Genomic DNA, 144,179 nt, shown 5'->3' with positions numbered 1-144,179 from the left:
AAAGTAGAAGGCGCACCATGATTTATTTTAAGAGTGACAACCCGTGCAAATTGTAAAGGTAGATGGATAGTAGGAAGGAAGCTAGGAAGATATGAGGATAATGGAAAAAAAAGGGCCTAGGCTATGACCGGCCATGTAAAAAGGGGATGACCACCCAAATGGGATTTAGGGCTTTGTATATAAAGTTCGAAAGATGAATGAGAGCTCGCTCTTTTGGTGTGTGGCAAAGTGGACTCTTCTTCTTCTCTCCTTCTTTTCTCTTTGCTTGCTTGTGTGTGCTAGAGGGAGGGAGTGTGAGAGTGTGAGGGGGGTGAGAATTCAAGGAGGTGAAGCTCTCCACCATCTCCTCTCTTCTTCTTCTCTCCTCTACCCTTCTCTTCTCTTGTCTCATGTTCGGCTATGGAGGATGGAGCTTGGAGGTGGAGGTTTGAGGATGCTTGAGCTTGCATCAAGAATCGTGAAGCTATCAGAGTGCTTGAGAGAAAAAGTACCTCAATCATGCATCAAGGTAAGCTCACTACACTCGTAGAGAGGGATAATGCATCGGCTATGTGAGAGGTAGCCATTAGTGCTCACTTGAAAGGCTCGAATAATAAGCGGTTCATGGGTCTTGGCGGTTGAGCTGCCTCTACATTTTGGTTCTGTTTGCCGGGACCAACGGATTCAAGCTTTAGCGCTTGTGCGCTTCAAATCGAGGTTTCATCCCTGAACCAGAGCTTGAGGTAGATAGGATATTTAGGCATGTTAATCGTCAAAAACAAGTAAGTATTTTTGGGTTTGGATGTGTGGATGAGTAGGCTAAAGAAGCATGAATGCTATCTTGATTGCATTAGGTAGAATAGGATTAAAACAGTGTGAGCACACAATAAGGTTTTGATGTTGTGTATAACAGGCTGAAATAGGGAAAAGAAGGGGAAAAAATGAAACCTTGGATTAAATACTGGTAAGAGAAGCAAGATTAAGGTGAATGCAGACCTGGACAGGGTAATATGAGGCCAGGGGTGGCAAGGAAGACCTCATTTTGTATTAGAGAGAGAGAGAGAGAGAGAGAGAGAGAGAGAGAGACCTGCTGATCACAGAGGAGTTCACGCATGTTGATTTTGGTGTTTTTTATCAATTCAAGTGCATAGGGATCTTCTTTACATGCCAATGATGTGATCTGGAAGGTATGACACGGGGCCATGACGAGCGCTAGGAGAATTCGACAAAGAGTCCTCATGTTGCGCCATCGAGTCGCAGTTGGGGACCAATGTGCCTTGGTCTGATTCTTAGAGTCGGGCAATCGGACCATTTGACCAGAAGAATCGGACCATCCGATTGCTAGGAGTTGGACCACTAGACTGTCCTATCAGACACACTTGGCAGTCGAACCAACTCCTTTTATTCCGATCAAACCGCCCATTAGCCAAACCACATGAACAGTCGGACCATCTGACTCTGAGAGTCAGACCACCCAGAACTAGTCCGATTTTGGGAATCATACCAATTGAGCAGAAGACAGAAGAACTAGGAGTAGGACCACCCCTTAGGGCAGGACCTATTGGGACACATTCTCGAACACCTCAGGAAACCCTCCCTGGCTCACCAAAGCCAGGAACTAGAGGAAACCATGACTATACCACTTAGAGGTAGACTCTAGGAGCGTGATCATCAACTAGACTTGTAGCCAAAGGATTGGCCTCTAGACTGTGACCCAACCTTGACGGAGCGTAGAGGGAGCAGCATAGACCTTGTACTACCCTCATGAGCAACCAGAGACCACGCACAGAGCCATATTAGGTCTTAGACATGAAGGGGGGATAGCTAGAAATAATCATTTCATAGATACACCCCACACAGTGATTTCTTCCACAAAAGTGCACTCAAAAAGGACAGAAAACCTAATTTTGCACCGTGCACAATGGGACACCCAGCACTGAGTGTACATAAGTTGAGGATTGCTTTCAATAACAAGGAATGCAATTAGACTTAATAACTCAAAGGAACACACTAGTAGGAGGAGACCCCGTAACATAGTTGGATGCCATGGAGCCCCATCAATGCGACCTTTGATTCTGGGAATGGGACCAAAAGGATAGCAAGATTGAGGGCAAAGTGCTGCCAGAGTTGCTAGGACCGATCGACAACCTCGTGGAGCAGGAAGCAGGAACGATGTCAGGAGAAAATGCAGACCAGGGAGATGATCAGTTGGACTTGGATGAATTTCTAGTCGCAATCCAAGACATGGTCAATGAGTACGACATGCTAACCAGGACAGTAATCCACAGTAGGCCAGTAGAGGAGGTAGTGGCAAGCCTGGAGGAAGAGAGGAAAGCAGTTAGGAAAGTGATGCATGGTGGCATAGCTGCCTACAACTGAGAGCAGAGAACTAGGAAGATGCAGCAAGACATAGATGTGCACAAAGCTCAACACATGCTGGCCTTAGCCGACAAAAGCTCAACACATGCTGGCCTTAGCCGACAAAAGCAAGGCAGGACCAAACGGGGAGAGAGAGAGAGTGCTAGAGGCAAACCTCACGCTGAGCAAGCTTGTGGCCGAGTGTCTCATGGACAACGTGGCTGTTGAATAGAGTGCAGCAGCACTGGCGACCTTGCTACTCTCAAGCCTAAGAATTACTTAGGGGGTGAAGAGCCAATCAAAAATCCCTACGGTAGTTAAACAGCTAGACAAGTACCAACCTAGTAGTGACCCATACAGTTTTGTTGAGTAGTTTGAGTAAGTTTGCAAGGCCAACGGTCTCAAAAACCTTGCACAACGCTCCCAATCTTTCGAACTTTTCTTAGGCGATAAGGGTAGGACATAGTACACAAGCTTAGACACGGCAAAGTGGGCAAACTTTGCTCAACTAAAAGATCTCTTCATTAAGAGATTCTTGGAAGCGGGATACTCTGATAGCCTCATAGTCCGAATGATGAATGTCTGTCAAAGGGACAAGGAGGACATAAGAGAATACGTCACTCATGTGTGCAACCTCTTCAAGAGAATCCTCACGAATGAGCGACCAAACGAAAGAGCAGTCTCCACCATGTTCATAAACGGAATTCGTAGTGAGGAGTTCTACAAGGCTTTGGCAAGTAACTCTAGCCTGTAGCGAGATGTGTTGGCAAGGGTCTTCGATGAAGCTATTAGGGTGGATGACCAGCTAAGAGAGAGGAGGTCTTGAAATTTGAACTGTGATAACTCTAGTCAAAGGACCTTAGAGGGGACCACCACCCCCAGCAACGAATCAACTCCTAGCACGCAGGACAGGGGGAAGAGTGCAGGAGCTAGCCGAGGTAAGGATGGAGTTAGCACGACTACAAGAATTGGTGAGAAAATCAACGCAACCACACATCCAATGTGTGCATTGTGGTGGCAACCACCTCCCAGCTGAGTGCCAGGATCCTAGGTCTAGGCCTTGCACAAATTGTGGTAGATTTGGCCATGATGCCATGCAATGTAGGTTGCTTAGGAGATTCCCCTATGTTCAGCAATACAACCCGCCGTTCCTAGGGAACAGGCCACCAAATTTCCTTGGAAGAGGAGCCCAATTGGCGCTTCCAACACCAAATGATATAGAGCCTGTCATCCCTAAGATAAAGATCAACTCGACAGGCATACCCCGGCCACCAACACCCTATGTGACCCATCCATAGAGTGATGCTCCAGTCCATTACGTGGAGGATCCTAACAAAGACGGAGCCTATGTAAGCCCTTACGTCTCATATGATGAAGAGGGAAACCCAGTTCTGATGGACTATCGACCGGTACTAGTGATGGCATTAGGTAGAGGTAGGGAAAGGGGATTCACATGGCTGACCCAAGATCCAATCTTGTGTTGGACTTGCGGTCACCCGGGCCGCATTTCATTACGTTGTCCAGAGAGAGAATAACTGAATAAGGAAAAAGCCGACCTTAGATGTGTCAAGTGTGGCATCACTCATCTCTTTGCTCATTGCCCTAGATGGAAGCCATCCCCTAACCCAGCAAACGTGCCCTTAGTGCCCTTGGGGCTGTTCAGAGTCAAGACATTCGATAGCGAGGACAGACCCATCCCACTGCATGTCATGACCAAAGCACAAAGACAAAGCAAGCAGGAATATCATTGCCACGACCCATCAATGTAGCTACAACCTCAATAGGAAAAAAGAGCCGATGGAGGAGGAGGAAAAAGACTGACACAAAGGTCACTCTTAAGACTGAGAGTGCAACAATGCTAATGACTGGTAAGAAGGTCACGGATGTAGAGGCAGAAACTATCGCTCCAAAGATGGTAGAGAAAGGGAGTGCTAAGGTAGGGGAGTATCCCCATCCTAGGCATCAACTCGAGACAATAGCCAAAGTCAAGGAGTGGGTAAAAGAAGCCTAGGAGGAGCTTAAGGATGCTCAATCTATCTTAGATGATGAGATGGAGGACCTCTCTAGTGTAAGCACGCGAGTCTCACCTGCACGACCAAGGTTGAGAGATGCATCCATGCCAGAGGTGGCGCCACTTAAGCCAAGTTTAGACGCCACAGGCCGATCGATCAGTCAAGACTCATGGCCAAGGAGCACAAACCTAGGAGAGAGGCAAGCAACCAGCAACCTCCTTGCGACATTAGTGACCCTGAGTTTAGGAGACCTCCTCAGACAACACCCCATACTATGGCAAGAATTGAAACGCTGGGTGGAAGAACCAATGGAGCATGCTACCGCTGACTTGTAGGATCGTGATGCAGTCACGCAGATACCCAGCTTGACATTGCACTCAGTGCCAAAGTCACTACATGTTAATGCCTTTTGGGAAGACACTAAAGCGCACACAGTCTTGCCTATCCTAGCCCTAGGAGATGTCACACAGAAAGGAATCGTAGATACGGGGGTGGGAGTGAGTGTGTTGAGCCATAATGTGCTCAAGGCTTAGGGAAATTCGCCCTTCAAAACCGCTAGGTTCAATGTCACTCTAGCTAACAAAATGAAATTAAGGCCATTCGAAGTCTTAAAAAATTGGCCAGTGAAGATCGAGGATATCCAATTCTATGTGAACTTCACTGTCATGAAGGGAGTGGACTACCACATTCTGCTAGGATGACCCTGGATGAGGAACGGTTGAGTCATTGAAGACTGGGGCAATGGTCTAATATTCCTAGGGAATCGAACAGAAGTAGTAAAGGTTGAGATGGACACTTGGAAGAAACCCCTATCGACCTGGATGCCGTCTCTTCCATGCTCAGGGGTGGCATACCAATAAGGAAGTCTCATAGACCCCTGACCAAATAGATCCCTTGTCCTTCCCGAAGAGCGAGATTGGATGCATGTACTAGCAATCATCAATCTCCTATTCTTAGACCCCTTGTCCTTCCCGAAGAGCGAGATTGGATGCACGTACTAGCAACCATCAATCTCCTATTCTTAGACGAGGAGGAGACGTATAAATAAGCTACAAAAACCGCAAGTGCATCAAGGACGGAGCCTATAGTGCCACTCTATGTGATGGCGAAGAGCTCAAGCAGCCAACCTAGACCTATCCCTTTCCATGTTCCTAGCAACAAGCTAGAACTGCACGAGACCCTCGAGTATCTGGCAGGTAGGTTGAGTGGCAATCCCACTGCTAATCTCAAGCCCCTCAGAGACCTCATGAATGCTCCTAAGTGGAGATGGACTAGGGTGCATGACCTAAACTTAATGTACAATTGGGCCTTAGTTACCGACAAAGAATCTAGGGGATGACGATTCTGATGATGAGTACGAGGACTGCTACTCCAGTAGTGAGGAGACTAGGGAAGAAGTAGACATCGTAGAATACGACACTAAAGGAAGGGTGATAGAACAACTCAAGATCGACTCCAAGCCCCAAAAAGGGAGTACTCACAGGATCGAGAGAGGAGTCATGCGAATGAAATGGGATCACTCTTGGTTGGAGCATATGGGGGAAATCGATTACGAACAAGCACGAATACCCAATCACTGACAACATCCTTGCTTAGGACAGATGCACCCACTGAGGCATGAGCCACCAGGAGGAATGTCGCTAGGACCACTATGAAGTTCTTGCGAGAGCAAGTCATCTCACAATTTGGTCGCCCTATTGAACTCGCAAGTGACCAAGGCACACACTTCATCAATGAGGTGATTGCCCACCTGCTCTCAACCTTCTTAGTCATCCACAACAAATCCTCACCCTACTACCCTCAAGCCAATGGCCAAGCAGCATCCACAAACAAGATCTTGGTCACCGTTCTTACGAAGGTGGTTTCTACCTCGCGAAGTGACTGGGACAACAAACTTATGGCACCATTATGGGCTTATCGAACGGCCTATAAAATGGCTATGGGACAGACGCCCTTTAGGATGACTTATGGGACTAAGGCAAATTTTTCATTAGAATTCCTTGTCCCTAGCCTGAGGATAGCAGTTCAAGAGATATGGGAGGGGAGGAAAGCTTGGACCAATTGCCTCATGGAATCGGAATGACTCACTAAGACTCGGCTCATAGCTACCCATGCCCTAATTTGTGAGAAAGCATGACGAAAGATGTGGTTCAACAAGCATGTCAAACAGCGCGACTTTGAGCAGGGAGACCTTGTTTTGCTCTACTCGATAAAGGGTCACAAGCAGAAATTGAAATTTCAAGGGTTCCGAGTGCGCACCATTAGTAGGATGGGCAATATGGAGCTTGAAACCCTTGAAGGTGAGGGCATAGGCTTCTTTAATGGCAGTCGCATAAAGGAGTACTACCCTCCCACACACCCACTGCATGAGCCCCCCATGTTGGAAGCCCCTATCAATGTTCGTGTAGCCACCATCACCAAACTAGAGGACGAGGATGAAGAGGTAGTAGCACCAGCATACCTACGCATCACGACCACTGCTCGGCGCACACATACTTTTGATGTCTTGCTTAACAAGGGAGCTGACTATAATGTCCTGACTCACATGCATTGGTCAGCCAATTACAACCCACAAACTCTAAACTTAGCCCACTTGGAGGCAGGTCATATGCGCTCCTAGGAAAATGCAAGATAGTAGTCTCTATCGAGTTTGAGAGCCTATCCATCATCTTCTATGTATTTCCAAACACAAAGAGTGTAGGTAAAGAATCGTTATTAGGATGCACCTTTAAGAAATACGTGGAGTGCACCGTAGATTATGATCTGCAGTGCATTCACATGGCCATTGGCAACATTCAAAACGTGACAACTTTTAACAAGGGCATCCAGGCTCCACCCAAGCCTGCCATGTCGCCGATAGAACTACCTAGGACCAAGCCTATGGAGGAGGGTCATGAGCCACCACAACCCACCCAAACTACAAAACCACTACCAACTAAGGCCATCCCCAAAGTCCCAGAGCCCGTGCTTAAATGGGTGTCGAAGCACCAAAAATGACCTCCCCATAGCCAACAAACACAGCCCTGCATAACTCACAACCATCATTCAAACCCTAAACAACCGACCCGACGCTATCGGCATAGGCGCAGAGTCAAACCGTGGTGGATCCCCAAAGATCTGTTGCAAGCTCAAGGATACTACGAAGGCAACACCTAGATATGGGTTCCCAAGAAGAAACATGCTAGAAGCATGGTCCAACCACACCCATCACTTACCCCCATCTCCAGGAAGCCATGCTTGCTAATGCAATAAACACCCAGAAAACCCGAGTGGTTAAGACTACAGAACCTGTGATGGTTGCGGTCAAAAAATCCCAACCAACCTATCAAACCACACAGACATGTGACACCCCAGAATCATCTAAAGTTAGAGAGCTTGGTACCCCAGTGGCTGCATATGAGGTGGGCAAAGCACCCTTCGTGCCCTTGGCACCACCCTCAGTATCCCAAAACATCATTAGTCCCACCGACTAGGCTAAGGAACTACTTGCAGGCACACCACTATCACGTCATCCCCCCTCGAACCATTAGTGTCTAGCTCCCTTCCACCTCAATCACCAGCATTCCTTAGGCCTTCCTATGAGCGACGTTCATTTCTATCAATCACCAAGGACCTTACTGAGAATACGGGAGATGACTTGGTAACTTGCATCAAGCTCTTGGATACCACCTTCACCACATTCACTAGGAACTACGAAAGACTTGACCTCGACTTGCTTGATGAACCCCTTGTTGACGAGGTTCATTCCTTATCCTGTGCTTGGGAAGAATACGAGTTTATAACCATAACATCCCCCAAAGTCTCAAAGGAGTTGATCAATAATGGTGAAATCTCAAAAGAGCACACGTTCATCAGATGATTAATAACATCCTATCGCAAGCCCCAAAGGCTTGTGTCAACCATTGAGATTGAGGAACTTACTCACCTCGCGAATCTAACTCCTCGTTCCTACAAAAATGGGGTAACCTACATCTCCAATGGGAGAAACGGGGTTGCCAAATAATGACTAATGCTGAGCAGCAATGTGCCATCAAAACAACCGAGTATGGCCCAACTTACGTAGCACCAAGCTCATTTAGGGTCTCGGCCACCACTCAATCCAAACACCTAGACGATTAGGTCTTGGCCCATCCTTGCATTGATCGTATCCTTACGGAAGAAGAGCTACATGTGGCTAGCCACATCAACTCGGGTGACTTTCTAATTGATGTCTTGACTTACATTGCCCAAGTATGCATTAGCCCTCGTAATCTCAATCATCATGCCCAATTGGAATACAACCCTGATTTCTATAATTGGCCGATGCCCAAGTAAATAGCACCCTACGGTGCTCAACTACCTTGCCTCTCCCATGTCCAATCCTAGGAAGGATTCTTCTCATTTCCAAGGGGAGGGGGTAAAGGTGAAGAAAGGTGAAATCATGGAAAAGTGTCATAAGATCTTGGAAATGAATAGAACTGCTCAAGGGGAAATTCTTTTTGTTGCTTAAAGCATGTTCTTCTTGCCATAAAATCATGATCAATTCCTATTTATTTTCCAGCAAGAAAATGTCTTAGGAATACTAATGGTGAACCATGATACGATAAGAACCTAAAATGGCAGGGCAAGATAAAGGCAACAAGCTTCCATTCACGGAGGAAGAGCAAGCTAAGTATGGCTTGACGATGGAAACGAAGGGCTACAATCAATTCACATTCAAGCTTGTCGTGAACCTAGAGGACGTCATCATGGAAGAGCCACCCATAAAATGACTCACGGACTAGTGCAGCCTACAAAAGTACATAGAAAAGGTTGGGTAGGTGGTCAACTACGAAAAATGCGTAGAGTTTCTGAGGATCTTCGATGCCAAAAGGAACCATGGCATGGTGACAGTCAGGAAAGGGGAAGAAGCCCACCAAGTAGAGGTGGAATTGAGCCTTGAGGTGGTGGAGAAGGCCCTAGGCTTAACTAGTAGGACCGAGCGATGCCCAAAGAGGGACATGTACAAGATGCTAGGGATGAACAAGGTTTCCGTACACATAATGGATGGGATACGTTTAGATGATATTACAAATCCTGAGATAAACTTTGCAGGCAAAGATGGTCCATACTCTCTTCTCCAGTGAGAGGTACAGTGCCCTTATGAACAAAATCGGGGTGCCGTTGTTGGAGAGCATCGTAGCAGGATCCCCAGATGAAATAGATTGGAACACCTTCGTGCGCAAAACTATTGAAATCTTAGTGAAAACTTTGACCACTGGTAGAACGATAGTAGGAGGAGAATCCCCAACCTCCACAACAAGATCAGCTCGAAAAAAGTGCTCCTCCAAAGCATGCATCATCAGGTTCAGTGGGATTCTAACAACCATTGTCTAGGAGGCCTTGAAATACACAGAGGAAGGTGGAGAGGGAGTAGGGGGAACTCCTAACCGATTTCCTCACCATGAACGTGTGTAGTCAAGTGAAAGGACTATAAGTGATAAGGAAGAGCAAGAGACATAGTCTAGCTAAGGAGAGCCAACAGCACATACGAAGGGAACCCCATCAAAGCTACAAAAGGAGACAAAAGAAACGATAACAAGGGAGAAATGGGCCGAGTTGACGAAGGCCCAAAAAGAGTCCAAGAGGTCCGAAGATGAGAGAAAGAGAAGAGCCAAGAGAGAAGCACAAGGAAGATGAAGACATGGCAGAGGCCATGCACAGGTCTGTAGAGGAGACCTATAGTTCCAGAGGAATGGCCACCTTGAACCCATGGCATGAAGGCAAACCAAGCGGCTGAATTGAAGTGGCCCCAATCGTCACGGGGAAGGGCAAGGTCCCATTGCACCCCATCCCTTTGACCCTTACACCTCAAACTGCCACCACCACCTCCACCACATAGGAGCCAGTGTCTACCATGGACACCACTCAATTCATGTCCGTGATGCACTTCTTGGTCACAAAAGTACAAGAAATGGCGCCAGGGGCAGGAGCCAAAAGGTTTTCTGTGGCAGATGCCAGTCCAAGCAAGACCCCAAGCGACAAAAGCTCGAAGCATCCACCACATCACTGCCAACGATTCCCCTACCTGCGAACTATGATGCCTATGTGGTTGAACTCCTAGCCCAACTAGAGAGGTCCAAGGAAGAGAAGAAGGCTGTTGCTATGGAGCTAGAGGCTGAAAGAGGGGTTGTCGTAGCCATGCGCAACTAGAGATGACATGGCAAGCTTCTGAGCATCAGAAAGAATTTCGGAGCTTGAAAGAGCAACTCAGTGCCCAAGAAAAGAAGGCTCAAGAAAATAAAGATCACCTAAGGTAAAGACTAGAGGATGAAGCCCAAGACTTGGTGGCAGAGTAGTGAGACCACAAGTGGCTCATCCAACAATATACTGAGCTCCAATAGCAAATGACACGAGTGGAAGCTATGCATGCAGAACTACAGGAAAGCCCGCAAGAAGGAGACCAGGCACCAAAAGAACGACGCCAAAAACAGGAGGAGGCCCTGGTATTCTAGCTGTGGTCAGCAATGGAAGAGCAAGGAAGGCTAGAGAGAGAAATAGAAGCCCTATCAGAAATGAGAGACGAGGCCATTGACAAAGCCATAGGAATCCTACAAGATGACCTAAAGAACGCCCGGGATGAGGTGGAGGCATTAATGGCCATGGCCATCACTGAAAGGAAGCTACATCAAGCAAAGCTTGAAAGTTGCAAGCAAACCACTGAAGATCTATCAGAACGGATCGCAGAAGCCTACCAACAATACTCTATGGCTAACCAAGGTAGGGGGATACTCGAGGAGCAACTGAACCGCTGGGATAAAGAGAAGACCCAAATGATGGAAATCTGGAGTGATCAGCAACAACAGGTGGTAATAATGCTGTCTCAGGACATGGAGAGGGGTAAGGAAAACATGGAAGAAAAGGCACAGTAGTGGGAGGAACGCAACCTTGTCGGGACTGATAGAGAACCTGGCAATATCAGAATATAAGAGGGTGCTCGCGCAGAGTCCAAAGCTAAGGCCAATGAAGCATGCTCCAACACACAGAGGCAAGCCTTTTTTAGCACTGTGCTTCATGTCACACAAGTTGAAGGCAAGGACTCAGTAGAGGGAATGATGAGGAAGTTGGAACTGACAACCAGAGCTTTAAGATATTTCCTACAAGAGCACACACTTCCAACTAGCACGAGCATAACTAAGGAGCAGCAACGTAGCTACTTGTGACAAGCCAGCCTCTCCACCGATGAGCTTAGGAAACTTGGATTCAAGGAACAAGAGTAGCCCCACCCACCCCCAATCCAACTCTCTATGGAACAAGACATTGGGAAAGGCTTGATCTCAAGCAAGCATTCGAAGAAGAACTGCAAATTAGAGAGGCCAGTTCGCCCTTACCTAATCTACCTCTAGAAGATTCGGAGGGTACCCAGGTTCCCAAGCGCGTTAATGCTACAAGAAGAAGAAGACGTGAACTTATGGAACAAGCCCAATAGAGGGCACAGGCACGGCCACAACAGCTTCCTGACAAGCCCATGCTGCCACGCGAGGATCACCACCCCATTAACTGGCCGCAGGAGCTGACTATTTGGCAACTACAAGAGCTTTAATCCCAACCCTTCGAGTTCTCCTTCCTCTACCCACGAGCCTTAAGCCGAGTCTTACCCCTAAAAGTAGTGGAAGAAATCATTCGTTTGGGCAATACTCTAGTGAACTGATGGGTTGAGGAGCGGTGCATCATCATCACACAAAGGAGGCGGGATCCCACGTACTACTAGCAGGACAAGGTATATCAGGTTCCCAAAACCGTCCAAGGCTATGAGACACAGCCAAAGTGGCGGAGGAGGATTTTGGACACCAATTTTAATGCATGGATGGCCTTCTGCAGCACGCTACAGGAAGAACGGAATGATCCCCCTACATGCCCTACCCTCGCAGACATGGAGTGGATTACGATAAGGGGGTACATGGCAAGTATGACTTTCCAAAGATCTACAATGTCAATGTAGCAACTCTCGAGAAATGCATGACTTTTAGAGTAGGGGACTTCCGCCCTTCTATTAACCGCTTCCTCAAGGATTTCTCTTCCTGCCCAGACCCAACCTTCATAACCACTTGTAATTACCTTAGGATCATTAGGTTTCTGCTTAAACAAAATCCAATAGAGCTGAGGAAGCCCCTCCCCCCCAACTCTTTTTTGACATTAAACTAGGAATAGATAGCTGTGATATGGCTATGCTCATGATGAGGGCAACCCTTCTTCCCTCGTTTTACATTAGGATCCTTGAAGACATGAATGATAGCCACTTTACAAGGTGCAACCACCCTTTTTTTTCAACCACACCTCTCAATGCGAGGGCTAACATCAAGGAATACTTGCAGAGCCACACCTTCTTAACTAAATCCCTAAGACCACCTCGCGACTTGTCCGAGGAAGATCAGGGTAGAGTTTGAGAGCACCCCAGGTATCCAAAAAAAAAACACTTTGCACGTCACAAATCACTGCACCTAGCATTTTCATACCTAGCCCCACCCCCCACAACACATGCTTAGGGCACAACAAGGGAAGGGCACACCTAGGGAGGTACCACTCGCCTATGGTTAGACCTGTCATCTTGAGCTCCACACACCGCACCCTTCGTCTACGCCAACTAGGTCCTCATGTATGGGACACCACCAAGGGTTTGCCCAAGGTAGACCCATCTCCCAGTTCCACAAGCATCGACACCACGCACTCCACGATCAGGCAGACACACCCTAGGTCGTGCACCTTCTTTTCTTTCCAAGTACACGTGAAGGCCCTGCCACCAACTTCCTAGACCCCATCATCCATGCAATACACTTCCAGGCAAAGTACAACCAAGCAAGGGGACACAACAGCCACAATCAGAAAGTAAATGAAGAAGCTCCTTTGGAACAGCGCAGACGAACTTAGCCCCATGGAAGGTCATATGATAGATCCGACTAACACCATCTTAAATTTCAAAGAAGAATCTGTCCACCCACCATGCTCTAAGCATGGATCCATCTAACACCATTTTGAATTTGAATGATGGACCCGCACCTCACCATCCCTCCAATACCAAGGCTCACTCCACACTCAAGAGCCTTCCAATTCCAAACATCTCTCCAACACACCCTCAATATGATATGTCCACAACCTCAAGAAGCCCCTGGCCACCCAGCACCACAGCCTCTCTCACCACCAGCAAGTGCCATGGCACTGGCACTCCTCTAGGAGGGGAGTAATGTTAACTCTCAGACGAACAAGGGGGAACATTGGGAAACTCTAAAGCAGAGGACAAGGCCAAAGAAAAAGTAAAACGGAAGATGAAACACAAGAAGTACAAAAAAGTCCTAAATTAAGAAGAAAGGCACACAAGAAAAAGTGCAAATCGATACTTTTGTAAAAAAGTGTAAGGCACACCATGATTTATTTTAAGAGTGTCGGGCCTCCACCTATGCAAATTGTAAAGGTAGATGGGCGATAGGAAGGAAGCTAGAAAGATAGGAGAACAATGGAAAAAAAAGGGCCTAGGCTATGACCGGCCATGTAAAAAGGGGATGACCCCAGATGGGATTTAGGGCTTTGTATATAAAGTTCAAAAGATGAATAAGAGCTCATTCTTTTGATGTGTGGCAAAGTGGACTCTTCTTCTTCTCTCCTTCTCTTCTCTTTGCTTGCTTGTGTATGCTTGAGGGAGGGAGTGTGAGAGTGTGAGGGAGTGAGTGTGTGAGGGTGAGGAATCAAGGATGTGAAGCTCTCCACCATCTCCTCTCTTCTTCTTCTCTCCTCTTCCCTTCTCTTCTCTTGTCTCACGTGCGGCTATGGAGAATGGAGCTTGGAGGTGGACCTTTTAGGATGCTTGAGCTTGCATCAAGAATCGTGGAGCTATCGACGGAGTTCTTGAGAGAGGAAGCAACTCAATCGGGCATCAAGGTAAGCCCACTACACATGTAGAGAGGGATAGTGCATCGGCTATGTGAGAGGTAGCCATTAGTGCTCGCTTGAAACGCTTGAACAATAAGCGGTCTGTGGGTTTTAATGGTTGAGTTTTCGCTCGCCTCTACAACGCTTAGGGCATATCAAGTAGGGCAGGACATGCCTAGGGAGGTAACACTCACCAATGGTTAGACCTGTCACCCTAAGCTACACGCACTGTATCTCCCTTATGCACAAACTGGATCCTCAAGTGCGGGACAACACCCAAGCTTTGACCCAACTCCCAGTTCCACTAGCACAAGCACGATGCACCACACAGCAAAGCAGGCACACCCCCAAGTAGTGCACCTTCTTTTCTTTTCAGATACAAACAAAGGCCCCAACCCCCCAACTTCGGAGGCCCCATCATCCATGCAATGCACTCCCGGCCTCCACCACCTTAACCAGGTATTCCATTTCTTCCCAAGACAATTTCCTCGAGACCCCATCATCATCGACTCACACATCTGCCCTTTTAAATCATTGAACCTCGAATGAGCACTCGTCTAAGAGAGGGGTCATCTTATGCGAGATTTTCAACATGCAGAAGAAACAAGGCAGAGGCAAACCGAGGCAGCCCCAGTCAAAAAGTGCAGGAAAAGACAAGCTCAAAAAAAGGGGGAGCTCCAACTACTTTGGCGAGGTCCTCTCAAGGACGAGGGAGACCCTGTCAAGGATGAAGAATGCTCTCTTGAGGATGGAGATAAGCATTGAATATTCTAGCACGGCTCTGTCAAGGATGAGGGAGAACCTCCAAATGCGCTTGTAAGGAAAGTGTGAGGTGCAATGTAATTTATTTTATAAGGCACGCATGTTTCCTCCAGTGCAAGTGGTGCACTCTATATGGATAGAGGTAAAGGGATACGGCAACTTGAAGGGAATAGAGAAATGTCATGTTAAGATCGCGTCATCACAACCTCGGAGGGCAAGAAGGGGATACATCCAATACCATCTTAAATTTCAAAACCTGATATGCCCTCCGCCAATCTCCCAGGAGGATCCATCCAACACCATATTCAATTTTAAAGGACAGATCCACTCAAGCCAACGTTAAAGAGGGACCCGTCCCAACTACATCTTCAATTTCAAGGGCCAGGCCATCCAATACCATCCCCTGCAAGGGTTTGTATACAAACTCAAAAAAGCCATTTGGCTACACATATCCCACCTTCCAACTACTACACATATCAGTGCCATAGCATGGGGTTGGCACTAAACTAGGAGGGGGTAATGTTAACCTCAGCATAAGAAGAAATTGGAAGAAGTGGAAAAGTGCAAGTTGAGTCACTTAAAAGAGGTGGCCCAGAAGGAAATTGAACACAACGGAAGAAGCAAGAAGGGAAACGAATAAAAGTGCAAGGGTGGACTCAAAAGCCAAGTCAAATATAGAAGTGCATTTTAAAAATGCAAAGGCGTCACCAAAATTTTGTAAAAGAGTGCTAGGCTCTCTCCTGTGCAAATTGTAAAGGGTATAAGGGCATGGGTAAAGAGAAAAACGCAACTAGAAGGGAATGGAAAAGAGGACCTTGCCATGATGGCCAGTCATGTAAAAAAGGGGATGGGTGCCCAAAGGGATGAGGGCTTTGTATATAAACTCAAAAAGTGAATAATAAGCTCATTCTTTGGTATGTGGCAAAGTGGACTCTTCTTGTCTTCTCCTTCTCTTCTCTTCTCTTGTTTGCTTGAGAGTGCTTGAGGGAGGAAGTATGAGTGAGTGAGGGAGTGAGTGTGTGAGGGTGAGGGATCTTGGAGGTGAAACCTTCTACGATCTCCTCTCTCTTTTTTCTCTTCTCTTCTCTTCTCACATCTCGTGTGTGGCTATGGAGGATGGATCTTGGAGGAAGAGGCTTGAGGATGCTTGAGCTCGCATCAGGAATCGTGGAGCTATCGGAGTACTTGAGAGAGGAAGCTACTCAATCGGGCATCAAGGTAAGTTCACTACACTTGTAGAGAGGCATAGTGTGTCGGCTGTGTGAGAGGTAGCCATAAGTGCTCACTTGAAACACTTGAAGGAATAAGCGGTCCGTGGGTCTTGACGGTTGAGTGTGAGCTCCCATTATAGCATTGCAAAAAAAAAAAAAAAAAACACACACACACACACGTGTGCGCATGCGCACGCATACACAAGCTCCTTGAATGAGATGTTTTACATCATACACTATTAGCATTCTCTATTTGGAATGGGAGTTTATAATTATTGGACTAAACAAAGTTTTAATGCTATGTATCTTTATATAGAAAATTTACTTTATATTAATCTAATCGCTATCTCTCTTGTGGACCTATCTTAAAGTTACTCTTTAGCCCTCAAACCCTAGAGTCCTTGTGTGAATGTACCCTCTACTAGGGTTTCCTTTTGCCAAATCCCTTTATCTTTCCTCACTTTTGATGATACTCTCCTCCCTTCTCAAATGATGGTAGTTATGACTCCTCTCACCTCCTTGTTGGTCATGGTAACTATCTCTTTGTTTGCAATCATTCCTTTCTGCAATTTTAGCCTCACATCATTGTCACTCATATCCAGCTACTCATCCACATGCATGGATTCTTGGGATGGAGGTTTGTGCTTGGGGTATTGATTACAACCCATGTGAGTGAAGGAGGGTTGGGCATACCAAGGCTCTTACAAAAGGCTTCAACTCTATTGTTTAGCCTCTCTAAAAGAATGGATTGTGTGCAACCCTAGACTTTGATGCTTAAGTGATGGTTGCTTGAAGTAAACATCAAGGGCCCTCACATCCCAATCCATCTTGGATCTATCCCCTACTAACAAGGAAGAGAAAAAAATATTAGATCATCATAGATGGTGAGTTGTTTGGTTCAAGCATGGCAAGTTGTACTTGAAAAGGCTAGGTGGGTTGGAGCTTAGAATAGAAGGGGATATCTTGCTTTGGAGTAGGTCATTTGGATCTTAAGCTTACTTTTGATCTTTCCTATTTCCCAAGTTATGACGAGCCTAAATTGACAAAAAGGATTGTGGATAAGGGGGATTTGCAAGTGGGATAAAGATGGTGACAATGTGGACTTCAAGTCTCATAACTCTCCCAAATATCAATTTTGATTATCTTGGGAAGAGGTTGAACAAGTGCAAGAGACCAACCTCTAAGTCAATCCATGGTGTTGAGACAAGGGTAAGAAAGTCCTAAAGGATTTTCTTAGAGTGCAAAAAGAAAAGCAAAAACCACTTAGTGCTTCACTTTGCTGATAAGACAATAAATGCTATCATGAACATAGGAACAACCTACAAGACCATCATAATCAAATGTGAAAAGCCTTCACCAAAATTAAGTAGGCCATCTAGATCATACAATCACAAATGTTGATGGAGAGTTAGCACAAAGCAACAATGGATTCCCAAACCCTCTTATGTGTGCAAAGATGCTACATGGGAAACTAGTGGTTGTGGTTGCCTAAACATCCCACATGACCCACAATATCATCTTTGTAGAAAAATTATAAGCCTCAAATATCTATAGGAAGCAAGAAAGAAAGACCTAGATGCAAGCCAAGATCACGAGCTAAATCAATGATGAAGTCAAAATGACCTTCTCCAATCATGCTTGAAACTTTAACATAAGGCCATGTCCAAAACCTAAAACAACAATGGAACCTAGCCAAATCAAGTTGATCTCTAAAAAGCAAGTTCTTGATTACCAAAATAAGATCAAAGAACTTGTAACTACCAAGGCTCAACTTGAAACTATTACTAATTTAGTATCAATACTCCAAGCTTTGAACAAACCATCCCCACATGTGGAAGAGCCAAAATTATCAAATGCTAACAATCCTGCTCAATCCAACCTAGAGGAGCTCTATAAAGGGATGATAAAAGACTCTAATGTTATTGATTAACATCTCAACAAGCTAGTGGCTAGCCCAATCAAATACCCCAAGTCTCCTAAGTACCAACAACTAAATTGACCCATCTCTTGCAAAAAAAAATATATTCTTGGCCAAAACCTCATGCATTTTAAGCCCAAGTGGAAAGAAAGATATGTACTTGTCATGGAAATGGCCAAGGAAAGGGTTCAAAAGGAGAATCAATTAGAGATCAAATGCCATAATGAAATCAGGAAAATGATCAAATTATTTGCATATGTTGCTGTCCACATGTACCTCAAAACATTGGTTAATGAGGATTGCAAACACCTATATTGGACACTAACATGGGATGAGCACAAAAATGTTTGTGCACACTATCCAGAAGCAATCACCATGTTGACACAACATATGTCTAAAAGCAATGTAGAAGAATTGTGCTTTGTTTCTTTGTACCATATTGAGAATTGCCAAAAAAGGGAGTACTTGAACTTGAGTTGAAAGTCGAAGGAGAAAATGAGTTTGACAAAGATTGCTCCACCATGCGAGCTTTAGTGGACAAACTTGGAGCTCAAATAGTTACTCTCATTGAGGAAAGACATGTAATGTGGATTCTAAAAATTATCCAATGAGTGTAACTTCTATTAGACATGCTCAATGCCCCATCCTTGTAAGATGCCAACAATGATCCATGTTGCTTAAAGTTGTAAGGCCCCCAATATGAGGAGAAGCCATGTGTGAGCTTGGACATTGGTTGGGTCATCTTGACTTGTATGTTAGATGAGGTTTATGTGATTTGATGGCAAAAGGGTGACCTTTGTGGGTCTAGCCTTTGGGTTAGATAGAGTAGTTAAGCTAGTAGCAACTTGAGGCACACTGCATTGAGTTGCAGCATATGGGAGTCATTAGGGACTCCTAGGGGTCCTAAAGGGGGGCCAACCACCCCCCTAATGGGGGTTCAAGGATAATGCCCCTAGCTTGATAGTAAATAAAATATTCATTGGATTATTCCCTTGTTACTAGCGAAGGTTCATAATATGGTTAAACATGCCAACTAGATTACCTTCTTGGGCTATAAAAGAAAGACTCCTCCAAATCCATCATCAATATATCTTTCACCCAATCAAAGTTCTTCTAACTAGCCTTGGGTTCTTCACCTATATCTCTAAATCTCCACCTAAGCTTCACAATGGAAGTGCGCAAATAGATAAATCCATCTTTGTCTTAGATTTTTTTAAATTGAATAAATTTTTGTTTTTGTCATATTTGTTGTGTACTCTCTATTCTTTGCTCAAATTATGTTCACTATGTGGTGTAATTTTTATTGCTTCCACTTCCCTCCAAGTACTTGCAACTATGGGGGATGTTAAACCATTGAAACTAATTCTCAATCACCTCTTTATTTGAATCAAAAAAGTTGGCAATTTGGCATTGGGAGCTCAATAATAAGATACTTTTAAATTAAATTATTTATAAATTTCAATTTTCTATTTGCCACATGATCAATGACTTATCACACGAGGTGCATGGTGTGATATTGGTTGTGTTATATTTAGCAGATAGACAAAAGAATACCAGTGTGCTTTATGATATGTTGAGTAGAGTATTATGCAAATAATTTTCAGGTTAATTTATATAATACATAATAATATGTATTCACATGATATGTATATTATTAAAAAAATTAGTTTATTTGTGAATTATAAGTTTAAGCTTCTTTAGTGTTAATCTTAAACGAATCATTTGTCTTTACTATTAAATGATTTAATTTATTCTCTTTAATATAAATAATATAAAAATACTGATTAAAATAATATTTTTTCATGGGATGCTTTGTTATTTTATTTATGTGGCTTATTTTTAGAAAATTTTTCTAGCTTTCTTTACAAAAGTAGTAGGATTGTATGCAAAACAAGAGTAGGGTAAAACTTAGTTTTGTTGTTTCTTCCTCATCTAGAGTTGGAACTCAAAGCTTTCAAAGTCATTTTGGCACGTTCCAAACATGATGGTGATGTCATAACATCATGATTCAATACACAAATTTTGCTACATCAATTGCAGCAAGGTACATGAAATCTCTTAATATATAAAACTCTGTAGTTTGATTAGTATTTATATTTTCTTCGCAATTAGATAGATGATATGAATGCATATGTATATAAATAATATTTTATAATAAAATATGAAAAACCATCATGGGGTGCATCTATAAGAAATCATTTATATTATGTGCGTTCAAAGGGTATTAAAAAATACTATTTATTTGCATACTATAAGGCCATAAAATGATCCATTTTACTTTACTAAACTTACGAATTTTTATCAAATCGTAATTAAAAAACCCTCTTTTATAAATAAAATTTTGTAAATTTTACTAAATAATATATTCTTTCTTTTGAACTCAAGTGGTATCTTATATGTTCTATAAGGTGTATCCTTGCTGGGCAAACTATGACTTTTGTCATAGAAGAGGTTTAGTCATATCGTGTGTTTCTTTCTTATTTTTTTAAATTTATTAACTTATTCTATTCTTTTATGTTTCACAATGTTATTTGTAGTTAATATTTGAGATGTTAGATTTACCATGTGGTTTTTCACAACAGTGGTATTAATGTTGCTTGCCTTCACCATATATTAGCCAATAATTGAGAATAACATAATAACAGAACAAATGTCATGAGAGAATATAATTTCAATAACTTGCACGATACGAGGATGTATATGATTTGTCCTGATGAATGGGTAAGCATCCTCCCTATGCATGTATTTATAATATTAGAATGGGCTCTTGTGCTCAAAATACATTGAAAGTATCATTTTTGTGTTCTTACTTTTCTTTACATTGTAGACTTGTTTTTGTGTAAATAAATTAAAATACATACGATTGTAATAGTTTTATAAAAATAATTTTTTTTCTAATAAATGCATCAAAATAAATATATTACATATATGAGTATGTAAAGTTTTTACACATACAAAACATAATTTTCAAATTATATCTTTTCACGTTGTAAATTACATAAATTCTATGCATTAAAATGCATATAAAAATCCACAATAGTAAGTATACCTTCACAAGATTTCCAAAGTACTTGGATTGTTTATGCTTTTTTTATGAGTATCTTAAATTTTTCAAACTTTTTATTTGAGCACTAATGCTAGTTCATGTCTCTTTCAGTAGAAATATATATAAGGGAGGATGGTTACTTCTCGATAGGAGAGTATGCAATAGAAACTAGACTTTACTTGTCATTTTGTGAGTTTTTTATAAGTTATAAGCTAAGAATGTGATAGGGATCTATACCATGGGATTTCACAATATATATTATAAGAATATATTGATAAGATTATTTTAAATTTATTTATTTATAAATTTTCATTGTTTATTTGTCCCATGATTAGTGACTTATTGCACCAAGCGAACGTGTGATACTAATCGCATTATGCCTCATAGATAGATGAAACAATACTAATGTGCTGAGCAAAGTATTATATAAATAATCTTTGCGTGAATCTATATAATGCATAATAATATGTATTCATATGATATTTTGTATTATTAAAATTATTATTTCATTTATAAACTATAAGTTTAAGATTCTTCGGTGATCATCTTAAACAAATCACAAATCTTTATTATTAAATGATTTGAACAGATTATTTTAATATAAATAATATTAAAATAACAGATTTAATATATACTTTTATATAGATTCGAGTCAACCCTGGCGCTCCATCATCAGCTTCTTTTTGTAGCAAGCTCAATGCTCCCCAAAGATGCAAGGCCTAAGTTTCATAGAGACCTATGGGAGACTGGCTAGGAATGTGCTGTTCTGTTGGAAGTCCTTTCTAACGGCCAAAATTTGGAAAGAGAACCCCAAAGGTGACCCCTCAATGCTCTAGCCAATTTGGTCTCAAAGAAGGGCCTATGAGGGCAATTATTGCCCAATTTAAATCAACAAGTCTCTATCCTCTTAGATAAATGTGAAGGGGCTAAGTCGATGGTTAGATTTATGGAATGTACATGAAGCCAAATGGAAATCTTGTAGGAAACTAATCCAATAATTCTCCCTTTCAAATGAAGAACTTGTCTAGGTTGTAGAAGTTTTTGGGCACAAAAAGGAAGATTGGCCCATAGCCTCTCCCCATGTCACGTCCCCCCAACCCCCCCCCCCCCCCCCCCTCTGAGAGCACTCCAAAACCCATTAGGTGTCCACCTAGACAAGGAAAAATAAAGGAAACACTTTCACATCCCCTTGCCTATTTACCTGCATAGGCTAAAAACCAGATGCTCTAAAAGGTTCCCTTTGACTTAGTGGAAGTTTAGGAGAGAAAAGGTAGAAGAGTTTGGAATGCCACCCCCTTCTTTAGACTCAAGCTCTTCATGTTAAGGATTTTGTTCATGGCCCTCCTGACTAGGACAAATGCCAGCTCTTTCTGTGCTTCAAAACCCCTCTATGTGTTCTACAACAAAATTGAAGAAACCATCCTACACTTGTTTTGCGAATGTAGTTTAGTAAGGAAAGTTTGGAAAAAGGTGGAGAATGTAATGTTCAAAGCTAGCTTCTCTAGCACCATTAACCTTTAAAAAGCTCTTCTAGGGGACCATGGTGCTAACTGAGGAAGCTTGGCTGAACTGGGCCATGATTAGAGCAATGGCCTGCAACAATATTTGGAGGTGTAGGAACGATATAGCTCATGGAAGATGGAAATTTAGCAAGCATGACATTGAAAATGTGTATGAGAAGATAGTAAGTGATCTTATAGCTCTTTTCAACTCTCTAGAGAGTAAGAAGCATATCTATCGAATTGTAGTGAAAGCCTTCTCCAAGGTACAAGTGCAGTGTAGTTTAGTGTCCCTAGCTGTAATCTCTTTGAGAGAACCTTCTCCTACTCTTTTTTTTAAGGAGGTTGTAAAATTCTCTTTTATCACAGAATATATATTCTTTTTGTGTTCGAATTTAAAAAAAGTGTATTGTTGCAACGAGATATTTTGGATTATTTCCTTTCTCAAAAAAAAGTTTAAAGGTACAAGGAAGTTGAGTTATATAGGAATAGAAGACGAAATAATATCTCCCTCATCCTACTGAAGGTTATTCCCTTGTGCTTGTTGATGACAATCGAATCTGGCTACATACTCCCTTGTTGAGAAGAGATAATCTTACTCCAACAAGTACTACCTAGATGGTCGGACTTTTCACATATATCACATTTAACATCATGGCAGTTTCTTGAAAAGTTTTGACCACCACTACACCACTTATAGCTAAATCCTGATGGGCCACCCTCTTTATTAGGACATCAACTTCCTATCAAGTTTTGTTGGTTCTTTAGAAAATTAACATATACGGCTATTTACCTATATTATTCCATTATCATATTAGTATAATCCTTCATCATGTCCTTGACTTTGCCAAGAACATTTGATGCGCTAGACTCATAACCATGGTCATACGCTTACTGTTCATCTGGCCTAACCACCTAATTAGGGTTCGGACCCATGGATTAATTAGCATGCCATTAGGGTTCATCATTTGGCTTTCATTATTTAGTGGAACCATTTGGCTAGTTATTTGTATAGAAACATTAGGAGCCGCCCCAGCGTCCGCACTTTCTACATTATGATTCCTCTTCCATTCAAATTGGTCATAGGTGTACTAGTTGCACCTTGACTTCCATTGGTCAATGCCAGATCATTTGTAGGACCTAGACTCGAATTTAGGTTTACCCTAGATGCATAGGCCACTTGTAAGCATGACTCTATCTTTTCTGCTAGTGTAATATAAGTGTCTATTAACAAGAGCAACAGTACTCAACTACACTTGGATATTGAAGTCTAATCTATGTAAAAAGTATTGCAAGTGGACACAAGGTGGAATAGGAATAGAGGTTTGCAATTTGCAAAACACCTCTTTCAGTTTCTATGCATACGCTCGAGCATTCTCATGGGGCTCTTGACGTGTCACATTCAAAACACACAATTAATACTAACCACCTCTCTCGAGGGAAAATTCTCTTCGAAAGGTTGCAAAGAATAACTCAATGGTAGTTAATGGATTCGGTTTCCAAGCCATGATACCATATTGCAACTTTTGTTGGGGGTAAAGGCACTTGTGCCTAGCTACCCAATGTATTACTACATTGATAATACTCGCACCTACACACTACAGGCAATGAGTGTCCATCGTTGTCACTTCATTCTTTATTCTTTCAATAACATTTGAATAAAGGGAATGTCAATCATACATTGTGACTGTTGGAGTTCCCACATCTTGAGTCTCTCTCTCGCTCCGTTCGTCATGGCTCACACCTCTCTTGCTTCCGCTTGCTCATGTCTCCACTTGGGCTTGTCCCTTCAACTAGTATTAGAGCCATGTTCTTCGTGAGCTTGAGCTCAATCCGGCATTGCTTCAGCTCTCATTCGAGCTACCTACATTTCGGTTTCACCATTGGCAGCCATAGCTCCACTTCTTGAGGCTCATATTGAGCTCTCATTGCTCTAGGACTTCTCAAGACCTATTGGGGCTATCTCAGGGAAATCTTGAGTCTACATTGAGCTTATTTCATGGAGTATTCAACTCAATATTCACGGCTAGAAATATAAACACGTTTTTTCAATTATGGCCACTTTCAAGCACTTGTGCTTGTTCAATCACTCCCCGACATTGGACAAAGGCTTTGGCATTGTTTTTTACTCCTTCCCACATTGACCATTAACATTGAGCATTGGTTTTGAGTCATTGAGCTTCAGCTATTAACAATGCAAACCGAGTAGCATGCTATCATAAAATAGGGACAACCATATATTCAATGTTTAGAGCTCGTATATGCTTCTCAAGATGCTCGTATACTTATGTTTTGTTGCTAGATACTTGGGAGATCATATATAATTGGTTGGAGATGCTACTGGACTGATTTGAGCACTCTTTTAGCTCAGTTTTCTCACAAATATCATTGTTGTCATAACAGGACTGAATGTTATTTATTTGAAAAATGTTATACTCTTGGCTTATGTGATGCTCCCGGATTCTATGGTTGATGCCACATGCTTGGCCGTGCTCCTGAAATGCTTTTGGGCTTTGATTGAGCACACTTTTGCTGAGACTTGACTGCCCTTTTACTGTTGTACATACAATGGCTAGCAAGCTTTTAACATGGATAGTCTATGCCTAATGCTCTTTCATGCTATTTGAGCATTCTATCAGATGTATTGGTGCATGGCATTAAAGCTCTATGCTTGGTTATGCTATTGAATGCATTTGATATTCGATTTGAGATTAGGACATTTGACATCAATCGTCAGTTACTTCATTGGATGCTTGAGAGGTCTATAACCTTACGAGCTTGAAGCTTTTATTAGGTCTTATGCTCCCAGCTATATATTTGATATATCTTGGACGCTTGGATGCCACTCACATGAGGATTTGAGCTTTGTTTGCTCATCTGGCATCTGACTTTTGTTCCAGTGGAAGCTGCTTACTTCACACTTCAAGTTTTATTTTTAATAGTCCAACATTACTTAAAAGTCTAATATTACATAAAAATGCTTGCCCACCACTTAAAATGGTCACCCATGACTTTTAGGTACTACCAAAATGATCACCCACAACTTTAACATACTTAAAATGTTGGGTGTAGCTGGCGTATTCGACGGCTCTCTTTTAAAGTGATGAGTCAATTTTTTTTAAAGCAATCAAAAAGTAAATATTACAAGTAATTTGAAAGCATTCCTTGAAGCAATTAGAAAGTAGTTTTGTCACTCCTAAAACAAATCAAAAAGTGCTCTGAAAGTGGTACGCTCACCATTTAAAACTAATTAGATGGCATTATGCTTTTTAAGCCAACACAATCCTAGTTGTTCAATTTATTGAACGAGATTGTTTCCAATGATAGCTAGTCTATAACTACTTTTCCAATAGCCACTACTCATACCTCTCTCAAAGTAGCCCTCCACCTTCAAGCTGAAATGCACATTGACTAGTCCCATACATTCACACAATCAGAGTTTAGTGTACAACTCCCACCAAGTTGCCAAGTGATGTGAGCAAGATCTTGAGGAATTGTCATAACCACCATGGCCACCAAGTGGAAATTTTAATATTATCCTACAATCACCAAAAATCTCTACTTGACATACCCCCCCCTCTCCACACACAAAAGACCTTTATATCAGCTTTTACTACCACCAAGGACACCATATAGTATTAGACAATTCAACTTAAATAATATTCTTTCAAACTCCATCTCCGACAAGTGTATGCAGTTGCTTGGGGATTATTAGACCACCAAGAATAGTGTTTCTTGAATAAACATGCTTAAAGAACCTACAAAAGAAGTGAAAGAATGTAATAAGGTGGTGCAAAATTGAGAAACGTGCATCCTCTATGGTGACACCAAATTCCATGTAACAATTTGTTAACATGAGCTCGAAAAAAGTTACATGTATGAATTCAAAGCCTCCTACATGATGGCATGAAGAAGAGTGCCAAGAGGATTACTTGAAATCCATCACTTCAACACGAAGACCAATGATGTCTTCTAAAAGTATGGCTTCCTATGTGTTCCAAAGCCATGGGAGATCCGTAAACAAGGAGAGCATAAATCCACCCTTATATTTTGTGGGTTCAATAGTAAAATTAACATTTTGAGACATCATAACAAACTCAAGGGCATCAAGTTGTGGGTTGAAAATGAGCTCACACCAAATAATTTAACAAAGACATCAAAAGAGATCACCAAGATGAAGGCAACCTAGAAGGCACCTAGGACTTGAGACATTCTAACAAACTCAAGGGCTCCAAGTTATGGGTTGCAAATGAGCTCAAACCAAATGATTTTACAAACATGTCAAAAGAGACCACCAAGATTTAGGCAACCTAGAAGGCAACTAGGTCTTACATCGTGCAAGCAAGACATTCAAAAGCTTCAAGGACCCCCTAAAAAGAGGGTCTCTTTTGCAAAGGTTTGATTACTTTGATTGTAATAGTTTTTAGGTTAATTTTGCACTTCCTCAACACTAAGTGAATTGTATCTAGATATTTGATGATGCATCATGGATAGTCCAATACAACTATGCAACTTTTGAAAAGGACATAAGTACCTCTCTCTCTCTCTCTCTCTCTCTCTCTCTCTCTCTCTCTCTCTCTCTCTCTCTCTCTCTCTCTCTCTCTCTCTCTCTCTCTCTCTCTCCCCAAAGGCCATCTCAACCTTTTCCATCTTCAAATGTTCCCATCCTATTTTCTACTAGTTCTGAAAAAGGTTTTCATTTATAGAAATAAATCATTGGTACTTTTAAGTACAAGATTAAGAAAAAAAATCCATGCTTTATGGACTTACATAAAAGAGTGGAGTCTACCAAGTTTTGCAAACATTGTGAAATATTCTTTGATACATCCAAATAAATATAACTTTGAAATCACAAAGTCATGCATGATGCAAAGGTCAACCCAAACCAAGACACTATTTTAACAAAAAGACCCATGACTACCTTAAAAGCACATTCAAAAACCTTGAGCCCAATAGGCTTTTGAACTAGGATCAATGACAAATGTGTGGTAAGGTTATCCCATGCAAGGACCACTTAGTTTCAACCCTCCCATTTTATTGAAGTGATATCAAACGACACTTTGAATTGGAACTGAAGATTGGGATTATGATCCATATAAAGCTATTTCGAAGGCTTAATATGCATGTCATGGAACAAATAACTCACAATCAATCCAATCAAATAAACAAAGCATGATCCAAACCTAAAGCAAGAATGTAGAAACTACATGAAGAAGAACAATAGCAAGAAATCTCAGTACACTTTTTTTGAAGCACTAACATGTCAAGATGTTATGCAATGGCCACATCATTAGCTTAGAAACATCCTAAAAACTGCCAACTCAATTTGAGAGCAATATCAACTTCGAGTAATCTAGCAACAGCTTCATGTGGGCTCTAGATTTACTCTATTCGATCTATATGAATGTGTCAACACTTCATAAAAGACTCACATAAAACTAGCGAATATATTATAGGGGATATGAGGTTGATGATCCACACTCATTAAAGTCTAGTAGCCATAGTTTGAAGGACAACACAAGACAAAATGCCAAAGAAGTTGGTGGGCCTATGGGAAAGAGATATGGAAGCAACAATAAAATATCAAGAAACAGACACTGCAATTACCCCCACCCCCAAAAACCCCTAGCTAGCATCAAACCTTCATAATCTGGACCTGCTTTAAAGTCCTGAATATAGTCACTTTGTGGGCTTTGAAATTGCAAATAAGAGCCCGTTGACTTTTGTGAATACATTTCATACGTGGTTCTTTTACAACTCATGTACAAAAGACCCTTAGACCATGCTCGCAAAAGAAAACAGTTTCATACAAAATTGAGCAAGATTGTTAAGAGTTTGAGACTTTACACCTGTACCTACTGCTGATATCATTTGCAAAATGAGATCCTAGTGAAGACCTCTGGAAGAAAACTGCTTTGTTTCGCAGTGTGCATTAGGATGTCAGGATTTTGGTCATTTCAAGAGCTATCAGAATTGTCAGAACATGTCAGGATTTTGGTCATTTCAAGAGTTGTCAGAATTGTCAGATCATGTCAAAAAAATACACTTGAAAACTGACTTGGAAGGATTTGTGGGAAGATAAAAGATGAACAGTTCAAGAGATTTAGAAAAAGTAAGATGCAAAAGGGAGGAGGACAATTGCTTATGCACTTTGAGTTTGAATGTCAAGGTAAGAAAGCATGACCCATTATTTATTTCCACTCGGACTAATTTGGCCACACACAGCAGTGAACAATTCTTGCAGAAATTGTCACCATTTTCAGCGACACATGATAGAGCCGAAGGCAGCAATAATCATGATGTTCAAACCCAAATCTACGGCTAAACCAGTAAGCACATAGTACAGAAAACGTGATTCTCTTTCCTTCCCTTGTATACTTACAGTCACCTACTGATCAAATGACAGCCACCAGCATGCATCATAATATGGCACATCAACACAACTCTGGATGTTCATTGTTACAGGTCAGACGTCATGTTTCCCCTCTTCGAGAGAGGGAATCCAGTAGCCTAAGTCAATAAAGGAAATTTGAGAGATTGGCCTTACAATCAGAAAAAACTAAGCTTCAATGTTATTTGTCATCTTGCAGAGATGAAACAAAAAAAGAGGTAAACACTAAACAGGCAGCTCTTTCAAAGAAATGAAGCCTTCGCTGAAAATCAATGTTTTTTCTATTCTTCGAATATCAAGTCACCTACACACTGTACTTGTACAATCTGCAAAATCACCATAAACAAGTCACATTCTTTGGCAAGAGACCATGTAAAATAGGCAATAATGGTAAAAGAGTGCGCCAAGATAATCAGCTAGTTACCAGGCAAAAACAATAAGATATCTACAAGATATGATTCACAATACAAGTGACAATGATAAGATTCGAAAATCACAATAACGGAAATAGAGACTAGTTAAAGACTCAAAGCACATGCATTTTGTACAAACGGACTCTCAACAGAGATGGCTTTGATAACCTTCTTAATTACTCGATCAAGGGATGTTGATTTCAATTGTCAACTATCGACTCCAAAAGTGAAAGCCAATGAAGCAGGTCTGCACATTCATGTCAGCTTCATGGGCTCATCATCTTAAAGTCACACAGGATTGTAGAATGAGATTGATATAACCTATTTGCAAGTCTCCTTACACCCAATCTATACACAAGGAACCACAAACATAAGTTTTGATCACAAGGCACACCTTGGGGTTCAAAAATGGTGTTCAATGGTGCCTATATAAAGGCACCTACTTCTTAACACTCTTCACCTGATGAGTGCAAGTATCATGTTTTGCTAATCCAATTTAAGATTGATGTCACGAAATGTTTACTTAAAATGCTTAGCTTTGGCATTATTAAGTTGTGCATATGTGAAGTGCAAGTCAATTAAGTCATAGGGGAAGTTGGACAGACTTCCTACATATGTTGAGGATCACTCAACTTGGCATCCACAGCAAAGAGATGAGCTGGAGAGTGTGTTGTACTATGCATAGATCCCAAAACACAGAAGGCAACCTCTGATGTGAACAGCAGTGACAAACCCAAATCTATGTGTCTAGATCAAGCTAGCTCAAAACAAGGCCCAATGGATTGAGGAAGATCAAGAGGATGAAAGCAACAGCAATAGACTGCAGAATGCAGCTGTTGGCTGCCCCTCGAGTGAAGGTGACAGCTGGACGCTGCAAATGCAGGCTGCAGAGGAGCTAGCAGCAGCAAGCACAACTGTCCAAACGCTCAATGCTGAGGGAAATGGCTGACTAACACTATAGACAGGCTGGAAATCTGCCATCAGCTGCAAACACAAGGGTCTTGAGGCTATAGACTGATCACCAGAAGCTGCAGCAAGGCTGGTCACCACCGCAAACTAAGGTATCCACCAAAATGGGTGTAGAGAGGTGGAGAAGTAGGCACCAACTGGAGGAGGATCTGCAATGGACTCAAATGGGCTGAGTGGGGCAATCTCTTATTTATAGATGTGGATCCTCCCAAATTAGGGTTTGTCTTATAAGTTATAGGACACATAAACTCTCTAGGAAAGTTTGGTAAAAATCATGTTTTGGGGTGTATTAAATAGTCAATCAGTTTGTAACGCATTTCTAGCTCAGCACCTCTTCTCAGGCCCAAAACTAGTACCCAAGAGGGACTGCAAAGCATAGCTCAGCCCATAATACCCTGGGGCATCCCACCCAAAGCAACTAGGATATCAAACGAAGGGTACACGTCGGCTGCTCAATGGTCTACCAAGACTACAGAAACAATGGTAATCTTCGCCTAAGAGACCAAAGGATCACCCCAAAAAGACCAAGGCAATGGACAAAGGGTGCTCTTTGGCTGCCCAATGACCTACCAAGTCCTACGAAGGCGATGCAACAGCTTTGACCATTGTTGTCCTTTTTTCCTTTTGTCCTTTCAAGTATATGTGCCCCTAGGAGAAAAGTAAAGGGATGATCACATCCAAGATCACAAAATAGAAAGCTATTCCAACCACCTGTGGGTGTCGATGATGTTGAAAATATGGAGGGTATGTATGTAATGTTGCTATAGAGACTACCTTGGGAGATTGCCATGTGAGCTACCGGAAATATGATGGATCCAAATCAATCACTCTCTGATAAAAAAGGGATAAATATGCACAAATGCATATTTAAAAGGATAAAATGCCAATGCTAGGGGTAACGCAAAGGCCAAGGGAAATGCAAAATGTCACGCTCTAACAAAGATGCTATACAATGGTGCCACTTGGACAAGGCCCTCATGGGGAAAATTGTTCATAAAATCAATCTTCCTTCTTCATAAGGATAGTTAACAACTGGATTAGGCACTAATTAAAGCAAGCACAAAATTCACATAAACTAAAGTGCAAATGTTACTACTTAATCTTGGGTACTCCACACCCAATTAGTCCCAAAACTAGCACCCATTGCAATATTTCTTTAACTTATATTACTAAAGGTTGAAGTATACTAAGATCCAACCTAACCTCCAATATATATTGCCATCCATAACAACCTAGTATACTCTAAAGATTCTTTCTATCATTCTATTAAAGATTGCATGAGCATTGGTGAGACCAAATGGTAACACAAAAAACTCATACAAACCAAAGATTGTGTTGAATGTTGTTTTACAAAAGCCTTAAGAAGCAATCCTTATTGTTAGAATTTGCCAATTCTACGTGTGATGGTCCAACCCTTGGAATCCCATGCGAGGCACTCCCACAACCTCGTCCAAGCGCCCAGAGAGCACTAGACATGCTGCATCGCGACGTTGTCAACTCAACACGACATGGAAAGCTCACAACACAACATGACACACACAAAAGAACTCAAAGAAGGCACATGAGTTTGCAAAATGGTCCATTATATACTTAAAACATATATGGTGAATATTATGCTGGCGCAAAGAGAGAACAGATGAGAGAAAAGAAAGATGCACAGAAAGGAAGAGAGAGAGAGAGAGAGAGAGAGATTGACAACACACTAGGGACTAGAAGATGGGCCAATCCCCCCCCCTTGTGGAGTTATATTATTGACAAGGAGCAAGCTCGTCCATTACACATAAACCAGTTCTTAACTTGTAGATCTTGGGAACAAGATTACGGTTCCTTGCACGGTACACAACCGGCTAACACTTACATAACTTGGAAGTTAACACCTTTTGATCCTTCTTGAGTCTCTCCTTCTCTCCTACACAATAAGTGTAGGGATCTCCTCTTGGAACTTGATTTCAGCAAAGCTTCTACATCACTTGCACAACTCGAGGGTTGGCCAGCATCAATTTACACACATCCATGCACCGTATACAATCGGTGAGCACTTGCACAACTCGGAAGTTGGCTCCTTTGATCTTGATTTCTCTTCTTCTCTCCTACACAATATATATAGGGCTCTCTTCTTGGTGCTTGATTTCAACAGAGCTTCCGTAGCACTTCATGAGACTCCAACCGCCTTCTCTCCTCCTCTTGCATACATGCAAAGTGATATGCTTCCTTCACCTCCTCCACACCCAAGGAGAGCCTCCCTTTTATAGGCTCCAAGAGCTTCTCTTCTTGGAGAGAGAGACTTGAGTGCCAAGATTGGAAAGGTTGATCTTCATGCAAGATGTGGCTATTCTAGGACCTACTCTCCAGCACTAATTTTGAAATATCTCTATGTACCTTGCTCGGATGGAAAAACGTTCAACACAAAAGTTGTAGATCTCATCATTTATGATAACCCATGCGGGCCGTTTTTAGAGATCCGACTTTCTATCGCGAGATATTTTAAAAATGGATTCACCATATCTATTTTAAGAAAATCAGCTTTTTAACTCTATTCTTAATTTATGGTCCATGCAACCACCTTGAGCCATCGATAAGGAGAGTTCATTAGATTGCCTTGGGCCTCAACCTTAAGATTCGCTTCCACACAAAGGCTTGTGTCATCTTAGACCTTTGAAAGAGAAAATCACTTCTCTTCTCACTTCTAAAGGATACGTCTCTCATCTTTCTTAGTGAGAAAATTACCTCTCGTTTTTCTTAGTGAAAGAATTACTTCTTTCCTTAATTCGTTAAGAGAGAAAAGACCTTAAACCTTGACTTGTAAGGGAGAGGATGACCCCAAATGAATGCAATGCTCATTACACACAAGTAAACGTTCCCAAGCGTCCCCGCATACACACATAAATACATATACATAATGCTAATGCACTTCCTCTTCTTAGAACTCAATTCATCTTCACTTATGTGTAACTCCTTGGTTCTTGTGTACACTCTTCCACTTGGTAGACACTTCCTTCCCCCTTCATAACTTGTACTGCTTGTACCAGATATCCGCCTCACGTACTTTGATAACCCCATTAAGTGATGCACTAGGAATACTAGTCTCTAAATGGCCTCACGGCCATGCTAGATCATCATCACCACTTAAAGAAAAGTGAGTCATTAATTTATTGACATAAATTTACTAAATAGAGAATGCATAATAAGCAATCAATTTAGTAACAACCAAAGCCACAAGAAAGGACCATGTCACGGGTGAGGATGGAGCTATCAACGCGTGTCGCACTCAACTCAGCACCGTGAGATGGGGGAAAGAGATAGTACCCAATGTTTTAGTTAGTTGATTTGTAGCGTGCACTGTGAACACAACTACATTAATAAGTTGTGTAACCACTTCTAGAGTTTGGAATAATTCTAGAGTTTGGAATAATTCTAGAGTCCAATTAACTCTTGTTGAGTTAGGGATAGGGCTAACTTACTTGAGAAATATTATACTTTCATTCTATCATTCTCACATTTGTATCTTTTGAGTGTGGAATTGCTGCCCACTCACACACACACACACACACTCTCTCTCTCTCTCTCTCTCTCTCTCTCTCTCTCTCTCTCTCTCTCTCCATTTTAAACAGTTGGTATCTAGATTCTTTCTGATTAATGGCACATGTAATATATCTGATAGACTCTTTGTCTCGCCATCATGCAAGGACAAGGAAACCTTTCTAATGTGTGAAACTAGGTGGCATGAATCATTACCCATCTGTACATAGCTTGGATTTTGTAAGTCTTGCATCTCTTCAAACCATTCAAAAAGATTGGTCTCATGACAAGATGCACCTGAATCAACATACTATACATCATCATGTGTCCCCTTTCTTATAACAACATTAATCATATGCTGTATAACAAATAGATGCACATTTTTGTTTTCATTTTGTTGTGAAGACGATGCATAGTTTCCTTATTGCAATTTACGACTGCAGATATTATCCTTTTTAGTTAACAATGAGTTGCAATATGATCTATTTTGCCACAATAGTCACAAAAAATACTAGAATGGCTAGAATCTCTATTCTACCATCCACCTCTTTCTCTAGAGCTCTTGTTGTCTCTAAAGTTTCTACCACCTCCTAAAACCTATATTTCATTGAATTGTTGATTTAACTTGTTTTGCTAATTATCGCCAGCACGTCCGGTACCATGGCCTCTCAAAGAGGATCTACCATGTCCCCTTCCTGAACTTGAGTAAAATGCTTGAACCTATTTACAATTTCTTTTAGATGAGGCACTCTGCATATTGATCTCTTCGCTAATCATGAGAGAGACCAACTCATCAAATCTAGAAATGGTTGACATTACACAAAATTCTAAGGTTGTAAATATAAAATTTATTCTATTTCTCAAAATTTTATCGATAAAATTTGGGGCTCTTGTGATTCTTGCATATGCCATACATCCCAAGGCACCTTGGAGTTGCTACTTGTTGTCAACACGCATCTCAAGGCGACATTCCATCAAATTTTCAAGCTCTATGTATAGATCTCTGAACTTTCTCAAAATTTCTTCACCAAGATTTGGGGCTTTTGTATGGCACAGATCCCAAAGCAATGGACGGGTACCAGAATAGCATTATTTTGCTATTTATGTGACATTGAACAAAGAAATCACAGTAAATCTGAAAATTACAATGAAAAATTGGGGATTTTCGACATTAAGTTGCTACATTTCATATTGGCACACATACTGAGGCATATGCAGTTCTATAACACTAAATTGCTATGAATTGCAGCTTGGGTACTGTTTATCCAATATGGGCACATTCTTCAAGAAGAGAGAGTTTTCACCCTTTTTCACTTGCTTTAGAATCTCATATTGGGATTTTGGTACTTGGTTAAGTACACTTCACACTTCAACTTAAAAGTGTTTGGTTGTTCAATTTGTGCATAAATTGCAGACCCTAACCATAACTGTTTTCTTTATCAATCTATGTGCTTCATATGATTGCGTTGTGTTTTCTATGGTACAACATTTCTTTACATGGCGCCACAATTAGGTACTCACCAAAGAAACCTAGGCCCTCGATTGAAAAGCCCATCTCAAAAGCAAGAACTACAGAAGGAAAGATGACATTGAATACTTCTACACCTACTCATTCCCCAAAGAAGCCTATGCCGAGAATTGAGCAGGAGCAGCATCCACTACTAACTCTGCAAGGTACCAACATGGCCAAAGATCCTTTTGACTACGTTGAAGACACACCTCACTATGTTATCACATATAAGCAGCTACAACTGATCTTGGCTCACAAAACCAAGAAGTCTAAAGAGCTTGGAAGACAAGCCTTTAAACAAAACATGTGTGAAGAAAGTATACTTGACTCTTTCTCCTCAAATGTTGTGCATAAATCTGATGATGTTGCAGGGCCGTCAAGACCTCCATTAGGAATGGTCCCCCCCTTGGAGAAAGAGATCCGAAGTGTGTTCCTTACTTTCAGCCTATCTTTCCTAGGTCAGTGAAAGGTATACTAGTTTCTACTTTTATTCCTTTTGTTTTTTTCCTTCATTGCCTTTGTAGCATTATGGTAAATATCAAGATGAAGCTAGGGTGCCATATATTGATCATGGAAAATTTCCCATTGAATATCCACTCATATATGTTAATGCAAGAAGGGGTGATTATAAGAAAAACATTGGTAACTCTTCTTCTTCCTTTCCTTCTTTCAATTTTGCATATCAAAGTTAGCATGAGTATGGTGTTTCTACTTCATTGCATTCCACATCATCATCTTCATTTCAATTTTCATCTATTAATCAAAATTAATTTAATGCATCTTTATTTAAAAACCCGCTCATCCACCCTCTACTTCCGTTGCATCACCATAATCTTTCACACCATTCATCTATCCCTATTAGACACCTCATGTCATCGCACACACCGCACCGACGGATTGTTCAAATATAGATACGGCCTTTAGGACCTCTACACCTTCGGTTCCAAGTGGTGCTCATGCACTTTTGGGTAGGCTCCACCTCCAACCTACGCACCTTTCGATTACACCCGGAATGGGACCCCTACCCCTGCTCACCCAAGTGTTGACCAATTGATACCATAGTTTGCTTCCATGGAAATGTTGGGAGTAAAGGCTCGCCGTACCTTTTACGGTGTTCACTTGTGAACGCAACCCTACACTCTTGTACTTTATATATTATCTAAACCTAAAGTAATACACCTTGACATTGTACCAAATATTGATTGTGTCGTGCTCTCACTTCTTCAACTCACTCTTCTCTCTGCACTTGGTTTGTCTTGTACTCTGCCTTGATCCTAGCAAGTCCACCATCAAACTGGTATCAGAACAAGGGGCAAATGAGCTAGTCAGCTCTCACAGGCGAGTTGGAAGCAGACGACAGGCCAGTGCTGTGACAGGGCTACAATAGGTCAACGTCAACAGTTGACGGGCTAGGCAAGTGGTTGATGGGTTCAGCAAGCAGGCAAGCAAGCATGCAACGCCGCAGGCGGAAGGCAACAGTCAAGCGGAAGGCGAGAGTCACGAGTGACACACATGCAGGTCCAACAGGCGATAGGAGCGCAGGAGACGGGGCCTGGTCAACGCCACGATAGGCCCGTTTTTCCTACGTTTTTTAATTTCTGCAATTTTCTCTTCTCCTTCCCTTACCACGCATTCATTTGCACAAGCACAATGTGCAAATCTGGCCATAAAATTTGGGGCTTTTCCCGAATTTGCAGACTTTGATGCAAGACAAGACAATTTGACTCAACAATTGCACATTTGGTGCGCATTTGGCCGAGAAATTGTGGGGCTTTTTATTTTTTAGTGAAATTTTTTTAATTCAACTGAAATTTGTGCACACCGAACCCAAGAAAATTGGGGCTTTTGCAAAATTTCTTCAATTTGTGCAACAATTGCCTAGTACGTGCGCTTGGGTACATGTATTGATGCAAATTGGACGGATTTCCTTCTGAAAATTTGGGGCTTTTGATCGAAATTGTGAAATTTATGCCCGTGAATGCTTTTGGAGCAGAAATTACAATTAAATTTTGGGGATTTCACATGTAATTGGTGCCTTGGCCTCTAAATGTGGCTGTAATTGCTTGTGGAGTGCAGCAATAGAGTCTCTCTAATTCTGAAAATCTATTTGTAGATCTAAAATTTCTGCAATCTCTGGATTTTCACTGCTGGTTGGTACTTGCAGTGTACCGTGGTTACATTGGGTTCTCTCCACCACTCAACGGATGCCACCCATGTGAAGTCACCTCAGCTGACAAAGGAAGAGAAGCTGCTATTTTGGAGGGAGGAGCTGCTAAAGACAAGATGTTTTGGAGAAGCTACTATTGATGTTTTCAATCTACACGCAACCTTGCGCACACACCCTCTCTCAACCTTGCTTGAGATATATCTCAGCCCTGCCTCCCATTTTCTCAACCCTGCTCCTCATTTTCTCAGCCTTGTCCACCATTTTCTACAGATATGGAAAAAAATACTAAAACCCTAATTTTCTACATTTTGGAATTTTCAACAATTTTTGCCATTTCTCATCCATCTTGCTCATCTCATCCCTAATTTCTAAGAAATTTTCAATTTCTCACATTACGTACTAAGAAATTTGGGAATTTCTAACCAACTTTTCCAATAAGCCTCAAATTTTTAAGAGAAAATTTGAGGCTTTTGCCCAATTCAAGCTCCCATGCATAAATCTCAACCAAAATTACCAACACCCTGCAATTTCTTCAATATTGATGCCATAAATTTGGGGATTTTCTGATTTTTGGGTTTGATACACATCCCAAGGTAAAGTCCTATTGCTGGTTGACGTGACACTACACAAAATTCTAAGGTTGTAAATATAAAATTTATTCTATTTGTCAAAATTTTGTCAAGAAAATTTGGGGCTCTTGTGATTCTTGCATATGGCATACATCCCAAGGCACCTTGGAGTTGCTACTTGTTGTCAACATGCATCTCAAGGCGACATTCCATCAAATTTTCAAGCTGTATGTATAGATCTTGTAGGGACCGGTTAGGCACACAGACTGTCGTTACGCGCAGTGAGAGACAGAGAGAGTGACAGAGAGCAAAGTAGAGAGTGAGCACGTTTTTAGGTACAATGACGTGGATCCTCATGATGATGTGACCATGGATCTGGCAACTTTATGGGATCAATTGAATGCCAGAGCCCACTCTTCTCTCCTTCTAAGTTGTACAAATTTTGTGCTCGTGCATGTTCGACATCTCCACACCATTGTAGAGATTTGGAGGAGATTAGCATCTCTCTTCCCGATCCAAACATTTGGGCATTGATTATCTCTTGAGTTGAAGCTACGACAGCTCTCTGTTGTAGATTCCCCTACGATGAGGGATCACATCCACAAGATGGAGGAGATTCCGAATGAGCTTTTATTCCTTGGTACAGACATTTCTTTGGAGGACCTTGCTATGACACTTCTCTCACATCTTCCGTCACGAACATATGATGTGTTCTACACTAGTCTTCTCACTTCTCGTAGCTGAGAGACTCTTATTTGGAAGGAGCTAGTCCCATTGGTGCTTGAACACAATGCATATCACAATGAGATAGATTCTTGTGGAGCCCGTGCACATGGTCATGCTTATGCAACTTTATCGACAGGTACAAGACAAGCCACACAAAAGAAAGGGAAGAGATAGAAGTTGGGAGTCATCTTCCAACTCTGATACAACTTTTGTGGGCTAGCGTAGAGGATATCCCACATGTCCTCATTGCGAGAAGACCTCACACCCCAAGTGCTAAAGGATGTATCCTCACTTTTGCCCAATAGCAAATGGTGGATCTACATTGAGGCCTTCGTCTACCTCTACTTCGCCACTCGCTATTTCAACTAAGTCAATGTTTCTACATATGTATCAGGTGAAGGAGCCTTTTTCGATTGTCTCGCCTTTTAAGCAACCTTGGCTCTTTGACAATGGTGCATTGAGTCCTACGACTCCCCGAGGTGCTTTGTTACAAGTTCTCCGTCTGTCAAAGGGTATCGTCACAGCTGGCAACATTTCTTCTGTGCCTGTTAGTGGTGTTAGCACCTTGTCTCTATTGTCCAACCATCCATCAAGCTCCATTTCTAAGGCACTACATGTTCCAGACTTGGGCCTCCCTCTCCTCTCAGTTCATGGTCTTTCTCATCTTGGCATCTGCGTTGCCTTCATCGAGCCAAGAGTCTTTATTGAGGATTTTTCTACAAGAGCTAGTTTTGTGACAAGTTGGTAGGAGAGGGAGCTTTCTATGCTCCATTCCCCTTCCATTATGCAGGGCCCTCCAAGGCAGATTTCTATTGCCACACTAATTCCCAATTGTGCACCGTTTATCCCACAGGTTCCATCCCATCCCCTACCATCTCCTATGGCGGTTTCCTTGTATCTCCCATCCCTTTCAAAGGAGGACAATATTGGTGATGCTACTGTGGATTTCCTAGCTCTTTGTGTTTCAAAGAGGGCTTCCCAAAATCGTAAGGAGTTTCTTTTATGCGGCTACCCCTTTTCTTCATCACCATTCCTTGCCACTTGACCCTTGGCCCCTAATCTATCTGCAACTTATGTTGCCTTCAATAGTTCCTCACTATCATCTCATAGTTGAATTAGAGACTTGGCTCACCCATCCCCGACTGGAGTTTTCTAGAGTGATCCATTCGAGGCTTCTCCATTTCCTTTGCCCTTTGGTGGCCTTCCGTTTGATCGGATTTTTCAATGGCAAGGTGGTCTTGCTCCTTGGCTAGCTTTCTTCATCAATGGACTACATCAGCATTGGCACTTCCTACCACCCTTGGATCCGCATCTCCTTTGGCCTTCCGCCACATGCAGGATCCAAGAGGAGGTGTTAGCAATCATACGAGTCTTGTGTGGTCATCTCCTGCATGTGAGCCTCAATCTAGGTCAGACAATGACATTAGGAGCTTCAACATTGTCTTTGTTTGCCACTTTGTGTTTTAGACACTTCAAATAGAACGCACATTAGTGCTCTTTTTTTTTTGCACTTCGCTATTTTAGTGGTTTGACTACATTTAAGATTTTCCCTCTTTTTTACCTATATATAGATAGCCTGCCCTCCCACTTTCATTGTCCATTATCCACCATTGATCCTTCGTAATCAGTCAACCCTCCTCATTCTCTGATCCCCCTACTACCATTTGGCGCCCACACTCACGCGTAGAGCTAGATGTTAGGGCTGATTGTTGCAACCTCGTACTTTTAGCCATTGTAGTCACATTATTCCTTCTCTCTTCCACGTTCTCTCTCTGCCTCCTCTCCGTGTTCACTTTTGTATTTCCATTGCGCACTCTCACAATATATGGCATTGGTTCAGTATTGATCACCATTGCACATGGTTCAAATTTCATGCCTCTTGATGTTTCTTTGTGTCTCGTATCACAAAGAACTTGTTGTCCATTTCAGCTTTTAATAAGCATGCACTTCAAGTCATCTTTGAGGGTGACAAGTGTAAGAGACAGAGAGAGAGAGACTATGCTCTTCGATTGTCAAGTACCTTGTACAAGGGCTTATTTTTTATGGATACTTATGCGAGTTCTTGTGATGTTTTGGCGGTTAGCACTCTTATGCCTACTATGCAAAATGGAGAACTTTGGCACACCCACCATAGTCACAAGAGCTTTGGTAGTCTCATGACTCTTGACAGGTCTCAAATGGTAGATTCTTTGCCTCTTTGGATACTCCACCTCCCCATGCTTGTGAGGGTTGCATTCTTGGGAAAATGCACAGATTTGCTTTTAAGAAGGATAGTTCCACAAGGACATGAAACTTTATTGCTTTGCTTAGCATTTGACATGTGGCTTGCACATGTGAGGTGCAAGTCAATTATTTCACAGTGTGGGATCCAAGTTCCCAAGATATCAATTAGTGCCAAAGGCAAAAGTTATAATGAATTACGTTTGATAAGTACTAGGTGGTACCTAGTATCAAATTTTGAACTAGATCAATTTATTGGCCACTAATGTCAGTAGTGATATTAAATGCTAAGTATTAATTAATTAATGCCAGTCTAAGGGTCAATAACTGCTCAAAGATACTTGGGAGACTAGGAGACAAATTGTCTTGGCCAATTTAATTATTGGCTGGAAAATTTAATTTTCTACATACTTTAATAATTATTAAATTCATTTTCAGAATTAATATTTTGAAAATTAACTTAACGAGCTTAATAATCCTGGCAAATGTGATTAGAAAGTTGCCACTTAGCAAAACTTACCAATGCAAGTGAGAAAAACGTTTTTAGGGGCTAGTGCAAGTCTATTCCAGTATTGTGAGAGAAAAAAAGACTGCTAGAGAGCAAGGAGATACTATTGATGTGATTTACAACCACCAAGGACTGGTCTAATAGCAAGCAACAGTAGTTTGTAGTCCTCCAGTTGTAGGTGACAACAACTCAAGGTCCATTTGGTGTAAGTGACAGCATACAGAAAGAGATAGCAACCTTTTGGGTGGTCCTAAGCTATAAGTGACAATTTTCATGCCTGTTTTAGCAGAGCAACAATAGTTTTCCAGTATTTCTCATGCTAATGTGATTTGGAACCACCAAGGACTAGTCATACAGTAAGCAATAGCACTTCGGAGCCCTCTAGGTGCAGGTGATGGCAACCCAAGGTCCTTCTAGTACAAGTGATGACATAGAGAAGAGAGCAACAGCTTTTCTGGTAGTCCTAAAGCTATATGTGACAGCTTCCATGGTTGTTTGAGCAAGCAGCAGCAATTTTTCAATGTTTCTCGCAATGCAACTCTGAAATTTCCCTCTCTACAACATTCTCTCTCATCCTACAACCGACTCTCAAGTTATCTCAACAAAATCTAGTCATTTGAGTCAATGGAGGTGGAGATTTAGGTTAATCTCTACTATAAACCCTAATTTACAACAAAAATTAGGGTTTTGACAACTACATCGAGATATGTGCTCAAAATTGAGGGCCTAAACTTTGAATTTCGACGGCTAAAATTGAGGAATTTCAAGAAAATTCAAAAGGCCAACCACCCAATATCAAATTTGGGGCTGAATTTGTCTTTGAAGAAGTAAGCTAAAGACTAATCCCTAAGCAAACGAAGGGGCAAATTGGTTTGAAGGCATGATGGTTAGTTTGGATAGCAAAATGCACTTGGATTAGTAGAGAAGATTAGACAATCTCAATTATACTCCATCCATTTGCAATTAGTGGTGCTATGAGAACTAGAGCAATTAGTGGTCATTTGTATTTTGTTACATGACTACTCTAGACACACTTGGGTGTATGGTTTCAAGGCAAAATTTGATGTATTTATATACTTTAAATACATGCTGGCAAAATTCAAAGCAGATACACATCTAAAGGTGCAAGACTCTATATACGGATAGAGAGGGGAATATATGTCTCATGCATTTGAGACATTTTTCCTTAAGCATGGCATTATGCATCAAGCCACAATAAGGAACATCTCAATAAAATGGAGTGGCTCAAAGAAAGAATCGCATGCTCATGGAGATGACAAGATGCATGCTTAAGGGGTTGGCTCACAAGTTTTGGTTAGAGGGTCTTCTTACACAGCTCATTGAACACAATGTCCAAATGTTTTCTATGCTCTACCTCATTCTTTGAGTAGACAATCATGTCATTTAAAAAGGTGCCCACAAATCCCCTATGTGGCCTATAGATGCAATCCAGCATTCGATTAAAATTGGCATGAGCAATCATTAAGTCCAAAAGGCATGACAACAAACTCATATAACCCAAAAGATGACTTCAAAGCTCTCTTAGGCACATCCCCCAACCTAATGCAAATTTGATGATACTCACTTTTCAAATCTATACGGCCGAATGTGGTTGCCCCTTGCAATCTATCCATAACATCATCAATCCGAGGGATCAAAAACCGATTCTTTATCTTGATTTTATTCAAAATATGATAGTCAATGCACATACGCTATGAACCATCGTTTTATACACCAAATACACCGGACAATAAAAGGGAGATGAGCTGGGCTGAATCTACCTTCTTTCCAACAACTCATTCACCTCACTCATTATCTCCTTTTGTTGGGTAGCACTTACCCTATAGGATGGCTTATTAGATGGGCTATTTTAAAGGATAAAATCTATGGCGTAATCTTCTGGTCTTTCAAGTGATAACTACCCCCGAAGTGATTGAGAGAAGCAATCAGCATATATTTTCAAAAATGAAATATGATCCTTTTCTAACTTTGACATGTTCCCAATATTTTCATTATCAATCTTATCCTTAGTAAAAGCCAAGTATCCTGAAAGGTGATTTTGCATAGTACCCTGAAAGGTGATTTTGCATTACTTTGGAAATAGTAACAGCCGATACAGCAAGAATGAATTCCCCTTTCAACTTTATATCCAAAGTATGGATCTTACCCTTATGTTGAATAGTGATCATTTTAGCATGTGAATCAATCATTGCATGCATATGATGGCAACAAAGCATACTAAGCAAGACATCATAACCCTCGAGTGGAGCAATAAGAGCTCTTCGTTATCCACATATCCGGCAAACGAAGCTTTCCAAAGAACGGTGTGACTAGCTCTGTTTGGCCCTTGCATGCCATACCAACTTTTCCCATGGTTCTCATCTCATCCTCTTTAATGCCTACATAGGTTGCCATGTCTACAGAGTTAAAATTGGCTTGTGCTCCATTGTCAAAGAAAATCAAACCATATTGATCTCTAATTTTGCCGCATGTTCTATATAACTCATTACCATCATCATTGGGCTAATCACTAACAAAAATTTGGCATCAATCCAACTGATGTTTCCCACCGGATAGAATGCATCAAATTGCTAAATAAAAGTCAATGCTTTCAGCCTATCTTGTGTACCACTAAAGGACTGAAACTTTACCCCTTTACCACCCTCATCATAGTCTTTTCCTACCCCTTTGGAAGTCGAGTTTTCGTACGCTGGCTGCTGCAAAAAAGGGTGTATTTGCTGTATTTGCACCATGATCAACACCAAAAGAAACATTCGCACAACCAATACTTATTCCTTGAATCCCATAAGCACCTGGGGGTATAGATGCATTACCAAACATGCCACTTTGTGCCCCAGGCATCATGCCAATGATGCCTTACATGGGGTTATGCATATGACTAATCATACTAAAATACATTGGGCCTTGCACACCATGCATTGGTTGTTGCATACCATAAGGAATTGTGCCATACATTCCCATAGGTTGTCCTTGATCCATCATAGCATGAAAAATAGAGCTACCACCAAAGTATGATGGCTGCCCCATCATTGTATGCGGCTGTCCAAAACCCACTGGATTGGCACTACCAAGATGGCCTTACATTGAGTATCCAATCCCACTGCTACATTTACTTTTGCTCATCCCTTATCTTGGGTGCATCTTTAGACTATGGTGGCTATCCTTTGGAAGCTTCTTGCTGCCCAAAAGCCTTTGAAGATGGCATCTTCTTCTTGCCCTTGCTGTCCTTAGGAGAATTCGAAAATCTCTCAAACTGTTGATCTCCAATTGAACAAAGAGTTCAGCTAGTGCCTTCAAGCGAGCCTTTAACTAGTCATCATATTCTTCATCTTCTTGCTACTCATTAGCATCTTGTGGCCTTGAAGGACCCTCTTTTTTATCAATTACCAGATTTTCTCCATGTTGTCCACATTATAAGCTTGTTCCAAGATTCGACATTGCATTTTCCCCTTCATTATGTGCATTTTTAGAATGAGATGCATTATCACTACTTGATCCCATCTCACTATAAGATGACATACTTGCTGTAAAAGCTCAGCTGAACACAATTTCGAAACTTAAGCAAAACTTTTGACCTTCAATCAAGTGCCTCAAGCCCACCAAATGCGATCCTTTCCTAACTTTGACATGTTCCCAACATTTTCATTATCAACCTTGTGCTTAGTAAAAACCAAGTATGTTGAAAGGTGATTTCTCATTACTTTGAAAATAACAGCAACCAATACAACAAGGACAAATTCCCCTTCAACTTTACATCCAAAGTATAGGTCTTGCCCTTATGTTTAATAGTAATCACTTCACCATGCAAATTAATCATTGCATGCTTCCAACGGCACCAAGGCATACCAAGCAAGACATCACAACCCTCAAGCGGAGCAATAAAAACCTCTTGGCTATCCACATATTCCTAAATGTGCGAATGAAGCTTTCCAATGAGCAGTGTGACAGGCTCTGCATGGCCCTTGCATGCCATACCAACTTCTCCCATGGATCCCATCTCATTCTCTCTAATTCCTATATAGGTTGCCATGTCTGTAGAGATAAAATTGGCTTGTACTTCATTGTCAAAGAAAATCAAAGCATGCTTATCTCTGATTTTACTCCATGCTCTGTATAACTCAGTACCATCATCACTGGAATGACCAATAACAACATCTGGCATCAATCCAACTAATGTTTTTGGCTTCTTATCTTTGGAATCTCCCTAATTTTTTGACTTTCCAATCTGCTGTCTATTGGAAAAGTCCATAGCCATATGAAAATCTTGTTCACAAACAAAGCATTTATTTACAGCCCTTGATTCCCTGCATTGTGCAACTAATTTCCAGCTCTTTCCTTGCTATTTTGACATCTTTTCAAGCTCATTTTCAGATCTTCCCCTTTTCGCAATCTTTGGCACCTTCTTATTAAGCTTCTCTCCACTCCCTTAAAAGCCCAAAACTTTCCCACACAACAATGAATCAGCTATAGTAGCATCCAAGTTCTTGAACTATGTTGCATCAAACTTGTTCCAAGCTATATCATGATGTCCACCTCAAATGTACTAGTCAACCAATTCGATGTAAACATTTGCTTGAATTGTACCCATGTTGACAATGCTATACCTTGCATTAAGAGCTTGAACCACCACTGCAATGCATTCCCCTTCAAGAAAGCGGCTGCCTTACAAATCTTTGAGAACTTGGCAAAGTTTTCCCCCGAATAGACTACATTAAACTGCCGAACAAAAGTCAACGCTTTAAAATTATCTTATGCACCATTGAAGGACTGAAACCCCTTTTCCAGCCTCATCATAGTCTTTTGCTGCCCCGCCCCTTTGGGAGTCAAAATGTCATACACCAGTTGCTGCAAAAAGGGTGTATTTGCTGTATTTGCATCATGACCAACAGCAAAAGAAGCATTTGCATGACCAACACTCATTCCTTGAGCCCCATAAGCACTTGGGGATGTAGATACATTACCAAACATGCCACTTTGTGTCCCAAGCACCATGACAATGCTATCACGCATGGGGTTATGCATATTACCAACCATACCCAAATACATTAGGCCTTGCATAGCATGCGTTCGTTGTTGCATACCATAAGGAGTTGTGCCATACATTCCCATATGTGGTGTTGAGCTAAAATACGTATTACAGCTAATTATCATTTTCTAATAGCCCCAAAACACACATAATTAATGAACGCCGCAAATTTGGTGCGCAATTCGAGAGAGTTTCAGTGGTCTCCCAAAACCCTAATTTTTTGGAACACCCTTCAATATCTATAAATAGGTAAGCTGCCCACCATTCAACCTTATCCTTTTGTGCAAGTTTCTCACTCTACCTTGCAAATTTCAACCATCAGTCACCTATTGTTGAGAAACCCTTCACCCGCAATTTGCGCTTTTGCGTTTCTGCGTTTTGTGTTTAGGGTTTGCAGCCCCAAAAACAGGCACCATCCTAGACTGACTGTGCCTATTTATAGGCCACTCTCTCATTCATTCCTTACGGCTGATTCATTCAGTCCGTCACCTCTTCTCTCCAGCCTCTCCACTATCCTTACACCCCTTCAGAAAGACATTGCGGTTGTGGTTCGCGGTTGTCATCATCATCTTCCTTGTGCTACGGCACCCTTAATCCCTTGTATCACATTCACTCCATGATTCGGATCTTCATCATTCCATTCATCAAAGTTTCGTCTCTCTTCTCTTCTCTTCTCTTCTCCATGTTTACCAAGTTCACTCCGTGTTCCTCCCCGCAAACCCTACTATCTTGCTAGTACGTCATCTTTTGACATGGTATCAAAGCTAGATCTGCTCACCTAGCAACGAAGATCCTCCACTCCAATGAAGGCAAAGACTAGTGGAGGGTTTGGCATCCACTTCTCTTCTTCTTCCGCTGCATCAAAATCTCGTTTTTGCAAATTTCAGGTTTTTCTAGCTTGCTGCCCACACTCCTTTCGCAGAGGACATTGCAGTTTCAGCTGTCCCTTGCTGTCATTTACAATCTGGCACCATGTTTCCAGCCTTCCACCCGCACTTTGCAGCTGTTTACAACAGAACGACTGTTGCTGATCACTCTCCATTTAGAAAACAATCTCGTTTTTGCAAATTTCAGGTATTTCAGCTTGCTGCCCACACCTCAAACACGGAGGACATTGCGGTCCAAGTTGGCCATTGCTGTCTACAACAGTCCGGGACCTGTTTCCAGTCTATCACACTATGTTTGGAGCTGATTTCAATATATTGACTGTTGTTGCTGTTTTTTCCTACGTTTTTAGTCTCTCTCCTGCTGCCTACGTTTTTAGTCTTTCTCTCTCCTGCACGCTCTCCTGCCTGCGTTTTTAGTATTTCTCTCTCCTCACCTGCATTTTTCTATTGGTTGCAACCTCTTACTACTGGTCACATCCTCCTCCCATTGGCAACTCACTTCCAGCCCTTCCACTACCCTCCCACCCCTTGAGGCGGACATTACGGTTCGTGCTTCACACTACCGTCACACCCCCTGAGGCGGACATTGCGGTTTGTAGTTCATGGTGGCTAACCTCTTCCTTCTTCAGTAAGACACACTGGTATCCATGGCTTCTTTACCAACAGATGACCAGACTACTGGTGCTCCTACTGTGGCATCACCAGCCACACCACCGATGCTTGCCGACTTCAACCTTTGCTCCCCACCCCTCCGGAGCATATACGTCTTCCACCATGCACTCCTTGTGAAACCAGCCTTCCTTCTTGGAATGGGTGGTGATAACCTGATTTAAAAGTTAATTACAGCAATAAATAAATGCATATAAAATGAAATACACACTTTACCATAACATTCTTGGACAGTAGACTCCCTGTTGGCCCCAAAATTGGCGCCCCTTGTGGTATTTCTTTAGCTTTCATTCAATTGGAAGGAATACAACTTGAGATTCTTCAATCTCATCCTGCTAACCAATTGCTCTTGCTGTCATAAATGACCAGCAAGCCTTTTGGGTCATTTGCCCCTTGATTCACTGAGGACTTCTTCTTCAATTTGACCCTTGGCTGGCCAAATGCTGCCCCAAATCAATTTGGGATGGGCTGGCTCCTGAAATCCCTTGATAATCCTCAATTATCAGCTGCTGATTTCAATCCCTTGAGCCTTCAATCTCTAGCACGGATCCCAAGGTGGCTACTAAAACCTAATTTCTGCTATGAATCAGGGTTTACTGCAGAAATTACAAATCGGCCACCAAAAATGGTTGAGATCTCCGAATGGCTGAGAATGGCTGAGCATAGGCTGAAGGAGATGAGAGAATGCTGTAGAGAGAGAAAATTCTGAGATTTGTCGTGAAGAACTGATCAAAATCAGCTGCTGCCTTGCTGTACCAGCCCCAAACGGATGCACCAAATACAATAGGAGCATCAGAGACTGTGATCTTCAGGAGAAAGTGCATCAGCAACAATTGCCAGCTTCCCAAGGTCAAAAATATGCAATCTCCATCACCAAAATGGTCTCCAATGGCTGGAAATTGGCCCCAAAAGCTGGCAGCAACAGTTCAACGCCTCTTTCCAACAGCTCCAAAATGAAAAAACGAGATTTCCCTCTCCCTTCAGCCCTATTTAGCCTTTCCCCCACTTGCATGGGAAAGTTTGCCAAGTGGCAGCTTTCTTAATATATTTTCAGCAATTTCCAGCCATTAAATAAATACTCAGAATTAATTAATTCTGAAAATTAATTCAGCCCTTAATCCATGCCCAAAAAATTGACCTTGCCCATCCAAAAATTAATTGGCTAGGCCATTTGCAACCCAAAGTGGTCCCATGCATTAATTGACCCTTGGACAAGCATTAATCCATTAATTAATGCCTAGTCCCTAGTGTCACCACTGACACTTAATGGCCAATTAATGGTCCTAGGGGCAAATCGACACCAAAATTCACCTAGAATCTAATAATTGTAACTTGTTACAACTTTTTCCTTTGACACCCATCTTTTTCACAGAGTCCTTGGGCCTTCATCTGTAAAAAAGTAGCTTGCACCTCACAAGTGCAACACATGTGCATCTTTTAATTGCACATTTGATTAATCCTTTAATCAAATGTCAATTAAATATAAGCAAAGCATCAAATTTTCACGTCCTCGTGACACCTTGTGTCACCTCTCCTTTCTAGGCCACAAAGATCGTTCTACATCAGCTATCAGAGTACTATGCTTAAGGCAATAAGATGCATCCAATGTGCACTAAGTCCTTTCGAGCACATGGAGGATCGATTAGAGCTATGACCTCCTCAAGATCATCGCAATGCCAGCGGTAGTCCTCTCCCACTTATTTTCAAGTACAGTGACTTCCACGACCTACGGATTTACAATCTGCTCCATCAAGAGAGAGTGATTGTTTAATACCGTCTCCTCGTCAGTCCACTCCTTCGAGAGATAGTGGCTACTCGACTCCTTCCTCTTCTTCGAATACCTAGTTTGCTCCACTGAGAGACAACAATTGTTGCCTATCCTCTTGCTCATTCTGAGCCCCACCCTTCCCCACCCTCGACTACTCAGGTTTGAGAGGCTACCTCTAGGAGCTCTTTGACACCCCAAATACCTTCTTCGGCACGACCGGCAATACTTCCTTCGTCATCAAACATTTCAAAGTTCGTGATCCATGAGTTTTTGGATTCCCTATCTACATTAGAGGGGGATTCAGAGGGGGATGTTATTTCTTTGCCCTCATAGGAGGCATCTACTTCTTCGACTTCAGTGGGGTGGGGGCCCCTCCACCTCCCACCTCAGAGGGGGAACCTACTCCACATCAAGTTCTTTTCCCATCCTCTACTTTCTTGGGGTGGCTGTCTTCGACTAGTCATCTCTTCTACTAATACCCAGGATCTTCAGGTACCACCTAGATCGGAACCTCATAGGTTCAGCTGCGACTTGGTGACGAGGCCTTCGTATTCCTTCCAGCATGGATGCACGAAGCTAGTGGCTTCTCTTCCAAGGTCGAGTTTCAGGTTCTCCAGTTCACTCTGTCTACTGTTCTTTACTGCAAGTTCCCTTTCCGGTGGAAATCTTCGATCTTAGGGATCCTCTATATCTTCCTCCTCTTCTCTTCTTGCCTTGGTCACTTGGTTAGCATAGAGCCACCTCCCGAGATCGAGTACGGGCATATCCTTATGGTTCTCGGTACCACACAAAGTCTGACATTCCTCCTATGCATTGCATGATTTCATCATCTTTATACTAGGGCTCTTGGGCAAGTGAACAATTTCCCCACGAGGGGCACTGTCTAAGTGGCACCTGCTGCACAAGCATTGCATCTCCACCTCACTCTTCTCTTATTCTACTTTTTGGGCCTAAGAGGGTTGCACGATTTCATCATCTTTATACTAAGGCGCTTGGGCAAGTGAACAATTTCCCCACGAGGGGCATTGTCTAAGTGGCACCTGCTGCACAAGCATTGCATCTCCACCTCACTCTTCTCTTATTCTCCTTTTTGGGCCTAAGAGGGGGTGTTGAGAAACCCTTCTCCCCTTCACCCACAATTTGCGTTTTTGCGTTTCTGTGTTTTGCATTTAGGATTTGCAACCCCAAAAAAGGGCGCCATCCTAAACTGATTGTGCCTATTTACAGGCCACTCTCTCATTCATTCCTTACGACTGATTCATTCAGTCCGCACCTCTTCTCTCCAGCCTCTCCACTACCCTCACACCCCTTCAGGAGGACATTGCGGTTCGTGGTTCGTGGTTGTCATCATCATCTTCCTTGTGCTACGGCACCCTTGTTCCCTTGTATCACATTCACTCCATGATTCGGATCTCCATCATTCCATTCAGAGTTTATTCTCTCTTCTCTTCTCTTCTCCATGTTTGCCGAGTTCACTCCGTGTTCCTCCCCGCAAACCCTACTGTCTCGCTGGTACGTCATCGTTTGACACCTACCATATGTTGTCTAGCCATCACCGATTGCAGCCCATCACTATCCAACCTTACGTGGCCTGTTTTCGACCATTGCCTTGCTGTTTGAGATCTCCATCTGATGTGTCACCATAGCACTTGATTAGCCTGCGTTTTCAGCATCTGGTACCAAGCAACAAGCTACTGCCATCTCTACCACCGAGCGATTGTTGCAATACCTACGCTTTTGCTATCAAGCAAGCCGCCTACATCAACAATCACCTCTCCTATTGTTGACTCAATTCCGTAATACTTTGCTAATCAGCGTTTTTTATCTCCCGCACTTCGACACTTCGACTAGTGATCACAGCACTTGGGATTTGTCTCTAGTGAACGTCACTCTCTTACACTACATTGCTCTGCCATACTCTTACATTCATTTACAGCATTCATTCACTTTAGAGTTTCTTCTCTCTATGTTTGTCTCTGTATTTGAGTTTTGAGTTTTTGTGTTTTGCTGCAATACCAACGCTTTTGCTATCCAGCAAGCCACCTACATCAGCAAGCATCTCTCCTATTGTTGACCCAATTCCCTAATACTTTGCTGATCGACGTTTTTTGTTTCCGCACTTCGACACTTCGACTAGTGGTCACAGCACTTCAGATTCGTCTCCGGTGAACGTCACTCTCCTACACTACAATGCTTTGCCCTCGGGCATTCTATGTACTCTTACATTCATTTACAGCATTCATTCACTTCAAAATTTCTTCTCTCTACGCTTGTCTCTGTGTTTGAGTTTTGAGCTTTTGTGTTTTGTGTTTAGGGTTTGAGTTTTGCTTGTCTTTATCTAAGTCTTTGTGTTCCAATCTTGGTCGTTCATATTGTGCTTCCTTAGTGCCAACCCTAGCATATCTTCACGTGGTATCAGAGCCGGTGCAAACCCTAGCATATCTTCATATGGTATCAGAGCCAGTGCTCTTCTAAAGAGTACCCTACGGTGATTGTGAAGACTAGTTTTTGTGCAAGACTCACACGTAATTCAATTCCAACTCATAATGTCTCACGCACCTTCTTTTAGGAATCTTATGACACCCTATCAAGGTTCTCCATCATTGGAGGCTCTAAGAAGGCATTATGGTCTCGAGGAGGATGTACACACGCCTTTACCTTTACCGTCTTCTTCTCATTTTGGTCATCTTACAAATGAAGAGTTTAAGGAGTACTTGCGCATCATGTATAGTTCGGTTTATACTCCTCCAACAAGTGCTACTACTCCATCTGGACCAATTAGTGAGCCGCACCATCTCATTAATCTTGGAGGGACCACGACATTCGGCGCATCTAGCGATCCATCTTCTTCATCTCAACCAGGCCTTATGTCAAGTTCGTATAACACTTTTGAGTCGTATGAGCCAATACCCTCTCCTATTTCCTCTTTTGTTGTGTAAGATCTGCATGATTTTCAGTATGTCAACTTTAATAGAGGAGGCTCTCGAAGCAAATATCCTCCATCAAGTATATCTTTACCATCTATTTCATTTGAGCAAGTAAACCACACTTCTCAACTCCCTCCCATCCCACCACTATCGTCTCCACATTCTCATCTACTCATATCTTCATTCCAAAATCTTGGATTACACTCCACTTCCACTCATAGCACACTACGGGTTGGATCTTCCACCTTCGCTCCTAACACTTTCTCTTTCTCCATCCCACCATCTACCTACCTTCCCATCACTCCATCTCTTGGTACATCATTAGGGAAAATGCCACCCTTTAAAGGGAGTCAAAGAGTGTTTGATCTTCTTTTCTTGATAGTTTAGGTGTTGGAAGATTTCAGAGCATTAGTTAGATAAGCAATATAACTTATAATAACTTTTTCCTTTCACATCCCGTGATTTTCTAGAGTCCCAAGCTCATCAATTTACTTTAAAAGTTTAACCCTAGTTGCACCTCACATGTGCAACATTTATTTAATCATGTGATTAAAAATAATCCACATATTAAGTGAGGTTTCAAAAATACATGTCCTCATGACAGTTGCTCCAACCAAGCGACCTGTTTTACCAACTTTTTGCTGACATCAGCATCCACACAACCTACGTCATCCCCTCTACTGCCTGCGTGTCAATTCTAGCTTGCGTTTTGGTGTTTCTACACCTTCTCCTAGCTAGGTGACTGCATTATCAAGCCGTTCTGGCTATTTTAAGCAATTTCTGGCTGATTCTTTGCCTTTTCGCAGCAGATTTCTAGTTATGGTCAAATTTTGGTGAATATTGCATGTGAACTCTCATTTTCTATAGTCTATGCTTGTGGTTTGGTTATGTTCCCTCTCCAAATACCTTCTTTTCTCTACTTCTCTTCTAAATCTTCTACAGATGGCTCCTCAATGTACATCCAATCATAATAAGTTACATGGACCTGATTATCTTACATGGAGTGTTGTGAGAGGCTTGGTTTATACATAAGCGGTTATGGTACGTGGCTTGCGAAGCTATTAAAGTTTAAACGTCCTCAACAACCTTCTCCTATTCTAGCTGATTTTGATGAAGACAACCATGAGGAATCGGTGCTTACATGGGATTCAGATGATGTCTGTGCTTACTCGACCTTACTTCGGTGTATTTCCAAAGAAGTCCTACCGGCGGTTACCTCCTGCACGACATCTTCTGAAGCATGGACGAAGTTGCAACTGATATACGTGGCACCTTCCACCATGAGGGCAGTTACTCTTTACAGACAGCTTCAGCAAATTCTGTTCAAGGCCAAAGATAATATCCAGTCTTTTCTACTTCGTGTGACCCAAATCTAGGACCAACTCCGGCAAATGCAGTCTGCCCCTCCTGAGGCTCATCTTATTGGACTCATACTCTCCAAACTTCCTACGATGTTTGATAGAGTGGTGAATGCTTTGAGGGTGCAAACATCATCAACTCTTGTCAAATTTATACATATGATCTTGATGCTACCAGAGTATGAGGCCTCATTGCGATTACAGGGGAGGCTTTCGTCATGTTCCAATGAGGCTCTTGCAGCTTCAGAGAGGAGTTCGAAGAAGAAGAAATCGAAGACCCAGTGTTACCGTTGTGGGAAGAAAGATCATTTACGGAAGGACTGCAAAAAGTTAGCAGCTTCCAAAAAGAAAAAGGAGCAAGAGACAAAGCAAGATGCATACTTCTCCGACGAGTCATCATCTACCTCAGATCCCAACTCAAATCCTCCGGCCAAGGTGACATCCAAGGTGCGGAAGGGATCCTCTTCTTCAGATTGTGGGAAGGGCTTGGTGGCCCCTTCCTCAGTTGCTTTCTAGTGGTGGTGATGATGGCATCCCTTACGACTCTCCAGTTCCAGAGAGGGAGTGTAAGAGGGTGGTGAGATGGGGCAACCGCACCTCATCTATACATCTATATAGATGCACAGGATCCAAAGAGGAACTTCCCTGATGCATTGATTTAATTCTGGCACGTTCAAATCCTGGAGCTAGGATTGACATCCAAGTTCATGATGGGCTGCTTATTTAACCAAGAGCGAGTGGCTTTCATCTAGAGCTCAGGTGAGGGACAGTTTGGCGGTCTAGCCAAAGAATGGGGATCCATGGTCATTTATACGTTGCAACATTGGTGACAGGATGGTCACGTGTGCTACATCAAAGACATTGTTGCCAAACATTGAGAGCTACTATGATCTTCTCTATCTTCAGGAGCTGGTACGACCGACATCGACATCAGGTTCTCTCTGAGGCACCTTGGTGGTGGCTTGATCACCCACTGCTTGGGTATCCATGGTTCTACTTGGTGGTTCTATGCTATATGGTTGATGATTCATTCTCATTGTACCATTGTATTGTATCAGATCACCCATGATCTGAGAGAGGACGTTAACAGATATGTCAGCTCATGTGTGTGTCTGAGCATGTATTGTGGGCTAGGCACATTATGTGGATATTTTAGGCATTTTTAATGTGCAGCATTTTATGCTTTATAGCATTTATTTCTGCCACTATCTAACATATTTTATGGCATGATTCATGCCTATATATTTTGGGCTCCTCCTCAACATTCAATCTTTTCACCACCTGAAGGTCCCATGGAGAGAGGAGCCGGTGCCAATGTCCACGCAGCTAGTGACTCATTGTTGTATGCAACAATCTCGTGTCTAATATATAGATTCCATTTCCCGAGCACACATCTAAGTTCTCATCTGTATTGTGTTCTTCGATATTCTTTCTTTCCCTTTCTCTTTTGTCTTTGTTTCAGCAGTTTATTATAGCATATGTTTACAATTTCATTGCTACTCCACTTCTAACAAGACATGCATCTTATTCCAATTCCGCAAGGTGGTGCCCATACATCATTCGATGCTTTATGTGCCGGCCTTAGGGTATCATCTACTTTCGGTACACAAGATTTGTGCCTCGGCCTCCTGGTTAAATTTGATGTGGATTTTTTTCGGATTCTTAATAGTGGATCGAAACAGATTCTTTCTTCCAACTATGAGGAGAATGGGGTCTACAAGCTGCGGTCTTCTTCTGCCTTGACTTCTCTTCTTCTTACCTCACAAACTCAGTCTAGCTTTGGCATGCTCAGTTTAGCCACCTCAGCTATGATTATCTTTGAAAGGCATCCAAGGAATAGCTTATTCGAGGTTTGCTAGATATTGTGGTGAGCCAGCAGTCTTGTGTCTCTTGCACCCGTAGGAAGCACACTCATGATATTGTTTCCAACAAGGCTTTGAGGCGATCTTCAGCACCCTTGGAGCTTGTTTCTATCGATCTTTGTGGCCCGATGAGGACACAGTCCCTTAGAGGGAGCTTGTATTTCATGCTACTTGTGGATGATTACAGTAGGATGGTATAGGCTTATTTCTTGAAGCTAAAGTCGAAGGCTTTCTCCAACTTTAAGGATTGGTTGCTCTTTGAGGAGAACCGATCAAGCCAAAAGTTGAAGACCTTATGATCGGATAAGAGCAAAGAATTTGTTTCTACTGAGCTTGCTTGTTTTTGTGCAGATCATGGTATTCACCAGGAGTTTGCCAATATAGACACCCCTCAAAAGAATGGCATATTGGAGCGGAAATATTGCAATGTGATCGAGATGGCCCATACCATGATGGAGTATCGTCAAACACATCAATATCTATGGGCTGAGGCTGTGGCTACTGCAATTCACATCCTTAATCGATCCCCTACTTCCATTGTTGGTATGACCCCTTATGAGGCATACTTTGGGTCTACGTCACATGTTTTTTATTTCAAGGTTTCTAGGTATAATGCCTATGTTCACATCCCGAAGACACAACGTGACAAATTTGAAGCGGCTTCCAAAAGACAAGTGTTTGTGGGCTATAGCTCAGAGTCTCAAGGCTACCAATTGTGTGATCCCATTAAGCAAGATGTCTACACAAGTCGTGATATTAGGTTCGTGGAAGTTTTAGTTTCAAAAGGGAGGTAAGGAATACCCCCTTCTTGGAGATTCTGGTGATAGCTGGGCGCCAACGACCCGCCGACTATTCCTCTGGAGCTTGTGCCTCTTGAGGACTCTTCTTTGGACAAGAAGCTCAACTCTCAACCATCGAATTCACCAATTGCTCCCTCGCCATCAGTGGATCTTCCAGAAACTTCAATAGACGGAGATCGACAAGGCAAGATCCAACCTCCTCCTTGTCAGGCTCATGATGTAGGGATTGAGAGGATCCTTCAGGAGTGGTAGTTGTAGCATGGCCCACGGCATTCTCGGAGGAACCAAGCACACCACACCGAGCTTGTTTACACTAATTACTACTTGATGGCTCGTGTCATGCAAGATCGGGAGCCCACCTCTGTGAAGGAGGCTTTACAATATGATCATTGGCCGAAAGCGATGGAGCAAGAGCTAGAGTCAATTGAGAGGAAAGGCACTTGATACCTTATGCCCAAGCCTCTATTGAGCTAAAAATGCATTAGCTTCACTTAAATAGCCCAAAAACATGCTTAATTAAGGAAGAAACCTTGTTTATTTAAAAGAAATGCGTTCCTAGAGAGTGTCTGTGTCCCATAAGCAGAAACCCACTTGGGAGAGCCCAAACTTTCTATAAATAGACATGCTGCCCTCCATTCAGTCTTAATCTCGTTTTTGTAGATTTCAGATATTTCAACTTGCTGCCCACACCCCGAATGCAGAGGACATCATGGTCCAAGCTAGCCATTACTGTCTACAACAATCTAGCACTTGTTTCCAGCCTACCACACACTGTTCGGAGTCGATTTCAGCATGCTAACTACTGTACTAGTTTTTATTGCGTTTTTAGTATTTCTCTCTCTTGCAGCTTGCATTTGTTGTTTTCTCTCTCCTATAGCCAGCATTTTTAGTTTGCTCACCTACGTTTTTAGTCTCCTTCCTCACCTGCGTTTTTAGTCTTTCTCTCTCTTGCACTGCTGTTTGCATCAAATCCAACCTTCCTTGGCTATGTTTGCTAGTGTTCAACATCTAGAGGCTACCTTGCTGCAATTCGGGATCCGTTCAGAGTACGACACACTCTCCAACTCATTACTATGGATCAGTTGGTGCCACAGTTTGCCTCCATGGGATTACCTAGTGGACCCTCTAGTCATTATGATGTGTCCCAGCCGACATTTGGACAAGGCTTACGTGTCCCGATGCCTCCACAACCACCAACACCTTATTAAACCATTCATGTTCCAGTGCCTCCGCATCAATCGGCACTCATTGGACACTCACAGCCTATTACTGCCTACCCACCTCTTCCCCCTCCCCCTCCTTATCAAACACCTCCACTAGCACCACCACCACCATCTTATCCTCCACATCCATCTTACCCCACATTCCCAACACCTCATGGTTCTACCTCATCTTCCGTTAAGCATATATTCAATGACAAGACTCGTTTTAACCAGTTAAACTTTACAACTTGGTCCAACTTGATGAGGTATGTCCTTGACTCACAAAATCTATGAGATCTTGTACAAGTGTTGGAACCCCAACCCGATCCCACACTTGTTCCATACGAAGTCATCTGCTCATGGCAAGCTAGGAATGCCTCCACTATTGTCGAGTTGATGCAGGGCTTATTGCCTGAGTTTCATTCTCAACTTCAGCATTTTGACTTGCGTCAGAGAGATGGGAATACTTGACTGACCACTATGTGGCTCGAGATAGAACTGTTAGCCTGCTCTATTTCAGTGTCAGTCTGTCATCTCCTGGTTGTGAGCTCCTGTCAGAGTCTGGCAGGAGACAGAGGAGCTCTATCAGTTTAGGTGTTGCTGTTTTTTGTGGCAGTCAGCCTTTAGTGGCTGCTTTTGGGTGCAATCAGCCAATTTTGGCCAAGTCGGCCAGATTTTGGCCAGTCGGCCAGTTTTATGACTGGGGGGCTATATATAGCAGCCCCTCCATCAGCCATACACATTGTTTTTCGCAGGTTCAGCACAGTCTCTCTCCTCTCCCACTCCGGCATTGGTTCTGCCTTTGTTTCCAGCCCGATCTGGTGCCCTCACTGACGCTTCGGGCTGCTTGCAGGGACTGATCAGTCCACTTCAGTGTATTCAGCATTCATTTCAGTCAGTGCAGATTTTCTTCCTTCATTCTCAGCTTTCTCTCTCTCTCTCCTCTGTGTTCGTGTTTCTTCTTCCGTTGCGCACTCTCACATGGTATCATCACCTAACTGAGAGCACGGAGGATCTTCCCCAACGGAGAGACACCATCCCCTTCTTCTGCTGCTGTCGATTCCTTCCCAACAGCCAAGGCGGCTCATACTGGCGGCTCCAACTCTTGCGTTTGCTGCAGGCGGCTGTTTCTGAGGCTGCCACGTCATCAACACTCCTCTCCTGGGTGCGTTTTCTGCCAGGTGGCCATCTCTACAGCTGGGACACTACTCCAGGCTGTGTTTTGCTGTTCTGGAGGTCGTTCCACCTTCTGTGGGCCCTTTTCTTGCAGGCGCCAATCTCCCAGGCTGCGTTTTGTGCTCGGTGGTTTCTATCTAGGTGATCTTCATCAGACATCATTGCGTTTTGCAGCTCCAAGTGTTTGTAGGCCTCCACAAGTTGCGTTTTGGTGGTTGGTGACCCTTCTACTGGTCATCCTTCGACATCGGCAAAGATTTCTTTGGTGTATTTTGTGTTTGCAGATTTGGAAGATGTCTTATCAGTTTTCAAGCTTTGACGACTCAGAGGATGAGCTTCTTTCACATCATTCCTTTGAGCGGAGACGGGATTATCAAGAGTTTCGTGATCGACGACGGGAAGAGTCTCCTCGCACCCATCCTTCTTCAGTCCATGCATCTCAGATGGTTCCATCTACAGTGAAGGTTCCATTGGTGAAGACTACTTCAAATGTCCGGATGCCTTCCTTGATTCCCTCGATACAAGTGCCCATACTCCCTTTCCGAAGGAAGACAAGTTGGATGGTTCCAACTATTCCCTCTGGTCGTGCAAGGTGGAGTGCATCCTCGATACATTCGACCTATGGGAGCTTGTTTCTTCACCCATCGACCGTCCCCCCGTGGATTCGTCTGATGGAGGTTCTATGGACCGTGCAGCCTTGTGAGATAGGCTCAACTCTAGAGCCCGTTCCTTTCTCTTTATGAGTCTTCACGAGGGTACACAGGAGGGTACACAGGAGGTACACAGGAGGGTGGGCTCTACCAGCTCACAACCTTGGTTGCGAGGGCTTCCCACGAGCTTGGGCTGCTTTGGCATGCTCGTTATGGGCATATGAACCTTGATTCTATTCAGCAGGCTTCTCAGAGGAAGATGGTGGATGGACTTCCCAATTTCCCTCCTCTCCACACTTTATGCCCCAGCTGCTTGAGGAGCAAGCAGCATAGGCAACATCACCCATAGGTTGCTTCCAGGAGGGCTTCTTCTCCGCTTGAGTTGGTTCACACCGACCTTTGCGGGCCTATGGGCACGGCCTCCCTTGGGAAGGCCAAGTATTTGATGCTGATTGTGGATGACTTCAATCGTTATGTGTGGCCTTATTTCTTAGAGTACAAGAGCGAGAAGTACTCCCGTTTCTGCGAGTGGAAGGTGTTTGTGGAGACACAAACAACTTCCAAAGTTCGTGGTGTACGAGCTGATCACGGTGGCGAGTTCACTTCTCACCTTTTCTCTCAGTTTTGCCGGGATTACGACATTCGGGTGGAGTATTCCCATCCGAATACACCATCAGAGAATGGTGTTGTGGAGCGTGCGAATTGAACCATGGTGGAGATGGCCCGATCCATGCTGGAGCATAGGAGTCTTCCTCATTCCCTTTGGGGTGAGGCGGTGGCTACAACGGTGCATATTCGCAACCGCTTTCCAACTTCGACATTGCAGGACATGACTCCTTATGAGGCTTTCTTTGGGAGGAAGCCTTCCGTATCCCACTTTCGCATCTTTGGATGTGCTGCTTTTGTCCATATGGACAAGAAGAAGAGGAAGACAAAGCTTGACTCTAAGTCGAGACAGCTTATCTTTGTGGGCTATAGCACAACCACGAAGGGATATTGGCTCTACGACCCGACTACACGGAAGATTGAGGTGAGTAGGGATGTGATCTTCGATGAGGCTTCAACCTCCAAGGATCCGATTGATGGTTCTCTTCCAGGTGCTTCTTCGACATCGAAGGACCCTCCCCCATCTTCTCTCCCTTCACTTCCTTCCAGGATACCTCTTGGCACCCCTTCTTCTTCGGCTCCTCCCCCTCCTATTCCTCCTTCTACTTCGGCTTTCCCTCCCCCTTTGGCGAATGTGACTCCTTCTTCTTCGAGTACTTCCACCCCTTCAGCCTCCCCTTCGGAGTCTTCTAGGGATCCACAGCCATCCGATGGGGAGCCTTCTTCAGATGAGGAGGATCTACCTTACCTCGGTGCGAGGGAGCCCCTTTCTGAGACAGGTGCTTTACAGGTTCCAGAGGCTACTCAGTCTCCCTCGCAGCAAGAGTCTCTTAGGATTCCTTTGTGGTATCGCTGGCTTATGCAAGATTCAAGTGTTACTCACTTTCCTACTTCTTCTACAGGTCCACGCAGATCAGCCCGCTTACAGGTCCAACGGGATAGTTCACTCTGTGTGAACTATGCTCTTATGTCACAGATTCTTCAGGATTCTGAGCCTTCCACAGTGGAGGAGGCTCTTGCACAGGATATTTAGCGACATGCTATGCAAGCAGAACTCGATTCCATCGAGCAGAACCATACTTGGGAGCTTGTACCGCGTCCCAAGAAACGTAAGGTGATAGATGTGAAATGGGTCTTTAAGACCAAGTAGCTTGCAGATGGCTCCTTGGACAAGCATAAAGCTAGGCTTGTTGCCAAGGGTTTTGCATAGAGAGCAGGTTTGGATTACTTTGAGACTTTTGCCCCTACAGCTCGGATGTCTACCATTCAAGTTATTTTGGCTCTTGCAGCTCACCACCGTTGGCCTATTTATCAGATGGACGTCAAGTCAGCTTTTCAGAATGGCGTCCTTAAAGAGGACATCTATGTTTCACAGCCTCCCGGATTTCTTGTGCAAGGGAAGGAGGATCATGTCTACAGGCTGCGGAAGGCCCTTTATGGCCTGAAGCAGGCTCCTCGTACTTGGTACCAGCAGATTGCCCGCTTCTTTCTTCAGAGTGGTTTTCAGCGCTCCAATCATGACCCCAACCTCTACTTTAGGGTTGCGGGTTCTCTTTGTGTTTTTCTTATCTTGTATGTAGATGATCTTATTATTACAGGGAGCAACACTCCGCCGGTGGAGCATACTCGATCTATTCTACGACAGGAGTTTGACATGACGGATCTAGGGATCCTTCACTTCTTTCTAGGACTGGAGATCTATCAAATGGCACAGGGCATCTTTATCTCGCAGTACCGGTACATCTCCGAGCTTCTTTCGGAGTTTGGTATGGTCGAGAGTCGACCTATTTCATGCCCCATGGACCTTGAGTCCAAACTTTTGGCAGACGGCGTTCCCCTTTCTCATGCCACCTGTTACAGGTGCCTTGTTGGTTCACTTATCTAGCTTCTTCACACTCGGCCGGATATCTCTTTTGTGGTGGCTTTGTTGTCTTCTTTTATGAAGACTCCTACACATGACCACTGGAGGGCTGCTTTGCGGGTTCTTCGGTATTTACGGGGGACTCGATCCTACGAGATCATGTATGGAGATGGGATCACTCTTTCTAGATGGAGTGATTCTGACTGGGCAGGTGATGTGGATTCGTGGCGATCCACTACAGGTTATGCTTTCATCCTTGGCTCTGGTGCTGTCTCTTGGAGCAGCAAGAAGCAGCCTACTGTGGCACTTTCTTCTACAGAGGTTGAGTATCGGGCCTTATGTTCGACCGCTATGGAGGCCGTTTGGCTCCGTCGCTTGATGCTCGAGATTGGCTTTTCCCCGACAGGACCTACGGAGCTGCATATGGACAACCAGAGTGCCCTTGCTCTGGCCAAGAACCCGGTGTCTCATGCTCGCACGAAGCACATTGAGGTTCAGTACCACTATGTTTGAGAGCAAATCATGGATGCGGAGCTGGCGGTGGCCTATTGTCCCACGGCGGACAATGCGGCTGATCTCTTCACGAAGCCTTTGCCTCAAGCTTCTTTGCTTCATCACATGCGGTTGTTAGGTCTTCAGACTCTCCCAGGATCTGAGAGGGGGTGTTAGCCTGCTCTATTTCAATGTCAATCTGTCATCTCCTAGTTGTGAGCTCCTGTCAGAGTCTGGCAGGAGACAAAGGAGCTCTGTCAGTTTAGGTGTTGCTGTTTTTTGTGGCAGTCAGCCTTTAGTGGCTGCTTTTTGGTGCAGTCGGCCAGTTTTGGCCAAGCCGGCCAGATTTTGGCCAGTCAGCCAGTTTTATGGCTGGGAGGCTATATATAGCAGCCCCCCCCATCAGCCATAGACATTGTTTTTCGCAGGTTCAGCACAGTCTCTCTCCTCTCCCACTCCGGCATTGGTTATGCCTTTGTTTCCAGCCTGATCTAGTGCCCTCACTGACACTTCGGGCTGCGTGCAGGGACTGATCAGTCCACTTCAGTGTATTCAGCATTCATTTCAGTCAGTGCAGATTTTCTTCCTTCATTCTCTGCTTTCTCTCTCTCTCTCCTCTGTGTTCGTGTTTCTTCTTCCGTTGCGCACTCTCACAAGAACCCGTTGAATAAATCTTGACCATGAGCTTCAGAACTTCAAAATCTGTGACCAGGATGACTTGAAAGTCAAGTTGGCTGAGTATCAACGTCTCCTTGCCGAATTCTCCACTTCAGGGGCTCCTAAGTCCTTCGACGATCAGGTCACATTGTTTCTTAACAAGCTGCCACGTAAATACTTCAATTTTGTGCAACAAGTAGTTTCTCTCTCCAATTTACCCACATTCTATGAATTTGAGTGTTAGCTATTGTGTTATGCATGGTTGTTCGATCAGTTTCATATGAATAACCCCTTAGAGGGGGCTCTTGTTGCTCATTCTCAGAAGGGGCAGCAAGGGAAGGGTATACAAAATCAAACTTCAAATCAAAATCAAAATCAAGCAGGGGAATCGTAAGGAAACTCCCAGTCTCAATTCAAACCCGAGTGGTAGAATGTACCTAAGAAAAATAGGTGTTGTCAACATTGTCAAAAGGCTAGCCATTTTGACGACAAGTGTCCATAAAAGGCAAGAGGCACAGCACCCAAACCCAAATCACAAACCCCCGCCTCTCCGTCGGGCAGCCCCCATCAAGGAAGGCAAGGTGATGGCAAGGGGCAGTGGAAAGGTCAGACTCACACTGCCATCAGTCAACCATCTCAGTCGACAACGTTCTCAACTCCAAATGACTTGTCTGACTAGTCTATTGAGGCCCACATCGTCTACGTAGAGACATTCGATGTGAGTCTCATCCACATCTGTGAGTTGTCTACCAACAAGGTTACCGCAAAGTCCCACTTGTCACAGCTGAGCACATCAGCACTTGTTTGGATTGTGGACAATGGAGCTACACATCACATGACTCCTATAGAGGACATCTTCCGTACCCGACCCCCTGCAACCGAGCGAGTCCGTGTAGAAAACAACTCCTCAGTAAAGATCCAAGCTCAAGGTTGCATCAGTATTGCCACTAACACAAGGGTTCGAATATTGCTTCGCTGGACAATGTATACCATGTCCCTCAACTTGGGGTGAACTTGTTATCTGTTCAACAGCTTTGCTAGTTGAGGCGAGCAGTTTTCTTTACAACGACCACAATTGAGGTCCTTGACTCAGATTGGTTTAGTGATTGCTCACAGTGAGGCACAACCTAATGGCCTATACTACATGAGCCATTTTCTTGCTGAGACGACAGACAAGGGCTCCGTGTTCTGTAGCTTTCAAATATAGCCCACATCTCAGGAGCCTACGAACAATGAACGTCTTTGGCATTTGCGCCTAGGGCATCTTGGCTATGACTCTCTTTATGAGTTGTCTCGCCTGAGATGTTTGAGGGCCTTCCTCGCTTGAAGCTAGCTCAAGATGTCTTTAGAGCATGTCAGCTCAAGAAATAGTATCGTATCCCATTTCCGTAGCAATCTACACATAGAGCTGAGGCACCTCTTAAATTGCTTCATATTGATCTTTGTGGGCCTACATACACTATTGCCTTGAACGTCGCACTGTACTTCTTTTTTATAGCAGATGATCATTTGAGATACATGTGAGTGTACTTCCTCAAGCATAAGTCTGATGCTTTTACATATTTCTCTCCTCGGATACTGCAAGTTCATAACTAGACAGGTCATCGTGTTGGTTGCATGAGGAGTAATAGCGGTGGTAAGTTCATCTCCCACAAGTTTTCCGAGTTTCTACAACCGCATGGCACCTCTCGCCACGTCACCTCTACCAACTTTCCCTCTCCGAATGAAGTCGTAGAGCATCAGAACTAGACAGTCGTAGAAATGGCACGCTCTATGCTGTTCACAGTAGAGCTCCCTGAGCGCCTTTGGCTTGAGGCTACTAACACTACAATGCACATCCTCTACCGATGCCCGACTGCGGCTCTTCCTCAGAAAACCCTATACGAGGCATTCTTTGGCTCTCGGCCTATCATATCCCACTTCAAAGTCTTTGAATGTCATGTATACACACATACCTATAGGTCTGTTGTAGGGAAACTTCTTTGGTTAATTCATACTAGGCCAAACTTAACTTACTCAATTAGCATTCTCGCTCAATATTTCATAGCACCTAGGATGTTACATTGGATTGCATGTCTTCATGTGTTGCGTTATTTACGGTGTACTTATTGTTATGGCCTCACTTTGGTTTTAGTTTATATTTGCAGGGGTACATTGATTCTGATTTCCTCACAGTCTCCTCATAAGATCATTGGAGTCAAATGGGTCTTCAAGACCAAGTACCACAGTGATGGCACGTTGGACAAGAACAAGGACCGCCTTGTTGCTAAAGGTTTTGCACAACGCCCAGGCATTGATTTCCATGATACTTTTGCCCCTACACGTCGGATGGCTACTATTTGTGCAGTTCTTGCCTTGGCTAGTAGCCATAGAAGATGGCCGGTCTATTAGTTGGATGTAAAGTCTGCCTTCTTAAATAGGGAGTTGAAGAAGGAGATCTATATTAAGAAGCCTCCAGGCTTCGGTTCTTCTAATGATAAGGTGTACAAGTTGTGGTAGGCTCTCTATGGCCTTAAGCAGGCTCCCCATGCTTCAAATGAGAAGATTGACTCGTTTCTCCAAGAGAAATAGTATTGGCATTCCCAAGCTAGCCCCCAATTTTATGTACACACCTTAGGTGGAGGTCGTGTGTTGTTTGTCCCTTATGTGGACGACTTGATTGTGACAGGTGGCCATACTCAAATGGTTGAGAAAACAAAGGCAGCACTTCATGAGAAGTGTTGAGATGATGGATATGGGACTTCTTCACTTCTTTCTAGAAGTCATGAGATCTATTAGGCTCCGAGGGGAACTTTATTTCCCAACAACTGCATATCCATGAGCTCTTGACTATGTGTGAGATGAAGGGATGTAAGTCGCTTACGACTCCTATGAAAATTGAAAGGCTACAGCTCATTCTAATTCTCTTTTGGTGGATGCTACCCGTTATAGGCAGTTGGTTGGCTCCTTGTCTGGCTTCTTAATACTCATGTTGACTTATGTTATGTTGTTGGTGTCCTGGCCGGTTTCATGAGTGAACCCAAGATAGTGCATTGATAGACTGCTCAGAGGATTTTCCAGTTCCTACAAGGGATTCTTGATCTTGGGATCTATTATCCAACTGATACAGGTGCTGTTGGGAATAAAGGCCTCGTGCCTTTTAAATGTGCTCGGATGTGAACACACCCTTAGCACTTGTACTTACACATATATATCTATCTAAAAACCAAAAGGTACTCACTCGTCATTGTACCTAAAAACGTGTTCACTCTCTACTCTGCTCTCACTCTCACTCTGGCTCTCACTACGCGTAGCACAGTCTATCTCGATCTCCGTGCCTAATCGGTCCCTATAAACTGGTATCAGAGCATAAGGTGCTGCAGACGATCGCCAGGCTCAGGCAGAAGACCAGCGTGGTGACGAGACAGCTCAAAGGCGAGCAGGAGAGTCACAGGCGACAGAGCCAGGCTCCAGCGTGGGGAGTGTGGCAGACCGGCGACCAGCTAACGGGCGTCTCCAGCACACGTAACATGCAAGCAGTGGATAGCGGAAGCAACAGGCATAGACCAGGCGTGCAAACGCAGCGCTGACGAACATCAGGCGACCAGGCGACGACCACGCCACAGCAGGCAGCCGACGAACAGGTCCCGCGGACAACGCGTGCAGCAGTCGACGGGCAGCATTCGTCGAGACAGGTCACGTGTGGTGGGACAGTCGAACAGGATCAACGGACCCTATAACAATTTATTTTTAAATCTTTTTTTTTTGGGAAAAACAAAAAATTCAACTTCTACAGCTTTCTTAACAGCATTTCGCGCACCAAGCACAAAAAGCCAGATTTGTGCAATTTTAGCCCATAAATTTGGGGCTTCTTCAGACTGAGTATTGTTCGTGCAAAATTGAGGCATCTGCATCGAAATTGCAAACATTGTGCGCATTTGAATTGGGGATTTCGCCAAAATTGTTGAAATTTTAATCATCTGAGTGAAATTTCTCAACATTGGACCCATAAAATTTGGGGCTTTTCCCAGATTTGGAAAATGTGATGCAGGACAAGTAAATTTGTCTCAGAAATTGAAGGAATTTGTGAAACCTTGCCTCCAACATTTGGGGCTTTTAATGTACATGCACAAATTGGGCTGAAATTTACCCAATTTCTCGACATTGAGGCAAATTGGACCCCGTGCAATTTGGGGCTTTGTAGTTTGGGCAAAATTTGTGCAGCATTTGGTCATTTTATGTACATGCAGGTTGAATTCCGCGCAATTTGGACATCAACACTTGGTAAAATTTGGGGGTTTTGCTGAAATTGCTCTATTTTGGCAAAACTGGCCTGTCCTATGCATGACAGAGGAAATACAGATATGTGTTTGATGCTTTGAGCACAAAATTTTGGGGCTTTTGACCGTTCGTGTCAATTTTGTGCATGCGGGTACATGTACAATAGAAATTGCAGCTGAAATTTTGGGATTCCTCATGTAATGTGATGCACATGCCCTTGGAACAGCTGTAATCAGTTGGATAATGCTGTAGCACATGGTTTGGTGCTTCTGAAAATTTAATTACAGATCTGAAATCTGTGCTTCTGAGTGGTCATTTATTGCTGATTGGTACTTGTTTGTACCTTGGTCACTTGGGTGACAGTTTGGGCCTGCATTTGCTGGCTTTGTCACATTTGGGCTGAAAATCATGGCTGGCAGCAATGGCAGCAGTAATCAGATGCACATATAGAAGCTTTAAGGTGCACACAATTTTGCAGTTTGGCAAAAGCAGTGCTACAATATCGTGTTACAACAGAAGCACGCAAAGCTGATCAAAACCAAAGGGACAAAGCCCGTGGACATGCATTAGGACGATTGGGATGAGTTAAATGAGCTTGCACGCTCAACCATAGAGCTATCGATTTCTAATGCCTTGCTCTTCAACATTGAAGGTTTGGATTCTGCATATGCTATATGGACTAGACTACAAGAACTGTATGCACAAAAGAGTGCTACAAGCAAAGTGTATTGGCTGAAAAATCTTAAGGATTTGCGTATGAAAGAGGGTACAGCAATGTCTACTCACCTAAGAGAGTTTAACTCCATTTTCAGCCAGCTGGTTGCCTTGAAGTTCATGATTGATGAGGAATTTAAGGCTACTTTCTTGCTTTGCACTCTACCAGAGAGTTGGGATACATTCAGGACAGCTATGAGCAATTCTAATGTAATCCTTTTGTATGCTGATGTAGAGAGTGCTCTACTTATGGAAGAGATGCATCCAGTAAGTCTTCCCGTGCTTTGCATACTAGGGGCAGATCACAACAAAAGGGCAAATATGATGCCAAGGGACGCAGTAAATCGCGTGGCAAAGATGTTGAATGCCATCATTATGGCAAGAAGAGTCACTTTAAACGTGACTGTTACAAATGGAAGAAAGAGAAAGGAAAAGGCAAGAAGACAGATGATAGCAAGGAAGAGAAGAAGGGTAGTCAGCCTAAGAAGAGCAGTGTAAAAATTAAAGAGGTGAATGTAGTCACTCATGGCAGTGACAGTGGGAGTGATGTACTCTTTGTCTCTTCATACTTTGGTGCACATGCTTTACTTGCAGATACAGATGATGACATGCATTCATGGATTCTTGATTCAGGTGCTTCCTTTCATGTCACCCCTCATCGTGAGTGGTTTTCCACCTACACAGGGGGTCGACATGGTGTTGTCCATCTTGGGGACAACTATGCATGTGAGATTGCAGGTATTGGCAATGTGCAGTTACAGTTTCGACATGGCTTTGTCTTTACATTTCAGCATGTAGAACATGTACCTCAGCTCAAGAAGAGCTTGATTAGCACAGGGCAACTAGATGATGATGGTTTTCATACCATCTTTGGTGATGGAAAATGGAAAATCTGTAAGGGAGATAGGGTTATTGCCAGAGGTTGCAAGAGTGATACTTTGTATCCACTTCATGTATCTATTGTGCGTGACCATGTTGTTGCCGTGACCGAGCAGCCAAGTGTTTCTTTGTGGCATGGCCGGTTGGAACACATAAGTCAAACAGGAATGAAAGTGCTTTCTTGTTTGGGTTACTTGCCTTGTCTTCGTTATGCTGATTTTGAGCATTGTGATCATTGTATTTATAGCAAACATGCGCAGACACCACATAAAAAGTCTCTTTCTTTGAAATCTTCTCCTCTAGAGTTAGTACATTTGGATGTATGTCAAATGCTAGGATTATCTTTAGGGAAAAATAAATATTTTGTCACCTTTGTCAATGATGCTACACGGAAATTATCGATTTTACCCTATTCATAGCAAGGATGAAGTGCTTGACAAATTTAAAAAATTCTTGGCATTGGCTAAAAATCAAACAAATAAGACATTTAAGTGTCTTCGCTCTGACAATGGTGGGGAATATGTGTCCAAGGCCTTTCATGCATTTTGTGACAGCAAAGGGATAAAGAGGGAGCTCACTGCCCCTCATAATCCGCCCCAAAATGGAGTTGCAGAGTGTATGAATCAGACCATACAGAATAAGGTCCGTACGATGCTGTCTCATGCTGCATTACCCCGTGGTTTTTGGGCAAAGGCTGTTATGACAGCCGTTCACTTAATTAATCGATCACCAAACAGGTCTTTTCTTGGGGGGGGGGGGGGGGGGGGGGGGGTTGTGGGTGGTGGTGGTGTGTGGGTGGGGATAGAGTTTCCCAAGAAGCGTGATCAGGCAAGCCACCTTCATATGCTCATTTGAAAGTATTTGGCTACCAGGATTTTGTGCACATTTGTAAAGAAATACGCAGCAAACTTCAACCAAAGTCCTGTAAATGCATTTTCCTAGGATATGGTGACGAGGATGAAATGGGCCATAGATTGTGGGATCCCGAGAAAAGGAAAGTAGTACGCAGCAATGACATTATCTTCCGGGAAGATCGCATACACAAACAGCCCGAAAAGACTGAGGAGGTCTGTAAAGTTGTATTCCAGGAAGAAATACCTTTTGGACAGCAAAATGTGCCCGCTATACAATAGCAAATACCTTCTGTAAATGAACTTGTCTGTAAATGTAGGAATTGATGCTAGAAATGATCAGCCAGCTATTGCCCATGAAAATGAACCATTACATATGCAGGAACAGCCAAGACAACAAGCTGTTAATGCTGATTTGCAGGCTGAAATGCTAGGACAGCATGCTGAAAATGGAAATTTGTAGGAACAGCCAACAAACAATGACCATTGGATTAGGAGATCATCTAAGGCTACTAGACAACCTGACAGGTTTGTTCCTGGTGCAATTAAAGTGGCTGATTATGTCATGTTGACAAACTGTGGTGAACCGTCTTGCTTCAAGGAAGTAATGGACAGACAGGACAGCAAGAAATTGTATAAAGCCATGCTGTCAGAGATGGAATCTCTTGAAAAAAAATGGCACTTGGGACTTGGTGCAGTTGCCTAAAGGGTAGAAAACCCTTCCATGCAAATGGGTTTACAAGATGAAGGTCACTTATGGTTCCTCACCAAAGTACAAAGCAAGATTGGTTGCAAAGGGGGAGTACAAGCAAGAGCATGAAATTGAATTTGATGAGATTTTCTCTCCTGTAGTCAAGATGACTACATTGAGGACCATTTTGGGCTTGGTTGCAGTTAAGGATATGGAGCTCATACAGATGGATGTAAAGACTACGTTTTTACATGGTGATTTGAATGAAGACATATATATATGCAGCATCCTAAAGTGTTTGTTGAACAAGGGAAGGAAAAAATGGTATGTAAACTCAAAAGGAGTTTGTATGGGCTGAAACAAGCACCAAGAGAATGGTATCATATGTTTGATACATTCATGCAGTCCCAAGGCTTTCATAGAAGTCAAGTGAATCACTGCTTGTACACCAAGAAGGCAGTAGATGGCAGCCTGATTATCTTGGTTTTGTATGTTGATGACATGCTAATTGCTGGCAAGGATACTCATGCCTTGGATTCATTGAAGCAAAGTCTTCATGGCAGCTTTGACATGAAGAATCTTGGTGATGCAAATCGCATTCTTAGCATACAAATACTCAGAGATAGATCGAAAGGCTTACTCTATCTATCTCAACAAGAGTATATCTCCAAAGTTTTGCAATGTTTCAATATGGAGGGAGGGAAAACAATTGGGGTTCCATTGCCTCCATATGTGAAACTTAGTGCAAAGGACAGCCCTACATCTGATGATGAGAAGGCTGAAATGGCCAAGATACCATATGCTTCAACTGTTGGCAGTTTGATGTATGCTATGGTTGCTAAACGTCCTGACATTGCCTTTGCAGTGGGAGTGGTTAACAGATACATGGCATCCCTTGGCAAGAAGCATTGGGATGCAGTGAAAGGTATTATGAGATACCTCAAAGGCACAAAGAAGTTGTGCATCTGCTTTGGAAAGCAGAAGGCATCTATTGTTGGCTTTACGAATGCAGACTATGCTGGTCATGCGGACAGAAGTCCACTTCTGGGTATGTGTTTACTTTCACAGGAGGAGCGGTCTCTTGGATCTCCAAGCTACAAAAGTGTGTTGCATTGTTTACTACAGAGGCAGAGTATATGACTACCACTGAGGCATGCAAGGAGGCTTTATGGCTTTCACATCTGGTGGGAGAGATTGGCATCACAGAGTTACCTGCTCTCCATTGTGATAGTCAGAGTGCTATCATGCTAGCACGGAATCTTGCCTTTCATGCAAAGACAAAGCACATATAGGTGAAGTACCACTTCATTAGAGATGTACTTGACAGCAAAAGCATTGAGCTTGTCAAAGTGCATAAAGATGATAACCTTGCAGACCTTCTCACAAAGGGTCTTTCAGCAGAGTGGTTTGCTCATTGCCCACAGATGATGGGAGTTGGATAGATATATGTATTTCAGCTTTATACAAACCTAGACTTAGCTGATTCTTTTCTCCTCTTAAGGCACATTGCCTTTAGGTGGGAGGTTGTTGGGAATAAAGGCCTCGTGCCTTTTAAATGTGCTCGAGTGTGAACACACCCTTAGCACTTGTACTTACACATATATATCTATCTAAAAACCTAAAGGTACTCACTCGTCATTGTACCTAAAAACATGTTCACCCTCTACTCTGCTCTCTCTCTCACTCTCTCTGGCTCGCATTGCGCGTAGGACAGTCTGTCTCAATCTTTGTGCCTAATCGGTTCCTACAGGTGCTACAGACTTGGTACTTAATGGTTGGAGTGATTTAGATTGGGCTGGCGCTGTGGATCATAGGAGGTCCACGATACATTATTGCTTACCTTGGATGTTGCTGCTATTTCATGGAGTAGCCAGAAGCAACCCACGGTTGCCCTATCTTCGACTAAGGCCGAGTATCACGCGGCGTCTTCTACTACATATGAGACACTGTGGCTTCGCAAGCTCTTGGAGGAGCTTGGCTGCCCGCACAGTCGTCCTACTATACAGGTATAACAATTATCTCAGGCAATGATTTGTGCAGGAGTGCCATGTGGCAGCTGCCACGTGTCATTCAGATTGCAGATTGCAGATTGCATGCTGGTCGGCTAATTTGCTGACCACTCAGCTGACATGCAATAGGTACAACAATTATCTCAGACAACGATTTGTGCAGGAGTGCCACGTGTCAAGCAGATTGCATGTCGACTGCTGGTCAGCCAATTTGCTGACCAGTCCGCTGCATTGAATGCAGCCGACCTGCTATTTTTGGGTCTTTTTGGCTGGCCTATTTATTGGCCTCAGTTTTTGCAGTCTTCTTCAATTGTATTCCCAGTTTTCAAACTACAAACCATGGAGACTGCCCTCAGGGTTGACAGAGATTGAAATCTTTGAGGTGGAGACATACGCAAACGTTCTCTCTGTACCTGTGTATATTTTTGCATCCTTATACATATTCTTCACTGCAGATTTTCTGCATTTCACAATCTCTCTCTCTCTCTCTCTCTCTCTCTCTCTCTCTCTCTCTCTCTCTCCGTTCACTCTTGGTCTTGGTCTTGGTCTTGGTCTTACTCTGACAAAAAGGGCTATAGTAAATGCAGCAAAAACAATCCCAATATGGCTATTACAAACTCTCCACAAAAGTAAAATGGATGTTCCTTTAGCTCAACGCACTAGAAGGGCTGCTAGACATGCGGCATATGATGCATGGGGAGCCCATTTGGCTGATTTTACCGAAGTAGATGATTGGGAAGAGTATGTATTTATGAGCTACCTGTTGGATGATGATGAGCCTACTTCCTTGGATGAAGCTAAGCAAGATGTGCATTGGATGCAAGCCATGCACGATGAGTTAAGCTCTATTGCCACTTAACTCTACATGGGATCTTATGGATTTACCACTTGGCAAGAAGGCCATTGGCACAAAATGGGTTTTTAAACTCAAATGCAAGGCACCATAAGGCTATGCACACAAGAAGGGCATGGATTATGAAGAGACTTTTGCTCCTACATCCCGTATGAGTATGATGAGATGTGTAATTGCTATGGCTACAAATTATGGTTGGGAGTACATTTGTGGACATGAAGACAACCTTCTTGAATGGAGATTTGCATGAGGATATTTATGTGACACAACCTCCAAGGTTTGTGGTTAAGGGAAAAAAGCACGTGGTATGCAAGCTAAACAAAGCTCTTCATGGTCTCAAACAAGCTGCTCCTGCATGGTACTCTAAAATTGATGCATATTTGGCTAGTAGAGGGTTCAAAAACAATCCAATTGCTCCCACTCTATACATTAAGAATGAAGGGGAGCACTTGCTGATTATCATTCTTTATGTAGATAACATGCTGCTCACTGGACATTCAAAAGTAAAAATTGCAGATTTCAAGGCTGAATTAAAACATGCATTTGCTATGTCAAATATGGGTTGTCTACACTATTATTTGGGGATTCAGTTCACCCAAAATCAGCACGGTATCATCATGTCACAGTCACTGTATGTGTATAAACCGTTACATAGATTTAATATGCAAGATTGCAAATCTATATGCACTCCTATGGAGCCACACTTAAAGCTATATGTACATGATGGTGAAAAGATGTCTGATGTGCAATTTACAGCTAGGCTGTTGGCTATCTTATTTATCTTTGCAAAAAATGCCCTAACATTCAATATGTAGTATCTCAAGTGAGTAGGTATACGCATAGCCCATGGACTATACATTGGCAAGCTATTAAGCGGATCTTCAAATACTTGCAAGGTACTCACTTACATACATTATTATTTCCCGAGGGGAGATTTGCAATTACAAGCTTACAGTGATTCAGATTGGGCTAGTGATGCAGACACTAGGCAGCCTACTAGTGGACACTATTTCTTTTTGGGCCGTTTAAGCATTTTATGGCTAAGCAAGAAACGGCCTACAATAGCTACCTCATCCTATCACGCTGAGTACAAGGCAACCTTCACGGCAATAGTGAAATGTGTATGGTTGCACAGATTATTGGCTGGTCTACATTTATCATTGGAGGGTCCTACACCCATTCTTTCTAACAGTCAGAGTGCTATTGCAATGGCACAAAATCATGTGTTTCATGCTCGCATGAAATATATTGAGGTACATTATCATTGTCTCAAATAGAGATGCTAAACAAGAGAGATCAACTTGATGTATGTTCTTACACAGAGAAGTTGCAGACATTTTCACCAAGACACTACCTCATGAGAAGTTTGAGGCTTTTAGCAAGTTCTTAAACTTGCTACCATTTGGTGATTGATCACTCTTGTACTTTACCATATTGGCACTATAGGGGGTGTTAGAATTTGCCAATTCTATGGGCAATGCCCATCATTTTAGTCTTTAGTTCTTTTTCAAATCTTAGTGTGAACACAACTAAAGTTATAAGTTGTGTCACCACTCTTAGAGTTAAGAGTTAGAGTCAATTAACTCTAGTTAAGTTAGAGCTAGGTCTATCTTAGACCTATCTTGTACCTTTCATTCTTATTCTTTCAATTTGGCAAGTACACTCTACTCTTTTGCTTCAGCACACTCTCATTGTCTCTCTTTTCTCTCCTCCGTAGCAAGTTGTCATTTTCCAACAATTCAAACCTCTGTTTACAGTTGGCACTTGCTGTTCAGCCTTCGAGCAACAAATCCCAGCCATCTCCTACTGTCCTCGCGACTGCAGACAGCTGCATTTTGCCACCACATCACCATCCAGTTTGCCTTCACTATTCCACTCTAGACATTTGATTGCCACATCATCTACAGCACCTACATTTGCTGATCTTCCTGCCACGTCAGCCTACCACGTCATCCAAACTGCTGCATTTTGCTGCTGCTACACTCAACTGCATCATCAAGACAGATTTCAACCTAGTGCCCACTATTTGGAGGTTGTTTGCTATATTTCAGGATCCATCACCATACAACACACTATCTTGCTCATAGTCTCTACCTCAATCCTTGAGACAAATTCAAGGGTTAATATTTCACCTTTGCATTGTATGCTTACTGGATTGAGCATCATAGATATTCAGCATTCATTGTTCATTCATTACCTTCTTCATTGTTCATTGTCTTCGAGTTACTATAACCCTAACTATGCTCTTTATCAATCTCTGCTTTTTCATACAATTGCAAAATGACGAGTGTAGAGACACTTGTCTCTTTCAAAATGGCACACGTCAATTTTATGGAAAAAGAAGCTTTTAAACCTTCTACTCCAAAAATATCTTCAACGGTTAAGAAATTGAGATAGCTGCTAAAGACACAATTATTCCTTGTGAAATTTTAGAGCCTTTGACGAAAACAGAATTTCCATTTGAGTAACTTCCAAAAATAGTAGCCTCCTCAAACTTAGAAGTCACCGAACTTAGATTTTAGAGAGCTAAATTATATAGATTCAGAGTTCATGGTTTGTTTCTTTGATCAAGAGGATCTGGTTTTGCTTTCTATAACCACTCATTATATAGGCTTCTAGTCAACGTGACTACCCGAGTGAAAAAGTCTTAGTCATCGAGGCTTTCTAGTCAATTTGACCACTCAACTAAACTTTTAAATTTTCTTGAGCATATCATCGATGATGATCTAAGTATAGTTATAGGGTGTTTTAGCCATTGGCCACCCTTGAATTAAAAAATGAGCGTTTATTCAACTTTAGCCAAATTTTAAAATAATACAAATCGCCTTTCAAGGTATACGAGCATCAAATAATTTGAATCATTGATGCCAACACATCTTGATAATAGTTGATATACAGAAAGTTGGTTACATCCTCTATGGATATTAACATACTGATGCCAATCGTGTTCTCCATGGTAACTTACAACTAGATCTTGCACAACAAAAGGATCAATAGAGAAGGATTTCGGTTTATATAAATCAAAACAGTTATGCAAACCTAATACTATATTTGGCTATGATGACGACAAGGGTTCACCAATTGTCTCAAATGTACTATATCCCCCTTGAGTAGAGAGGTCACCAGCCTCACAATTTGTCTCAAATGTAGTATATCCTCCTTGAGTAGAGAGGTGGTCAACCTCACCAACAAACTTTGACTGATATGTAGCTCTTGATGGAGCAAAGAGTGAAGATAGAAGAGTGTGGTTGAGATGTTTTCTATGCATGTACTTTGTGAAATTCATATCTGATATCTACTCAATATCTAGTAAGGTGAATGAAGATGAGAGGGAGAATGCATTGTCCTCATTGAGAGCATAATGCCACCTCAAGACCTCTAGTAATGGAAAAGGTTAAGAATGTACGATGGGTTCCCAAGAGAAAGGTGTTTAGCCATTACAAATTCATTATGTCGCTCATGTTACTCAAACAAAGCAAGCCTTCACCATAGATGCAAGACATTCTTTAGAAGAGCAAGGACTCTAATACCATGTGAAGATATACTAGGGTTTACAATCACAAAACATAGAATGCATAAACATGAATAAAAGCATAATAACTCAAACAAAAAGCAAAATGCAAAAATAGGGAAAAGTAGAATCCAATGAGTAATGAATGTTGAATAACAAATGAATATAGAAGATGATACAATATGACGCTCAAGGAGCACAAATATCCAACAACCATTGACTCTAATGGAGAGAATGGTTAAGGGAGAGTCTCAGAGAGAGTCATCCTCCATGTATGGATCACGAGTGCCACAATACCACCAAATTTGATGAAGATGCAATTAATTGGAACTGAGGGTGACGAAACACAGTAGTAGTCGAGGCCCGATTGAGGTAGAATATAATGGATAATCTGATGTAGAATGCTGTAAACTGAAAAACGACCTGCTGTAGATGCAAAACACAGACCAGCCTGATGGGTGATGAAAATATGATTGTTCTTGACCAAAACGCAGGGATGGAATGGGTCACCTAGCTGTAGACAGGTAGTAGCTGATGAGAATGAGTGAAAACACAGATCTAGAAGCAATTGCCTGGCTGGAAACAGGTCACAGCTGCAGGAAAACAGGTCATCTGACTATGGAAGGGGTAGAAGGAACAGCTGGACACATTGCTTGATGTTGATCAGTGCTGAAGTTGCAAGTAACCAGGTTGTGGCAGCTGAATCAGGGTGAAGATGCCTCTGAACAGCAGCAGACTGGTAGTAGATAGCTGGTAATGGTAATGGTGTAACAATGGATGCAATGTGTCGGCAAAAGGATTGAAGGGATGAAGAGTAGTGTGCACACTATCTGATATCTACTCAATATCTAGTAAGGTGAACAAAGATGAGAGAGAGGATGCATTGTCCTCATTGAGAGCATAATGCCACCTCAAGACCTCTAGTAATGGAAAAGGCTAAGAATGTACGATGGGTTCCCAAGAGAAAGGTGTTTAGCCATGACAAATTCATTATGTCGCTCATGTTACTCAAACAAAGCAAGCCTTCACCATAGATGCAAGACATTCTTTAGAAGAGCACGGACTCTAATACCATGTGAAGATATACTAGGGTTTACAATCACAAAACATAGAACGCATAAACATGAATAAAAGCATAATAACTCAAACAAAAAGCAAAATGCAAAAATAGGGAAAAGTAGAATCCAATGAGTAATGAATGTTGAATAACGAATGAATATAGAAGATGATACAATATGACGCTCAAGGAGCACAAACATCCGACAATCATTGACTCTAATGGAGAGGGTTAAGGGAGAGTGTCAGAGAGACTCATCTTCCATGTATGGACCACGAGTGCAACAATACCACCAAATTTGATGAAGATGCAATTGATTGAAACTGAGGGTGACGGAACACAGCAGCAGCCGAGGCCCAATTGAGGTAGAATATAATGGAAAATCTGATGTAGAATGCTGTAAACTGAAAAACGACCTGTTGTAGATGCAAAACACAGACCAGACTGATGGGTGATGAAAATATGATTGTTCTTGACCAAAATGCAGGGATGGAATGGGTCACCTGGCTGTAGACAGGTAGTAGCTGATGAGAATGAGTGAAAGCGCAGATCTAGAAGCAGTTGCCTGGCTGGAAACAGGTCATCTGGCTATGGAAGGGGTAGAAGGAACAGCTGGACACATTGCTCAATGTTGATGAGTGCTGAAGTTGCAAGTAACCAGGTTGTGGCAGCTGAATCAGGGTGAAGATGCCTCTGAACAGCAGCAGACTGGTAGTAGATAGCTGGTATTGATGATGGTGTGACAATGGAAGCAATATGTCGGCAAAAGGATTGAAGGGATGAAGAGTAGTATGCATACTAAGTCCTTTTATAAGAATACTTGGAGCCAAAAGGTTGTCTCGTGTGTCACACCATTGTCTAGAGCATCATACAAAATGGCATAAATGCCTTTTTGGGACTGTTTTAATGAGGCACAAAATGCCAAAAAATTAGGATATGTAGAGGCCAGTTTTGGTAGCTCAATAAATATACTGCAGCAACTGCGGAGATGTAGGTTCTTGTACATTTGGCATTACTAGTGTCGGTGCATCCAATGCCTCAAATTGAGATGGCTGCCCATGAGCCTCACTCAGGTGTCTAGACTGAGATTGTGCCTTTTCTGTTTCACATTGGGAGTAGCCTGCATAAATTCAGCAAATTGAGGTTGTTGATTTAATTGTTGCAAAGTGTTCACAACATCAATTGTGCCCTAAATATAGCTTCTGCTTCCCATTCATCTCAAACCTGTAGATTGCATGGAAATGAGCCGCATGCTCATCAATTACATTTGTTGCTTGCTGTCCTGCAACATTTCTTACATTCAGTGACTCAAAAGCATGCAAAAAGTGCCTCAGTTGATGGGATTCTTGTTCCTTGCTCCTATCATCACTGTTGTGAGACATCTTCACTCATTTGCCCTGTTTAATATTCTCAGCAAGCTAAAACCTTGTTAGAAAAAGTAATTGTGTGCACCTCAAGACAACCACAAGCTTACCCCCTGAAAGAAGATGGTAGTGTCCTCACAACGAAACCATGAAACCAACCTTCGGGAACCTAAAGTGCAGCAAACCCTAATTGTGCATACACTAATTACAGCAAAACGGTAAATTTCAGCAACTAAAAATAGTCATGGTGGGAGCCTCTAGAAGGTAACACCTATTGGCTCCAAGCTTGGTGCCCCTTTAGGTATTTTCTTAAATCGCCCAAAGATTCTACAAATAGGCATACATGGGCATCCCTTTGTCCCCTTGAACTATGTCTGTATATCTCTCACAAAGGGTGTGACTCCTTGCGACAAAAACTGACTTAAATCACTTTCATCATGACAGATGTGCCAGAAAGTGCTCTAATGTTTAGAATCAATGGAGATCTCAGCTTTCACATTGAGAGACTTTAAATGAGCCGAGAAAGAAAAGGAAAACAGCAGTAGAACTTGCCGCAAATAGAGTTCTGGGGCTTCCAACCTGATCCCCCATGCACAAGTGACCTATCCATCTACTGCCCAACTCACAAGCATGCTGCACCATCAATCTGCATGACTGGAGCTCACAAAATCTGCTGCAAAACTAAGATAACAGCACCAAAACAAGGAGTGGCTGTTGAGACCCCGCCCAGGGGGCAGAGGAGGGAAAAGAGGTTTTGGGGGCCAGGGGCCAGGGGCCGGGGGGGGAAGAGAGAGCTGCAAATTGCAATATAAGCATTTCCAAAAGCATCACAAAGTTGTATACAGCAGTGGGCTATCTTACATGCCTTGAGCTACCTTTTAAATGCCAAAACACATGAGGTCCATTGCCCAAACTTTCATTTAATAAAACTCTCACTCTTTGAACCTTAGAAACTCACAATTTCAAGGTTCCCAGCTCATTTTTTGGCCTGCCCTTGCACCACAAGGCCTTCTCTCTGCCTATCACATGTCTAGTGCCCACGTCCATCACTATCAATGCAATGGTCACCGTGCTCAAAACACTAAACCAGAATTGAAGCATTTTTTATTTCAAAACTTATATGAAGTTAACTAAAAGCATTAAAGCTGATTCTTTCACATCTTAGTAAAACAATGTTTTATAGTCCACTCTATAGAAGAAAGAGCAGTAGTAGGTGGCTGCTTGCCACTCCAAAATGTAAAGAAAATACCCTAACACAAAAGCATAAACAGAAACCGTACGACAAAGCACAGACTGATAAAAGAACACAATTAGGGTTAGGGCAACTCAGAGACAATGAACAGAGTTAATAAATGAAATGATATGACTACTAATAATACAATGCTCATGCAGCAAACACACTATGCAGTGAATGAATACTGAACCTCGAACTCCTGTATCTCAAGGGTCAGGGCAAGGGTAATGAGCAGGAGAGTGTGTCGTACTCCGAACGGATCCCGAATCGCAGCAAGGCAGCCTCCAGATGTCGAACACCAGCAAACGTAGCAGTGAGAAGCTGGATCTGATACAAATAGCAGTGAGGAGAGAGAAAGACTAAAAACGCAAGCAGGACAGTCTGCAAGAGAGAAAAACTGCAACGACTGCAACAGGAGAGAGAAAACTGTAAGGGCGGCAACTGGGGCCTGCAAACACAGCAGTTTGCTAACGTGGCAGGCTGCACGACAACAGTGCAGATGCTCAACAGTCAGTCGCCAGGCAAACACAGTAGCAATCAGCGTGTGGAGGGCTGGAAACAGGCGCCAGACTGTAGGGAGTAGTGATGGACAGCAAGGGCTGAGATGTCCTCCGCGAACAGGGTGTGGGCAGCAAGTTGATAACACCTGAAACCTGCAAAAACGAGATTGAGAGAAGAGTGGAGGACTGGCTGCCAATTTATAGAAAATTAGGGTTCTAGATCCTCTCCCACTTAACTCTCTCGACCCGCTCCCCGTTTTAGGGTTTTGACTAAAATATGTCTAAAATAAGCATGTTTTGGGGCTGTTTAAGTGGCTAAGAGCAATTCTTAGCACAACAGAGGCCCAAAATAGGGCGAGAAAAGTAGACCAATCTAAAATTTTGATTTACCCCAAGGCGTCCTACCCCAAAGCAACCAGGGCATCGGATAAAGGGTGCATGTCGACAGCCCAGTGGCCTACCAAGACTACAAAGGCGATGGTTATCTTTACCAAGGGAGCCCAAGTGATCACCCTAGAGAGGCCAGGGCATCAGACCAAAGGTGCTCGATGGCTGCCCAAGGGCCTACCAAGTCCTACAAAGGCGGATGGAATCAATGGACTTTTTTTTTTAATGAAATGTTTTAAAAATACATAAGTAATATAGGGGCAGCGGCCGATTAAGTGACAGATAGGAAAAGATAAAGAGAGTTTTAAACCCAAGGCAAGCACAAAACTAGCAAATCAATCCCTCGCACTCACTAGGATAAGTGCCTAAGGATGAGAACAAGTGTGTATATATGCCAATCATGTGGTGAATATGTGGAAAGGCAAAAAATAGGATGGTGGGCTTAGCAAGACAAGCAAAACAAGCAAGCAAGCAAGGGTAGGGGAACTGCCGTTAGAAGAACTGCCATGTGTTATGCTACGAATATGGTGGATCCTAGAGTCGACCACTCCAAAAGACCGAAAATGGATAAATGTGCACAGATGCATATTATGCATAGGGTAATGCAAAGGGAGATGCAAGATGTCATGCTCATGCAATATGCTATGCAACGGTGCCACTGGGACAATGCCCTCGCAGGGGAATTATTCACTTGTCCAAGTGTCCTTCTACAATCAGGTCATCCTAACAGTACGGATGAAGTTACAAATGCCCATAATACAATACAAAAGAATAAGTGAATATAATATCTAAAAACTGTAAGCATCATCACTGTCACGATCAAGAGTAGAAGCCGCCCCCTCTCAAACTGGAAGTAAAAGCAAGAGGGAAGCACCCTCTTCCCGTCAAGCTAAAGAAGTAGGGAAGCATATATCCAAGCCGATCCTGGGTAGCAGGTACTGAAGAACCGGCCGGTTGACCGCTTTGGTCAAGATATCTGCAAATTATCTGATGAAGGCACAAACTCTAGGCGAATAGTGCCTAGCTCAACTTGCTCTCTGGAAAAGTGGAAGTGGACTCCCACATGTCGTGTCCGTGGTGTGATGATCAGATTGCCCGCAAGGGCAATGGCACTCTAATTGTCGCAGTAGACAACTATGAGAGAGTCACATGGAAAATGAAGCGCCGCCAGTAAACTCCTCAGATAGATGGCCTCAGTGGTGCCATCAAAGAGTGTCCGATACTCAACCTCGGCCATGAAAGCCGCCACCGTCTCTTGCTTATGGCTGGACCAAGAAATGAAAGCCGTGCCCAAGGTAAAGAGGTAGCCGCTATGGGAACGCCTGTTAGAAAACATAATTGCAACATTGGAATGTGTGTACAAGAGGGAAAAAGAGGCTCAAAGTACAAGAACAAATTCTTGTTTAATAAGTTGCTCAAGGTACAACTTGGATACACTCTATCTCACACTTGATAGTGACCCATAGGCTGTTTATATAGCGTCTGCCAAGCTAGGGTTAGGGTTTCCCCTGCCCCTAAGGCTATTCGCACCCATCTGCCGTGATACTCCCTTGCTTATAGTGGGTTCCTATGCCTATCTTCTAACACCCCCCCCCTTCAATGCCACGGTGGCATTGGATTACAAGGCATGTAAGATGTCCCCCACCCCTTCTTGGAATGCCTTTATAAATCAGGCTTACAAGAGTGTTTTAGGTAGATAATTTAAAAAGTCAAAACAGTCGATCTTCAGATGGATTGGAGGCATAGTTCGCCACCAATTCTTTGGGTACATTAGGAATGTTGGGGCATTTACTAGTGATATGCCCTGTCTTCTTGCATTTGTTACATTTCATTTTCTCGGGATACTTCTTCCAACATTTGTTTACAAGATGTCCTTTTTTCTTACAGAAAGAACATCTAGTGAGAGTTGTATGTACCAATACTTGATCACGGAAAGTTGAAGATGCCTGACTGTTGCTGCTTTCTTTGTGGTTCCTCTTTTCTTTATCCAAACAGGATTGAATGGTACTTGCCAATGTAGGATCTGGAATGTTGGTGAGAGTGGTTACAAGAGTAGGAAACACCTGTTTTACAGCTTTTAGGAGAATAGCAATAGCATCTTCTTCATGTATTGGAGCTTGTACAGAGGCAAGTTGTGCCATAAGTCCCTTTATGTGAGAGATGAATTTTTCCAAATGTTCTCCTGATTTATATTCCAAGCTAAAGAATTCAATTTTAAGGAAGATTTTAGTATTTTTACCAGTGGCTCCATAGAGCTTTTCAAGCTCATCCCATTTTTCTTTAGCAGTGTTTAGTTGATCAACATGATGAATCACGGACTCATCTAAGTGTAGCATTATGATTGCTTGGGCATGTTGGTCATCCTCTATATCAATCAGATTTGCAGAGTTTACAACTCTAGTGCCTTGAATGAGAGGCCTCTCCATCATCTTGTACTTTATAAGTACCTGCCATGGGTGAAAATCTTTGCCATCAAACTTTCGAATTTGAGAACGGACATCAGCATATGTTGTGGCCATTGGGAAGATCTTACCACTTGTTAAGACAAGGGCAGTGTCTAGTCCCTTACAAATTTTCCACTGAATACGGAAGCAAATCAAACAATTGAAATCAAAGTTGCAATGAGGAGAAAGACTGAAAATCATACACATGTAATATTTCAAGGTACGACTGTGGTGGTCCTTTCTTATGTGCAATCTTCTTCCGAGGTTTAATAGTCTTTTTAGGTTTTAATGAAGTAAACCTAGACTGGACTTCAGGCTCCTCTTTGTGGTATGGCTTAGTGGATGAAGCTTGTGTTGGACAAGGTTGGTCTATGATCTCAATGCTTGTTTTGCTGATGATTCCGAGGAGAGTACAATGACACTCATCCTTTTGATTTCATTGACCAGTGTACTTGAAACAAAGTCACTCAAGATATGTAATACACTTCTAGTGTGTGATGGTCTATGTTTATAAACACATAGCCTTACAATTTTAAGCAGAGCACTTAGTTGTTTTCATTTCCTGATAAAAGCATTCAGATTGTGTAGGTAATAGGTATAGCAGCAATGATGATTTAAACAAAGTGCCTTAGTGCTTACAAGCACTCATCTGTAGCTCATGTTGCTAGAGATGGTAAATGTCGGTCTTAATGAGCTTGATGTTGACTCTTCGAGTAGAGGAACTTCTGAAATGAGATTTCCAAATTAATAACACACTCTGTAAGAGTTGACTCAGTGATTAAAATCATTGTTAATGACCAAATATTGAAAAAATTTTGAAAATGGATAAAGCTTGAAGCTCCTGGCTATGGCTGCCAGAGACCCACAGTTAGGGTTTTGATCATTGCAAGCTGTAGGAGATGAATCAGTACAAACCCTCTTAGGTGAGTATAAGTCCTCTATAGGGGCTACAATAGCCCTGAGGTAGCCGACATTATTGCGCCCTGTACCGGACGAACTTCAGCTCGAATCAGGTCGCTGTGAAAACTGCGCCAAATCTGCGATTTCTGCAATGTCATGTCAGCCTTTGTTGTGCCAGACTGAGTCGCCCTGAGTTGCTGAAGAGTTTCTCAAAAGGAACCATGAGCTGAAACCTCTTCCTTGGTTCTCCATGAGTCCTCCATCAAAGGTGGGTCTGGTTTGGCTATGGTGGCAAGAGATAAAAGATGAAGATGATGGACAATCTTATGCACTTAGTGAGGCTGAGGATATAGAAAGCTGAGGGGATCAACGGAGACTCTAATACCATGTTAGAATACAGAGTTGCAGCATTGGAATGTGTGCACAAGAGGGAGAAAGAGGCTCAAAGTACAAGAACAAATTCTTGTTTAATAAGTTGCTCAAGGTACAACTTGGGTACACTCTATCTCACACTTGATAGTGACCCATAGGCTGTTTATATAGCCTCTGCCAAGCTAGGGTTAGGGTTTTCCCTGCCCCTAAGGCTATTCACGCCCATCTGCCTTGATACTCCCTGCTTATAGTGGGTTCCTATGCCTATCTTCTAACAATGCCGGGTATCAGGATCTCCTGCCCAATCAGAATCAATGTATCCCTGCAAACATAAACCAGAACCATATGTTAGGCCATAAGAAAAAGTACACCGCAAATAACGCAACACACGAAGACATGCAATCCAATGTGACATCCTAGGTGCTGTGAAATACTGACTAAGTATACTAACTGAGTAAGCTAAATCTGGCCTAGAGTGAATTAACCGAAGAAGTTTTCCTACAACAAAACGATAGGTGTGTGCATCGAAGGGCTGTCCTAAGGTATCCTTCGACAAGAATACAATAGGATCAAGAGGCGTGGCCATTGGCCGTGTGAAAGATGACTTCGAAAAGACAGAGGGAAAACCATGAAAGCACGAGTGATTCTTCTCCTCCCAACCACACCTAGATTAGTGCTGGCCCTCTCACTCGGATTCCTTTGCCAGCCGTCAACTTCCTGGAGTCCTACTATTCCTGGACTCTCTTACTCTCTAGGCTCCCCTTAACCCCGTTCGGGCGCCCCGGTCATTCTCGTGCATGTTCCCCTAGACTTACCTTAATGTCACATTAAATGTCAACTTTAATGTCATTCCATATTTATGACCTTAACGTGACATTAAATATCACTTTTAATGTCACATTAATGTCACATTTCCTTCCCCTTAAGAATCGGTTTCGTCCTCGAAAACGATACTTGGAAGGTCTAACTGTAAATCGGGAAACCTTTTCTTTAAAGTACTTACTCGCTCCCATGTTGAGCTTTCTTCTGAACAATCTTTCCACTTAAAACATTCCTGATAAATAGTATTCCTTGTTCGTCTATTACGAACATTTAATATTTTTTCTGGTTCATGTGGATTAGATTGGTCATTGAATAGCTCCTCAAAATCATCATTTAAGATTAAATTATCCAAATCACCCAGTTTCTTACTTAATTTACTTACATGAAAAACTGGATGTATTTTACTACCAGCAGGTAGTTGGAGCTTGTAAGCCAATTCTCCCACCCTTTTAAGTATTATGAAAGGACCACAATACCTTGGTGAAAGCTTTGGACATTGTCCCTTTTTCATAGTTTTAGTTTGTTCAAGCACCTTAAGATAGACCAATTCTCCTTCTTCAAAGGAGATGTCGCTTCGGTGAGGATCTGCATATGCTCTAGCTCGATTTTGAGCTTTTTTAATATTTTCTTGAGCAAATTTTAACATACTATTCATATCCTCCAAAAAGTCTTTAGCTGCCTGAACCTTTTTCTTATGCAGTCCTACTGCAAAAGGAGCTCTGGGCTGAAACCCATACATTAACATAAATGGACTATATCCAGTGAAAGAGTGCTTGGCACTATTATATGCAAACTCTGCTATCGGTAAATACTCTTCCCAATTAGTTTGCCTTTTACTTACATATGCCCTAAGCATATCTTCAAGAATTTGGTTAACCCTTTCAGTTTGCCCATCAGTTTGCGGATGATCCGCCGTACTCATGCTAAGTTTAGTATCCAATTTCCTAAATACCGCACGCCAAAAATGGCTATCAAATTTTCTATCCCGATCAGAAACTATATTTGCCGGAAGGCCATACAATCGGTATATGTTCTCTACGAACAATCTAGCCAGTTCTGGTATTTTAACATCAGTTGAAGTTGGAATAAACCTAACCATTTTGGTTAACCTATCCACAATCACCCACACAGAGTCGTGCCCCCTCTGTGTTCTAGGTAAAGCAACAATAAAGTCCATGGAGATACTCTCCCATTTTCCCGAAGGAATTTCTAATGGATGGAGAAGTCCTCCCATTTTTAATCTTTCAGCTTATTAACCTGGCATTTATTACATTTGACCACATAGTCAAGGACGTCCTTATTCATTCCAAGCCAATAAAACTGCCTTTTAATAAGACTATAAGTCTTATTAACTCCTGGGTGTCCCGCACTAGGGGTATCATGACACTCAAAGAGTATCTAGCGCCTTATTTCTGTATCTTTCGGGACACATACCCTACCCTTGTAGAGTAAATAACCATTATCAATGGTGAAATTCTTCCACTTGAATCCAGTTTGAGCAACCCCTGATGCTCCATTTCCTTGTTGAACATCCTCAGATATTCCTTCCTCAGTAGAAGCACTTTCATTTGGATCCCCATTTTTTATTGCTTCCCATATGTTGGAATATGCTGGATCAACCTGGCATTTCCCTTTTAAAGATTCAAGCAAATTGGAAGTGAACTGAGTAAAACTCAATTCATTAATGATGGGCATTCTGCTGAGTGCATCAGCTACGATATTATACTTTCCTTTTCTATATCTTATCTCATAGTCGAACTCTTGGAGGAGTTCGGCCCATCTGGCTTTACGCCCGTGTAAATCCGGTTGATCATTAAGCCACTTAATGCTTTCATGATCCGATAAAATCAAAAGTTTGGCACCATACAAATAGTACCTCCATTTCTTCATTGCATGTACTATTGCATACAGCTTCCTCTCATAAACAGAATAATTCTATTTTGCACGATCTAATTTCTTGCTTTCAAAAGCAACTGGTCGACCTTCTTGTAATAAGACCGCGCCTATTGCCTTATCACTGGCATCAGCTTCAACCACAAATGGTTTGTTGGGATCCACTATTAATAGTACTGGAGCTGTAGCAATAGCTACCTTAAGTTTTTGAAAACTTTCATTTTGGTCTGTTCCCCAATTAAAACTTTTGCCTTTCCCTTTAAGTTGGTCTGTCATTGGAACAGCTATTTTGGCATAATCTTGAATGAATCTACGATAAAATCCAGATAAACCTAGGAAGATCTGCAGCTCTTCCAGGTTCCTTGGAGGTGGCCATTCAATAATTACCCTTACTTTTTCTGGATCCATGTTGATTCCCTCTTTCGAGATAATATGCCCCAGATATTTGACCTTTTATGCAAAGAATTCACATTTAGTTTTCTTCGCATAAAGGGAATGTGTTCTTAACAGTTGGAATACTAATTGTAAGTGTTCCAAATGTTCTTCTCTTGATTTACTAAAGATCAAGATATCATCCAAAAAGACTACTACAAAATGTCCTAGATAGGGCCGTAAAACACTATTCATCAGCTTCATAAAGGTAGCTGGTGCATTAGTGAGGCCAAAAGGCATCACCAAAAAATCATAATGCCCGTATCTAGTACGAAATGCCGCCTTGGAAACATCTTGTGCCTTAATTCTTATTTGGTGATAGCCTGATCTTAAATCTATCTTTGTGAAGAATTTTGCCCCTTGCAATTGATCAAAAAGATCTTCCATTCTGGGCATAGGAAATTTATTCTTCACCGTTATTTTATTAAGTGCTCTATAGTCAACACAAAGTCGCATAGAACCATCTTTTTTCTTTACCAATAAAATTGGTGAAGCCCAAGGTGAATTACTAGGTTGAACAAACCCTTTATCCAGGTAATCCTTAATTTGTCTTTCAACTTCTTGATGCTGTGTTTCACTTAACCTATACGGTGGTTTTGAAATTGGGTGTGTATCCTTATTTATATCAATTGGGTGATTTATATCACCCCTATCTGGTGGAAGGCCACTTGGTAAATCAGAAGGAAACACATCTTTAAAATCATCTAACAAACTATTCAATTCATTATTAACATTCAACTCACAAACATAAGAAAATTGTTGCTTAATATTACAGAAAGTAAAAGTATTCTGTACAGGAAGAGACCATAGCATATATACCTCACAAACTTCCTTCTTTATCAGCTTCTGAACTTCAGTAGAACACAGCAAAGGATTATCAGATACTTCATGTTCACCTTGAATGACAAAAGTCTTACCACCCCTTTTAAATTCCACTGTATTATGGTGATAGCTACGTTTTAAGGATGGTTCCAATCCCCATAGCCACTCCCTCCCTAGAGCAATATCAGCTCTTTTCATGTTCATTATTTGGAAATCAAGCTTATCTTTATATCCTTGAATCTAAATTTCCAAATTGGATACCATTGTATCCCATATTTTATTATCTTGGCCTTGCATCATACGAACAACATATTGATGCTCACTGTTTTGTTGGGGAAGTTTCAATTTTTTGACAAGTGCATAATTTATAAAATTATGTGTGGCAGAGTCATCAATCATGACTCTAACCCTTTTTCCAGCTATCAATCCATGTACTCTAAGTAAATCATGTGGCCCAAAAGTAGGCTGCCACATAGAAGTTGACATACAACACTTATGTTGTACATCCATGTGCAAGACCTCTAAAGATTTATACTTTTCATGGCCCTTTAATTCTAAGGTTTGCACTACATGGATTTGTTTTTCTTTTCCCTTGCCCTTGTCCTTATCCTTTCCTTTGTCTTCCCCCTTTTTCTTTTGAGGGCAATTCCAAGCAACATGGTTAGGGGATAGGCAATTGAAACACAACTTTTCTTTTTTGGCCTTATCAAAGTCATGAGGACTTAACTTTGGCCTCATATATGGTTTCTTTTCAAAAGGTTGTTTTTTACCCTTTAAAAATGGCATTTTCCTTTTAAATTTGCCCACAAATTTTGAGGTTTCCAATTCCTTAGACTTGGGCTCCGTATCAGTGAGACTAGTGAGTGTACCTGAACGCATACTATCTTCATAAATTAATGCAAATTTAATTGCCTCTTCCAGCGTCTTAGGTAAACTCCGTTTTACTTCCTTTTTACAGGCTTTATCCAGTCCCCTAATGAATCCTCTTGTTTTTTGGAATTCATCTATTCCTTCCAGTTTGAGGATTATCTCACGATATTCCTCCAGATATGTCAGCAGGGGTCTTCCCTTTTGTCTGACATAATCCCAATCTTCCCAATTTCTTTCCATTTCATTTTCAGGAAGAAATTCTTTCAAAAAGACGGATTTAAATTGAGCCCAAGTTTCAGGTATTTTATTCGCCTCTTTTAAAGTTCGCCACCACTTATATGCTTTGGGTCCCAAAGTTCAACTAGCCTCCAGTGCTTGGAGATGTGGTGGGGTATTTTTTAATTTATGTAAATCTTTCCATTTTTGGAGGAAATTAAAGATTGTGTCTTTATTCCTATCTTTTTCCTCCCCGTAAAATTGAGGTGGTTTCATATCCTTTAGAACTGGATTATCCCTCAATTTATGGTAAGTTTGGGGTTCCTTAGGATCTCGCATAGTCACATCTAAATCTTTCGATGAAGATGGGACATCTGAGATTTCTATCTATTTTTATCTCTTTCCAACAATAAAGTTAACTGAGATTTTATTTCAGTAAGTGTTTGAGTTAAAAATTCCATTTGAAACCCCTGAGTTTGTACACGAGCAGTAAGATCATCGAATTGCTCTCGCGTAGCAAAAAATTCTTCCCATTGTTCTTCTTGTATTTCTGGTTCATGGGGATCTACCATAGGTTGGTTCCCAGAACTAGAACTTTCCATTACCCTTTCTTTCCCTTTTTCTGCCATTAATACACTGGAATTGGAAAGCAAAAATAAGAAATTTGCATACAAGATAAAGTACTTCCCTGATTTTTAATGCCAGGCTGTGGTTGCTAGTTTGGAAAGAAGCCCAAAGAGTAATGAACAAATTTTATCTTCCCAGACTAGAGCAGTAAAACAGTCATGCTGGAAATTCAATTTCCTGATTTCAGTCGTGTATGACATTCTTCTGTCCCTCTCACAGCAGTCGCAATGATGTCCATCTCACAACAGTCGCAGTCAGCAGTCGCAGTTACCTGTCAACAGCAGTCGTGACAAAGTCACGTTTCGTCGTGACCCCACGCCTGGTCCTCGTGACGCCACTTCTGGTCTGGTCCTCGCGACCCCACGTCTGATTGTTTTTTCCTGCCCGTAACGTAACGTGTCACATTAATGTGACGTGGCACGTCTCTTTTCTTTCTCTTCACGGCCCGTCGCGTTTTCACGGCGCCTGGCACGTCTCACTTTTCTTTTTCTTCACGGCCCGTCGCGTTTTCACGGCGCCTGATACTCACACGACCTTGCGAAACGTTGACGAACTGGCGGGCAACTGACTATCTGACGAACAACTGACGATCTGACGAACAACGGATCTAGTCGTTGAACCATGTGCTCTGATACCAATGAAAGATGACTTCGAAAAGACAGAGGGAAAACCATGAAAGCACGAGTGATTCTTCTCCTCCCAACCACACCTAGATTAGTGCTAGCCCTCTCACTCGGATTCCTTTGCCAGCCGTCAACTTCCTGGAGTCCTACTATTCCTGGACTCTCTTACTCTCTAGGCTCCCCTTAACCCCGTTCGGGCGCCCAAGAGCCCGGACAGTCATTCTCGTGCATGTTTCCCTAGACTTACCTTAATGTCACATTAAATGTCACTTTTAATGTCATTCCATATTTATGACCTTAACGTGACATTAATTATCACTTTTAATGTCACATTAATGTCACACCGTGTCTGATCCGAAGTGTACTGTTCCACAAGCTAAAGTGCGTACTTCTGCTGTGACACACAAATACATCCTCCAGAACGAACTACCTCCATTCCCAAAAAATAGGACAATAAACCAAGGTGTGTCATTTCAAATGTAGCTTTAAGCTTAGCCTTAATTTTCGCTATGGCAGCAGAATCTGAACCTATGATGAGTAAGTCATCAACGTATAGCAGGATATAGCTAATCCCCTCTGGTGTGAATCGAACATATAAGTTCGGGTCATAAGGGGTAGAATGGAATCCATGAGTCTGTAAGAACTCATCCATTCTATAAAACTAAGACTGCGGCGCTTGCTTCAACCCATAAAGAGCTTTCTGCAAGCGGAATACCTTATCCCTAGGGTTCCTTGAAGGAAAGCCCGGTGGCTGCTCCACATACACTTCCTCCTCTAAATATCCGTTCAGAAAGGCACTCTTGACATCCATCTGATGTATCGGCCAGCCGTGGTGAGCGGTGAGCGCGAGTAGCAACCGAAAGGAAGTCAACCGTGCAATAGGAGCAAAGGTCTCTTCATAATCAATGCTGTGCTTCTGTCAAAACCCTTGCACTACAAGGCGAGCCTTATACTTCTCTAAAGTCCCATTAGCTTTTAGCTTTGTCCTAAAAATCCACTTTGTCCCGATGACTTTCTTGTGGCTCGGACGATCCACCAATGTCCAAGTCTCATTTCGGTCAATACTCTCTAACTCCTTTTCCATGGCCTCTCGCCATTGAGGATGCTGAAGAGCCTCTTGCCATGTATCCGGCTCAGAATGCGCTATGTAATCAGTTGTAAACAGTGTTGCAAAAGATGCCTGAGGAGCAAGCCGGGTAGATCTTCTAGGTCCCTCCGGAGAGAAATCCGATGGTAGGATCTCCGAATCCCGCATGGTCTGCTGGTACCAACAAGGTAACAGGTCTCACGAAGGGAGCATGGGAGCTGAAGAAACTACAAGAATGTTAGGAGCGGGAAGTAGACCAGGCTTAGTAGGCACGATTTCGAATGATGTGGAAGAAGAAAACGGATCGGAATCCGGTGCAAAAAACTGCACAATATCCCTCTCGTCAAAAACAACATCCCGCCTAACAATCACCTTGTTTGTCCGAGGATCGAACAAACAATAGGCTTTCGCTTCAGAGGAATATCCCACAAAAATAAGGAGATCAGCTCGGAGAATAAGCTTACCTATCTTGTCATCAGGAGTGTGTGTGTGTGTAGGCACGACACCCAAAAACTCTGAAATGGGAAATAACAGCCTGAAAGCCAAAAAATGCCTCATACGAGGTCTTCTAAGAAAGAGCCGCAATCGGGCAGCGATTGAGGATGTACATCGAAGTATTAACAGCCTCGACCCAAAGGCGCTCAGAAAGCTCTGCTGCGAACAACATAGAGCGTGCCATTTCCATGACTGTGCGATTCCTACGCTCTACGACTCCATTCTGAGAGGGGAGTTGGTAGAGGTGAGCTGGCGAGAAATGCTATGCTTCTGTAGAAACTCGGAAAACTCATGGGAGATAAACTCACCACCGCCATCACTCCTCATGCATCCAACATGACGACCAATCTGGTTATGAACCAGCAGCACCCAAGAAAAAAAATGTGAAAGCATCTGACTTATGCTTGAGAAAGTACACCCACATGTATCGAGAATGATCATCCACTATCAAAAAGAAGTACAGCGCGCCGTTCAAAGCAGCAGTGGATGTCGGCCCACAAAGATCAACGTAAATCAATCTAAGAGGCTCCTCAGCTCCATGTGTAGACTGCTGAGGAAATGGGATACAGTGCTGCTTTCCAAGCTGACAACATTTACAGACATCTCAAGCTAGCTTCAGGCATGGAAGGCCCTCAACCAGCTCACGATGTGACAACTCATAAAGTGAGTCATAACCAAGATGCCCTAAGCGAAAATGCGAAAGCCGCTCATTGTGCGTAGTCTCCCAAGATGTGGCTAAGGCCTGAAAGCTATGGAACACAGAGCCCTCGGCAGTCGGCTCAGTCAGAAAATGAGTCATGTGGTATAGGCCATTAGGCTGTGCCTCACCGCAAGCAATCACTAAACCAGTCACAGAGTCAAGGACCTCGACTGTGGTCGCTGTAAAGAAAACTGCTCGCCCCAACCGACAAAGCTGCTGAACAGATAACAAGTTCACCCCAAGCTGAGGGACATGATATACATTGTCCAACAAAGCCAGATTCGGACCCTTGTCAGTGGCAAAACTGACACAACCTTGAGCCTAAATCTTAACCAAGGAGTTGTTTCCTACACGGATCTACCCGACTGCAGGGGCTCAGGTACGGAAAATGTCCTCTATAGGAGTCATGTGATGTGTAGCTCCACTGTTCACAATCCAAACTGGAGCTAAAGTGCTTGGCTATGACGAGTGGGCCTTTGCAGTAACCTTGTCGGGAGGCAACTCACAAATGTGGACGAGACTCGCATCTGATGTCTCTATGGAGACGATATGGGCCTCTGCAGACCAATCAAACAAGCCCTCTAGAGTTGAAAACGTTGTCAACTGAGATGACTGTGTGGTGGCAGTGTGAGTCTGACCTTTAAACTACCCCTTGCCATCACCCTGTCTCCCCTGCTGGGGGTTGCCCGACTCAGGGACGGAGGTCTGAGACTTAGGTTTTGGTGTTATGCCTCGTACCTTTGATCAACACTTGTCGTCAAAATGGCCAACCTTTTGACAATGTTGACAATGCCTATTTTTTTTAGGTACATTCTGCCACCCTGATTTAAGTTGTGACTAGGAGTTTCCTTGAGAATCCCCAGATTGATTTAGCTTTGGAGTTTGATTTTGATTTTGAGTGGAGGGTTGGTTTGATTTATCCTTCCCTTCTTGCCCTTTCTAAGAATGAGCAAGAAGAGCCCCCTCTGAAGAGGAATTCATATAAAACTAATCGAACAATCGTGCATAACACAACAGCTGACACTCAAATTCATAGAATGTAGGCATGGTAGTCTTTGAAACTATTCCTTCCACAAAAATGAAGTATTTCTTGGGGAGTTTATTAAGGAACGATGTGACCTAATCATCAGAGAACTTGGGAGTCCCCGTTGTGGAGAATTCAACGAGGAGACGCCGAAACTCAGCCAACTTGACTTTCAAGTCATCCCGGTCAGTGATTTTGAAAAGCTGAAGCTCATGGTCAAGATTAATAGGACGGGTCCTATCCCGAGCCACAGAGCGGTCAATCAAGTGTACCCATTGCTCTAATACTAAGTCAAAATGTTGAAGCTGAGAATGAAACTCGGGCAATAAGCCCTGCATCAGCTCGACAATAGCGAAGGCGTTCCTAGCCTTTCATAAGGGGACGACCTCGTATGGAACAAATGTGGGATCGGGTTGGGGTTCCAACCCCTGCACAAGATCCCATAGGTTCTATGAGTCAAGGACATGTCTCATCAAATTTGACCAAGTAGTAAAGTTTGACCCCTTAAAACGAGTCTTGTCATTAAATGCATTCTTGGCAGAAGATGAGCTAGAACCATGAGGTGTCGGGTAGATGGTGTAAGATGATGGAGGTGGATGTGTCTGATAAGAGAAAGAGGGAGGGGGAAGAAGTGGGTAGGCAGAAGGAGGCTGTGAGTGTCCAACGAGTGCCGATTGATACGGAGGCACTGAAACATGAATGTTTCCATAAGGTGCCCGTGTAGGTGGAGATACTGGGACACAATAGCCTTGTCCAAAGTGAGGCTGGGACACAGCAAGATGACCGGAAGGTCCACTAGGCAATGCCAGGGAGGCAAACTGTGGAGACAACTGATCCACACTAGGGAGAGACTGAGTGGGATACCCACGCTGCAATGATCCCAAAAGTGTATATGAGGTAGATGGAACACCACCCGGCTGAGGGAAGAATGAGGTCCTAAAGGATGTGCCTATAGTTCCATAACCCCCCGGTGTGATGTGCGGTGCGACATGAGGTGTCTGAAATGGAAATGTAAATTATATAAATGGAAGTGGTGAAGCAGCAAAAGAATGTGGTGGGATGGGTGGGTTTTGAAAGTAAGGTGTATGAGATGCAGATTCTTTTTGTTCATTTTTATCATTTAAAGACTGAAAATGAAACTGTAAAGATGATGATGCACCATGTAATGAAGTGAAAGGAACACCAAATTCATTCTAATTATGTGAAGTAGACGGAAAAGAAAAAAGGACAGAAGAAAAGGTACTTAACTTTTTCTTATAATCCCCGCGACATGTGTTAACATACAAGAATTGGCCCTCAAGAGGACCTTTTCCGTAGTCAACAGGCTGGACTCTTTCTTCCACATGATCTCTACCAATATATTGCAAAACAAAATAGGTAAAAGAACAAGGCACAAAAGACAAATCAAAAGTACCTTGCACCGAAAAGCATAGTTGTTAGGTATGAAAAGTACAGTACGGTACGGTACGATAAAATACGGTACTAAATGGTACCTTAAGATTTTATAAGGTGCGGTACGATATTAGTATGAAAAAAAATTAACTTTATTATTTTGAACTATAGATGATAGAACAGATGTTAAGAGTCTAAATAGCAATGCTATTGGAGTATATAAGATAAATACTTGAGGGTAACACGCCAAAAACTGTATGGCATATGCCGCATGCGCAACATGCGCTACAACTTACAAGTACATACATAGGACTAGGTACATCATACATGAATGATCATACAAATAAGAGGCATGTATGCTTAAGAGAGAGAAGATTGAGAGAGAGAGAGAGAGATGAAATGACATGAGATGCTTTATTAACGTCTACAAGAGGCCAAAATGACATGTGAGACCAACAGTTACCAAACAAGCCACCAAAAGTTTTGGTAAAAGATTTATGAATTTTGTTATGGTTTTGTTTGGCATTGCTAAGGCTAAAGCAACTACCGATGGTACATTCACTAATTCATGTACTCTCAAAAGATACATTAGGCCAAGCTATCCTCTGGCCTAGTTTTTTTAGCAATGTATACTAATGCTTTGGGTTGGGTGGTGCAAAATGAGCTGTGAACAAAGGTAAAATCAACAGGATTAAGCTACTTGATGATTCTCAAAAGATGCTGAATTTATTTATTGATGACACTAATATATTGTGAAAAATGATGGGACATCAATTAGAAACGTTTGGAATTGCTTGAATACCTTGTGTATGGCCTTTGGCTCTAGGATAAATCATAACAAAACATGTATGAGGAGTCTAATCAAGCTTCCACCCCCTTTCTTGGTTGATCAATCAAGGCTACAAAATCACCAGCACCACCACAACAACAGTCAACAACCCAAACCACCATCACCAACAACAACCACACCAAATAATAATAATAATAATAATAATAAATTAAAAAGTTTAAAAATGCTTGTTTTTGTACGAATTTGTACGATACGATACTACGGTGCGAACCGTATAGTACGAACTAGTTCGTACTACGTACGAATGCAACTATGCTGGAGAGGACAAAAGAGTTTGAAAAAATGGAAAATACTCTAGCTCCATAAATGGGACCCATCTCTGATGGAGATCTCGACGGCCTTGCATCATCAGACTTACACGCAACATCTAAAGAGTAAAAATCATACATACCTTCATTTAGAAGCTTTTCTTGAAGGGCAATCCTTCGGTCGAGCTCCTCAATCTTCTTTCATCGATAAGCTATGATCAGTTTATATTCTTCAGAGGTCAGCTTGCCTATCTTTTCTTCCATATACTCAGATATGTCTTCCACAATGTCGGAACTTTGTGGAGCAAGCTAATCGGCCCACTCTCGCTCGATTCTCGCCATAGGCTATTCTGGAGACAAAATCGGTGTTGATGTGTTTGAAGTCATTTGAACCTACTGTTGTTCTTGCTTCTTGCGAAGAGCTCTCAGATCAAAGACCTAGGTTTCTCAGAGAGTACTAGGCTCTGATACCATGTAAAGAAAATACCCTAACACAGAAGTATAAACAGAAACCGTACGACAAAGCACAGACTGATAAAAGAACACAGCTAGGGTTAGGGTAATTCAAAGACAATGAGCACAGATAATAAATGAAATGATATGACTACTAATAATACGATGCTCATGCAGCAAACACACTATGCAGTGAATGAATACTGAACCTCGAACTCCTGTATCTCAAGGATCAAGGCAGGGGTAATGAGCAAGAGAGTGTATCGTACTCCGAAAGTATCCCTAATCGCAACAAGGCAATCTCCGAATGTCGAACACCAGCAAACAAAGTAGTGAAAAGCTGGATCTGATGCAGACAGCAGTGAGAAGAGAGAAAGACTAAAAACGCAAGCAGGACAGCTTGCAAGAGAGAGAAAGACAAAATGCAAGCAGGACAGCCTACAGAAGAGAAAAACTGCAGCGATTGTAGCAGAAGAGAGAAAACCGTTTGGGGCGGCAACTAGGGCCTGCTATCACAGCAGTTTGCTGACGTGGCAGGCTGTACGACAATAGTGCAGATGATCAGCAGTCAGTCACCAAGCAGAAACAACAGCAATCAGCGTGTGGAGGGCTGGAAACAAGCGCCAGACTGTAGGAAACAGTGATGGACAGCAAGGGCAGAGATATCCTCCGCGAACAGGATGTGGGCAGCAAGTTGATAACATCTGAAACCTGCAAAAACGAGATTGAGAGAAGAGTAGAGGGCTGGCTGCCAATTTATAGAAAATTAGGGTTCCAGATCCTCTCCCACTTAACTCTCTCGATCCACTCCCCGTTTTAGGATTTTGGCTAAAATAAGCCTAAAATAAGCATGTTTTGTGGTTGTTTAAGTGGCTAAGAGCAATTCTTAGCACGACACAAAAAACTACACCAGATTCAAGGGTGAAAGCATAACCTGTACTAGACCTGAGTTGACAATGTCACCTGCCCAATTTAAACCTGATCACCTAGAAAGGCTACCCCCTCTCTATGAAGAATCCCATGTAAGGGTGTGTACACAATATACTGCCCCTAATACAGTACCTAAGTATAAGGGGGTGGAATGCTGAGGTTGATCCTCTTCAATAATGATCCTAAAAATAAAAAGCATGCTATATATGCAGCAAAAAAATACAAGTAGTGTGTGATACCTTCCTATGGCAAATACACATAATAATATCACACTGACCTACATTATCTGTGCAAACTTACAACCATATAACAAAACAACCTAGCTTGACAGGATGCAATGGACTGAGACCATTAGATCTCATTGAATCAACCCTGAACTGCTGGCCAAAATGCTGAAATGCCATTCTGGGATACAATTGAAGGTGACAAAACATGCATAAATGCTGACCTGGTCTAAGGATAATATAATCTAGGCTACACCGTAGATGACTGCTGGAGAAAATTAAACAAGGCTACAGCAAGCTGAGATGTCATCACATGCAGCTTGAATGCACACCAAACTATTCAACTAATAATGTCCGCGAAATCTCAGCTGAAACAAGACCATCTCTGCACACTAAGGGCTGCAAACACGCATAATTAGGCTGAAAAAAGAAAGGGACTACAAATAAAGTTTGGAACAGCTATATAGGCACCAACAGAGAGCTAGGTTTGATATTATGCAAGCACAAAGGTTGAGTATGCTGAGAATGTGAAATTGTTAAACGCTTTAATGGTGATATTGCATACGTAAACTTGACAAGTGATTCAGGAGTCCAATGAGGAAACCAGAGCGCAAACTTCCAAAGTCACAACAGGTTACTAGTTGCCAAGCTAACTGGCATGTATGCAATTCAGTATTATGTCCAAATGAGTGTATTCACCTAACATGCTCCACACACTCAAATCAAGTTGTTCTCCCAAACTGCATTACTGGAGCAAGCTATTTTAACTCTGCTTGCTCATGGTTGTTGGTGTGTCTCAATGATCCCTTTAACAGCAAGTCTTATAAACTTGTTACAACCAATGCCTTGGCATTCCTTTTGATCCTCACATACATAACCAGTCTGACAGATTCAAACTTGCTGGCTAATATAGATATATCAATATGCATCATCTCCAGCTTAAACATAAACAATCAAAGGCACAAATCAACAACACAATTTAGCATGCACACGAAGGTATCAAAGACAATGTTAACGTGCTGATGATAGCATCAGGTAAGAAAGTTCATATTTTTAACAATCATTTGATATGAGTGAATTGTAACCTTAGCTAACAGTTGGGACCCACAAAACAAAATAGCAAATAACTTTCCAACCTAGGACCATACCAAGTGCAGACGCAATGAATACCTTGAAATTGGCCAGCCCCTTTTATCATATATCCTCTATGTGTCGTTTCTTAATTGCCTTTTTCCGACTTAAGGCTCTGGAGATCATCTCAGCAATATGCTTCTGAGATTCTAAAAGCATGCCAGTACGCTTCAGTTCCATCTCTGCTCTGAACCTCTCATTGTCTTTTTGCATCTCTAGCTTCATTCGTTCAATCCTCAAAAACCCTTCCCCTAGCGATCGGACCACAGAAGCAAGCTCTGCAATAGGTGCTTGAGCTTCCTTGAATATTGGCCGCTCCTCCATGCTGGGGATGCTGTTAGTATCCAATCTGAATGATCCATAGTCCTTAAAGGTTGACGAGCGATGTCTTCTGGTTGGCACAGCAAATGGTATGCCAAATTCATTGTGAGAAGGAAAGCTACCTTTTGCAGCCTGGTACCGGGGTGGACTAATGTTGTGAAGCTCATCTCTGAGACTCATTGACGACTCACCTTCTTGCGGGTCCTGATCGTCAACACTCGGGCGTCCAAAGGGTTTGGCATCCTGTGCGGTTGATCTAGAATACAGTCTACTGAGAGAAGAATAGGGTTTGCTCTCCTGCAACGGCGTAAAAGAGTAGGGTTTCGCACCTGAGCTGCTCCGAGGCTGCTTCTTGATGTGAAGGGAGGTGCCATTGATGTGGCTGTGACTGCTTTGGGAGCCTCTTTCCATGGCGTCCATGCGTTCAAAGAAGGGCCACTGGGAGAATCCACGGCCTTTGCGTTCCTCATGCTGTTTCTCTTCTCTGTACTTCTTCCTGAGCTTCTCCATTTTGTGTCTGCACTGGACGGAGGACTTGCTAGGCTGCGTGCCACCACATCTGAGGAAGACATTGTTGGCCACCTCCTCCCAGTGTCTGGCCTTGAGCTGCCCTCTCTTGAGCTGGTACCACTTGTCCCTGTAGGCGTCGATGAGGTGCTGGGTCTCGAGGTCCGTCCATCGCTGCGGATCGAAGGCTGTAGTGTGGCTGGCGGGAGGCGCGCTAGCCGCCGCGTCCTCCTGCTGTGGCTCCTGCGGCTCTTGATCTTGCTCCGGCTCTGGCTCTGGTTCCTGCTGTTGATCGTTGCCCATCGTCGTCTGCTCGATCTCTTCCTCCAGCCCTGCCAATTCAAGAGCTTTCATGTCGGATTCGCCATTGCTCTCTCTCTCGCGCTCTCTCTCTCTCTCTAAAACTGCAATTTGATTCTCTCCCTTTTCCACACAAATAAATAATGCATCACGCCTTTCCTTTTCGGGTAAAGAAAAGAGTGGCGCACAATAAATGTAGTGCGTTTTCACTCACGTACGGGAAAACATTCGAAGAGAGCTCACAAAGCAAATATCACAAAAAATGTTTAAAACAACATCTTACTTCTTATTTCTTACTACTCAGAAAGCCCGTCCCGAATCTCTCTCTCTTACAAACCTCCCTTTTCCAATCAAAACCCTTTCCCTTCCCCTATTTCTCACTAGTAATCTCTCATTTTCTCTTTCCCCTCCTTTTTTTCATTAGCGCTTCCCCACTCTTTTTTTAAATTAAAACCCCCTCTCTTTTTTAATTAAATTCCTCCCCTCTCTCTCTTTCATTAATAAGGCCTAGGTTCTCTCTCTCTCTCTCTCTCTCTCTCTCTCTCTCTCTCTAAACTTTTTAATTGAAATTTTTATTAATTATATATTTTTAAACATTTTTTATTTAAAGTTTTTCGAACATAGTTTTTTTACACGCTTTGAGAGAGATATAGAATAAGAGAGAGAGAGAGAGAGAAGAAGAAGATGGAAAGAGGAGGGGGGAAAGAGGAAAGATAATAATCTTTTTTTAATTAAACATTTTTCTTCTCTCTCCCTCTCTCTCACATTTGTAAGGCCTAGATTCTCTCTCTCTCTCTCTCTCTCTCTTTTTAATTTATACTTTTCTTTTAATTAAATATTTTAACATTTTATTTAAAAATTTCAAACATAGTTTTTCACACACCTTGAGAGAGAGAGAGAGAGAAGAAGATGATGATGAAGAGAGGAGGGGAAAGAGGAAAGACAACAGTCTTTTTTAAATTATCTTACTATTATATTATTTTCACTATAGATTCAAAAAGCCCCGAATCTCCATAGGACTTTCCAAACCTATTCCCTTCTACAAACCTCCCTTTTCCAATCAAAACCCCTTCCCTTTCCCTCTTTCTCACTATGAATCTCTCATTTTTCTCTTCCCCCCTCTTTTTTTAAATTAAAACCCCCTCCCCTCTCTCTCACTTATAATCTCTCTTTCTTTTCCCCTCCTGTCTTTAATTAAATTCCTCCCCCCTCTCTCGTTCATTTGTAAGGCCTAGGTCTCTCTCTCTCTCTCTCTCTCTCTCTCTCTCTCTCTCTCTCTCTCTCTCAGATTAAACTTTTTAATTAAATATTTTTAAAACGTTTTTTATTTAAAGTTTTTAACATAGTTTTCCACACACTTTGAGAGAGAGATAGAAGAAGAGAGAGAAGAAAATGGAGAGAGGAGGGGGGAAATAGGGAAGAGAAGCTTGATGCTAACACTTAGCTTTGATCTTTGCATGTTGGGGTAGCTAGAAAGCTTATGTCATAAGTTAGAATGTAAGAGGCATGTATTCGGACGGCAAAAGGAAGTCATGCATCGATTTGGCCAATAAATGTAAGCCCAATCTCATTTGCCTATGGGAAAATAAGTTAAAAGAAGATGCTAAGATAGGATCTCAAGATTGGGACAATGCCTTGTTTAGCAACTCTACATGTAGGGGTAGGAGTGGCACCTTTATTGCTACTTGAAATGAGCTTAGCCCTTCTCTTCTACATAGATTATATTTATAATGTGTTGGCTATTAGAATTGTAATGGATAATGAGGAAGTTGACATATTTTTTGTTTATGCTCCCAATTTCTCTAGAGCTAAGGTTAGGTTTTGTGAGTAGATTGCTTGTCAAATTAAAAGGAGAATAGCATTACTCAACCCACTATTGGAACATGACTAGAGAAGCTAAAGACCATTCATGTAACATATGCATGATTAAATGTGAGAGGACCTAATGAGTATCATCAAAGCTTAATAGAAGATCAGTGGATATAATTCACCTTTAGGTAACAACAATATGTCCATTACTTGTGGTACAATAGCCATAAGGGCAGCCATGGAGGGGTGCTTGCCTTGATCACCTTCACATGCATGGGAGCAAAGAGTAGTTGTTCTTTGAAATCTCTTTCTCAGTCCTTGATGATGTGCTTAACTCTAACCATGTCCCACTACTAATGACATGTAGATTAAGTTGTGTCAGGACTACTTATACCCCCCCTCAAGCCTTTAAAATTAATGTTCCAATTTTAAAATATATGAAATATCTTGCAAACATCAATGCTCTTTAAAGAAGACATCCTTGCCTATGCTAACTCCCACTGAAAATCGAAGAAAGTGTATTGAAGCTGTCATTGGCCTTTCCAAAAAAATATGGGTGAAGTTGTGATGAGGGGGAAAAGCATTTCAATTCAACTATCTTGTCTCAAACAACTTGTATTCTTAATTTTATTCTTCTCCACCTTGGGGATGTTATTCTACTATACCTTTTATACCTTTTACAAGACATTGAAAATCACATTAAGGTTTGGGATGCTGGTTTAGCTACAACTACTAAGGTTCTATTGAGTGGTTCATGAGAAATATAAGATTTTAGTTGTCTTCCAAAAGCACCTTTTTGCAATTACGGGTGCTTCTCCCAATCCAAGTGAGGGCTTTCTAAATTGTGGAAATAGATTTTAGGACCCCATAAAAGCTTGTTTGCCATTGAAACCTCGCTACTACTGCTAGAAAGGCCTTTTCAAAAGAAAATTTGGCTTATGCACTCTCTTGTATTAAGAAGGGTGAGGCCATTGTCTAGACTACTTGCCAATTGATTTCTATTCTATTATCTAGAAGTCATGTGGTAATGATAGAGCAAGCTTATTAACTCGATTAGAAATTTAGACATGATATTAAGGGAAGAGAACTAGGAAGTCATCAATTTACTACCCAAGAATGAGCTCCACATAAGGCTGGGTCATTTTTGTTTCCTCACCATGTTTGAGTTACCATACAAACCCGTGGCTAAGACTATGGCCCCAAGGATCAAGTACATTCTTCCTCAAATGTTGAATCGTAGTTAGTATGGATTTGTACATAATAGTAGAAGAATTCTAGATGTTATTTTGAACATCATTTTTAGGATGGACCATGCCATAGTGTTTGGTGGTGGCTTTTGTTTTATGAACATGGATCTAGACAAAGCTTATGAAAACCTTAGGACTTTATCCTACTTGTTCTTCGATGATGTGGTCTTGATTTCTTCTTCTTTTTTTACAAAATTGTGTGAGCTCTTTTCTCAAATGTCTCTATTGTCACCAACATTAATGACTATTTCACTCACTCCCTTGATCTTAAGAGGTTTATCAGGCCATATTTATTACAAAGTTTAACTAGATTAATCAAAGGTTTATTGTTCCCTAATGGTGGACAAGTTTTATATCCCAAATATTTGTTGCAGATAATAGCTCCAATGTTGTTCTTGTAGGAGACGAGCCTATAAAATAACATATGAGCACCAATGAAGAGTTTGTTGATGTCTTTGGTTTGGTCATTAGCAAAGAAAAGATAGAATGTCTTCTAACTAATTGAAGTGACTCCTTGGAGGCCATTGATTCATTAGGGTTCCAATGTATATGCAAATATTAGATCTTTAGGTATATGAGAGCACACGTGGGCTAGGGATTCATCATGACATAATGCTCTGATTGGCTCCTAACCAAGTTTAAGGATAATTTTAGAAGAAGAAGGCACCTCAAACTTGGTTTGGCTAATAGGGCCACAATGATTAGAGACATCTTAATGCCCATTATAATCTTCAATATCGTTGTATTCCCCTTTGCTAGGATGTATTGGAGAAGATTGGAATCTCTTTTCAAATTTTTCTATTGGTCATGTGATGGGAGAAGGAATTGAATCAGTATCTTCCTCAGTATCCCCATGAGTTGCTAAAGGACTTGGGCTTGAATCACTACAAGAGAAGGTTACCAAGCTTGCATTTGGCCTTCTCAAAAGATAGGATAGTGATGAGCAATCATGGGAAACCCTTATAAAAGAAATTGGATTATCTCAAGTAAAGGTGATTTTTGACAAGGAAGCAATGGTGACATGTAAGGTAGAAGTTATGGAATGTCAAAGGGTTGAGAAAGAGAAGCACACAAGAGAGTTTTGTGGTTATGATAAATAATAATCTTATTCTTTGTTCTCTTCGTTTATATATGATTGTATAATGAGTATTTATACAAAAAGTGCCTACATAGATACTATCCATTGGCCTTTACCCCAATAACCTCCCACTTAAAGGCCTGTGCACCTTTATGGGAGTATAAGAAGAAAGTGAAGATACTATCCAATGTCCATCAACACTCTATAGTGTGCAAAGTGCTCACAAAAGGTAAACTCTTCATGGCACTTCGTGTTGGGGTTAAAGGCCCCTATGCCTACTCCTCTCATATATTCACTACACCGCACACCTATACAATGCAAGTGGTAGATGCCCATCATTGTCACTTCAGTCTTTATTCTTTCAACGACTAATGAATAAGGGAAGGCCAGTCACACATTGTGAATGTTAGCCAATAGTGGATGGAAATAGTGGCTTGAAGTGTTTGGATAAGCCAATAGTGGCTCTTTAGATTGCTCACAAAGAGAGTTGGTTTATGTATTGGTGTGTACAAGCAAGGGGGCGGCCAAACAATAGGGGTAACTTATTACTTAGAAGCAAAAGGTCACCTTTTTTCTCAAAAGTAGGGGATACCACATCTTGAGTCTCTCTCTCTTGCTCTCTTGCTCCATCAATCATGGGTTGCATCTCCCTTGCTTCCTCTTGTGCTCATGCCCCCACTTAGGCTTCTTTCTTCAACAATTGGTATCAGAGCCACTAATCAACGAGCTTCCTTAGCTTTGACTTCAACCCGTATTTGAAAGCTTCAACACTTCACTCATGGTAACCATGGCTTCAGCTTACAAGGTATGCATTTGATGCTCCTCTTATTCTTGGCTTGTGTAAGCTTCTTCCCAACATTGAGGGGGCTTGATTGAGCACTAGTAAATGCTCTAGAGTGGCCACATCAATAGTAGCATAACCTCATCTCAAGCAGCATGATTTGTGCATGTTTCTTGTGCTATCTAGATAGTAAGATTACTCCTATCTCTACCTTGTGCCACTTGCTCCCAAGCTTGGGTAATCACTTAACATTGTACCCTACATCTTTGGCATGTGTTTAGGCATCATTTGGAGCTCTTAGGAGATTAGCCATTATCTCACTACTTACAGTCAATCTATTGTATACATAATAGGACATCATGTATTGAGTTCCATGAGGCCTATATGATGCTTATGTGATGGTATTTTGGCGCCCAAATGCTTGATGGATGTATTGAGATGTCTTAGACTTGTTTGAGCTTGCATTAGCTCAAATTTAGCAAGGTTTTCACTGTTGTAATACAATGGGTAGAAAGGTTGGCATTTGTCTTTGTTCCAATGGGAGTCACTTGAGCTACTTGGATATTTTGCATTCAAGTAAAGCTTTGGGTTTTACATAGTTGAGCTTCGTCTATTGAGACAATGGGACTCATTGAGATATACACATGCTCTCTTGATACTTCTTGGATGCGATTACTCTTCCGCAAGCTCATTTGATTTATGCTTTAGATCTAGCACCTATCTTTGTTAGTGTGACAACAGTGATGTATACATACTACTTGTCTATGTATTAAGCTTCATTACCCTTGCTCAGTCAATCATGCATTTGGTAATTCTCTTGTATTCCTCCTGAGACCTCCTAGAATAAAGATGTCTAAGCCCACTGGATGTATGGTTTATTGACACATTGAGGTGTGACAAATCTTGGTACAAGTTGTATGCATCTTCATTGCTAATTACTCTTACATATCCCATTTGTTGCTATTATCCCTAGTGTAAAGCAAGCAGAAAGAAAATTAAGAAGACACAGAGAAAAGTGGAAAAGGTTTCCCCCGGACTTGCCCCTAGACGGTTGAAGAAATAAGAGGAAAAAAGGCCAAAAGCACAAGGACAACCTTAAGAGTTCAAGGCAAGCATAAAAGAGGAAAGGCACATTTTAAACATAAAAGTGCACTCTAAATCCTTGTAAAAGTGTGCCAGACTCCCTCTTGTGCAATTTGTAAATGTAGATGGGCATGGGTAAAGGCACAATGCAAATAGGAAGGGAGTAGGAAAAGAGGACCTAGGCTAAAATGGCCAGTCATGTAAAAAAGGGATGGGTTCCCAAAGGAGATTTGGGTTAGGGTTTTGTATAAAAGACAAAAAGTGAATAAAGAAGCTCATTCTTGCGTGTGGCCAAAAGTAGATCTCCTCCTCCTCCTCTTCTTTTTCTTGCTCTTGCTTGCTTGTGCTTGTGCTTGAGAGAGGGAGTGTGACAATGTGAGGGAGTGAGTGTGTGAGGATGAGGGGTTGTGGTGGAGAAGCTCTCCATCTTCTCCTCTCTTCTTTTCTTCTCTTCTCTTCTCTTATTTTATGCACACACACGACAATGCAGCATGGGGCTTGGAGCTTGAAGCTTACACTTGGATCATGAAGCTGTTGGAGTGCTTGAGGGGAGAGGCAACTCGATCGGGCATGGAGGTAAGCTCATTACACCCGTAGGCTCGAGAGCGTGCACGGCTAGGTGAGATGTAGCCATTAGCATTTGGCTTGAAATGCTTGAAACAATAAGCGGTATGTGGGTCTTGGCAATAAAGCATAAGCTCCACATTTTGGTTCCATTGCCGAGACAAACAAACTCAAGCTTCGAGTGCTTGCACACTTTGAATGAAGCATTGAAGTAGGGTTTTCCCTGAATCAGTGCATGAGGTAGATAGGTAGGAAGTGAGGGAGTTTGAAGAGGTATTCGATCTCCTTAGCAAGTAAGTTTTCTGATTTTTTGAATCTAGATGAGTAGGTTGGATTAGTGTAGGCATTTGATTGTGACTTGAATGCATTAGGATAAAGAAAAAACAAGATAAAAAAGGTTATACATAATAGGATTTTTGTTGTTGTAAACAGGCCAAACAAGGAAAAAGGGAGAGAAAAAGAGCTTTAATGTGCAATGCATCAAAATGAAGAAAGGGGGAATATCAGAGCTGAGTAGAGAAGGGCTTTAATAGGCTAGAAACAGGTGGGAGAGCTCATTTGCTCATTTGAGAGAGAGAGAGAGAGAGAGAGAGAGAGAGAGAGAGAGAGAGAAACATGGGAGATTTTGCTTGGTGATCTTCATCGTCGCAGCATGTTTTGGCCCTCTAGGTATGTTATGGATGTTGTTTGATGTGTTAGCACCTTGGTTGTAATCATTAGCAAGCGACGTGTAGGATTTTTAAAGATTTTTCGTCATTTTGTAACTTGCTAATATTGTAATTGGATGTTCACCATAGGGTCTAATTGCCCTAATCAAATTGTTCGATTTTCATCCATTTGGACACCCTTCCCTTGTCCAAGTCACCAGACTTGAACACTTGGACCACATGTCCACTTGGACACACCGCGTTCGTCCTAGTCACTTGGACTATCCTCCTCGGACTTGCCAATCAGACCATTCCACTCAAATAGATGTCCGACTTGAACCTTGGACTTAGATAGTCCAAAATTAGACACTTAGACTCAGATAGTCTGACTCGACCCCTCGAAATTGGACCATCCAAGTCAACCACTTAGACAGAGCCAGGATCGGAGAGTGCAATTTTGGGAATTGGACGACTGATACTTGGACACTAAAAACAGAACTTGAGAGCTGACAAAACCAGCATACCCTAAAACAACGAGATCTCAACCTGAAGATGAGCAACACCTCGTAGGCCTCTAGACTCCAAAAATTGTGACATAGCGGCCTAGGAAGTGATTGTGAATACAATCTCTTAGACCACCCATCTAAAATGTCTTAAAGGACCCAAATGAACCTATTAGAGCAACCACCACATACATGAGAGGACTAGAAAAGTGTGTGTTGCACCACATTATTTTCATCACAATCACACGCCAACAACTGCCTAAATAATCACTTGAAGTGTACCTAGAAAGCTGAAAGCCTGATTTCGCACTGTGCATGAAAGGAAGCATCCCACAAGCACGCGAGTGCACTTAAAATTGAGAACTGTATGAAATAAGAAGGAACTCGCATGCAAGATAAGCAAAACTAAACGAACCCACTAATAGGAGAAGACCCGGGTGGACGCTATCAACGTGCATACCACGACGCCATCATGTGGGTGAGGGAGAGGAGCACTACCCTCTATCTGTGATTTCTCGTCCCTCTAGCCTTTTTGGCTTCTTGTAATTATTCTCGTGCCTCCGTTGCACTTCATAATTTACATATCGAGTTACCTCATTTCCGTGTCGTGTTACCTTGCCCGTTACGTGTTACCTGCGGTTTTCCGTGACGCGTTCCGTGTTACCTCCAAAAACGCTTCCGCATTGCTGTGGGGCTACCGATTAGAGGGTGATCCCTCATGAGGCAGGCTCCATAGGGTGGGTGTTGCCTACCCAAAGACGGCACCGAGAGGTCGTCGTCACACTTGGTATCAGATCAGATCTTGAATGCACTACTGAGAGTAAGCCTTAGAGCAAGCCTATTGGAGAGCAAAAGGAGTTGACATGATTAAGGACTCAATCTTACCTAAGTTGATAAGCTTGATCGACACTCTAGTAGCCCAAGAGATCGATGAAATGTCAGGATCCAGTACCAATCCTAAAAACGGCGAGCTCAACTTGGGAGACTTCCCAGTTGACATCCAGCAAATGATAAATCGGTACGATTTGTAGACCAAAATGGAGCACCATGCTAGACCAACTGAGGACATCATAGCGGACCTCGAGGAAGAACGGAGACTACCAAAGAAAGCACTACAAGGCATAGCTACCTATAACTAGGAGTAGCAAGCTCAGAAGCCGAGGCAGGAGATAGAAATGCGAGAGGTCCAGTGAGTTTTAGCGCTTGCCAATAGAAACAATACAGGACCCAACGCTAAGAGGGACAGAGCACTTGAAGTCAACCTCATGTTGAGTGACCTTCTCACAAAGCGACTCATAGAAAACATGATTGCAAAGCAGCCCTAGCAACTTAGTTACTAACATGATTGGGTATTACTCTGAATTCAAAAAACCAAATGAAGATACCCGTAGTTGCCAAGCAACTCGACAAGTATCAACTCAATAACAACCCATATAGTTTTGTAGAGTAGTTTGAGCAAGTATGCAAAGGTGAATGGTCTAATGGACCTTGCTCAACATGCACAAACTTTTGGTCTTTGCCTTGGGGATAAAGGATGGATGTGGTACACTAGTTTAGACAATGCCGAATGGAATAATTTCAATAATCTCAAGAGATTCTCTGAGGCACGGTACTTGAATAACCTTATTGTTTGATTGATGAGAACATCAAAAGGACAAAGAGGATATTCAAGACTACGTCACTGATATGCAGAGTCTCTTCATGAGAATCCTAGCCGCCACAGAGTGACCTAACGAGCGAGCGGTCTCTATCGTATTCATAAGTTGAATTAGGAGTGAAGAGATTTACAATGCCTTGGTGGGCAATTCGAACCCGCAAAGGGATGTGCTAGTTAGGGTCTTTGAAGAACCCATACAAGTGGATGACCTACTCAAGGAGAGAAGCTAAAGGACCATAAGCCAAGATAGCGCAACCTCTAGAACCTCAGAGAGGGCCATGACTGCTAGTGACTCTATTCAACTAGAGCACCAAAGAGAAAGGAAAGAGTGTTGACTTGATCCAAGAATTAGCGGATGTAAAGCTAGAGTAGCCGACCAAGCTCCAAGAGATGATAAGGAGACCCAACTGACCTAACGTGCAATGCATGCATTGCAAAGGGAACTGCCTCTCGGTCGAGTGCATGGATCCTAGATCTAGACCTTGTGCCAATTGTGGTAGGTTTGGCCATGATGCCATGCGTTCCCATTTACTAGGAAGATTACCATACCCATAGCCTTACAACCAGCAATACTACTTGGGAAATAGGCTACCACAATTTGAAAGGGGAGCTCCATTATGTCTTCCAGCGCCGCCTAATGATGCCAAGCCAGATGTCCCCAAAATGGACACCAACCATATGGGCATACCTAGACCACCTTGACCCTTCATGACCCATCTCCATCGAGTGATGCTCTAGTGCATTATGTTGAGGAGCCAAACGAGGAAGAGGTATACATAAACTCTTATGTCTCCTACGATGAAGAGGGTAATCCCATTCTCATGGATTTTAGACCAGTACTAGTGACGGTGTTAGGTCAGGGAAGGGGTAGAGGCCTAGGAGGTCAAAACTAAGAGCCAATCGCATACTAGCCTTGCGGCCACCCAGGACACATCTCATCTCATTGCCCTGAACGAGAGCAAGATAATCGAGAAAAGACTGACTTGAGATGCCTTGAGTATGGAATCACTCATTTGTATGCCGAGTGTGCCCTAAACAAAGACTGTCCACTAGTTCAGCTATCATGCCATCTATACCTTTGGGGCTATTTGGAGTCGAGACACTTGATGGAAAGGCCACTCCCATCTTGTTGAATGTCATGTGACTAGGGCGCAAACAAGGCATGCCGGTATCTCATTACTTAGACCTAGCAACCTTGATGCAGCCTCCATAGGGAAGAGGAGTCGTAGGAGGAGAAGGAAGAGAGCCGAGACAAAAGTCACACTCAAAACTGATAGTGTCACTACACTACTGAAGAGTAAGCAAGTCATGGATGCAAAAGTGAAAACATCAGCTCCTAAGATAGCGGAGAATGGGAGTGCCGAGGTTGGGGAATATCCCGATACGTGGCACTGATTGGAAGTGGTTGACAAGGTCAAGGAGTGGGTGAGAGAGGCCCAAGAGCACCTAAAGGATGCCGAGTCCATCTTAGAAGACAAGATCGACAAGCTTTCTAGTGTGAGCACACATGCCTCGCTTACTTGCATAGAATCTATAGAAGCATCTACACCCCATGTAGCATCACAAAGACAAAGCCTAGGTTCCATAGGCGAGCAGACTGCCCAAGAGCAGTGGCAAAAGAGTGTAGAGCATAATGAAAGACAAGTAGCTAGTAGCATGCTTACAATGTTGATATCGGCCCTTGTGACTCTGCCAATGGGGGATTTGCTTAGGCAAAGTTCCTCGTTATGGTGAGAGTTACAGTAGTAGATAGAGGGATCTAATGAGCAAGGAGCAGCCAATATACACAATCACAATGTAGCTACACAGATACCGAGCCTAACACTGAATTAAGTGCCTAAGTCCTTACATGTAAATGCTTGTAGTCCTACCAGTGGTAGCATTAGGATACATCACATGAAAGGGGATCGTAGACATAGGAGCGGGAGTCAGTGTGCTTAGCCATGTAGTCCTATAGGCATGAGGTAATGTGCCAGTGGAGACCGCAAGGTTCAATGTCATGTTGACTAATGGCATGAAAGTTAGGCCATTCGGAGTGTTGAAGGACTGGCCCTTGAAAATAATGGGTGTCTAGTTCTCAGTGAACTTCATAGTTATGAAGGGAGTAGACTATGACATTCTACTAGGCTAACTTTGGATGCGGAACACATGAGTAATCGAAGACTAGGGTAATGGCCTTATATTCCTAGGTAATAGGTCAGAGGTAGTAAGAGTCGAGATGGACACCTGGAAGACCATGCTGGTTGACTTGGATGCCATCTCCTCTATCTTGAAGGGAGACTCACAGGCTAGGAATTCGTATGGGCCATTAACGAAGTATATTCCATGTCCTAAAGATGACGGGATTTGATGCATGTACTAGCCACCATCGACCTGAAATTTTTAGATCAAGAAGAGGATTATAAGCAGGATAAAAGGACAATAGGCGAGTCTCATAAAGCCACCACATCCCAGCTCTACCGAAGGGTAAGACCCCACCTTCAATGCTCCACTTTTCATGATGGCCAGAAGCCCCAGTAGAAGACAAACTCCTACCCCTTTCCATATTCCAAAAAAACTTGAACTCCAAGGGACCCTTGAATACTTGACAAAAGGGTTGGCAGAGGATTTCATGGATGAGCTGAAGTGGCTATGGACCCAAGTGCACAACTTGAACCAGATGTACAATTAGGCACGTATGAGAAGAGGGTTGAGACTAGTAGCTTAGGAGACGATAAGCAGTCAGAAAATGATGATTCAAATGATGAGTATGAAGACTACTATTCTACGAATGAGGAAAGTGAGGAAGAGGCTGATACAATAGAATACAATACAAATTACCGAGTGATCAAACAACAAATAAGAGTAACCACCATCACTGAGATAGAGGATGAGGGTAAGGAAGCAGTGGCACCTACCCATGTCCTCATATTAGTGACTGCCGAGAAGACACATGTCTTTGATGCACTCATTGACGAGGGAGTTGATTGTAATATCCTTATGCACGATCATTGGACCCTCATTGGTCAGCCCCACTATAGCCTACCAAAACTAAACTCAACCCATTTTGAGGACAATCCTACCCACTATTAGGAAAGTGCAAAGTAGCACTCTCTATCAAGACTGAAAGCCTCCCTATGATCTTCTATGTGTTACCTAACACTAAGGCCGTTGGTAGGGAATCGTAGCTGTGGGTCACGCATTCAAGAAGCAAGGCCATTACAATATTGACTATGACTCGCATCGCATTCACCTTGCCATTGGTAGTGTTTGCATAGTAATGCCTTTCAATAAGGACAATGTGGCTCCATCTAAGCCCACAGATCCACCAATAGGGAAACCTGGTGCGAAGTCTAAGGAGGGGGGTCGGGACTTGTCCCACCCCACGGCTAATCATATCCTATAGCAAGAGTAAAGTCTCTACCGCAAGACAATAGCTAGAAGAACTTAAAAAGCTTGATGTCCATCTCCAATGGAAATAAGAGGGCTGCCCAATTATGACCAATGATGAGTAGAGATACACCATCAAAACCTCTGAGTATGACCCCACTTATGTAGCTCCTACCTCCTTGAGAATATTGGTCATTACTTGCAATCAACCCTTAGCAAATCATGTCTATTTAGATCGAATCCTTACAAAGGAAGAGCTACACATCACCAACACGATCAACTCTGGTGAATTCCTAACATTTATGTCTTGACTTACATTACACATGTAGGCATTCGACTTGACAATATGGACTGACATGCTCACTTGGAGTACAATCCACACCTACGCTTGGCTCATGCAAAATTGAAGCATTGCAACATGCGCTTAATGCCCTTAACCCTTCATCCTCGAATCCTAGGATTCCTAGGGGGGAGGGGGTAAGGTGGAAAAGAAGACGTGTCTTAAAATCTCAATCGAAATTTAAAAGCTAAAAAGATGGATGAAGGTCAACTTATGGTCAACAAAAAATTCAGGAATTTTTGTTGGAATGTGCGGATTGCTTGAAGCAAAAGTTTTCATTCTCAACTCAAGCATTTCACCTTTCCATAGCTTGCATTCATTATCTACTTATCTTGTCGCAAAGAGTTGTTTCAAGAAAACTAATGGTGAGTTGTGATGTCATGATAGGAATCCGACATGGAAGGTCAAGACAAAGGTAGCAAGCTTTCATTCACGAAAAAAGATCAGGCAAAGTATAGTGCCTAATGGTAGAAATAAGGGCCTTCAACTAGTTTTAGTTTAGGAACAATCTGAACTTGGAAGACATGGCCATGGAAGAACAGACTATGCAACAAATTGTCGACTAATGCAACTTGAGAAAGTATGTAGAGAAGGTTGGACAAGCTGTGGATTACAACAAGTGCACTGAATTCCTACAAAATTTTGATGCTAAAACAGGAACCATGACACCATAATGGTGAGACAAGGAAAAGAAACCTGTAGGGTCGAAGTTAAACTAAGCCTTGAAATGGTGGAAAGAGAGTTGGCTTGGTCAACAAAGTTAAGAGGTAGCCTAAAAGAGATGTCTACATCATGCTAGGAATGGCAAAGCCCTAGTCCACACCAACGACAGAGTTAGCCTAACCGACATTTTAGACCCTGAGGTTAGCTACATGCAAAGACAATCCATGCTATGTTCTCCACTCAGAGGTATGATGCTTTAATGAGCAGGATTAGAGTGCCATTGCTAGAGAGCCTCGTGGCCAAGTCCTTGGACGAAGTGAATTGGAATGGCTATGTGTAGAAAACCATTGAAGCCTCGGCAAAGGCATTAGCTATAGATGCAAGACTAGCAAGTGGGGAGTCTTCGGCTTCCATAGGAGTGGGGAAGGCATTGGAGAAAACATCAGCCCACGAAGGCCTCAAGCATAGGATTTGGAGGTGTGCTCATCGCAATTATCTAGGAGGCTGTTGGAGACTTGGAAAAACCTGAAGTAGTGGAAGAAACTCTAGAGTGCTCCCCTACCCATGAATCACTAGCTCAATCACCACTATAAATGTAGACTCCAGTCTCCTTCTCCACATGAAACCTAGGAGATGAAGAAGCAGCAAGGGTGCAAAGAGAAGAAGCTGAGCAAGCTGCAAGAAAGAGAGAAGCATTGGTTTAAGCCTAGCAATAACAAGAGGTCTCAAGCGAAAGGACTACCAACAAGCATGGAGAGGAGGGTTTAGCTCTATCAAGCCAAGAAAAAAGAAAGATGAATGTGGAAATTCCAAGGAAGAAGAAGGAGACAACATGAACTAAAGAGAAAGACTTAGAAGTTGCAAAGGAGGAGTGAAGAAGCTGGAGGATGAGCAAAGGAAGAAGCAAGAGGAAGAGAATGAGTGGCTGAAGAAGATTGAAGAGGAATCTTGAAAAGTAGAGGAGGAAAGAAAGAGGAAGAAGTTAGAGGAGGAGGAGAGGTTGAAAAGAGAAGATGATGAGAACCTAGCTACCCTGGCCAAGAGGTTGTCAATCGAGGAGGTCCCCTCCCCTTGGGAACTAATAAAGAGAAGCCTAAGGGAAGAACCGGGATCAAACACCAATACAGAAGAGATGGCTCAAGAACGTGCCGTGATGGGCAAGGGAAAGGCCCCACTACACCCACCATATCCAGCCTTGACTGTCACACCTACTGCAACTCAAGAGACCTTAGAAGTCCAAGTGGACCAAAGCAACATGGTGGTGTGGGTGCAGTACTTACTGAGCTCAAAGTAGTTAGGCCCAATGCCTAGTGTGGCGGAGCTCCTGTGATAGGGACAAAGAGGCCGGCCACAAGGGACACTAAATCTAGAAAGGATCCAAAGAAGCCTAAAGTAAAAACATCAATGATATCCATGTTGCTAGCCTTGCCACCAACGGCCAATTATGATGAATATGTATAGGAGCTTCAAGGACAACTAGAAAAGATGAAGAAGAAAGAAAGGCCGCTATGGCAAAGCCAAATATTGAAAAAGACGTGTTTGTTGCCTATTAGCTTGAGAAGACAAAGTGGGTAATTGTTTATTAGAGGTACGAAACGACCTGAAGAAGGAATTTGAAGTAAAGAAGGGGTTGGAGGTGAGAAAAGAAGAAGAAGACACACAATCACTCATAGGTTGCAAAGTATAGAAGAGTAGACTAAGGAGCTCCAGTTGCTGGAGAAGGTAGAGGATAAAATGAGCTTGGAAATGGATTTTTCAAGTCTCATGCAGGGATAGAAGGACATGGAAGAGGCCCTTGAGCAATTGAAGAAGACCGTAGAGATGAGCTCATAGAGGAGGTGAAAAGAGTGAGGACTCAAGCTCATGCACAATAGGCAAATGGAACAACAGCTCAAGGAGTTGCAAGAGGACAAGGCACGAAAGGACAAGGAGTCAACCAAAAAGCTGCTAGAGGCGGACATGCAACTCCTCGAGACTCTCCAAGAGTAGGAAAGACTACAAGAAGAGCTAAACCTCCATAAACAAGACAATGACAAAATACTTGACATATGGAAAGAATAAGAAGAAGTGATGGTAACATTATCAAGAGAGCTGGGCAATAGTCAAGGAAGGATGGAGGAGAAGGCCAAGGCTTGGGAAGAGAGAAATCTTGGAAGGGTCAGAGATCTAGCCAAATGCCTCACTCTAGCAATAAGTGAAAGTATCATGGTAGTAGAGGCAAGGGTCGAAGCAATGGAGGCGGGGCTAGAGGTCCAACAACATGCCTTTCTAAATACTGTGCTTCATGTAATTCAAGCATATAAGCTCTTATGCAATGCAACTTAGACACCAAGTGTTCCTTGCCTTCCATGACAAACCCTGCAAGCTATTGCATACAAATGTCCTTATGCATGTCTCCATACAAGAAAGTTGTCTCTATATCTATCCGAACCAACTCCATGTCCTCTTTGGCAACCAATGCAAATATCGTACATAGGTTGGTCATCTTGACAATTAGTTAGAATATCTCATCAGAGTCGATCCCCTTCTCCTACTTGAATCCCTTGGCCACCAATCTTACCTTATACTTAAGCAATACACCATGTGGAGATACCTTTAACTTGTAGACCCACTTGCATGGTAGTTCACGTTTACTTTTAGGCAAAGGAACTAATTTTGAAGTAGCATTTTTCACTAATGAGTCCATCTCTGATTGCATAGTCTTCTACCATTTATGTCTTCACTAGCATCAATATAACAATAAGACTCACTACAATCCACAACCTTGACATAGTCTAGAGACAAAGTATACTTATTTGGCATCCTAGAGACCCTTGCAGACCTTCATAAAACTAGCTCAATAGGAGCCTATGGCTATCCCACCTATTTGTACTATAAAACATAAGGCTAATCGCTTGCATGTGGTACTCTCACCTTAACTTTAGTTGGTTGTCCAAGCCTTACATCATGTGGAATAGGTCATACATATTTTTTGAATGCATCCTCTTGGATAGTCATCATGCTATCCTGCAAATCTCAATTGTTTTACCAGACTATCGATGCATCTTACCCTTGTTAAAAATGACATTATGCTTAGGATCCCATAAGTAATAGTCCATTTCTCTAGATTTTTCATATCCAATAAAGATACACTTCTTGGACTTTGGATTCAAATTTAGTCCACTTACCCATACATACATGCATAAATGCCTCATAGCCAAGATATGCAAATGATCATAACTAGGCCCCTTTGTAGACCATAACTCCTTTGGAATTCTGCCACCCAATGCCTTGTTAGGAGACATGTTAGTTAAATGCACACGACTTTACAACTTTAGCCAAAAACCCACTAGTGAGACCAACGTTAGAGAGCTTGGACCCTTTCTTGAATGGTCCAAGTCATCTTCCTAGCCATACCATTTTGAGTGGGACTTTTTAGAGCTATCAACTATCTTTTGATACCACAACTAGCACAAAAGTTTGTAGAGACATTAGATGTGTATTCATCGCCATTGTCAATTCTTAAGCACAAAATTTCATAAAGGCATGAGATGTGTATTTATCACCATCATTAGGTCTTAAGTAAAGTTTTTTTTCCTAGCTGAGTCCCTATAATGCACCAATAACTTTTGAAATGCATCTAGCACATCACTCTTCTACGAAGAGAATAAGCCGCCCAAACCGTCCTCATGGCATTATCTATGAAAGTGACAAAATACAAAGCTCCACCTAATGAAACCACGGGGACAGGCCTACACAAATCATTATGGACCAAGTCCAAACACTCTAATCATCTAGTACCATCACCTCTCTTATGCGACAATTTCATTTGTTTACTCAAAAGATAATGCTCTCAAAAACCAAGTTTGAAAAAGTTCAAACATGGAAGATAATTCAAATAGCAAAATTTTTAAATTCCAATAACTAACATATGCTCCAAATGGTGCTACCATAAAGAAATTGATGGTGGTTCAGTGATAGCTACAACATGATCTTTAACCCCAAAAACATGCAAATGATACAAAGTACTAGATTTAGGCCCTTTGGAAACAACAAGAGACCCTTTGCGAAATTTCCATACATGATCTCCAAATATCACTTTGTAAACATAGTCATCAAGTTGTCATGTACTAGTTCTAGTCTAGAACATGCCATACATTTTGCAATACAAAATAAAATTCATAAGGCAATAACAAATATATATCCCCTATACTAACAATGTTGTATGTAAATTAATAGCAAGATGGGTGCATCCTTCTTTCCTAGCATTATAGTATGAAACCATCCCTCTATGTGGAGTGACATAGAATGATGCTTAAGAGTCCAAAAGACATGCCACTATCAATAGCAACCAAGAATGCATCACCAAAAGAGGATACATATAAAACATCTCCATCATCATTGCTACTTGCATTAAATTTCTCTATGTTTGCCTTGCAAGTCTCTTCCTTTTTGCCATCATCTTCATTTTGCATGTTCTTCCACTTGTAGCAATCCTTCTTTATATGTCCCTTCTTATTACAAAAGAAGCATTCCATACCCTTCTTATTGCAAGACTTACTTCTTGATTTGCCTTTCTCAGAAGAGTTTTCCTTAGCAATCGACCTTCCTCTCACAATGAGTGTACTCGAACTCATTGGCCCTTGTACAAGGTATTTTGTTGCATACAGACTGTGGACTATTTTATGCTTGTTCATGGATTGAGTTTGGGGTACATATACATTGTTTTGTGCTTCTATTTTTGTATTGCAAGCATTGAACTTTTTGGGATGATTGGATTGGATTTTTTTTGAGCCATCATCTAAGAATTTGAGATCTCATTGAGCCATAGTCTCAATAATTGGGATTTCACTAAGCCATAATCTTAGCAATTGAGTTTATGTGAGTAGGTGGAGATACCCTTGTTGTTGTAGCATGGTGCGCATGATTTCACATGCCTAATTACAGAAGTTGATAAGTATAATCTTGTTACTATTGATGTGTGATATTTTCTAGTCTATGCTAGACATAATGGCTTCTTTCAAGCATGTATGGAGCGCTTTGGCAATGTTAAGGCCATCTTAATGAATTGTAGACTCCTTATAAGAAAGAAGAATAAATGTATAAGAATGATGGCTAAGTTAGATCACTTGCATATCAACTTGTGGTGAAGGCATAAAATACACCCTACAAAATCAAACTATTAAAACTCACAATCACAATCAACGAATACATACACATAAAAACAAATTTGTAAAACTTATGCATATATTCAAAACTTTCTTTGTTGTGAAGGCAGCTAGACATTATTCACCATGATTATCAGACTAATAGGTCCAATATAATGAATGCAATAATGCTAATTATTATATATAATCTTCAATTAAAAGCCGATTTGCATGACATTCATTTTAAGTTAAATTGGTGTTACATGTAACTCTTAATTGAAAAACACAATTACATGACATAAGAGTCATTGAAAAATGTAGCATAACTTGCATTAAGCCATTGGTCATTTGGTTAAAAGATGTAAAAAGAGTAGAAGTTTTTAATACATCTACACAGAGATGAGGATATTTTCTAGCCAATATATGACCTAAATGCCCATCTCATAAAAGAATACAAAATAATTAGCATATTAGTACATTGTTTGGCCAAATACACAACCGTCCATCATTTATCAAATCATGTGCAACCTATCAAGACACTATCTAGTCAAATATACGACCCACCAATTAGTATATCAAGACATTATCCTAGATGAATACACATCCAAATACCCTTTACTTAGGTATTCATGTATAGCCCATCAGAACACTATCTAGCTGAATCCATGACTAAGTGCCCATCCATCCCCAGGGAAGGGAGGGTGTCATAATAAAAATGACACCTTTATGCTAAGTTCATGACACATTGCCAAGTTGATTGTGTAACTTACCAAAAGACACTCATTTATAAAGTTCATAACTGGATGCTCATTTAACAAGCACCTTTTGCCCCAACACACATACATCCAATGTATGGTGATATGTATATTTTGAATACACAAAATGTGCCAATCCACATGTCCAACAGCATGCGCGCGCATGCGCGCGCACACACACACACACACAACTTCAACATATAGGTAATGCGTAATAAGGGAGAACCAACTCATGCCATGAATAGTGCATGCTGATTGTTAGGGTTCCCCCAACCATGCATGTATGTGTAGAGCATACACAAACACACATAGTGAGTGATACGAGAGTATCGCATCATTACTCTACTCCTCATGATGTGCATATGCCTAAATTCATGACATGCTAATTGGATGGCCCCTCCTATCACACACATGCATGTATGCATGCATGCACATACACACATACAAAAAAAAGTAGTAGGAGAGGATTGCATCAAGACATCCATACATTGAATTCATGCAACATACCAATCGATTCTGTCTATCATGTAAGCCAATGTAAGTTGCTCTAGGGTTTGGTGTGTCCAATCTTATTTTGTGAGGTTGATGTCTTTTGTTTTCATTATCTTGCCTTCATTGCACATCCTTGTTTATGAGAGCTACAATCTTTAGAAGACACTTCTTTTCTCTTGAGGACTAGCTCCTTGACCATGTTTAAAGCTTGCTCTTCAAACATTGGGTTGTCTATCAATGCACACTTGAATGATCATGCAATTAATTCTTGAGAAAGTGCACTCCTTATAAAGACTTAGTCCAAAAGAGTTTAAGGGTTTGGGCAACTCCCCTTTACCTTTCATTCACATAAGCTACTTGTTGGGGCATTTAACAAAATAGTTAACCAAAAGTGTTATATAAACATCATATATAATTATTTTTCACTTATGACCCTTTGCTACCCAACTAGCACAAAAACTTTGCAACAAGTTGGTGTTTGGTATGTGTGTGCTCTTGCAAGGGTCATGCACACATTAGGACAAGCCCCAACAATGCAAGTCCAGAGATGTAGAAATAGTCATGCTAAATGATATGCCCCTACATTTCTTTGATTACACGAATGGTTAATTTTGTTCTCCCAACATCTCAACCATGCTTTGATGGCATGGTGCTCTCTTTTGGAAAAACCTTAGGAGTGTCATTTCTTTATTGAGAGAAACACTCTTTGTTGCACTTTTTAGAGTTGTGAAAGGCACCATGTTTTATATTGTTGAATTCGTAATCTCTTAAGATGAGGATGCACCAACATTATTGTATGATTTTCCAAAATTTTCTAACAAATGAGTGAGTGTAACTACTCTCCATCTTTAGGGATGTTGTGAGGTATGAAATCCAAGACAATCCCTAAATATAGCCAATTAGTTTTGGTTGCATCAACCATGAGACTAACAAAGTTTAAAAGAGATGACCACATTAGATTGTGACATTCTAGAGTCTTCAAAAATAAATTTAGGTATTTGCATATGATCATGGATGACCATCATCATTACCCATTACAAAATGCATTACAAGAGATGGTCAAGCAATTTTCAGTTAAACATGATGCACCAAATGGAACCATCTTGGACTAGAAATGATCTCCCATGAAAAAATAGAACATATACTTTTGTTCAAACTTTTATATATTTTCAAGTCCATCTCCAAATCATGAAGCCTCCTTCTTCCTTCTTATGCACTGATACTATGAGACCTAAAGAAAAGAGAAATGCTAGAACCTCAATATACACGTTAACAATAATGAAAATAATAAGGGAGCACATATGTTGGTTTTGAAACAAGTAGCATTGATCCTTTAAGGAGATTTTTAAACTCTATATGCCCAACATTCTTTGTATATGAATGTGTAAGGAAGTCAATAAATCTATGCCTTATCATAATAGTTTGATTGTCACCTAGGGACAAAGCCCCATATAAACATGTCTATTTATTATGCCTCTTGTACGATTTACTTCTTAGGATCTTTAAAATGTCATATCTACATCATGTCTCTTTATTTTGTAAGGATACTGTGACTTGCTTTGAGACAAGTAGGTACAAGGTCTAATATGTCCTATGATGTGACAAAATAATGTCAATATTAATATTGCTTATTAGCACTCATACACATCGTGTCAAACTAGGAACATCTAACGTCATGCTATAAAATGCAAAAAGTTATGCCAACCATATTGCGTGTCAATAGAGATAATGGACCTAGAAAAGAACATCATCCATTATTGAGCACTTTCAGATGTTGTTGGAAGGGCATATGCAATTATTCCATTGTATTCTCTTGGAGTTTCAATAATTGCAAATGTTCCTTGAATCATTTCTTGTAGGTGAGTCTCTGACCTATTTGATCTTGAGCTTTGTAGGACCCATGGCACAATCTTTTTTCACAAGCTTCAATGTTCTTTTAAAGCTTCAATACCTTCTCAACAAAAGCTTCATTAGAACCTCTATGATGTATCTTAAGTAAAACTAAGAATAAAGCCACTTGATAACTTAGATGAATGAGTTGTAGCAAGGTAAACATTAGAATATGACATTTATATTTTCCTTTGATCTTGTCACTTGATTCAAGTTACTTGTTGCCACTAAGATAGTGAGAGGATTCATATTGAACTATATTGGTAAGAGAGGAGCATCTAGCAAACAATTGTTGTCACCATTTATATCCCATTAAGATGGAGTTCTTACTCTATGCAAGCAACACGAGACACATTCAATGAGTTTACAAACCCCTTAATGGTAGCTTGGGCCATGTTTATAAGCACAATGAAATGTGAAGAAATGATTGGTGACACTCCCCCACCCTTCTTACCCCCCCCCCCCCCCCCCCAAACACACACACACACACACACACACCTTCTCCACCCCCTTGTCTCCACCATTCTCCTCCTCGCATCTTCTAAACTCCTCTCTCCTCTCTCCCCCTTCTCCTTCTCCTTTACCCTCTTCTCTTCCTCTCTCCTTCTTCTCCCCCATCTCCTCTTTTCTCTTCTCCTCCTCCCCTCCACCATTCTCCTCCTTCCATATGGCAAGATTCTTGTTCCCCTCCCCCCTCCTTCTCTTTCTTGATTCCTCTTTCTTCCTCCTCTCTTGACAAATTAAATGCCTAACAAGGGAGGGTAGGGGGCCTTAAACATAAGTGAGCTCTAGAAAGAGGGGCCTTGGTAAGCATGCACATTTCTTCATTGCTTAAGAAAGGGCCCCCATTAAGGGGGACTAACCAATTAGGCTAGAATGGCATTTCTTTAGACACATAGGAATCAATGTGCACAAAAAGATGCCTCATACATGTTGGCTTGGAAAATTCTATTGTGGCCTTAGCTATAATCTAAGGGTTCTAAGCCTATTTGATAAGGCACATTACAAGGAGCTCTATGAGCCAATAGAACAATTATGCACACATGAATTATTAGCAAGCTTAGGTCACCCTCCCCCAATGAGCCCCCAATATGTTTTTGAGCTTCTAAGACAATTGCACATGCTTGATGAGATTGATTGAACTCTTTGCTATTGTTTTCTTGCAACTCGTAATTTGTCTTTGTGCATGAAGACACCTAAGGAGCTCAAATTGATGTTGTCTCATATGTTTCTTCCCAAGTTCATGGGGCATTTGTGCACTTGGAAACAATATGCGAGGTTGGATGACCAATCAATTGAGAGGCTAGACATTGGAGAGGAGAATCAAGTGCAAGGATGAAACATAGGAGGATATTTAATTTCAAAAAATAGGAAGAATCTTGTATACCAACAAACCTAGGTAAAGTATACATATGCAATATGGAGATTATGCATATACATCTAGACATTAGAATATACATATGCACTATGGAGCTTATGCATGTACATTAAGACATTAGAATATACATATGCACTATGGAGCTTATGCATATACATCTAGACATTAGAATATAAATTCCTAAAAATTAGCTAGGCCCACAAACCATGCTTTGTGTTATTGTGAAGCCACTGAGCAAGCAAGGCTTTGCCCAGCTTGCTTCACATTTTTGTGTGAGCAAAGTAAAGTAATTGCACTATCCCATGATTACTTCTCTTTTCTCACAAAAAATAAAATGAAGAGCAAATTGTATGTGCAACAAATTGCATGCTCCATGCAAATGACTGATTTTTAAAGCTACTTAAATATATGGCACAAATTCTTAGATATTGAATGTAGATCACACACACACACACACACACACACACACACACACACACACACACACACACACACACACACACACACACACACACACACACACACACACACACACACACACACACACACACACACACACACACACACACACACACACACACACACACACACACACACACACACACACACACACACACACACACACACACACACACACACACACACACACACACACACACACAATATTTATAAATAGTAGGTCATGAAAGGGAATCGCATTAAACATGAACCATAGTAGAATATTAATTTTGTTTCATTAGTTTTTGCCTATAAATTTGGGAGTTTTGGGAGATTAGCACATATAATTTGTATATGGCTTGGTATTTCTTAATTTATAGGTGTCAATTTGCACTTCCAACCCTTTTTTTAATCTTTACTTTTCCATTTAATCTATAAATCCTTTAGCGTATGTATGCTCTCTTCCTCTTCAACTCTATCCTTTCCATTAAGACACATAATGTCTTGTAGATCTTTATGACTCATCTCTCTAAACCTCTTGCTCTATGCATTTCCCTCAGTGTTTCATTCCAATAAGCTCTCCTTTAGCTCTTACACTTTTTATCAATCTACATTACTTTAATTGCATTGCACCCTCTTTTTTCTTCATCATCACTATTCTAGTTGTGATCCCCATCTCTAGACTTATTCTACTTACCTTCTATTCAATTTTGACTTACTCTCTACTCATTTTTTAATAAATATTAGCAAAACCATTTCTAATATTTAAAAAATATTTATCAATCCATATAATGTATTAATCCATGCATTTTCACCTTAGTTTTCTTGTTTTATTGTGGATCATTAATTCTACTATTTTGTTGTCCTCTTTTGCACCTTCATTTTGTGGCTTACTTGCTTGCTTCTATGCTCTTTCCTTATACTCCCCTCTTTACTTTCTAAAACAATTATCTTATCATATTCTCGTCCCTTTTAGGTCTACCCTTTACATTAATGTACATAACATGTCTTATAGTTTTATGGCTCCTCATCTCTCTATGCCTCTTGCTTTTTCCTAGCCCTTCCACTCAAATTAACTCTCCTCCAAGCTCTTTCTCACTTTCTCAATCTATGCTATTTTAACCTCATTGAACCCTTTTCATCTTCACCATGATTGAAGCTTCAATTCCCATATTCAAACTTGTTGTACTTACCTCTATTCATTTTGCATTACCCTCAACTCAAATTTAGTCTAAAGGCTTTTAGGATTTATATTTCTTAGTCCATATACTAGCTTTTGCTCTATTTGATTACCTCTGTTCATCTTGCATTACTATCAACTTAATTTTAGTCTAAAGGATTTAATTAGAATTTATGTTTCTCAATCCATATACTATTTCTTGCTCTATTTGATATCTACCCTATCCTTACAATCCATGCATACATTGTAATATTGCTTTTCACATTGCTTTTCTTCCTTGTGCCTCTATATTATCCATAGTCTAGCTTGTCAATTATACTATTTTGTCATCTCTCCCTTTGGACCTTTGTTTTTTACTTGGTATTGTTCCCTACACCTTATGCAACACACATTTTAAAACTTCCCAATTTATCTTTTATAATCCCAAACGCTAAACCCAAACAAAAAAAGATACCTCTACTTGCACCCAAAAAGAAAACACACATTCTTAAATCTCCCAATTTGCCTTTTGTAAACCCAACCCTAAACCCTAAACAAAAGAGGTACCCTTGTGCCTAAAAAGAGAGCAACTTATAATAATCAAAGGAAAAAAGGGACATGTAACATGCAAAGAGTTGAGAGGGAGAGAGCTATATAAGGGAGAGAGCTATATATATATATATATATAGAGAGAGAGAGAGAGAGAGAGAGAAGAAAGAAAGAAAGAAAGTTATATTAACGTCTTCTAAAGACCAAAACTGGCCTATGAGACAAACTGTGATACAACTGATGAGGTCCAGCTATCCAAAATAAAAGTGCTGAATGAAAAGCTAAAAACTGGAAACTGAAAATACAGTGCTGTGAGTGTGATAAGTGTCGCATATGTGTATGTGCGTATGTAGCTCTGGTACTCCAGATAATGGCTACAAAAGGGGAACAAATGTCGGCTGTGATAGGGGAACAATTGTCGGCTGTGATAAAGTGGTGCGATGTGTATATGTAACAGAGGCAGGGAGATATACTATCCTGGGATGTAGTAGCAGTCGTCGAAGTCGCTAATAGCAGGTGATCCCTCCTGGATGCAGGATGTGGTACATCGGCGGTGGAGAAAGAGCAAACTGGAGATTTGAGATCCAATGTGTCGAGTGTCGTCGGATCTCAGTCTACTGTCGATGTAGATCAAGAATCCTCCGGATCTCCTGTCGGTGTGGCTGTGGGGTTTGAAACCCCCGGATCCTCGTGCGGGGTCGGGTACGCTGGTCCTCAGCCTGCTGTAGTGTGAGCCCGGAGGTCTGGCTGGAGGCTGGTATAGTAGCTCTCACTCTGTCTGTCTGAAAGAACTGTGTAATAGTCGTCTGGGTGGGCCCCTCTCTGACTGGGACCCGCTGTGTGCTCTGCTCTCTGATGTGCCATGCCTCTCCCAGAAAACGGCCAAATGATCTCTGATCCATATCAGTCATACATCCCTGAAGTGAGCTGCTCAATGTGTATCTAGATCTCAACTCTGAGTATGCCGGGCATTTGAGAACAAAATGCTCCTCACTCTCCATCTCTGATATGCAAAGGAGGCATATCCTCTCCTCCCGTGGGATGCCACTGGCTCTGCCACTCTCAATCATAAGCTGATGTGATGATACCCTGAGCTGTCCAATAAGAACTCTCAATCGATGTGGCATATAGATCTGCATATATCTCGGAATCTCTATGAATCCCTGCTCTGATATGCTCAAGAACTATGTATAATAATGTGCCATCTTCGATGGCAGTGGCTGTGCAGGGCTGACCCATGTCCTCTGTATATAAATATGCCATATCTCATGTTTGATGACTCTGTTCCTCTCAGAGAGAGAGAGGGTGTAAGTGGGAGCCTGAGTATCATATAGAAGAGGTGGGAGTCTATCAATGTCCAGCCCATGTCTGTCAAACCAAGCTCTAGTCTGTGCATACCATGATGTGGTATCCCCCGCTCGAGCCATCTCCTGAGATGCCATATATGCTCTATATGCAATGCGATCTCTGTCCATATCCTGAAATCTGTGTAGGAAGCAGACTGTCTGAAATAATGCCTCGACTAGCATGGGCTGTGTGGCAAGCTCTGCTCGCACAATGTCATGTGGGACTGAGGCCTTGCTGCGAATCAATCTAGATATCATGATCACTTGAGGTCTCTCCATCAATGTCCATACATAATCGGCAAGGCCTGGCCCCCATATAACTGCTCCATACATCAGTGCTAGAGTGACTAGAGTATTAAAGAGCCACCCCTTGGTGCAGGGCTCCTGGAAATGTGCCTGATAACACTGTCACTCCATAAGAGCCAATGCTGAGTATCCTCTAGTGAGGCGGTCACGAGCTGCCTGTGTTATCGAGAAAGTCCTTGAAGCTGCTGTAAAGGTGACTCCCAAATATACATATGATCCAGTGACCTCAATACTCCCTCCTGCTGCCATGAAAATACTTTGTCTGCGTATCTGAGCTGATGTATGGAATATAAGAACCTTGGTTTTACCAAGGTTCACTGTCATGCCTCTCTGTATGCAAAAATCATCCAATGCTAATAAATGCTGCTGTAATCCCTGAGCTGAGTCTGAGACCAACACAATGTCATCTGCATATAGTAAGATATGAACTGTGGCTCCACTGAGATCTATACCTCCACCGGCTCGCTATTGAATAAACTCTGCTATCTTATCAATGTATAGCCCAAATAGAGTCGATGAGAGTGGGCATCCTTGTTTCACACCAATGGTGCTCACAAGGGGATCTGATATATCTCCCGGACATCTGACTCTGCCAGTAACCCACTCATATAGTGCATAAATACCCCACATCATGTCATCATCCACCCCCAGATCAAGTAGGCGTCTGAAAAGCCTCTCTCTCGGAACCATGTCAAAGGCTTTGCGAAAATCCACAAAGCAACAGTACAATCTCTGTTTCTTCACTCGTGTCTGGTCGATCAGACAACGGGGAGAGAGAGAGAGAGAGAGAGAGAGAGAGAGAGAGAGAGAGAGAGAGAGAGAGAGAGAGAGAGAGAGAGAGAGAGAGAGAGAGAGAGAGAGAGAGAGAGAGAGAGAGAGTTATGTTAACGTCTACAAAAGGCCAAGTTGGCCTATGAGACCAAAAGGTTACATACAAAATGTTTGGGAAGTTTTCCAAGTCCCAGTAAAGCTACTATTTGGTGCTATGGTGAACTAGGTGAGTAGGTACAAAATGGTATACAGACTTGATACAATGTAGATGCACTTCAAGTGTAGTGTGGAACTGCTCACGGAGTGTGGTCATCTTAAGATGTACCGCATGGGCTTGTCTAGCATGGAGAGGCTAAAGCGGCAAGGTATGGTTCCCCGGTGGCATTGTAGTATCTGCTGTATCTGTAGGTGATGTCTCTTGTGGGGGCGGGGGCCTGCTAGGTATGGGCGACGAGCTCTATCTCTCTTTGTAGCTCTATCCAAGGTGACTCCTTCGGGTGGGGCCAATAGTCGGTTGGCTGCAATCCTTGTTGTAGAGGGGGTGGTTGAGGGTCTGTAGAACTCTTGGAGGGTGCGTTGCTGTGTGTTCCCGACTATTTGGTCTCGAATCCGTAGAGAGAGAGAGAGAGAGAGAGAGAGAGAGAGAGAGAGAGAGAGAGAGAGAGAGAGAGAGAGAGAGAGAGAGAGAGAGAGAGAGAGAGAGAGAGAGAGAGAGAGAGAGAGAGAGAGAGAGAGAGAGAGAGAGAGAGAGAGGCATCTCCTCAAAGAAGTACCATTTCTATGGGTTCTTCTTAGCTTTGTACAATTGACTGTTCAATCAAGTGCTTATACTTGCATTTTTAGTTGTCAACTGCATTGTTGTACTATTATCTCATGCACTTGTAAGGATTAGTCTAAAGGATTGGCTTCTTGAATCCACAAATTGGCCATCTCATGTATCCATACATATTCTTCTACACAGCATAATTTTGCAATAGTGATGGGAACTTTATGTTTACATTTAAGTTTAATGTTGATATTTATGCAATGGTTATGATTATGTCCTAGATATTTCAAACATGGTTCCTTGTTAATATGTCAATGCATATGTGATGGCATTGCTTTATGAGTTCAAGTTATAGGATGAAGAAAGGGAGATGAAGGGCTAATATAGGCTATACTTGCCTAGCTCCTATCCTCTTTGGGTTGCCTCTCCTAAGCAATAATTCTTTACGTAGAAATGCTTGTATACAACATTATTGTTATATTAGGCATTTGCTCCATATGCCAGCAAATTGTTAATGTTAGTCCTAGGCCATATCATAATGGCAGGTGCGAACTTGCTAAGTAAAAGAAGCCTCTTATGAATGTTGCCAATTGACTCATTAAGTAATTGATTTCAAATACATGAATGTAGGAAAGAGATTAACCCGACTATAACCATAATGTCTATCAACTTACCTCTCTCTTGTTATCCTTCTAATGAATAGCTAATATATAGCTCACTCTTCTCTCTTAAATTGGCCCCTTCCAACCTTCTTTTAGCTACAATTGTGGTTATTGTAACTCCTATCTTAGCCTTGATAACAGCTATACCTTACTTATCTATGGGAGCTACTATTTCTCCTTTCTTTGCTAGGCTTAGAGCTATGCTTGCTCCCTTCGTTTTTGGCATTATAAATAGCCAAAGATAGCTACTAAATATCAACCTTTGAATTGCACCTACTTGGTTCCAAAGTACTACCACTCCTTACCTTCTCCATGGATACCTCTAAGGTATTTACTTAGCTAACTGTGTGATTGAGATAGCAACTAGGCATTTTCCTTGACACCTGTAGTCTAAGCATGATTTTTTAGTCCTTATTACTAATAATAAGCTTGTTTAGTTTTGAAGGTAATAGGCAACGCCCTTCACTCTTAACTTTGTAAAGCTCTTTGATATTCATGCTTGTACATTGGTTCATGAAGCTTGCGTTTTTTTTTTCCAAACATAGTTGTATTCTATGGAATTCCAAAACCATTGTATTGGCTACGAATCTATTATAAACATGTCTCTTCATTCTTTGTTTAAACACATATACACACCCAACCCCTCTTTTTTTTTTTTGGTTTTTTTCCCTTATTTTTGGGCATGCCATACTGAATAGCGTTCACTTTCACAGAGCTTTTTTCTTAGCACATAAAATATGCAAATAAATATATATGTTTTTGTGTGAGCCTTTTGCAATACCTTTTGTAACTCGTTATGACAATAAATATATAGGTCGTTGTATGGGCCTTTCGCATCTAATTATCCCCATAGCAACTTTCTACATCTATGATGTTATAGGAGAAGCATACATTCAAGGTTAATGGCCACGTGAGGCACAAAATGTTGTCGTCAAAGCCACTATGGTATGAGAGCCCTGTAGAAGATTGATTTAGCCCATGGGTGACACATTTATCATTCACACCATACCATGGCTTCATTGCCTTCATATGCATATCACGAGGATAGAGCTCGAGGTGCATCACCATCCTTGAGAGCAAGTCAAGGAAAAGAGGATAAATCTACACATGAATATGAAGATGTGAGCCATTTTCCTTAGGAACAATCTTTTTATTTATAAGTATGCCAACTTCATCATGTCGTTCTTATTTGAATGGTAAAACATTGGATGCTAAGCTATTGATCACCAATTTGAGTGTCATAAATAACTAGACCTTAAGTTATCAGTGCAACCCTTATTTATGAAGCTTAAGATCTTAGTTTGTGCATGCCTTATCTGCCTATATTGCAACTGTTTTTTTAGGTTGACGAGTGAATAGAAAAACTTTTGTGCATTACAAATTGTGATGATGATTTTGTACATATGACAATGATATGTTGCATATATGTCACGCGATTCAAGTGCTACAACTATTCGTCTCCTAGGTTTCTTGATTCAAAGTCTAGAGTGCTAGCACCACTACAACATAGAAGCATTTACATATATTTACAGACCAGGTTTGACCGCTCTTCATACCTAGGTCATTGGATTCAAAGTACAATGTGCTAATTACTACCATAGAACCTTTTGATGCCAAATGGCTTAGAAGTTTCCCTCTAAATGAATCTATGACATCAAGTGCATCACTTGGACAAAAGAGCTATTCAATCAAACTAGGTAACCTCATTTAGTCACTTTAGAGATCACAACCATTGTGTTGGTTCCCCAATCATTCCATTGCTCTTAATTTGGTAACATTCTGGTTTAGCCACATTAGTATGCTCTTCCATGAATTCAAGATTTAATTCAAGCCCTATCAAGTTCCAAGGTTCACTAAGATTTCATGAAGTAAAAGGCAAGCATTTTGACATTTCCAAGCTTGACATTGCAAAAAGTAAAATCATAGTATCTTCACCTTTAGAACTATTACCTTTGAGATTTAAACAAAGTAAAATTGCTAGCATATTACAACCAATCTTGATTTAGGTATTGAGCTCTACATTTAGCTCACAATACATAATATCCTTACCACAAACATAACTATTTGTTGAATCTTAAGTCCTACAACTCTTGGTTTTGACGTGCCAATAGTTATAATTAATGTTGATTGATATCTTTGCTTATGATTAAAGCTAAATGCTTGGTGATTCCTAACTTTTGCAAGAATTGGTTTTGAGAACTCCGAAAAGCTTCCAAAAAGTTGTGATTGTTTGGTGAATCTAATGTATGCAAGGATTGGTTTTGAGAACTCTAAAGCCAAAACCTTATGAATGTCCATGGGAATTGATTTATGTACCTAAAATTTGTGACAACACTTTGACATCCAAGGTTACACTCTTTTGTATTTGTACAATTTTTGTTAAGCAATTCTATAATGTATGTGTTCTTTGGGTCTGCTATATAATAATATAGATTGGTTGCTATTTCACACACTCACGTTCATGTGGATAAAGTTTGAGTAGCAAATGCTTGGCAAGTAAATCATACTATGTGATGTCACACACATCACCCTTTTTAATACACATTCTTCGAATGTGTGTCCACACATAACATCATGTATCTAAAAATTTACAAGATATATAGAAAAATTAACTCTAATGATACCACATATAATGTATCAATGTAATTAAGACATCTAACATGTGTACAAAGTTGTAGACAACATTAGGAAAGGTAAGGGTTTAAATATATCTAACATTCATTAGTATGTACAACAAGTATTTGAAGTTGAGAGAATATTTTATTCACGATAATGCTATATGCATATGTAGATAAAATATGTGCATGGCCAAAGCTAAAATTAGCTTATCCATAAATATTTAAATTAGTTTTAGTTACTCAGGGATACCCTCAATTCTATTAACTCTCTCCAACAATGAACCTTGTAGTGTCAATAATCAAGTGTACCCATATGTGAAAAGTAAGGACATTGGAACCACCAATCTCAAGCCCCCACAAAATGACCATACAAGGGGATTGCGGTCTATATGGAGTGAATATCATATATAGATGAATATGTTATGGTTGGAATTTTGGTGCCACCATGGATGACAACCTATGATATACAATATCCACTTAATAAGTACTTGCCATTAGCTGTCATCCAATAAATTTGAAGTTGATTTTCCTTCGACTAACTAATTGGCATTATGTGGAGTCCTCAAAATCATTGATTATTTGGGGATTTCTAGTTTTGTAAACAATTTCTATTTTTAAGATAAAGAAGTGATTCAAATTATTTTGGATATAATCAACAAGTTATTACTTGGTTAGCTTATTCTATATGAGATTAAAGATAATGTTTATTTATAAAAAATTGAATGTATATTTCAATTCCGCATGTGCTGATTGGATAAGGCTATCAATATGTATTCATATTGATATAATCAAAGCCTTGTCAATGATAATATACCTAGCATTATTTTCAACTTATAAACATGAATCTTTTTTGTATATGAGAAACCATCTTGTGTCACTTTTTACACAATAAACATGTTTAATTGTAGATTTATTCTCGAAAACTTTGTATGGAAAATCAAGTCACTACCATTTTCTTATTTGTTCTAGGTGCCACTTCTCTTCTATGTGTTGTGACAAAACATGTTGAGCTCATAATACTCGATCTTAGTTGTATACATTAGTTGTATACATTACTCTCTTCTCAAATGTTCATAAAAAAATTACCCATGTCGTCACTAAATGCGTCGATATCAACGTCTCTACAAAACTGTCTCGCTATATACATCGCTATTTTTGTCAATTTTGAGATGCAAATAGCAATGGTTTGCGATGCATATTGTGATGCCAATATTGATGCGTGCAGTAAATTTGTGATGCTAATAGCGATGGTTACAAAGGAATTTTTTTTGGGTGGCAACCTGCCCTGCCACATACAACACCATTTGCTGTGTAATATTCTACAAACGAATTACATGTTAGGTACACAATGGTTGTCAAGATGAGCACAAAATGTAATTGAAACCACAAGACTGATACATAGAATAAGTGCAAGATCACTGATATAAACTCATGGAATTATGGCAAGATACAAAGGATGATAAGTACATAGTACTTGGAAGATGCCTGCATAGATCACATGACCAAAAAAGAAGAGGGTGTGCACTCCACAAATCCAAGCGGGAGCTATAGATCCTCACCATTCGAAAGCTCGTTCCGATGCAAAGGACCATTGAACGGACTTTGCAAAATGAACAATTACACATTAGTCCACCATACATAATGCATTTTAAAAAAAAGTAACTACTGACAATAAAGATGATTGATGGGATCACGCTTTGTAATGGAGTGCTTGTAGAGGCGAGCTCATGCTCAAACGCTGAGACCCATAGACCGCTTATTGTTCAAGTGTTTCAAGTGAACACCTATGGCTCTCTCTCACCTAGCCGACGCACCTTTGAATCTACCTGGGGTGTAGTGAGCTTACTTTGTTGCCCAAATGAGCTGCCTCCTTCCTCAAGCACATCGATAGCTCCATGATTCGAGATGTGAGCTCAAGCATCCTCAAGCCTCCACCTGCAAAGCTCCATCTTCAATAGCCGTGTGCGAGACAAGAGAAGAGAAGAGAATAAGAGAGGAGATGATGGAAAGCTTCACCTTCACAATCCCTCGCCCTCACACACTCACTTCCTCACACTCTCACAGTCCCTCTCTCAAGCACACATAAGCAAGCAAGAAGAGAAGAGAAGAAGACGAGTCCACTTTGCCACACACCAAAGAATGAGCTTCTCATTCACTTTTTGAGTTTATATATAAAACCCTAATTCATTTTGGGTGGTCATCCCCTTTTTGGTCCCGGCTTGGCCCATTCCTTCAACCCTTCTCCTCCTCTTTCCCTATTGGCATGGCCTCAACCCATGCATCTAACCATTTACAATTTGCATAGGTGAGAGCTCGACGCTCTTTTACAAAATAAATCATGGTGCGCCTACGCTCTTTTACAAAATTATTGACTTGCGCTTTTTCTTGTGTGCATCTCTCCTTGATTTAGGACTTTTTTGCACTTATTATGTTTTTAGATTTTTCTTGGTGCACATTCATATTCTGTTTCACTTTTACCTTGGCCTTGTCTTCTGCTTTAGATTTTCTAGATTTTCCACCTAGTTCTTCTGAGGGTTAACATTACCCCCTCTTAGACGAGTGCCAGTCCCATGGCACTCTTCGTCGTAGGTAGCAGGCTTTGGCATGCACTGAAGACGTGGGTGGAAGGGACTATTGTGGTTTTCCTTGGAGGAGTTTTGGTGGTGGTGCGGATGAAGGTCATTGGTAGCACTTTGTTGGCCTAATTGGCTGGTGATAGGGTTATTGTAGTTGGTGATAGAGCTGTTCTTTGTTGGGAGTTGCACTCATGGTTGACACAAGTGTTGGTGTTCTGGGGACTCTACTCGTGACGATTCTTTGGTGGGCTTGCATGATGATAAAGGACAAGAGTTCAGAGTTGAGTGTTGATGAAGAGCTAATGCTACTTTCGTTGGACATGCAATTGAAACCCTCTCATATGGTCTCTCTCCCTAAGGGTTAGTTCTAGTCTTTGTATCATACACAAGACGTAACTTGATTAGTTTAGAGACAGGTCGAACTCTAAAAGCAAGCTGAGAGTATTTTCTTACACTTGAGGACCCAAAATATGTATAGATTGTGGTGCAAATATTATGTGAGGTGCACCTGCATACTTAGATATTATATAGGTTGAAGACTATTGGTCTAGTTCCTCATAAGAATGTGTGGGTGAAGCGAGGGTTCAATGGGGTGGAGAAAATTGTTGATGTTGAGGAGAAGTACACTTGAAGGCTTCTTGAGACAACATTTATGATTTTGACAATACGATGTAGTATAATTTAGCTCATTGATGCCTTAGCTTTTGGTAGCTGGTGGCTACTTATAGTGTTTGAAGAGTAATGTGTACTTTCCATGTCTTTCATGCCTTGCTTACCACTATTGATTGTGATAGCTCTGAGATGGAGTGCAAAAATTGAAGAGTAATGTATACTTTCCATGTCTTTCATGCCTTGCTTACCACTATTGATTGTGATAGCTCTGAGATGGAGTGCAAATAAGAATTGTGCAAATGGTTCAAGGTGACATGTCTAAAGCTCCCTAGGTATGTCCTGCCCTTGATGTGCCCTGAACAATTATGGGGGATGTATAAAGGGCTAGGGGACTAGTCAGTCAACCAAGGTCACTGGACATACCTAATTTGCGAACCCCTAGGTGTTGTGTTGTGATCGTGGGTGCTCTTTTTATTGATTTATTTTTTGGATAGATGAATACACTCAATGCAATACATTGAGGCTATCAATCTTTCATTTGAATTGAGAAATGCCAAGATCCAAAGGTTGTGAAAATTGGATATTACAAAGATGATTGTGTTACTAGCCTCGATGCTAGAGGAGCAGTTGTTGAGATGAAGAGATACACTTGAGATTTTGCAAACCTCTTTGTAACATGTGAGACATCGGATCAATTGAGGTAGCAACTGAAATGAGCTATGCATGGACAAGGGACAAAGAATTTGGTAAATTGAATCCTATTGATGAAGAAACATATGTCATTGTTGAGAGTGTGGCTCCTACCCGGATGTAGAGTTTGGCCAAGAAAGAGAGAGTAGCCAATGACTATGCTTTGGCCATGCTCAAATGCAATGTGTGCTTTCTACAAGGGTGATTTTCTCTTTTAATGGGGCTTCCATCATGGCTCTTTGTTTCTTGGTATTTCTGTCACTTTCTCCATAATGGTTCTTTGTGGGGTTGGTGGTCTTGTGGTGACTTTGACGTTGAAGCTTTCGTACAAAGACCTTTGTCGTCCTGCATTCACTTGGAAACTTGTGAGAGTATATGCAAGTCATATGCTTCAACCATAATGAATAGGTACAACTCAAAGAGACATCACTTATTTGAATCTCATAGTGTTGACTTTGATGCATATCACCTGTGCTTGATTATCATTGTTTGCGTGTGTGCTGGCTTTGCTTCTTTTGGTATTATTTTACACAATCACAAAACACATTGTTTATTTATGTACACGTTTATGAATCCATGTCACTTTGTGAGGATAAAAACCAATTGTAGAACTCAAGATTGTACTAGAGTGTGTCATACATATCCAGTAATCGTGGTAGGCTACTCAATTAACAATATATATTTTGCATCATTAAGTAGCATGGTGCCTTGTCCGAGTCTACTGGCAACATGTAGCTCCTCTTAGTGAGATTTTTATCAATCAGAGAGTTCTCTTGGCTAGTTCCAGCTAAGTCCATATCTTGAACGATAGTTAGTACATGAAAGGAAATTGGTGCCACATAGGTTGGGTCTCTTTGAGATCGCCATTTGGCTAGTCGCTCCTCTGAGTCTGCTGTCATAATCTGGGCTCCAAGATCGGCCATTGTAGTGCAGTTTTTTAACCAACATTTTTAAAATTGACTTCAACTCTCTAATTGTCACTTTAGTTTTTAAACCAACCAACATTTTTCAAATTGACTTCAACTCTCTAATTGTCACTTTAGTTGCTCTATCTCTAAGAAATTTGGTTAGCAAAGCGCTTTTGAATGTCACAGTTAAGCATAGTTCGTCGGCTTTCTTGTTAGAGATGAGTTGCATGTCTTCATGTAGGAGTTTGTCATAGTGCCTGTTAAGATATTCTTGCTTTTCCTAGGATAGCAGATATGGCAAATATTCCTCAAGTTGCTTCCTAGGGAATTTGCCAATGTTCGCAAAAGGACGTAGGCACATGCAAATAATTTGAGTCTAGCATCCAACTTGGTCAAGAACTCTGTGACACTTCTATGTTCGATGAGGACTTGCTTGGTTGGTATCTCATGTAAGGTTTTGGGAGTTTTCCTAGGCTTTAGCAGAGCTGGGGGATCATGCCTAGATGAGCAAGATTGGCCAATGCTAGGATTGCTTATGTCCTCGGGGTTTTCATGTTTCTCATGAGGCTTTGCTACTATTGTGTCATGGTTCTCCTCGGATGTGACTAGTATAGTTTCGTCAACCTGTTGTGACAGTGTTGTATCCACTCTTGATTAGTTAATGTAAGTTCTGATAATAGTGGATTGAGCATTGCAAGCATTGATGGTAATGGTTGCTTTGATTTATCAAAATACAAGAATGTGTCTGAGGTTTCACCACCATTAGGAGAGATGGCAATGGGTTCAACTCAATGCTTTATTACTCAGCTCTTCAGCACTCTTGGTCTCAATCTTCTTGGCGTCTAGAACCACTTGCAATTGCCGCTGTTTTTGTTGTTTTGTCCTCTTTTCCTTGGGAAATTGAGGTGTATCCTTTAAAGACTCAGGACCCTAGACTAGGTCAGTACCGTTGATTTGCTTGTTTGGGCCTTATCATTCTCTTTTTCTTATGTGTCCTCATGGGACATAGCTGTGGCTTGTTGAAAAATTGTAGAGTCGAAGAGCTCAAGCTCAACCTCCAAGACCCATGGACCGCTTATCGTTTCAAGTGTTTCTAGTCGAGCACTAATGGCTACCTCTCACATAGTCAACACACTATCTCTCTCTACGAGTGTAGTGAGCTTATCTCCATGACCGATTAAGTTACCTCCTCTCTCAAGCACTCTAGTAGCTCCATGATCCAAGTACAAGCTTCAAGCAAGCTCGATCCTCAAGCTCCACGCTCCAAGCTCCATTGCCATGAGCAAGATAAGAGAAGAGAAGGAGAGAGGAGAAGATGGAGAGCTTCTCCACCATAGTCCCTTGCTCTCACACACTCACTTCCTCAACTCTCACACTCCCTCTCTCAAGCACAATCTCAAGCAAGCAAGAAGAAGAAAAAGAAGAAGAAGAAGAAGAAGAAGAGCTACTTTTGGCCACACACAAGAATGAGCTTCTCATTCATTTTTCAACTTTACATACAAAAACCTAAATCCCTTTTGGGCGATCATCCCCTTTTTGGTCTGGTCAGCTTGGCCCGTTCCTCCAACCCTTCCCCTCCTCCTCCTATTGGCATGGCCTCAACCCATCCTCTAATCATTTACAATTTGCACCGGGTGAGAGCTCAGTGCGGTGCTCTTTTTACAAAAAGTATTGACTTGCACTTTTTCTTGTGCGCCTCTCTCCTTGATTTAGGACTTTTTTGCACTTCTTATGTTTGTGAATTTTTCTTGATGCACCTTTGTCTTCCGTTTCACTTTTGTCTTGGCCTTGTCTTTTGCTTTAGATTTTTCGAATTTTCCACCTTGTTCGTCTAAGGGTTAACAGCAACAGCCTCGCTAGGTTGTGAGGGTACAAATGCCTCTCTTTTTGGAGAGTCTAGCTCTTCAGCTAATCCCCCTCCATTTAGCCCCTCATCTGATTGCATTGGTAGTTGCTCCTAGTCAGGTGTTTGCTCTAGACTCTTGTCCTTACCCATTAGAACATGCCTCCATTGCTTCTTATTAGAGCGGGTGTTGTGTTTAGAGCTGTTTTTCTCTTGCTCCTGAGGTTCGGGTGACTCTAGTGTAGAACCAAGAGACGCTTTAGGATTTGTGTCATGTAGGCTTGGACGAAACTACTTGAAGAAGTCAGGGTTGTATTGATGGGAAGCATAGATCTAGGATTGCAGGGTCTTGAGTGAGGTAGAAGACATATGCACTAACATCAAGCTCCCTACTCCTAGCCTACTAGCCACATGTAGATCTTCTTCTAGAAGCAGTTTATTATACAAGAGATATTTTTGGATAGTGGCAGAAAGCTGGACCTCATGGACCATTGCTCTGTTAATGAGGTCAGGGAAATGCACGTGGGATCATGTATTGATGTCCAAAGGGGTTTCCTTTGTTCAGTGAGTGTCATTAGTCAATGGCCAATTTTGGCTGCCAACTGCTATTTCTGCACAAAGTTACGTTGTCCTTTCCTTTTTTGTTTGAATGCTTTGAGATTTTCCTTATTCGTCTCACATTGAGTAGTATAGAGTGAGGGTATCAAGCGCAGTTCTCTAGATGTGGCTTTTGGGTTGTTGTTTATGACTTCTTCAGTGAGACAGCTACATAGTGGGAGCAAACATGTTGTTGCTGGTCCCAAGTCAATGGTTCTCGACTATGAGCTTTGTGTGCTTTGGTGTTGGTCTTCCAATGTTCACATGGACATACACACATATGATGGCTATCAGCTTGTGATCAAGCTTCATCATGCGCTTCATCTCTAGTTCATTGGTTAGATGCTCTATCTATTTGGATAAATCTTTGAGAGATTTCTCATCAAGCCTAGGCTTTGGGTGCTTCAGAAGTGCTAGAGGTGTCAAGGATGTTGGTTGTGACATCTCTTCAATAGGTGAATTGCTAAAGACACGTTTTGCAAGGGATGTCATCACAGTCAAAGTCTGTGACTACTGTGATTCCTCATTGGAAGTAGTAGCGGCTAGTTTGGTGGAGTGGCTACTATTGGTAGAATGAGGTGTTAAGTCCTTAGGCAGATCAGAAGTGGTCATGTCTTTTGTTGCCCTTTGCACATTCACTTATGCAGATCGAGCATCAATTGAGCTAGTCATGGTAGATTGCACATTGATATCCTTAGGCTAAGAATTAGGGGTGGTGTCATGTCTCGTATCTTGGACATTTGGAAGCTCAGATGGAGATAGAGATTGGGATTGAGTAGCTACACTTTGATGACTATTGTTGTGCTTCCTATGTCCCTTTAGGAAAAGAGGGAACTCCTAGGTGGACTTGGGCACTGGCTGGAAGATTTGCTCATGGATGTTAGACGATTCTACCATTTGCTTTGTTGAGTGTTAACCCTTAAATGAACAAGGTGGAAAAGCCGAAAAATCTAAAGCAGAAGACAAGGCCAAGGAAAAAGTGAAACAGAAGACGAAGGTGCGCCAATAAGAACTTGGAAACACAAGAAATGCAGAAAAGTCCTAAATCAAAGAGAAAGACACACAAGAGGAGCGCAAATTAATACTCGTGTAAAAGGGCGCAAGGCGCACCAGGATTTATTTTAAAGAGCACCGGGCTCTCACCGGTGCAAATTGTAAAGGTAGATGAGCAGTAGGAAGGAAGCTAGGAAGATAGGAGGACAATGGGAAAAAGGACGGCCGGCCATGTAAAAAGGGGATAACATCCAAAAGGGATTTAGGGTTTTGTATATAAAGTTGAAAAGTGAATGAGAAGCTCATTCTTGTGTGTGGCCAAAAGGAGCTCTCTTCTTCTTCTTTTTCTTCTTCTTATTGCTTGCTTGAGCTTGTGCTTGAGAGAGGGAGTGTGAGAGTGTGAGGGAGTGAGTGTGTGAGGGTGAGGGACTAGGGAGGAGAAGCTCTCCATCTTCTCCTCTCTTCTTCTCTTCTCTTCTCTTCTCTTCTCTTCTCTTCTCTTGCTCATGGCAATGGAGCTTGCAGCGTGGAGCTTGAGGATGGAGTTTCCTTGAAGCTTGCACTTGGATCATGGAGCTACCAGAGTGCTCGGGAGAGGAGGTAACTGGATCAGGCATGGAGATAAGCTCACTACACTCGTAGATAGGTAGTGCGTTGGCTATGTGAGAGGTAGCCATTAGTGCTCAGCTTGGAATGCTTGAAGCAATAAGTGATCCATGGGTCTTGGCGCAGTTGAGCGAGAGCTCCCACATTTTGGTTCCGTTGCTGGGACCAACGGATTCAAGCCTTGAGCGCTTGTGCGCTTCGAATTGAGCATTGAAGTAGGGTTTTCCTCAAACCGGTGCTTGAGGTAGATAGGTAGGAAGAGAGGGAGTTTGAAGAGGTATTCAATCTCCTTAGCGAGTAGGTTTTTGGTTTTTTGGATTTGAAAAAGAATGTTGGAGTAGTGTAGGTATTTGCTTTGTGATTTGGATTCATTAGGGTAGGAAAAAACAAAGAAAAAGAAGAAACATAAGCATCAAGGTTTCTGCTGTCATAACAGGGCAAGAGGGTTTGATTTGCTTGCCAATTTGCATTTTGGATTTTATTTGCTATTCCAGGTATATACAACTTTTCCCCTCCATCCATAGCTTTGATATGGAGGTGCGGGCGATAGGCCGTGACCTAAATCATGTGATTTATTATTGCATCGATCAAAGTCACACCATGTTTGGCCCGCCATCTGAGTGATAGTGATTCTAGGTCGAGTCCTAGAATCGGCCCTCGACGGCCGAATCAACCATTCAGCTCATCTTACTCGGATGCCCTCCGCTCGGCCCGTCCGAATCAAGCATTCGAACCAACTTGATATTTGACCCTCGACCCTATCGACTCGGCCCAACCCCACTCAAAGAAGTTGCGATTTGGCCCGTCCGAATTCACCATTCACCCTTGGCCCCCAACCTGAATCGGCCCTTGGCCCATCATTCCCATTCAGCCCTTTGCCACTACACTCGGACACCTTTCACTCGGCCCGTCTGAGTGAAGCATTCGGACCACTTGGTACACGGCCCACCTGACTCGGCCACTCAGCCCACTTGACCATTCGGCCCTCGGCCCACTCAATCACTTGGCCCTCAGACATCCACACTCAAACTGGCTGAATTAGACATTCGGACTAGTTACATTCGACCCTTTCTCATTTGGCCCTCAGCCATTTGGACGGGCCAGATCGGGCATTTGGCCCCTGTAATTTGGACCTGTTGGGCTGAATTTGGATCTTTTCAAATTTCAACCTGTAGACCTTGAAATTGACTGAGAGACCATATAGAGCCGAAACCACATCATAGATTTATCACTAGGCTGAAATCTAGAGCAAGTAGCTCAAAACTTGGTTATAAACAGTCCTTCAAATTGCACATGGCATTTACCGTAATGGTCCTGTGGGTCGGGGGGGACTGCCCTCCCCGGACCCCCGCAGAGGGGGCTTGGCCCCTTTTGCACCTCCCCCAAGTATGTTGGAGAGAAAACACGCGCTGTGACAGGTTCTCCAAATTAGACCCTAGTGTAGTAATGGATCTACACAAGCATAGATTCTCACTTGCAAAGGAGCAACCGAAAGCCCATACCCGAACAAAGACAAATAGAGACCCTAGAACCTCAATGGGCCAATCTAGCCAACAAGGAAAAAAAAAACACACCGCAAAAACACGTATGTGTTGCGTTCGGAATGCATCTAGTCAAAGCGGAATGGAACAACATCAAGCTACAATTTCGAGGATGACTAAACATGACAACCTTAATGATAGATGTATCTTGAACACTGCACAAACGACCCAAGAAATCAGTGGAGAATCCACATCTGGTCGT

At 41.9% G+C, this 144,179-nt stretch overlaps 1 protein-coding gene across 3 annotated transcripts; it reads right to left on the bottom strand.

Moving 5' to 3' along the window:
- Positions 1-29,008: 29,008 nt before the first annotated feature.
- On the bottom strand, positions 29,009-101,725 carry LOC148031397 (uncharacterized). 3 transcript variants are annotated; one of them, XR_015691891.1, is made up of 3 exons: positions 100,526-101,725; positions 80,769-80,859; positions 29,009-29,384 (listed from the first exon to the last, which is right to left on the bottom strand). XR_015691891.1 is itself a non-coding variant. In XM_087684922.1 (2 exons), exon 1 carries the CDS (start codon positions 101,666-101,668, stop codon positions 100,550-100,552), a length of 1,119 nt encoding a protein of 372 aa, XP_087541048.1. In that variant the 5' UTR covers positions 101,669-101,725; the 3' UTR covers positions 29,009-29,384; positions 100,504-100,549. The 3 variants fall into 3 exon arrangements, 2 of the variants coding, with proteins under 2 accessions (XP_087541048.1, XP_087541047.1); XM_087684922.1 differs by lacking the exon at positions 80,769-80,859 and having other exon boundaries at positions 100,504-101,725; XM_087684921.1 differs by lacking the exon at positions 80,769-80,859.
- Between the last annotated feature and the right edge of the window lie 42,454 nt (positions 101,726-144,179).

This window comes from Lygodium microphyllum, chromosome 9 (assembly GCF_053477565.2).
Source record: "Lygodium microphyllum isolate KBCC chromosome 9, Lygodium_microphyllum_v1.1.10, whole genome shotgun sequence".
Classification (NCBI taxonomy): Eukaryota; Viridiplantae; Streptophyta; class Polypodiopsida; order Schizaeales; family Lygodiaceae; genus Lygodium; species Lygodium microphyllum.
Note: the sequence above shows the minus strand (reverse complement) of the source record. Positions and strands in the feature narration are given on the sequence as shown.

Bases quoted from the DNA above. Each gene is read 5' to 3' on its own strand.
- LOC148031397 (XM_087684922.1), bottom strand. From the start codon at position 101,668: ATGAAAGCTCTTGAATTGGCAGGGCTGGAGGAAGAGATCGAGCAGACG.